Source organism: Sturnira hondurensis, unplaced genomic scaffold, assembly GCF_014824575.4.
Source record: "Sturnira hondurensis isolate 20B ecotype Veracruz unplaced genomic scaffold, ASM1482457v3 Scaffold0005220, whole genome shotgun sequence".
NCBI lineage: Eukaryota > Metazoa > Chordata > Mammalia > Chiroptera > Phyllostomidae > Sturnira > Sturnira hondurensis.
This window is the reverse complement of record NW_028077851.1, coordinates 379,802-523,980: the sequence shown is the minus strand read 5'-3', so window position 1 is coordinate 523,980 and position 144,179 is coordinate 379,802. Positions and strand designations below refer to the sequence as shown.

Here is a 144,179-nt window from a genome sequence, read left to right as displayed (position 1 = left end):
GATATTGAGCATCTTTTCATGTGTCTCTGGATCCTCTGTATGTCCTCCTTGCAGAAGTGTCTGTTCAAGTCCTTTCCCCATTTCTTAATTGGGTTAGTTGTCTTCTTAGAGTGAAGTCGTGTGAGTTCTTTGTCTATTTTGGAGATTAAACCTTTGTCTGAGGTATCATTGGCAAATATGTTTTCCCATACAGTTGGTTGTCTTTTTATTTTAATGCTGTTTTCTTTAGCTGCGCAGAAGCTTTTTATTTTCATGAGATCCCATTTGTTTATTCTTTCCTTTATACTCCTTGCTCTAGGGGACATATCAGTAAAAATGTTGCTGCGTGAAATATCTGAGATTTTCCTGCCAATGTTCTCCTCTAGGACTTTAATGGTGTCATGGCTTATATTTAAGTCTTTTATCCACCTTGAATTTATTTTGGTGTATGATATAAGTTGGTGCTCGAGTTTCATTTTTTTGCAAGTAACTGTCCCCTATGTTATTCTTAACACCCTCCTCACTGTCTATTTTGTTCCTATCAATTATGCTTCTTGATCCTTGTACCTTTTCCCCATTTTCTCTCCTCCCCCTCCCAGCTGATAACCCTCCAAATGATCTCCATACCTATTATTGTGTTCCTGTTCTGATTGTTTAATGTTTGTTTTTGTTTTTGCTTTTATTTTTTAATTTCAGTTGTTGATAGTTGTGAATTTGTTTTCATTTTAGTGTTCATAGTTTTGATGTTCTTTTTCTTAAATAAGTCCCTTTAACATTTCATATAATAATGGTTTCATGATGATGAACTCCTTTAGCTTTACCTTGTCTGGAAAGCACTTTATCTGTCTTTCCATTCTAAATAATAGCTTTGCTGGATAGAGTAATCTAGGTTGTAGGTCCTTGCTTTTCATCTCTTTGAATACTTCTTGCCAATCTCTTCTAGCCTGCAAAGTTTCTTTTGAGAAATCAGCTGACGGTCCTATGGGAAGTTCTTTGTAGGTAACTATCTGCATTTTTCTTGCTGCTTTTAAGATTCTCTCTTTATCTTTAACCCTTGGCATTTTAATTATGATGTATCTTTGTCTGGTCCTCTTTGGGTCCAATTTGATTGGGACTGTCTGTGCTTCCTGAACTTGCATGTCTGTTTCCTTTGCCAAATTAGGGAAGCTTTCTTTCATTATTTTTTCAAATTGATTTCCAATTTCTTGCTCTTTTTCTTCTCCTTCTGGCACCCCTACGATGCAAATGTTGGACCTCTTGAAGCTGTCCCAGAGGATGCTTGTACTACCCTGATTTTTTTATTCTTTTTTCTTCTTGTTGTTTGATTGGTTGTTTTTGCTTCCCTTCATTACAAATCATTGATTTGATTCTCAGCTTCATCCACTCTACTGTTGTTTCCCTGTAAATTGTTCATTTCAATTAGCGAACCTTTGTTTCTAACTGGATCTTTTTCATGCAGCTGAGGTCCTCCCTTGAGCATCTTTATAACCAGTGTTTTGAATTCTGCATTTGATAGATTGCTTATCTCCCTTTCATTTAGCTTTTTTTCTGGAATTATGATCTGTTCTTTCATTTGGGACATATTTCTTTGTTTCCTTATTTTGGCAGGCTCCGTGTGTTTGTTTCTACATGTTAGATAGAGCTACTTTGACTCTGTGTGTTGGCAGTATGCCCTAATATAGTAGGTATCCTAAAGGGTCCAGTGGCACAGCCTACCCTATCACCCAAACTGGGTACTCAAGGTGGTTCCTTCATGTAAGCTGAGTATACCCTCCTCTTGTGGTTGAGCCTTGGTTGCTGTTGGCAGATCAATGGGAGGGATTTACCCAGGCCAGTCTGCTGTAAGGATCGACCATGACCAGTGACCACCAATCTCTGCCTTCTGTGGAGGGTCAGCTGTGCAGGAGGAGGGTGGTGGCGCTCCTATGTGGTCTGTAGCTCTCCACTGTGTGCACTGGCCCTGGGGTTTCCCAGGTGGTGCAGGCCAAGGTCAGCCCCCACCAGTGTTTTGCCCAGGGCCATCCTTCCTGAAATATGAAGCAATCAGAGAAGGCTGCTACTTGTACTGGGCTTGAAGATTCCCAGGTGAAGCCAAGCTGTGGAACAAATCTGGCTACTGCTGGTGCCCAGCCTGAAGCTCACTGAGGCCAGCTGTTGCTTGTTTGAGAGGATATATGAAGTTGTGAAACATAAGCCAAGACTAGCCATTCATTTAGAAAAGCAGCTTGGGTGGGCCTGTAAATTGGGTGCGGCAGAGTCTCTGAGGATCTCCAAGGCAGGTCAAACAGTGTTAGCCAGATTGATGGAGTCTCAAATATGGCACCAGCCTACCAGCTCCATGGCTCTGCAGGGTGTGTGGTGGGGAGGGCTCAGAAAGGGACAATGATTTCTGTTCTCCCCCATGCCAGACACTTCAGCCTCCCTCTGCACTCCACTGGTGCCCTTCAAGCTACCACCCTGGTGCTGGAGCTCAGAGGGAGTGAGTCTGAAGAGGTGAGTCCATGTGTGGGTTCTTTAAGAGGAACTGCTTGGGGCTCCATAATTTTCTTCTACCAACTCAATCCCCGATTTTTTTTGCAGACAGAAGTTTTGGGGACTTATCTTCCTGGCACTGGAACCCTGGGTTGGGGGACCTGATGTGTGGCTGAGCCTGCTTGCTACTGAGATATCCCTCCTGAATTTTTATCCACCACATCCAAGTGAGAGACCAGCCTGTTCAGCATCTGCACCCTTCCTACCAGTCTTGATGGATGTGATTTTTTAATCCTGTAGTTGTCAGACTTCCATTCAACTTGATTTTTGATAGTTCTGAGTGATGGCGGTTCTATATTTTAGTCATAATTTTGATGTGGGTATGCAAGGAGTTGAGCCATGTCTGCCTACACTGCCATCTTGACCAGAAGCCTAAAAGTACTGATTTTTAAAAAAATTTCTCCCAGCTTTTTGAAAACAAAATTGACATACAACATTGTATAAGTTTAAGGTATACAATGTGATGACTGATATATATATACACACACACATATATTGAAATGTTTAGCACAATAACATTAGTTAACATATTTTTCACCTCACACAATTACCATTTTGTTATCTGTTATGGTTAGAACTTCTAAGATAACTCTCTCATCAATTTTAAAGTATATAATATAGTATTGTTAACTATAATATAGTAGTTACCATGCTGTACATTAGATTCATGAAGGTTATTAAACTTCTAACTAAAAATTTGAACTCTGCCCTGGCTGGTGTGGCTCAGTGGATTGAGCACCGGCCTGCTGACCAAAAAGTTGCTGGTTCAGTTCCCAGTCAGGGCACATACCAGGATTGCAGGCAAGGTCCCCCAGTTGGGGGCATGCAAGTTATTTCTCTCCCCTTCTTTCTCCCTCCTTTCCCCTCTCTCTAAAAATAAATAAATAAATAAATAATCAAGCTCTTTGACCAATATCTCCCCATTTTCCCCACCCTACCAGTACCTTCATAACCATCAATCTGCTGTTTCTCAGTTTGACATTTTTATATTCCACATAGAAGTGAGATCATGGAGGACTAGTCAGAACATGGCCTGGGTTATGATCTTTAAATCTTTTTTGAAAATTGCAGGATTATAAACTACAAAAGTAATTTGGAATCTTGACTTCTGTTACACAGTTACAGTGTAGTATGGTGTCACAGACCATTCTCCCAAGGGCTTGCACCAAGTCTTACTGATCTTTAGCACCTGAAACAGTAACTAGCACATGGTAACCCCTTAAAAAGTGCTTTTAGGTGTTTACCTAATAGTGAATGAAGTTATTAACAAATTACTTAATCATACAGGTGTCCAGAAACTGTCTTAAACTATTGATTTGTCTTGTGTATCATTTAAATTAAAACCATAGAGTTGGGAAATATCAGTAATTTTCTAAAGCAGACAACAGTCCCCAGATGTAGCCCAGTAGACAAAGAACACCCTGAATTTCTCCTCTGACCATCAGTCAGTACAACACCGGGTGAGTCAGGGACCACTGGAGCAAATGATGACACATTCAACTCACAGCCCAGTTCTGAGCAAGACACAGTTGCTAAGAATTCCTGGCTGACCTGAACAAGTCTTCCAGGCCCAGGAAGCCAAGGGCAGTCCTCGTCAAAACCTTCCAGACAGTATTTCTGTCTGTCTGCCTCATGCCACTTGGAGCACTCCACATATCTCACCAGGAAGTATACAGGGACCCTCACTCCCAGTCCCAGAGCATGATCCTGCTCAGATGCACTGTATCTGCTCCTTAGAGCCAGACTCTTCCAGATTGCCAGTGTGATCACTAACTGACCTCTTACATTAATCCATACTATTGGGTTAATTTAAAAAAGTTGTAAGGGACAGGCAGTACAGTCTTTCATCTCCCCACTCTCCCCAACATGTAAATTTAAACAGCTTTCTCTGCTCTAGATACTGCACAGGACAGAAATGTCAGAGACAAGAAGAGCTACAAAAATATTCAGCCTCTTTGGGGTTAGTAATCTTGCTTCTGAGAATCTATAAAAAGAAAATATTTCAATAGGAGAAGAAAAGCCGTCAGCAAATCTTCATTGAAATATTATGTATAGTAGCAAAAATTTGTAAATAATCTAAATCTTACATAATATGAAGACTATTTTGTAATTTATGATACATTGGTTCAGTACAGTACTCTAGTTATTCACAATAATTATGAAGATTGTCTAAAAAATGGAAATATACATAGCAGAATGATAATTCAAAACTATCTATGTTCTGACTGCCATCTGTTAATGTATTGTGAGTATAAAAATTGGAAAAGAACATGAAATAAAATAACATCTGATGTTTTAGCAGTGTAGAATTATGAAGAAACTTTTATTCAGAGAATTACCTAATAATGCTAACACTGAATAGTCAACAATGTGTAATCTCTGAATGTCAATGTGTACCATAACATCATTTACTTTGTTTCAGTCAGCACACCAATTAAAAAACAAAAAAAAAAGCAACTGTAAAGAAATGTTGGGATTGCTATTTTGAAATCTATTACCATATCACAATTCCTAGAGGTCAAGACTATGTCACTCAATTTTTAAGTCTCTGTATAATCTAGCACGGTGTCTCATACACATTAAGTACTCCATAAATATTGTTAAATCAAGAAGGAACAGGTCCCCACCTTATTTCACAAAGAATTTGCAACAAAGTTGTGGAATACAATCACATCAAAGAAGTAATCTAAAGAGTCTCTTTGTGTTGGATTGTTCAGAAGCAGATTCACGTACATTTAGTTTACTTTGGAGGTGACCCCAGAAAGCTCTGGTAGGGGTGACAGGAAGTAAGCCAGGGAAGAGAAAGAAGCCAATAAAGGGTGCATTGCTGCTCCCTAGCAGGTTACTGCTGCGGAAAACTGGGGCTCAATTCTGCTGGGACATACTGTAGAGCATGTCCTCCAAGTTATCCTGCCAAAGGGTAAGGGAGCTGTGGAATGTATCCATCAACTTATCTATCATTTATGGAGGGCTGCTTCTGGAACATTCACTTGCCCTACACATGGACCAAGCATAATCCCACCAGGAAAACCCCATAGGCAGGAAAGCAAGTGTTCCTAGTGAAAAGCCAATTTTTGTGTTTATAGGAGTCAGCAGTGAGTGTTAAGGGGACTATATGATAGAGGGCCTGACAGTGTCTGCCACAGGGGCTATATGATAGATGCAAGTGGGCGGCTCAGACAGAGAGATCCAGCCCTCTTTCAGAGGAAGTAGAGTTTGTACTAATCCTTAAAGGAGGAGCAGGATATGGGTGATATCATAATTACTGTATCAGAAGTCTCCTGGGATATGTGAATTAACCACCACCACACCTAGCCCTTGATGGGTGCTCAGAAAATGTTAGTTTCGATCCTTGCTCCCTGCCTCTGTCAAGACATTTTAACAATTAGTATGTACTATAAAGAGTGTGCCTACTATACCACTGCATACAGCAAAGCTTTTTTTACCAAACTATTTTCTTTAGAGCATAGCATCTTGCCATAAAGGAACTCCCAAGATCTTTTTTCATAACCTCTATTAGAATATAAATCATAAGAGAAGATTCTTAATGACATAAACACCCTATAAGTTAAGTTGTTTACACCTTGCGAGAAATTATTGTAAAACTCCAACCAAATTTATCAGATTTGAGATATGAGTCTAAGACTTTGGAAAAATTAATGGGCCATATTTTCAATGTCTCCCTGGAACTCTCGAAGCTATATTGAAGGCAACTATAAAAATCCATAGCTGCCCTGGCTGGGTAGCTCAGTTGGTTAGAGCAAGGTTGCAGTTTTGATCCCCAGTTAGGGCACATACAAGAGGCAACCAGTGAATGTATAACTAAGTGGAACAACAAATCAATGTCTCTCCCTATTCTTCACAGACTATTCCAAAAAATCCAAAAGGAGGGAAAACTCCCCAACTCTTTTTATGAAGCCAGCATCACCCTAATTCCAAAGCCAGATAGAGACACAACAAAGAAAGAAAATTACAGGCCAATATCACTGATGAACATAGATGCTAAAATCCTCAATAAAATATTGGCAAATCGCATCCAACAATACATCAAAAAGATCATACACCACGACCAAGTGGGATTCATCCCAGGGATGCAAGGATGGTTCAATATACGCAAATCAATAAATGTAATACACCAAATACACAAAAGCAAAGACAAAAATCACATGGTCACATCAATAGATGCGGAAAAAGTTTTTGATAAGGTTCAACACCCATTTATGATAAAGGTACTCAGAAAAATGGGAATAGAGGGAGCATTCCTCAACATAATAAAGGCCATATATGAAAGACCTACAGCCAACATCATACTCAATGGGCAAAAACTAAAAGCTTTTCCACTAAGATCAGGAACAAGACAAGGTTGCCCACTTTCACCACTTCTATTCAATATAGTATTAGAAGTTCTAGCCACAGCGATCAGGCAAGAAAAGGAAGTAAAAGGCATCCAAATTGGAAAGGAGGAAACAAAACTGGCACTGTTTGCAGATGACATGATAGTGTACATGGAAAATCCTATAGCCTCTACCAAAAAACTGCTGGAACTAATAAATGAATTTGGCAAAACAGCGGGATACAAAGTCAATATCCAGAAATCAAAGGCATTTTTGTATACCAACAATGAAGCAGCAGAAGCAGAAATCAAGAAAAAAATCCCATTCGATATAGCAAAAACAAAAATAAAATATCTGGGAATAAACCTAACCAAGGAGGTAAAAGACCTGTATGCAGAAAACTACACAACACTGAAGAAAGAAATCAAGGAAGACACAAATAAATGGAAACATATACCGTGTTCATGGATTGGAAGAATTAACATCATCAAAATGTCCATACTACCCAAAGCAATTTACAGATTCAATGCAATACCTATTAAAGTACCAATGGCATATTTCACAGACATAGAACAAACACTTCAAAAATTTATATGGAACCATAAAAGACCCCGAATAGCAGCTGCAATTTTGAGAAAGAAGAACAAAGTAGGAGGGATCACAATACCTGATATCAAACTGTATTACAAGGCCACTGTAATCAAAACAGCCTGGTACTGGCATAAAAACAGGCACATAGACCAATGGAATAGAACAGAGAGCCCAGAAATAAACCCAACTCTCTACAGTCAATTAATATTCGACAAAGGGGGCAATAACATAAAATGGAGTAAAGACAGCCTTTTCAACAAATGGTGTTGGGAGAACTGGACAGCTACATGCAAAAAAATGAAACTTGAGCACCAACTTACACCATACACCAAAATAAATTCAAGGTGGATAAAAGACTTAAATATAAGCCGTGAAACCATTAAAGCCCTAGAGGAGAGCATTGGCAAGAAAATCTCAGATATTCCACGCAGCAATATTTTTACTGATACGTCCCCTAGAGCAAGGGATATAAAGGAAAGAATAAACAAATGGGATCTCATCAAAATTAAAAGCTTCTGCATGGCTAAGGAAAACAGTATCAAGATAAAAAGAGAAGCAACAGCTTGGGAAAACATATTTGCCAATGATACCTCAGATAAGGGTTTAATCTCCAAAATATACAAAGAACTCATTCGGCTCCACTCAAAGAAGACAAGCAACCCAATCAAAAAATGGGCAGAGGACTTGAACAGACATTTCTCCAAGGAGGACATACAGAGAATCCAGAGACACATGAAAAGATGCTCGATATCACTAGCTATCAGAGAGATGCAAATTAAAACCACAATGAGATACCACTTAACACCAGTCAGAATGGCTATCATAAACAAAGAAACAAACAACAAGTGCTGGAGAGGTTGTGGGGAAAAGGGGACCCTAGTTCACTGTTGGTGGGATTGCAGACTGGTACAACCACTATGGAAAACAGTATGGAATTTTCTAAGAAAACTAAAAATGAACGTACCTTTTGACCCAGCAATTCCACTCTTGGGAGTATATCCTAAGAACCCTGAAACACCAATCCAAAAGAACCTATGCACCCCGATGTTCATAGCAGCACAATTTACGATAGCCAAGAGTTGGAAGCAGCCTAGATGCCCATCGGTAAATGACTGGATCAAAAAACTATGGTACATTTACACAATGGAATTCTATGCTGCAGAAAGGAAGAAGGAACTACTACCCTTTGCAACATCATGGATGGAACTGGAAAGCATTATGCTGAGCGAAATAAGCCAGGCGGTGAAAGACAAATATCATATGATCTCACCATTAACAGGAATCTAAACAAACCAAACAAGCAAGCAAAATACAACCAATGACACTCAAATATGGAACAGGCTGTCAGGGCCCAGAGGGGAGAGGGGAGAGAATCATAGGGGAAAAGGGAATGGACTCACATGAACAAGTATAAAAGACACATGGACAATAACTAAGGGTGGGGGGTGGAAAGTGGAGGGAGGCGGGGAGCATGGGGTGGGGGGCGGGCAGGGTTGGGAATATAAGACAGAAACCTGTACTTGAACAAGAATTAAATAAAAATTATATTTAAAAAAAAAATCAATGTCTCAATTAATTAATTAATTAAAAATTTTAATCCACAGAATTCCATCCTCAAAATCAAAGCAGCTGTGTTAATAATTAACTTAATAAATTTCAAAGCCATCTCAATTGTGCCTACAAATCTAGCACAGATTGAGATCAAACCTGGGACACAATTCAATTTTCCAAACTATGAACCCAGTGCTGATGGAGAGTGAAACAGTTGACCCACATATAGCTATTAAATTAAACTTCATTCACATCATTATCATCATTAGATTGTTCTTTGCATGAGAAGTTGACACCTACCAACCCACTTTTAGAAGGCAGTACTCTAGAAATGTTTTGCGTGTTAGAGTGTTGAACTTGCTCCAGACATCTTCCCTCAATTCCAGTTCTGATCAACATTTTCAAGGACACTAGCCAGGGTTAAATGAGCAGTCTATGGCCAAGAACTAGAACAAAGACAACTGTTTCACTGAGGAATCAAACCCACAACCCTGACTCCGTAAGTAGCTAAGGAGTTATAGTGAATCCCACAGAAACCAGCAACACAACTACTATAGAGATTCTCAAGTATAAACCAAAGATGTACTACTTTATCATTATAATTTCATAACTGTGATTGGAACCATGCACTGAACCACCACCTATTCAAAAATCACAGGACAATAGATGATCTCTAAGTTTATTGAGGTATTTAAAATTATGGGTCAACAGAATGAAAATCACACACATCCCATAGGAAATAAAGTGCTGATCCACCTCAAGTAAAGTGGAACACATTTTATCTAACGAGACCAAGTTTTAGTACAGCTCACTATATTATAGTAAGCATGTTAGTTTCTTAGAGCTGCTGTAACAAATCACTACAAACTTGGTGTCTTAAAAACAACAGAAATGCATTCTCTCATAGTCCCGAAAGCCAGGAGCCTGAAATCATGGTGTCAGCAGGGTCATGCTCCCTATAAAGGCTCTAGAGAAGAATTCTTCCTTGCTTGTTCACAGCTTCTGATGCCTCTCAGCGATCCTTGGAGTTCCTTGGATTGTAGCTACATCACTCCAGCCTCTGCCTCTGTCATCACATGGCATTCATCTGTGTGCGTGCGTGTGTGTGTGTGTGTGTGTTGAACTCCCCATCTTATAAGTACACCAGTCCTTGGATTTAGGGTATACCCTAATCCAATTACCTCATCTTAACTAGCTACATCTGCAAAAATCCTATTTCCAAATAAGGTCACCTTCTGAAGTTCTGGGTGGACATGAATTATTGAAGGACACTATTCAATGCACTAGAGTGGGCATTCTCTATTTGCCGCAGAGTCACGGCTCTTATCAGATTGATCTCCTATGAGGCCTCTTGGTTCTATTTAAGGGTAAGAGACTGCAAACTGTTTTCCTTTCAGGTCTACTAACTCCAGTATAACTCAATGGTCTACAAACAATACCCAATTCAAAATAATGTATTAAATACATATGTAATTTTTACCTTCTTGTATTTGCCAATATATCTGAGCACTAGATAGAATTTAAAATTGACACAGATACCAGCAAAAGCAACATTTTAAAGCTGTGATTCTTTTTGAAATTTTTGACCAAACATTAGGTAATTAAGCAATTCACAATAGCCAAAGACAAGGGTGTTTCTAACGTTCAGCCAAATTGAGAACAACTTTAGTGGTTTTCCAAGGGTGAGCCCCAGACTATCAGCATTAGCTGGCAGCTCCTTAGAACTGCAGAATCTTAGTCCCCACCAAGACCCACTGAATCTGAACCTTCATTCAAAACATTATTCTTCAGATGATTCATATGCTCTATTCTAAAACTCTGATGCCAAAAGTAAAAGAGTAGTCGAAGCCTCCCATATAATTCCATACTTTCTGGCAGGAACGGGTATTTGTTTTGCTGAGGGTTGATAGGGAATGTTAAACACACACACACACACACACTGGTCCTTTGCCTTCCCACAGAGTGTCAGCAGCTTTCCAAATGAACAAGCTGTTTCCATGACATCAAACCCTTAATTTGAAGCAGATATACCAACCATCCAGGAGTGTGATAGCACAATGCACCATTTCATATATATTTTTTATTTGTGTTCTTGGTCTGAAGCATCTCTTCCTTGAAAAAGAAATCCTTATGAAAAAAACCCTAATATTTAGAGCAACACTTTAATTGACCAATGTATCACCCTTTTTTCCTCCTGTAAGTAGGGCACTCTGAAGAATTCTGTGTTAAATCTCTTGTCATGGTTAAGCAACCTGGAATAATAATATGAATGACTAGTAAAATAATTATATTACTATGAGTTTATGTTTTCCCCAATGTAATGAATGTTTTCCTTTTCTCTACCTGAGTTCCAAGCCATTTTATTCTTAACATAGTCTTAAAGTCTATTTCTTCTTTGGTAAGCATAGAAAAATGATCCCTTTTGTAGCATTTATACTTAACGATATCCTGATATGAGAGACCAACTCAGGAATGTGACTACAAGAAACTCGTTTGCATTAACAGTACCCTGAAAGATAGTGAAGCAAGTCCTAGCCTCTTGCTAAATATCCTCTTTTATGTTTATCTCCACAGTTTTTCTAAATTAATTTACTCAATCAACAAATGTAAAGGGAAATCACAGTAGGCTTAATGCCAACCAGTTCAAAAATAGTCAAGTCTGTTCTGCATGGCACAGACCAAATTCAAAAATGCAAAAAGGAACCATGTGTAAAAAAGGGCGATTAAATAAGCACATACTCAATACAGATCACAGCCGCAGAGCTAACTACGGGCTCTGATGCAAATCAGCTTCACTGTGGAAGGTTCAGGCAGGAGCTGTTAGGAAATCTTCACAGCATTTTCTAGCCCATGACACCTACCAGGCTTTCGCCCACCTGCTCATACACCAAGTAAAATGCGAGAAGAACAGAGCATTGCTTGAATGCATAATTCCCAAATGTTTAAGGCAACTAGATGTCTGAATTTGAGGGGTTTCGGCCCACTGCCTGCTCCTGATGCTCCTGGGATCCAGCCATTCAATCCCAGGGCTGCAGGGCATGAATCATTGCCGTAAATCACCTTCAATTTCTAAATATATAAGGAGAGCTTAGAGGAAAAAAACAAGGTGACATTCTCTCCACAACCTTCAAGAACTGGCTGTGTGACAAGAGCCAGCGCCAGGGGAACCTAGCCATTGGAAAGAAGAGGCAGCCCAGAAAATCCCTTTGAGACAGACGGAGGGATAACAGGAAACAAGAGAAAGGAGCGGCAGTGAAACAGGGACTGACAAAACAGAGCTGAGCTTAGAGCTCAACCAGCTGCCTTTGCTATCATTTCAGTTTCTCCAGGAGGCAAATGTGCTGCATTTTCTAGGCAGGTGATGCAGCTGCCCTCCCATCCTACTTCCCAGGAGGAGGTGGCCTGTGTCTATTGTGCTCATTTTAGCATTGAGCACAATGACAGACACACAGTAGGAGTTCAATGTATATATGTTGACAGAATGAATCATTCAGTCACATAGCTGATTAATTAATGATGCAAAAAGGTTCCCAGCAAAGTTTGTTAAATACTATTTTTGGAAAAAGGATCATTATAAAATGATAACTGTGTTATTCTGAGGAGGTATGGGGAAGGATTTGCTTCCCTAGACAAAATAAAATCATATATTAAAATATAAGAAAAATTTAAAATCTCATTAAGGAAATGATTGTGTTTTCCTAATAAAATATACACAGTATAAATTGGAACATAATGCAAGAAATTCAGTCAGGACTGTTTTTGAGCTTAAGTAAATAATTTACCCTGCATTGATAGCCCTTCACTTGGCCTCTGTATTCCACAATAATGTTCAGTTTTTCCTGGTTCCCTAGATTCAAGCACACTATGGAAGCTGGTGGTGGCGATGAGTAAATTTTCCTGCATAGCTGAACCAAGCAGGATTATGAACCAACATGCAGCAGCAATTAACAAGCATATGAAAAAGATACTGACTAGAATATGTCAAAGAGTCTGGGAAAGAGGGACATTTTTAGCATAACCACACACAGTAGAAATTTAAGAGGGAGTAAATCTTGGCAATGTAAAGGGTCTGATTGTCTTGCAGATGCTCTACTATGTAAGGGATCTTAATAGCTCTTATACCATCCTGATTCCCTGTCCATGCCCCATCCAGCATCTGAGAACAAAATAGATGGACCTAAACAACTCAGCCCACACAGTGGATGAAGAAGAGGAAGCAAGAGCCTGTTTGGGGGAGGTGCATGCCAAATGCTCCTTCCAGCACTAAATTGCTATTGGAACATCTCTACTTCCCAAGCCTCAACCACCATTAGACGCCCCCCCCCCAAAAAAAGTGGGCTATAATAAAACACCCTGGCTCCCCAATCCCTCTTTAATGCCTTCCAAAAGTCAGGAAGTTTCTAAGGGGCACCTCACGTGGGCTCTGCATCAGTCTTCTCTGCTACTCTCCCTCAGGGAGCTCAGCCATAGGTACCTCAAAAGCTGATGTCTTAAGCCCTTCTGCCCACTACAAAACAAAGGGGTCAACATCCTCCCTGCAACAAGGATTATGTAGTGGACAGCAGCCTGTGCCCTGACACTAGGGCCTTTTGCTCTCACCTTTCCTCCCATTGCCTGTACCTACAGCTCCACACCTGAGGGCTTCCTCTTGGCCCACATGAGAGGTGTGTGGGAAGTGCCCAGGAGATACCCCAGCCTCAATTCTCAGCTAGGAATGATTGAATTGGAGAGGAAAACCCTCAGCTTCCTTGCCCCTTGAGTGGAATAACTCTGGAACATGTCCTATATTCTCTCAAAGGCCCCTATAAACTTCAGCCTCCGTTAGCCACAGTGGAGACCTGTCACTGGCATGTTACCAAATCCACTTTTGCATTTTGTACCACAGGCTTCTTTTCCAAGCAAAGAACCACTCAATTACTTTTGTTCCCATGCACACAAGTAGCGTGACATTACAATGCCCTATGAAAGCGGAAGTGTGGCAGATATGTCAGAGCCTATCTGTATCACCTCAAGCCTTACTACCATTGTCATGAACTCCTGGTCCACTGCTGACTGCCAACACCTGCAGCTCTCTACTTAAGAACTTTCTTTGGTTGCTGGAGCTCACTTTGCTACCTGCAACAGGCTGAAATTGCTACAGAGTTGGTGCCCCCAGGAGCAGCCATCAACCTATGGCTGGATGAGATAGCTCTGAAACACATATTCTATACTGGCTGCCAGTGTTTTCAGTGGAATTATGCTCCAATTACCCATGGTGTTAACTTGCTTGATAACACACCCTTTACTTCCCAAATTCACTTTTCCCCTCTCCTGCTAGTGCTTCCTGGGATCACCTTCCAAATTACAGCCATACCTCCTTTTATTGCATTTTGCATTATTGTGCTTCAGAGATGTTGCCTTTTTTTTTTTACAACTTGAAGGCAAGACCCTCCACCAGTAAAATTATTACAATTCTTATTACTGTGATACTCGATTTGTTGAGGGGACCTGGAACCAAACCCACATTACCTCCAAGGTCTGCCTATAATTATTTGCACTGGAATCCTTGCCTCAGAGTCTGCTTCCAGAGGAAGATAGGCTAAGATAGAGGAGATACACAATTCCAGATGTCTGAGACTCTGAATGGCAAATAAGCAGACAGAGAAGGAAATGAAACTGTAAGTCTGCAAATTTTGTTTCCTAAAAAGTTTGGCATGAAGGCAAAATGAAGTCCTTGGGGTTCAAAGACCTCAGGCTTATTGACTTTATGATACCCCAAAGATTCTCATCTACTCTGGTCCTTCAGCATTCTTAATTAAATTTATTGGGGTGACATTGGTTAATAAAATTATATAGGTTCCAAGTATACAATTCTCTCCTATATCACCTGTACATTGCATTGTGTGCCCACCACCCAAATTCAAATCTTCTATCACCATATATTCGGTCCCCTTTACCCTTACTACCTTCCCACCCTGCTTCCCTTTGGTAACCACCACACTGTTGCCTGTGTCTATGAGTTTTTCTTTGTTTACTTTTCTTGTTTGTTCATTTGTTGCTTTCAGTTTCTATCCCACGTATGAGCAAAATCACACGGTCTTAACTTTTTCTGTATGACTTATTTCACTTAGCATGATATTCTCAAGATCCATCCATGTTGTTGTAAATGACAGTAGTTCATCTTCTCTTATGGCTGAGTAGTATTCAGCATTTTCTACTGTGTCTGTTCCACAGAATTTGATGGGCTTCCTAAAGGAACATTGCGCAGTCTATTTTATAAAAGCTTAAGTAGTAGTTAACATACACTTGGAAAACATGAAATCACTGCACCCATTTGTTCTTCACCTTTCAAAGTACAGTTTAATAAAATTATCATATCTTTTATTTGTATTATAGAAGTAATACTTATTGAAAATACCTTGAAAATTAGTAGACAACAAAAAGAAAGTAAGTTTCATCACCAAAGAAACCCAACGTTAATTTTTTAAATTTTTTTCTTAAATTTTTAGAGGGATAGAGGAAGGAGAGGGAAGGAGGAAAAGGAAGGACAGACAGAGAGCGAGAGACATCGATTTTGTTTTTCCACTTATTTATACATTCAATGGTTGGCTCTTGTATGTGCCCTGACCGGAAATCTAACCCACAGTCTTGCCAAATCAGATCAGGATGACGTTCTAACCAACTGATCTAACAAGGCAGGGCAAACATTAAATTTTGATATATTTTCCTCTAGCCCTATACATATGTATGTATTTCTAGATATATTTTTTGCAAAATTAGGATAATTCTGTATGATATTTTTAAATAGACATAGTGACAGCTCTCAGTTTGCCATTGTCATTAGAGGTAGAGACCCATGAATAATGTTAAATCAACAAATAATATACCAAAACACATAATTTTAGTTTTCTTTCTTTTTTAAATTTTATTTGTTTTTAGAGAGAGGAAGGGAGGGAGAAAGAGAGGGAGAGAAACATCAATGTGTGGTTACCTCTTGCATGCCCCCTACTGGGGATCTGGCCCACAACCCAGGAGTGTGCCCTGAATGGGAATTGAACCAGAGACCCTTTGGTTCACAGGCCAGCACTCAATCCACTGAGTCACACCAGCCAGGGCTTAGTTTTCTTTCTTAATCTTATCCCTCTCCTCTTCTTTAATAAAGCAATTTTACATAATCTAATTTTTTAACCAAGTAGTCTGATCAAAATATAACAACCTTTTACTTTCTGCCCATCTTTCAAAAAAAAACCCTGCTAACGAACAGTGAACTGATCAATCAGCAGGTGAGAGCAGAGAAGAGGGACAAGGGCCAGGTTGATGGAGATGATAACTAGCTTCAGATAATCAAAGCTGATTGTGCATTCACTTTCCCATGAACGTTGAAAACTGTGAAGGGCAATTACCAAGTACATTAAGTGGAGGGAATTCTATGTTACTTTTTTTGTAGTCTCTGATAATCCGTTGAGCTGGTAGAGACCTCTTTCTGTGACTTATTTGTAATCAGCACAGAGAGGGAAGAAGGACCCCAACAGGTGTGTCCTTGAATCTGGTGAAAGGATAGAAAATACCCCCTCTGAAATTACAATTAATAAGAGGTAGCATATACAAGGGTGGGTGCCTCCCCAATAAATAACTCATCTAAAAAAATAACTTCAAAGGACATTGGTTCCTGATGAAAAAGAACAATTTGTAAATCTCATAAGGAGATTTCCATCCTTCCCTAAAATGAAATCTAAAATACAACTACCAACAGATAAACTATAGTGTTGGAAACCAACTTCTCTGAAACAAGGAAGCATATAAATGCAGAAAATTGTGATCATCAAGAAGGGAGGGAGAAACAGGGCTATGATGAAGACTAACACGTATTGAATACTATGCATGCACTTAGGATAGGTGCTTTATATCAGTTAAACTTCAAACTACTCTATAAAATGCACTTTATGATTTCCAGTTTATATATGTAGAAACTGAGGCTCAGAGAGATTAAGTAATAAACAGCTGGTACACAAAAGAGCTAGCCTAATATGTAATATGTAACTGCCTTATGCCAAAGTGCTGGACAATAAAATGTCAGTGTCTATCAGAAATATTTCTGGCAAGAGAATGCCCTGATTCTGTTAACCTGTCATAGTTACATAGACCAAAATACTTCTATAGCCAGCTACAAATTTTAACAGAAGTATTCCCTATGTCCATTCAACTTCCATTTCTTAACAGGAAAACATGTGATATCACCTCCTGAAGGGGCATCCCCAGCATAAACTCCTGTGAGCCATTATCTTGCCAGTGATAGTTCTCCATGTAACTGGGTAAACTGGTGATTTAAGACTCCGATTAGGGTGGAAATGGGAGGGAGGTGGGGAGCACTGGAGGGGGGGCAGGGCAGGGAATATAAAACAGAAAACTGTACTTGAATAAGAATTAAATAAATTTTTTTAAAAAGATTCCGATTAGTGTAGAAAGCACCGGATTTGTTACCCAGCAACTATTTGCTCCACTTTGTCTGCCCTTATCCTTTGTAGCAGAACCTCTGAACTCCTCCTCTACATGGCCATGTGTTTCACTAAAGGAAACAGGAATCCCATTCCTCCAACCGGGGAGCACTTTAAGAATGGGCATGGAAGGCAGTTGTGACCAATGAAAGGAGAGGGGAAGTGTGCCTCGGGGCTTATGACGAAAGTTTCTTCATTCTTAATGAGAAGCGCACTGACTAGGGCTTCTTAAAGAAATTACTAACGTCAAGTCTGGGGCACAGAATGTACAAAGCAATCGGGATATCTTGTTTTGTCAGAAAGCAAAGGAACTTTCAAAGGTGAATGGAGTCAAAAGAACATACAGCCACTATGAAAGGTCTCCCCCAACCAACACTGGGAAAACTTGAGTATCAAAAGAAACGATTGAAAGCTTTTAAATATATAAAAATTTATGAGCTCAAACAAATATTTTTAAAAAGAAAGTCAAAACAGCCCTGGCTGGTGTAGATCAGTGGATTGAGCACTGGCCTGCAAACCAAAAGGTCACCAGTTTCATTCCCAGTCAGGGTACATGCCTGGGCTATGGGCCAGGTCCCCAATGGGGGCTATGTAAGAGGCAACCACATGTTGATGTTTCTCCCCCTCTCTTTCTCTCTCTCTTCCCCTCTCTCTGAAAATAAATAAATAAAATCTTTTTTAAAAAGTCAAAACAAACTCAATTGTCACCATTATTCAAAGCCTTACTTTGAAAATTGGTTATTAAGTTGACTATTTACATATCTTGCCTTTCTAGCACTTCAGGGTAACCTAGTAAATAGTCCTAGTTAACTCTCCTTTTTCCATAAGAATTTAAGCTAATAAATGTTTTGTTAACACTGATGAAATAACTGATCCGGGCAACTATCTTCAGTGGAACCTAAAGCCATTAGGTAAAAAGGTTGGTGGGGAGCTATATAATTACATCAGTACCAACATATCAAACCTCAAATTATTTACTAGTCACAAGAAAAATGTTCTTTCATAATGGAGAAATTAGGCTGAAATTCTCTTATTTTGCTTCACTGAGAATAAGTCATTATGTAACTCTTAAAATGATAACAATAAGTACACATCATCTATGAAGTATTTCTTCTATAAATATTTGATTTGAATCTATACAACTTTTTATATCTAACATCCAGTTTGCAGGAAATATGAAAGACAAGAACAATGCAAACTACCAACCAGTCTGAATGTGAGTCATTCTACAGGGCAACAGAACTGGGCCTTTAAACATTTCAAATTTATCAGAAAAAGAAGGCAATGTTCTAGAATCAAGATTAAAAGGGATTTAGGAGATATAATAGCATGTAATGAATGCCCCTTGATAGGATTTTGATTTGAACAACCATCCATAAAAGACATTTTGGAGAAAACTGTGAAATCTGAATATGGACTGGAGTGTTAGATGCTATTAAGAAATAGGTATTAAATTCAGGTATAATAATAATGTGGTTAGGGAATTATCCTTATATTTAAGATGCATTCTAAAGAAATTCATTATGTCAGAATTTAAAATTAATCATCAGAAAATAGATAAACCAAATATGTCAAAATGCTAACAATGTTTACTTCTATGTGATGTGTAATTTTATATTATTTTCTCCACTTTTATGAGCAATTGAACTTTAAACAGTTCAAAAAAGAGTGATGAAGAGTCTCTCTTCTACTGGACATTACTATGTCTGCATGGGATCCCAGAAATCGAGTCAGCCATCCTGACACAATCAAGAGAGCAAGGCTGAAGGGAACAGCTGGCGAGCTGGGGACAGAAGGGCAGGAAGCTGGACAGCCTGAGTCCCTCATAACATTGCGGAGCCAAGGAACCACCCAACTCTAAGAACCTACTGGGCTTCTTAAAATGTGAGATAATACATTTTTGTTATTATTGATGCCATTTGAATTGCATTATTATTAATAGTCAAACATATCCCAACTAATACAGTTATGGAATATCAATTTCCAAGTGCCCTGTTCCTACTTCTTTGAATGCTCTTCCTGCAGATACACACATGCTTCTTCCCTCACTTCCTTCAGGTCTCTGCTCAAATGCCACTTTTTCAGATAACCCTAGCTTGATGACCCCATAAAAAAACAGGGACCTGGCTGGTGTAGCTCAGTGAATTGAACACCAGCCTGCGAACGAAAGGGTCAGGGTGTTTGATTCTCCCCAGTCAGGGCACATGCCTGGGTTGTGGGTCAGGTCTCCGATAGGGGGTGCACAAGAAGCAACCACACATTAATGTTTCTCTCCCTCTCTTTCTGCCTCTCTTCCCCTCTCTCTAAAAATAAATAAATAAAATGTTTTAAAAAATAGGAATCGCCTTCTGTTCACGGTGTACTGAGAAACTGAAGCTCCTCAGCAAGTTGAAGACTAGTGCTAGGATCCATGTTGACCTCACCAATGTGCAAACACCTTAAAACAGCGATTTTCAAGAAAGAGAGGAGGGAGAGACAGAGGAGGAGGAAGAGATAGACAGGCAGACATGAACTTGTTGTTCTGCTGATTTATGCATTCACTTGTAGTTTCTTGTTTGTGCCCTGACTGGGGGAAAGAACCTGCAACCTTGGCAATCAGTATGATGCTCTAGCCAAAATGATTCTTTACTGAGCTTACAGCAAGTTCCTCCCACTTCTCACACTGGCTGAAATCATCCTATAATTAGCAACATTAGACCAGAATGCTGCACATAAGAGAAAGATATGGAGACAGAAAACCAGATAGTTGAGTTCTGCTCTGCACTCAACCCCTCAAACATCCCATCTCCTCCTCTGGTTTTAGCTACACCCTGATTTCCAAACATGTGTCTCCATGCCAACTTATTTTCTGAGCTCCAGGGTTATCTAGTAGTCCAGCAATTTGTTTGGGGTGCCACAACCTCAAAGAATCCAAACTCATTCTTTCTCCCCATCCATTTTCCCAACATACTCTTTTGTATACTACATATCTTAGAGAAACTGTCTTAGACATTAAATTTTGCCAATTCTATCACCTAATTACCTCTTGAATCTGCCCCTTTCTCTTCATTCTCACCACTATAGCCTTAGTTCTGGCTATTTTTAGCTCTCGTATGAATTCTTTTTTGTTTAAAGATTTTTAGAGAGCAGGGAAGGGAGGGAGAAAGAGAGGGAGAGAAACATAGATCAGTTGCCTCTCCTAGGTACCCTGGCCAGTGACCAAACCTGTAACCCAGGCATGTGCTCTGACCGGTAGCCAAAAAATTATATTAAATTTAGGTATGATAATAATAAGGTGATTAGTTAGGGAAATATCCTTATTTTTAAGATAAATCTAAGGGAATTTTATGATATCAGAATTTAAAATTATTCATCAGAAAAAAAGATTAATCAAATATGTCAAAATGCTTTCAAAGATGACCTTTCACTTTGCAGGACAACCCCCAACCAACTAAGCCACACCAGTCAGGGTATGTGAGCTCTTTCTGTAGCAACTAGTCGCTTTCCCTGCCTCCTGCCTAATTCACACACAACTCCACCCCTCCTTTCCAGTACATCCCTTACATCCCTGTAAAATCAGTCTTTCCAAAATACAAACTTGATCATATCTCTTCCCTAGGTTTAATTCATTCTCTAGAGGCTTTTACTGTCTTTAGGAGGAAAACCACCTTCCTTAGCAAGAGGTATAAGACTTTTTGTCAGTTGGCTCCTACCTATTTGCCATTCTTTATCTCCTATTCAACCTTCAAAACCCCACTCAGATATCAACTCCTCTGTGAAGCTCTCCCAACCAACTCCTCTTCCCACAGTCAAGTTAGGCCCTTCTTTCTCAGTCATGTACCTAATATCTGTACCAGTGCTGAAATAAATTATAATTAATTTGTGTATAGGTACTGCTCATCTAAGATCAGCCCTGTGATGAAATAGATTATTTATTGTTCCTACCTATATACCTTAGCAGTCATTCTCAATCACCAGATGGGGAAAGGATGAATAAGTGGAGAAGAAATCAATTACTAAGCCATCAACAGTGGTTTATTTTTCTAAACACTCCACTAGATTTCCTAATTGTCTCAAATGAAAAAGTTCCTGCTAGCCATGATCATATGAGCAATTGAAACTGCTATGTTGGCATCTATTGTGACAATAACTATAAAAGAAAAATAAAACCTTGTTACATATCTGGTGCTCTGAGTAATAACCTTGAAAACAGGCCATGAAATTTCCCCATTAAAAAATCCCAATGATGAGGTCTCAGCTATAGTAATAAAATTCTCATAAACACCATGACCGTTTATTTAGAAAAAGAATGAATTTGTAGCCTCAAGTGTTCAAGTGTAACAGAGAAGGAATCGATACAACCAAGAAGAAAATCCCTGCCACATTTAAGAGAACTAAAAACCTTATCACCCTGGAATATTCCAGGTCAAATTTAAGATGGATTATTCTTTGACACATTAATAGGTGCAAATTAAATGTGATTATGGGTACATTTCATACAAAGTGAGATCTGCAATCAGACCACAAGAAAGCTTTTTAAAAAGAATGTGGTTTGAGTAACTTTATACTCACGTACATATGCACATATGTTGAATGGACTGAGATGAGAGAAGAGCAAAGCTAATCTATTCAAATAAAAGGATGAGTCAAAGAGAGACAATTACCACTGTTGTTTTTCAGAGTAAGTTTAATTTATTACTTCTGTTGTCTGTCATCATCGACTGCAATGAGGATAGAGACCAGCAGTCTCCGCAATCTCTAACAAGCCAGGAGCCCCTGCTCAGCTACATCCAACTTAGACGCTGCCCCATACTGACCAGAAAAACAGAAAAATTTGTCAGAACATTTGAAATACCACAGAGATAATGGAAAATCTAAGCCAAATTTCAGTCACTGCCCAACAGAGTGATAATGTGATACAATACTGACATGTCTCTAAAATGGTAAAGTAATTCAATATTTGTCAAAATCAATCCTTTTCTATTTGGCTCAGGTTTTGTTATGTTATGTCTTCCTACGGCCCAATCAAATTTTACCTAATAATATTTCCAAAATCAGTGGTAACTAATTGTTTCAGTCAGAGTCCCAATGGGTTGACACACTCAAATTAAGTTAGTTTGAGGATTTATTTTTAAAGGAACTCTTATGTTTAAAGGTGTAGGCAAGATGCAGAGGAACCACAGGTAGCCCAGGGCTAATAATATACAGGGGCTGTTACAACCGCTAGTTCCACAGGGAGGGGTGAAGGGAGCAGCTTCCAGGACTCAAAAGGAGAGAGTTTGTGTAAAGGAAGGTCCCACCCGGCTCAAGGTGAACTTGCAGGGAGGGAGCCAGGGGATAAATTCCTAATCTCACTCTTTCTCTGACCTTCTTTTGAGGCCACCATGGGCCGAGTCTACCTGGAAGCCGGAGGACAAGGGAAGGCTGTGATGAGATCCATTTTATATAGGCCAGCATCCCAGGACAAAGAGCTCAGTAAAGACAAAAGCAGAATAACTCTAATGGGACAAACAAGAACTATCCAACATTCCGTGTTTTAGAAAGAACCAGTTGTTTTTTCCCAATCATCACCTGCCTCTGTTGAGTGATTACTGTATGCAATCTGCAGGTAGTTAGAAGCGCATGGTGGGGACAGGGGTAAAGGAGGTTGAAGGTAGAGGAAGAGTCACAAAGGAAGAAAGAACTTTTCTTACAGGAAATTAAAATAAAAACATGTTTCCAACCATGGCAAAACTCATTCAACTCCCATATTTACAAGTGAAATATCTACTCCAGAGTGTGGTCTGTGGAACAGCAGCAGCAGCATCTGGGAGATTATTAGAAATGCAAATTCCTAGGCCAGTGACTCAGAATGGAGTTTTTAACCAGATCCCCAGGTGCCTGTTATGTACATGAAACTTTAAGAAGCACCGCTGTAAGGGCTCCCTAGAGCGACTTGGGGTAATAACAGAAGTATGGAGTAATTAAAGCTAGTGGGATTTAATGGGGAAAGGTTCGTGGGGAGGGTATATTTGACGAGGATATTAAAATAGTATTTTACAGAAAACACGGTTTTTAATTGCACCATAAAGTTAATCAGTAACTAAATATATCACATTGAAGAAATAATACAGTCAAAAACTGAGAGTAAATACTTTTACATTAATACAAAGTAGTTTCATGATAAAATAAAATTCCTGTATCACAGAAATTCTCTAAAGGTTCACTAAAGGGAAAATCTAGGCTGATGGCAGTTGGAAAACTGCTGCTTCAGTTTTATGCTTTGCTTTCTCTCTCTTCTTAATACTATTTTTCTTTATATTTCAGGCCCAACTCTACACTTAATGGGTGTTCAGTAAATACTTTTTGATTGATTGAAGCCCAACTGTTTTAAAATTGTGTGCTAAACTGCAATAATAGATTAGCATCAAAAAAAAAAAATCTAGTTGTAGATTTCTACTTAGAGAACAGCACCATCTTGTGTTTCCACAGGAAGGTACCATCTTCTATCAAGTGTTTTACCAGCAGGAGGAGGACATTCTACTGCTAATGCTAACCCATGGTGCCAGGTCTTTCTATCTTACTATATTTCTAATGGAGTTTTAGAATTATTCTACTGTGCTCTTTCTATGCATCAGTTCCATCTTTGAAATAGCAAGAGCACTTTCATTTACTATGGAAAGAGCTTTCCCTTAATATCTGTGCAGCCCAGCCCACATCCGCTTACCTCAATCCTTACCAACTCACTGCATGCCATCCATTTTCCATCTTCTAGAACCTGCACACCTGTGCCTAAGGGCTTTCTCCAGCCACCAAAGTCTACCTTGTTGCTAACACAGCAGGCCAGACTTGGCACCAACTCTGCTCCCAGAAGGCCCCAACCAATGACTTCTGCGAGGTGGTGTATAAACATCCTAGCTCCCTCCCCCATGAGGAGGAAAGCTCTGCTTCCTAGAGTTCTCTCAGGAGATGAAGCACTAATCACTCACAATGGAGAGTTCTGGGCTTCCTTCTCTTCCGTCTCACCTCCCCAGCCCCTTACCAATGTCTCCCTCACCTCCAGATAAACTTTTTGTACTTGAGTTTTGCCTTGAGGAGCCCAATGTGGTATCTTCCCACAGATTCCCTCAGCCCTGAACCAGCTCTCCCTTGGCCGGCCTCCCTGCTCCTCATTCAGCAGGTCCCTAGAGACTCTAGCGGGTTACAGGGCTGTCTCACTGATAGTCATGAGATCTGTGGATCAACCTGAATTTTCAAGGTCCTGAGAAGGTCCCCACCAAAGTGACTATGCAGGCCTGTGTGTGTCTGGGCCAGCTGGCATTAACCTATCCATCTAGTGAAACAGAAGCAGAATATCTGAAATGCTTGGTAGCAAGCAGCAAAATCAAACTAAAATCCTGAAGCAGGAAGGAAGAGAGAAAGGTCAGATCGACAATAAAGCTATTTGGCATAATTCGCCCACATGCAAATGGTTAACACCAAACTTATTCTCAGAGCTAGACAGACACAGCCCTCCCACCAAAGACCCAGCCCCCACTGGACAGGGATGTATCAGTAGGGGGAGCCAATGTGACTTTCCAGGGGCAGTGGTCCCTCCCATCACATACTCCACCCCACCCCACCCCAGCAGACGGGGATGCCCTCTAAGGGTGACCACAAAGCTAGTTTTCCAGAAGCCTAGAGCCTGGGAGTGGAGGCAGGGAAGCTGGCTTTCCAAATCACAAATTTCTGTGATCACTTTATTTTTAAAAGACACAGCTGGCACATTTTCACAATTAAGACCAGTTGGTGCTGGACAGTCATGAAAGAAAAAATATATCAAGTTTCGATCACAACTCTAAGACAGGCATTACATTTTTCATGGGGACAAAGATGGAGACGCGAACATGCTATGTGTCAGGAGGTGAGCATGTGAGGCCCTCATAGCACTGTGGCCTGGACCACAACCTTTGGGTTCTCGATGTCCCTTTTGCTCTGGATCTTCTTCAGTTCTAGCTAAGCCAGGCAGGGCTTCTGCCCTTCCCCAGCCCCGACTTTTGCATACTAGATGATGTGCTTCTGAACATGGTGCTTGGCGACCATGGTCTTCTCACGGGCCACCTTGAGATTGTTGGGGTGCTAGTGTGTCCACACCAGGAGCATGGTGACAGAGAGGTCTCCGGTGCCATCAAAGACAGCATCCACCTTATAAGTGTCCATGTGGATGTCTTCTGTCGCCACAGAGCCATCGGGAAAGGCAGGTCAGAGCTGGTGATGAACAAGGCATTGGGGCCCATCAAGTGCAGTACAACCATCACCACTAAGGCATCTTCCTGGCGGTGGATCTTTCTGCCAATCAGTAACTCATCCCCGAACTGGTGGGGAGTCATGTCTGCAGTCAACACAACCTTTTCTTTGTAAACAAGAAGGAAATCCCTGGACCGTGCATAGAGCCTTCTCCTTTCCACTTGTCACCCATTCACAGATCACACACATACACCAGTCAGAAGTTCTGCTGCTTCAGCTCATACACAATGTCCACCACCATGGCCAGGAAGGACTTGTCCCTCATGACCATCTGGTTGTCCACATAGCTTCAGACAACATGGCTCTGGATGGAAAGCTCCCGGCAGTCCTCCTTCATGCTGGCCTGCCAGGGTGGCGCGGGACCGTGAACATCAGTGTCTTGCTGGTAGGACTAGGGCTCCACTTAGGCCCAATCAGTGCAGATGCCTAGCTCTGACGCCAGGCCAATTGCCTGTGACCTCAGGGCCTCTCTTGACATTTTCTTAATCTATATACCCTTTATTCACTAAATAGTCATAAGTAAAGCATGATACTTTCTATTTGGTTCAGCTTATTATTTGTCCTGTGTACATAGTGTAGAAAAATGGTAATATTAACCATTTTTGGTTTATTCACATTAAGACCAGAACTGCAGCACAAGTTAAATTTCTATTACAATTAGCCAAAATTTGAACAGAAGTGAGATGAGTTTCAAACCATGTCTCCCAATTTCAGCTCAGTCTACGGATATGGTTACTAATCAAGACAGGATTTTGCTTTGAGGTACTGGGAAAGCACACCAACTGGTTCAGGATGAAGGGGAAACAGACTGGATACTACAGTGATCAGTGGTCCAGAGGGCTGAGCTTGTTAAGGAAGCATTATCAAGTACTCAGAAGCAATACACTTATGAGTAATATTATGACAGGCATTTCCAATTGTCCTTCTCTCACAGTAAGAGAACCCTTGATTTTAAGCTGGGATAATACCCTCCCCAAATTTAAAATACCCCCATGCTGTTCTGCAGTTAGGTGTGGCTCCAGGTGTTTATGTTGTGGTCAACTAAAGATAAGCAAAAGTAAAATTTACATCTTTTGGGTCATGTCCGTAATGGCATGGATGTGACAAATGCTACAATGCATTATTTCCCAAATGAGGCATTTGATAGCTGAAAGGGAAAAAAGGAGATGATATCACTCTCTATTAACATAAAATCATGACTTGTTACTGATAGTAAATACAATGTGTAATCAAAGAAATGAAGTTCACATAGGAGTAATATGTTGATTAATCCTAATACATGCCAAGACCCTGACAGATAAAAGCAAACCAACTTCTATTTATTATTTCATAATGCATTAGCATCAGTCAGCGGCCCTTCCAACAGGAGACAGCAAGGCCCACCTTCAATTTAATTAATTTTTTATTATAAGTTGCATCATCAGATCCTACAGATATTCTTTAAGGGTCAGCATGAAAATTTCCCAGAAGAAACACTACATGATGAAACTATCTGTCATGAGCAACACCATGAAAATTCAAAAAGCATTTTAAGTTTTCACCATTGCTACCTTTTGCTTAATGTAAATAATTACTGAATAAATAACTGGATAAGGTAAAAGCTGCTCTGCATATAACTCATATGTGTCAGAGGTAAATGGATTATATAAATACTGTCTCAAAATCCCTTATAACCCTGTATTTCTCATCTTCATAATTTTGTTGATATTAGAACAAAGTTACCATATGTCAACTAAACCAAGAGGGAACAACAGGAATAAAAAGATATGAGAAATCATGAATTGGCCCAATCCAATTATGTTCAGGAATCAGGAAAGGTCATATTAACTACTGTGGGTATGGCAGGCATATTACATATAAATAATAACAAAGCCCCCCCAACATAAGATATCATAATTAAGAATAAGAAGAAATAAGAGACTATATAAACAGGGCTTCGAAGAACTCAAATACAGAAACGAATCATAATACACACACCTAAAACATCTATTGTTACTATGCTTAAATAAATAAAAGACATGGTTGAAAATATCTTTACTGGAAACCATAAAAAATGTAAAAGGAGATTTGCAAATGTAGCCAAAGAACTTATAGAAATAACAACTACAACCCAAAATTTAAAACTCAATGGATGAATTTAACATCAGATTATATATAGCAAGAAACTTGGTAAACTGAAGTATAGTTTGGAAGAAAGTATCCAGAATGTAGCACAGAAATTTTAAAAAACATAAAATTAATAAAAGTATTTAAGGAGACTCTATATAGAGTACAGAGTGAAAAAGTCTAGTATTTCTTTAGAGTTCCAGTAGAGAAAAGAAAGAATAGGAATTTGAAAAGTCAATAGCTGAGAATAAAAAACAAAGATCCACAGACTCAACAACCCAGTGAGTCCCAAGCAGGATATATAAAAGCACTTGATCACAGACACATCATAGTAAAACTACAGAACACCTAAGACAAAGTGAAGATCTCAAAAGCAACCAGTGGTGGGGAAAAAAAGAACAGATTATGTTCACATGAGTGATAGACTGAAAAGTGACTTCTTAACAAAAGCAATGGAAACCAGAGGGGGAGAGAATATCTTCAGCTTGCTGGAAAGAAGAACCAATTCTATTATAAACTACTGATTGTAAGCTGAAGATATTTTAAGACAGACAAAATTGGAGAGAATTTGCCTCCAAAAGAATCTCACTAAAAAAAATTCTAAAGAAACATCCGGCCAAGATGGAGGCATAGGTAGACACACTGTGCCTCCTCACACAACCAAAAGAAGGACAACAAATTTAAAAACACAAAACAACCAGAACTGACAGAAAATCGAACTGTATGGAAGTCTGACAACCAAGGAGTTAAAGCAGAAACATTCACCCAGACCGGTAGGAGGGGCAGACACGGACAGCCAGGTGGAGAGGACTTGCAGCAAGGCGGTGGCTGGTGGACCTGGCAAGGCAGCAGCTAGAGAAGTGGGCAGTCCCACATTTTGCGTGCAGATAAACCAGAAGGAACAACTTGGGAGTGAGACAGACTGCACAACCTAGGGTTCCAGTGTGGGGAAATAAAGCCCCAAACCTCTGACTGAAAACACCTGTGAGGGTTGAGATGGCAGCAGGAGAAGCTCCCAGCCTCATAGGAGAGTTCCTTGGAGAGAGCCACATGGTTCTAGAATGTACACAAACCCACCCACCCAGGAATCAGCACGAGAAGGGCCCAATTTGATTGTGGGCAGCAGGGCAAGTGACTAAAATCCAGCAGAGGGAAGAGCAAGTGGCATTGTTACCTCTCAGACCCCTACCCCACATACAGTGTCACAACACAGCCATGTGGGTTGCCCCACCCTGGTGAACACATAAGGCTCTGTCCCTTACTACATAACAGGTGTGCCAAGCAAAAAAAAAAAAAAAATGGCCCAAATAAAAGAAGAAATCAGGACTCCAGAAAAAAATACAAGTAAGTGACGAAGAGATAGCCAACCTATCAGATGCACAGTTCAAAACACTGGTAATCAGGATACTCACAGAATTGGTTGAATGTGGTCACAAATTAGATGAAAAAATGAAGGCTATGCTATGTGAAATAAAGGAAAATGTACAGGGAACCAACATTGACAGGAAGGAAACCAGTACTCAAATCAACAGTGTGGACCAGAAGGAAGAAAGAAACATTTAATTAAAAAAGAATGAAGAAACAAGAATTCAAAAAAATGAGAAGAGGTTTAGGAACCTCCAGGACATCTTTAAACGTACCAACATCCAAATCATAGGGGTACAAGAGGAAGAGCAAGATATTGAAAACTTATTTGAACAAATAATGAAAGAGAACTTCCCCAATCTGGCAAAGGGAGTAGACTTCCAGGAAGTCCAGGAAGCTCAGAGAGTCCCAAAGAAGTTGGACCAAACTAGGAACACACCAAGGCACACCATAATTACATTTCACAAGATTAAAGAGAAGGAGGGAATTTTCAAAGCAGCAAGAGAATGGGAGACAGTTACCTACAAAGTAGTTCCCATAAGGCTGTCAGCTGATTTCTTAAAAGAAACCTTGCGGGCAAGAAGGGGCTGGAAAGAAGTATTCCAAAGTCATGAAAGGCAAGGACCTACATCTAAGATGACTCTATCCAGCAAAGCTAACATTTAGAATGGAAGGGCAGATAAAGTGCTTCCCAGATAAGGTCAAGTTAAAGGAGTTCATCATCACCAAAGCCCTTATTGTATGAAGTGTTAAAGGGACTCATCTAAGAAAAAGAAGATCAAAAATATGAACAGTAAAATGTCAACAAACTCATAGTTATTGATAACCACATCTAAAACAAAAACAAACTAAGCAAACAACTAGAACAGGAAAAGAATCACAGAAATGGAGATCAGATGGAGAGTTATCAGTGGGGGAGTGGGAGGGGTAGAATGGGGGAAAAGGTACAGGGAATAAGTAGCATAAATGGTAGGTAGAAAATAGACAGGGGGAGGTTAAGAATAGTATAGGAAATGTGGAAGCCAAAGAACTTAGATGAATGACCCATGGACATGGACTAAAGGTGGGGAATGTGGGTGGGAGGGGGTGTGCAGGGTGGAGGGAAATAAAGAGGGGGGAAATAGGACAACTGTAATAGCATAATCAATAAAATATATTAAAAAAAGAAAATTCTGAAGAACGTATTTGAAGCAAAAACAAAAATCCCAAAGGAAAGGATTAAGATGAAACAAAGAATATAGAACCAAAAATGCAGAAATATAAGCAAATCAAAAAATATTATTTAAAGAAAACAATAATAAGATTCTTGAGATTAAATATAATTAAGATACAAAGCGAGAATACTTTATAACTAACAAGGCAAATAAGGAAATTCAAAGTGTTCTAGGACTCTTATACTGTCCAGGAGAAAAATAAAGGTACCGGACTTCCGCCAAGATGGAGGCATAGGTGGAAACACTGTGCCTTCTCCCACAACCAAGTTTGAATACAACAAAGGTTTGGAGAAACAAAGACACAACCAAAGGACAGAAAATTGAATTATATGGAAGTCCGACTACATCTAACCGTTCAACGGGGACGGTAAGAGGGGCGGAGCCAGCAGCGAGCAGGGTCGGGCAGGACAGGGCCCCCGACCCAGGCGCGCAGGCAGACGGGAACCAGTTGGGGTGCAGGGCAGACCGCGGGTGCGTATTCACGCACAGTGAGACAGACCACGCAGGTCCCAGGGGGCGAGGGCTGACGGCGGTGGCACACTCGCGTGCAGTGGGATGAAACGCGTGGGCCTGGTGACGGCAGCAACTGCGGCACCAGTGAGGGCCTTGGCGTCAGGCGGCAGACAGGACGCCATAGTCCCTCTTTGACCCCGTCCCCACATACAGCGTCACAACCCAGTGACTTAGTTGCCCTGTTCTAGTGAACACTTTAGGGCTCTGATCCTGCTATGGAACAGGCACGAACAACCCGAAAGATGGTGCAAGAAGAACTCAAAGTCCCAGAGCCAATAACTCTAAGCGACCAAGAAATTGCCAGCCTCTCAGAAGCACAATTCAAGACACTATTTATCAGGATGCTCACAGAACTGGTAGATTATAGTCACAAATTAGAGGAACAAAGTCACAAATTAGAGGAACATATGAAGGCTAAACTAATTGAAATGAAGGGAGATGCACAGGAAACCAATAGTGATGGAAAGGAAACTGGGACTCAAATCAATGGAATGGACCAGAAGGAAGAACAAAACATCCCACCAGAAAGGAATGAAGAAATGAGAATTCAAAACAATGAGGAGAGGCTTAGGAACCTCCAGGACATCTTTAAACGTTCCAACATCCGGATTATAGGGGTACTAGAAGGGGGAAAGAAACAGCCACAAGTGGAAAATGTATTTGAACAAATAATAAAGGAGAACTTCCCCAGTCTGGCAAAGGAAATAGACTTCCAGGAAATCCAGGAAGCTCAGAGAGTGCCAAAGAAGTTGGACCCAAGAAGGAACACACCAAGGCACATCAGAATTACATTAGCCAAGACCAAAATGAAGGAGAGAATCCTAGAAGCATCGAGGGATAAGGGGACAGTCACCTACAAAGGAGTACCCATCAGACTGTCAGTGGATTTCTCAAAGGAGACCTTACAGGCAAGAAGGGGCTGGAAAGAAGTATTCCAAGTCATGAAATCCAAAGACCTACAGCCAAGATTGCTTTATCCAGCAAAACTTTCATTTAGAATGGAAGGACAGATAAAGTGCTTCTCAGATAAGGTCAAGTTCAAGGAGTTCATCATCACCAAGCCCTTATTCTATGAAATGCTAAAGGGACTTATATAAGAAAAAGAAGATGAAAAATATGAACAGTGAAAAGACAGCAAACACACAGTTATTAACAACCACACCTAAAACAAAAGCAAACCAAGAGGACAGCTAGATCAGGAGTGGAACCACAGAAATGAAGAACACATGGAGGGTTAGAAACAGGGGGGTGGGAGGGGGAGAAGGGGGAGAAGGCACAGAAAATAGCATAGATGGTAGGTAGAAAAGAGATAGGGGGAGGGCGAGAATAGTGGGGGAAATACAGAATCCAAAGAACTTGAGACACGTGGTTATAAACTAAGATGGGGAGAATGGTGGGGGAGGGAGGGTGCGGGTGGAGGGGAATGAAGGGGGGGAATAGAACAACTGTAATGGTATAATCAATAAAATATATTTTAAAAAAAGAAAAATAAAGGTACCTATTAAATTTAAAGATTTTATTTATTTATTTTTAGAGAGAGGGAAAGGAAGAGAGAAAGAGAGGGAGAGAAACACTGATGTGAGAAAGAAACATGCCCCCATCCCCCATCTGGGACCCTGGCCTGCAATTTAAACACGTGTCCCAATGGGAATCAAACCAGTGGTCTTCTGGTTCACAGGCCAGTGCTCAATCCACTGAGCCACACCAGTCAGAGCAAGGTACCTATTAATTTTAGACTTAATAAATCAAGCATTCTGAAATTATTAAGATACCACTAAAAGAAAAAAGTACATAACTTTTGAAACAAGTAGAAAGAAGTTGAATGATTTAAAAAGTACTCAATCCAGAATAAGGCAATAAAAGAGTGAAATACAAAGTACAAAATAGGATGATTGAGTAAGACCAAAACTTATTATCAATTCCTTTAAATGTAAATTAATCCAATATCCCAGGTAAAAGACATTCTTAGATAAAACACATTAATAAAAAGAACATTTTAGTTAAAAGCAGTATATTTTAATCAAAAACTACATTTTAATCAAAAGATAATATTGAAAAACTAAAGATAGAAAAATGTTAAAGCATAAGTATAGGAAAAATACATCGTGCAAGTGTTAATCAAAAGAAAGCTAGAGTAAGCCCCGGCAGGTGGCTCAGTTGGTTAGAGCATCGTCTCACACACCAAAAGGTTGAAGGTACCTTCATGCCAGAACTTTAAAATTTTATGAGATTTCATCTTTGATTTGTTCTTGCCAATCTCTGTAATACTGAAAATTTTTTTTAAAATTATTGATTTATTTTACAGAGAGGAGAAGGGAGGAAGAAAGACAGGGAGAGAGACATCAATGTTTGAGAGAGAAACACAGATCAGCTGTCTTCTACATGTGCTCCCAACTGGGGACCAAACCCACAATCCAGGCATGTGCCCTGACTGGGAATCGAACCAGTGACATTTTACTTTGCAAGACGATGCCCAACCTACTGAGCCACACAAGCCAGGGCATGTAATTTTGCAGGGGTTTTTATACATGTATCTTTTTTATTCCTTTAAAATTTTTAAATGTCAACATATGGCTGCACGAAAAACAAAACAAAAAAACAAACGTATCAGGAACTCTCTACACACACCCCAAACAAAATAAACTTATTTTTTAAAGAACAAGTAATTCCAAAATTAAAAGATCCCCAAAATATTTATTTCTTGCTTATACTATGTGTTTGCACCTGCAAGGCACACTGTTGCAATTCCACATGTGCTTCCATTCTGAGGTCCAAACTGAAGGAGCAACCCCTATTTGGGACAGACCCATTTTAATGGCACAAGATATAACAAGAGATGATGAAATTTTGTGATGCTCATATGCAGGGTACATTATGTCCACCCACATTCCATTGGCTAAGTTACATCAGATGTCCAAGCCCAAAGTCAATGATGTGGTATTGTAAACTCTGTCTTCAAGGTGCTGGGCACAGCAAGTCAAATACCAGCGATGAAGAACAAATTTCTCATCAGTAAAGGAGCTAGCATTGGGGAAAATGATACAATCTATCAGAACAATGCACTCCTCTCCTTTCCCTTCTGAATCCCTTTGTGTGACAAAGGAAAATATTTCTTGTTCCCTAGGTAGAAATCAAGGTCACAGCTTACATGAGTTGTGGCCTAGTTAGTTTCCTCTAGGTTGTAGGAAAATACTCCCCACTTAATCTGGGCTATTATCCTGCAAATAAACTAGGATTCTGCACTATAACTAAACAGGGCAAATCAATCCATGTACTGGAAAAATTACCTGGAGAACATATAAGAAGCACAACAATAATTACCTAGAAATCAAGAAAATGTCACAAACTAAAAACTGATACTCCCAAAAAGGTTAACACAGGTCTTCTTCCTAAGGGCACCAATGAATTTTTATAAACCAGTGCAAATAGCACTACTTTTGTGGTATATATCAAAAGCACTCATGTTCTGTTCTCCTGTGGAAGTTTACATAAGTGAATGTTATCATTTTCTGCAGATCAAACTATTGGAGATTATGCATTTCAGTATTTCTTCCTTAATTCAAAAATATTAATAGTTCAGAATCCCAGTCATGAAGAGAAACAGCAGCTAATGATAAATCTCATGAATGCCTGTGACTCTCTTAAAAAAGTAACAAATTAGGTATTCATAAGTGAACATTATTTAAAGTTTTTCCACTAGTATGAGTCATTTCAAACCAAATTATAGTAGAAATGCCCTATCTACATGAAATTCTAAACTATGCACTAAAATGGCCAAGAATTTATTCTTTGAGAGAACATGAACAAGACTCAAATCAATTTACATAGATAGTCCAAGCAAATATGAAACTGCTGCCAAGTTCTTATAGTTCCATCCTAATTATTTTATTTTTAAAAATTTGAGTGAAAAATGAGACGGTTGTTTTCACAGCTTAGCTATAAATAAAATAAAGTGTGTGGGGGGGTGTAAAATCTTATCAAAGAACTATGAATGTGCTTGGGAAGTGGAGTTTTAACACACCAGAGTCACCTCTAAGCCACATAGTACCTCCTTGTACTCTGAACACGCTCGTGCAATACACAGGCACACATATACTAAACAGTGAGCCCTGCAAAAAAGTTGTTCTTACCGTCTTGGGTAATTTCTATTTTGTTTGTCAAAAGGAAACACAATCATTCAATACCTACTTCATCCCCAAGCAAACAAACCCTCACCTCAGTGGTCACAACCTCAAAGGGAAGCCTGCAAAGGGACAAAGTAGCAAATCATGTTGCTATGGCCCAAGGAACACTTCCACTGATTCTGTGACGGGTTACTCTCATTTCATTGAGATATCCAAAGAGGTGAGGTGGGAAGGATACCCCCCACACATCCGAGAGAAGCTATAGCAATAGTCACCTACACTCTGGGTAGAACACAAAATGTAAGGTCACTGTTTCCATATAAGGTGGCCAAACTGGCTCTTGATGGTGACCTCTGGAACAAATGGAGTTGTTTTAAGAAGCACCCAGCTAGGCCCTGGCTGGTGTAGCTCAGTCGATTGTGCGCGGGCCTGCGAACCAGAGTATCGTGGTTCAATTCCCAGCCAGGGCACATGCCTGGGTTGCAGGCCAGTTCCCAGCAGGGGGTGCAGTTCCCGGCAGGAGGTGCACCAGAGGCAACCATACATTGATACTTCTCTCCCTCTCTCCTTCCCTTCCCCTCTAAAGATAAATAAATAAAAAATCATTTTTTTTAAAAAAAGAAGCACCCAGCTACTATACTCATGAGGTAAACAAGAGAAGGAGCTTCCCCAAAGGACAGCCAAGGCTTGCTACATTAACATTAAAGGAACAATAAGAGTTATTTAATTTGACCCTTTTGTGACATGTACAATAAAGCAGATCCAAAGCATTTTGATGACTCTCTCAAGGTCACTAGCTAATTTTTAATGACAATTTTACTTAAACCTATGTTTCACTATTCATAATTTATTATTCTTTTCACTGTAACTCTGAAACTCCAGTTCCAGCACTGAATTTTCAACAAGGGAGTAATTATGGCTAAGGTATTAGTGAATGATATTTAATGATGCGGCAAAGAGGAACTTTCTTGAGTGACAGAAATAGTCTATATATGATTGGAATGCTGGTCACACAGGTGTATACATTTGACTGTCCACTTGTTGAATATAAGATCCATCACCACAAATCACAAACAATTTTGGTATTAAAATAATACTTAATAGAGATAATTTATAAGATGCCAAACATTAACATAAGAAAATCTACATAATATATACTTGTGCTCATTCCACGTTATCCAAGGTCATGTAGAAATCACAACCTGAGACAAGGAGAAATAAAGGATGCCCTTTATTTGGGAGGTACAAACTTAGGGCAGTGAGAACAAGGAAAAAAGAAAAAACAAGGTAAGGAAAGGTGCAAAGCCCCCAGTTTGATGCGTTACTTAGCATGATCACTGCTTTACAAGGAGCCACGAAGAGACACAGCAGGCCGCTCACTCGATGTGTTCACTCAGTACACAGAACTTCTCTAGAAGCTTCACTAGGAGGACCTGCACTTGAAAGTACTCCAGAGGAGATCTGGGAAAGGAGGAAAAATGTATCTGACTAGCTCCTTCCAATCTCCCCTGACGTGCCCCGGTAATAGCAAATGGCGCCTGGACAGGTACCCAGGGAGCCACACCCCACACCCCACACTGCGGTGTTCTTCTCAGTCTCAATGAGGAAGGGTGACTAGTGCAGGTGGGACACTAACCGAAAGGGTAAAAGGAAGGAAATGGTCAAAGGAACCTGGGATGGTACACAAGGTTTGTAACTCAATACAGATTAACAAGCAGGATGTAGAAAAATATATCCATTCTTATCCTATTTATAAATAAGACTAGGAGAATATATACCAAACTATTAATGGTCACCATCTCTGGGGTGGTGCAGCAATGCTGTTTTTCTACCTTGTTCTTCTCTGTACTTGCTAACTCCCCTACCCTTCAAAATCAAATACCCCAAATCCCCATGCCCCACCTCAGCAGCTTCAAGCCTTAAAGACATAATGATGTCTTTAGGCCTAGAAATGAGTATGCTTAGGGTTCAGTCACTAAACTTAGCATGTGAAGCAAATATTGCATATAGTAAAAAACACTTTTGAAACCTCCTTAAATTACTCGTAACGAATAGTTTACTACCCAATACAAATGATACACAGTGGTGGGCAAAAGTAGGTATACAGTTGTAATGCAAGTAAGTAATACGATAATTAATAAATAATACAATAATAAACTCTGTTTCAGGTATTCACGACTATAAACCTACTTTTGCCCACCCGCCCATCCCTGTAATGTGTACTACCCACACACTAGTTCTTACACACCCTAAAATTGGAGAACTTCTGAGCTTTACTGAAGAAATTAGGAGAATCAAAGTCTATGTGCAGCTGCCTGGCCAGTCAAACCATCAAGACAATGCTCTCACACTGGGCGCCCACACGGTTCCCTTTCTTCCTCAGATCAGGGTTCCACCCCAGTACAGTCCTCCCGGGGACGACAAAAAAGAGAGCACTCAGCAGTTCGCTGGGAGATTCCAGAGAAGATATGATGGGAAAAAAGATCAAAACACAAGTGTGAAGAGGAAGAGATTTCCAACATATTGGTATTCCTCTTCAGTTCAAAATTCTATTTATTTTTTACTTTTTTTTTACTTTCCATAATATTTTGTATTGGTTTCAGGTATACAGCACAGCGGTTAGACAATCACATACTTTACAAAGTGTTCCAGTATTTCTAGTACTCAAAATTTTAAAGTAAAGCCACTGAAAGTGATCAGGATTTAATGCTTTAAAATGTAACCTGCTTAATGTTTACACATACATTAAAATAAAAGAACATAGTAACAGTGGAAAAAATGGAACCTCCACAGATGCCTCCTTGCTAACTGCCATATCTGAAATAGCAGCTACTGTTGCCACTAACCCTTTTAACTTGTTTTATTTAGTTTAGAGCATCGTAACAGCGTGGCAGCATATGAAATACCTAGTTACTAATTTGTGTGTTGAATATTTCCTCCCCTAAAATGTAAGCTCCATCAAAGGCAGAGACCATGTGTTTTGTTCACTGCCACATCCTCAGGAAGCCTAGAAGAATGGGTGATACATAAAAGGGCTTAATAAATATTTATTGAAGAGAAGTATTAAATCCCTAGTCTGTTTTAATATTAAGCCTCTATAATCTTAATATGTGTTCTCAGCTGTGTTTGCTGTTTGTTGTTTAAGGAAGCTACTCCACTGTCTTTTCCTCTTTTTCTTTGGACACAGGTGTTAGCAAAATCAGGGCATTCTGATTTTTTTTAAAACACCAGCTTTTTTTATTTCTAGGATTTTATAAGTTAAAAGTCAAAGGCTCAAAAATTTGGGTACAAAGATGTTAATCATAGCACTATTTACAATACCAAAAAAAATGGTGATGACTTACAGGCTAACCATGGGAATATGAGTAGGTAAACAACATTTTAGTCATACCATGTAATATTATCATGTAAACAAAAACATCTTTGTATTTTAATTACATCAACTAAAGAAAGCAGATTACAAAGCAATTATATCTCAATTAGAGGAATGCTATAACTATCCTTGTACATGTAAAATGTACAAAATATGAACTTAAATGTAAATTTTATTATAAATTATATTTTTGTTACAGGATTATGGGTTTAATTTTCTTTTTATTTCCCAAATTTTTTAATTTGCTATTTTCATCAGGAAATTTTTTAAAAATTAAGAAATCTTAAGGACAGTTGCCATATTGCAGCCCTACTGGAGGATGGTCTTTCTTCTTTTCTACACATTTCATATCACTGAACAGACCTCACCTGGAGCCTGGACATCTAATTTTTCCTGCATTGTGCCATCCCTTCCCCAACATGACAATCACTCTGCGACCAGTGGGAGGTGGACAAAGTTACATTTACTGGAGGATAAAACATCCTTACTGTCACAACAAATGCCTGAAAATAAAGTTTTGGATTATTCCATCTTTCTCCACTCCATGACTGCAAAGAATGAATGCTCGGGGTGCTTAGATATAAGCCTATACAGTTCTAAATGACACTTCTTTCCAACTGGTTTGCTTTGGTGATATCCGTGGCATCCATGATGGGGTAGGCATCAAAAGCCATGACAACAGCTATTGGTACTATTTTCAAAAACACAGCACCCATCCTCACTCCCTGACAAGTGATTCGCCCAGCATCCTGGGCATCAGGATTCTTGAGCTCCAGACCCCACAGGTGACTCATGGCCAGCCCCAGGCTGGGCATTCTGGCCTCAGTTTCCCTAGCTTGCTCTGTCGATACTCCCCACCTACTGTATAGAGTGTTACCAGAATGAGGTGCTTTGAACTCTGTGGATAAAAGAGACTAGAGAGCCCTGGCTGGTGTAGCTCAGTGGATTGAGTGCGGGCCTGTGAACCAGACGATCGCGGTTTGATTCCCAGTCAGGGCACATGCCTGGGTTGCAGGCCAGTTTCTGGCAGGGGCCAGTTCCCTGCAGGGGATGCATGAGAAGCAACCATACATTGATGTTTCTTTCCTCTGTCCTTCCCTTCCCCTCTAAAAAGATAAATAAATAAAATATTTTTTTAAAAAAGAGACTGGAGAAACAGCACCCAATATTATACCCTATAACACCAGGTGTGGAAGCGGAGCCTGGCTGCTTTCATACTGTTCAGCCATAGAGGCTCCTCATAGCACTTCACTCTGCTCTGGCTGTCAAAACTGGAAAGCAAAGCTCAGTCAGCATCTCAACGCTACTTCGGAATAGATTTTCTTAAACTGCCCAAACCACCAGTGACCTATCTTCCACTGAATTTATGATTCAGTAACACTGTAAAGATGTCTAAAGTCTTCCTTCTGCCCTGGCTAATGTAGCTCAGTGGATTGAGCCCAGGCCTGTGAACCAAAGGGTTGCTGGTTTGATTCCCAGTCAGGGCACATGCCTGGGTTGTGGGCCAGGTCCCTAGTAGGAGGCACACAAGAGGCAAACACACATTGATGTTTCTTTCCCTCTCTTTCTCCTTCCCTTCCCTTCTCTCTAAAAATAAAGAAATAAAATCTTTAAAAATGAATAAATAAATAAATTATTTCTTCTAATTGACCTCAAATCCTGTGGAGTATGAACCATAGCTTTCCACCATTAAGTATTCACAATTAAGTAGTCAGCAAAGTGAGCCAGAGAGCCAGGGGGACTGAAGTTCAAACTCCTCATCTCTTTCCTTCTTGTAATGCGGGGCTTACTAACAGTCCCCACCTTGTTTGTAACTTTAGGAGTTGCTATGGAACCACAGGAGGGCCGTGTGTGAAAACACTCTGTAAAATGGCAAGCCCTTCATGTGTGTTAACAGGACCAAACATCTACAAAAAAGACTTCTGGCACAACTGCCATCTAGCTGTCCCCTTGTGCCGCCAAGCCACAACCGCAAAAATAAGCCTGGGTTGCCACCTATTGGTTGAAAATACAAACTGCACCCTACCAGTTGCAAGTAGAGCAAAGGAAGCAAACACTAGTATTTCCAACTTTAAACCATCTTAATTTTTCCCACCCTCCTCATGTGATGTTATGTACTTAATAATGTTCTTTTAAAAATGCACTGTATGCCCTAGCTTGTGCGGCTCAATGTATTGAGCACTGGCCTGCAACCAAAAGTTTGCCAGTTTAATTCCCAGCCAGGGCATGTGCCTGACTTGCAGGCCAGGTCCCCAGTTTCTTACAAAATAGTTTCCTATTCTGTCATTTTAGGCTACTGAATTATAATGGCTCTGTTTGACATAACTTCAGTATTCTATATGAAACTTAATTTAAATTCGTACATTTTGGGGACTGGAAATCCAACTTTACTTACGTATGACCTGTAGAACATAATCTATCCAGTAATTTACTAGCACTTTTCAAATATTATGTTGTGCTCTTCTGTGACCTATCTGGTCTAATCTGGTCTTAGAACACATTTTACAAATACATAAGTTATTTAATAACTCTGACTCAGCCAATATTTATATTTTGTTTTTGAAATATTGTAATGTGTTCTTTTAAAACTTAGGAATAAAGAATGCCTCTGAGGATACAGAGGGGAAATGAACATTTTGATTTTGTTTATACCTCATCTCATTCCAGAAATAATTTCAGGACACTTATAATAATATATAGATTCTACAAGATAACAAATATATAAGAATTTAAGGGCCATGATGTAACCCAAACGGGCTTGACAGGTAAGAGCGGGAACCTCTCAGGAAGCAGCCTGTGTCCTGCTCTTGCTGGAGCTGGTGGGCAGGCCAGTAGTGATCCCAGCACGGGTGGCTCACTCAACGCTGCCCCCAGTGGAGGAGGAGGAGGAGTTACACAGTTGCTGGAGATTATCAGTACCTTAGAGAGTGTCAACCAACAGTGGCTGGTGCCAATTCAACACCAACAAGACTCCCCAACTTGGAACGTAGTGAAGATGGATGACAGAAACATAGCCAGGCAGGTAGTTCAGCACAGAGGCAGGCAGCTCAGTTTCGGCTTCTCTATGAAGTGCAATTTGTGTGAGAGGACCCTGTGCAGAAATGGTTGCTAAGCTCTGTTTTTAAAAATCTGAGCCCAGTTAGCCACCAGGAGCCACCAGGAGTCTCCCCCCCCCTCAGGTACACATTTCCCCCCTTTCAATCAGAACCTGTTAATACTGTTGATGATCAATCAAGTCAGACTGTCCTGTGTCAGTGCCAGAATGGCTTGGCTACCTGCTCTGGTTCCATCTAGTCCCTCAGCGGGACTCCTGTGACAAGGCAGTAGCCAATACAGCAACTAGAGCCATTTGCTTACAAGAGGACTCTCAGGCATCTGGCAAACTCAAAATTCACAATCACTTATAAAAGCAGCTAAAACAACTTGAGAAACATTAAAGAACAACAATGGCACTTAGTCCATGAGAGAAATCATGGGTAATTGACAAAATGTATTTGGCATCAAGTAAAGGTTCTAGCTGTCATGAATTACAAACACGTAGGGATACAAGGGCTTGATGGATCATTTCTATCCTTCCTGTAACCATTACTCAAGTTTTTGTGGGAGGTTTCAAACATTCAGTTATACAGAACAGATTAGAAGAACAAGAAACAAAACAATTTGCCATCTAGACCTTAAAATAGCTCTGAGCCCAGTTGGGAGCTAGCTAAAAACGTCAGGAAATTTAAATCCTAACCAGCCATCAGACACTAAAAGCAAAACTGGAATGCCTCTTAATGGATGTGGCAAGGTTAAGGAGTTTGGTTGTTTCTACTCCTACGGAGGAAGTCTTTATCCCGGCACAGCAGGAGGTGCTGGCTATGGCACAAACTCCTCCTTAGGCTGTGAGCACATAATCAAGGGCGACTCCATTGTGAGGACTACCCACACGCTAAAGATGTTTCCTGGGATGAAATGGCTCTGGTGGTTGAGTGAGCGTTTTGATCGATGTTTAGGTTTAGTTTAGGTTTCACGTTATTTCTAATTACGCAGTACCAAGGCCACCCCATGAAAATAAAATTCTGAGGAAGTGATTACCCTCATCTCCTGAAAAACCTGTTGTTAGCAAGTCACATCCCGCAGAAAGGCTGTGAGAGTTATCTTCATAAATAGGGAAATTCTCATCAGGGCAGTAATGTAGTAGTGATGAGGTCCTTTTTATTCCCTCAGCCCAGAACCTGGAGGGGTGGCTGGTATCATTCTGAGGATACTATAATAAAAGAGGATACCAAGTGATCCAAAGGCATTGCCCTGTCAGCCTCCAACTACCTAGGCAATCAAATGCCTACGGCTGATTTATGTGTGTACAAGAATATAACTTGTGGGGGCACATGGGGTGCATGTAAGAGTTCATTCATTTAAACATTAACAGGAAGGTAGGTGAGAACGTTTTCCAGCCAGGGCTCAGTCTGGTTTGAACATCCTTCTAGAAGTTTATCCTGCCATGTTTGAACATCGTGGAGTAAACATTTTGGTTTGTGACCGTGCGAGCTATTTCCACTCATGATGGCCTTGCAAAGGGGAGTTCCCACAGCAGTTTTGACATAGGTGCAACCATATTTAAGGTGTTTAGCAATGTGATAAGGGATGGTGGTTAGAAATTAAGTCAACTGTGGGAGATAGTTGTGTCCTATCTGGGGAGAGTGTGGCCAATGCATGGGGTGGGGGAGGTAGGGAGACACAGGGGGAAAGGGGAACTCCCTTTTGCAATTTAACTTGATGATTTAACTTGATTGATTAAAATCAATATTAAAGTTAGGGACAGTGGAGAAATTGCTAACAGAAATAACTACAAAATCACAAGTTCTATCAAAGGTAGAAATCCAGGGGGGGGAATCATTTGAAAGCATACACACTGCATAACATGAGAAGAAATAGTCAATAAAGGACCCACAGTTTTCTGCAAAATTTTATCAAATACATGTCAAACGTCACCAGGAACCAGGCCTGGAACAGGTGTTTTGATGCCAGTTTTCATGCCAATAAAGTAGTCTGAAGACAGACTACTTTATTAGGAAAAGAAGTTTTATCAGTACTTTTGGGGTATAAATTTGAACTCAGCCATGTTTAACCTTCTCCAAAGGAAATAGCATTTCATATATAATTTTCAGTTTTCCAGAGCTGTTTTTCTAATTTTAGAAGTAAACATTTTATAAATAATAGTAAAGGTATAAAATATAATTGTTTGCTACCATCTAGTGGAACTACTAAATGTTGCACAAAAACATTTTTTCTCTAACATGGTCATTCTTCTTCATTACCTTCATCTGATTCTTCTTGGTTACAAGAATTTGTGGTTGAAAAACTTCTTTATATTTGATCCAAAATTCTTAACATCCAAGGATCAAGTATAAGGGACAAGATAGAAAGAAGAGTTGTCTGATTACATAGCGCTGCACATTCTTCAATTGAAAATAAAAAACTATTTTGATAGTTATCCATAAACTGATCAGAGAGAAGGTCAAGAATCACATCAGAAGACTTGGTTCTAATGCAAAATGACACTGTATCCTCATTCCCAGCTTACTCCTATTCTATAGAATACATGATCTCACTGCCAGACATTTTTTCCAGGGTACATATGTCATGTACAGTATGTCAAATATGTCTGGTCACATTAGTTACATCTTTTTGAACATGGCAAAGAATTCCTGATGGAATGTGAGAACTGAGAAACCAAATTTTGAATGTGCCATATGGTCACTTATGGGAGGACAAATGTGTAGCAAACTCTGTTTCCACACCAGTGATTTTGTTGTTTTGGCTACACGACAGCTATTCTAGTACAGATGAGTCTCAAGACCTTCCACACTGTTGTCTTCTTGACCTCTGGGATGCTGATTCCTGACCTTCAATTCTGCCTTCTTCCCAAGGGATTTCTTTACCTAGTGACAACCACATGGACATCAGGGCCTCAAAATTGCCCTCTTAGGAAGAGGAAGAGCAAGAAATTAAAAACTTAATTTGAACAAATAATGAAGAACTTCCCCAGTCTGGCAAAGGAAGTAGACTTCCAGGAAGTCCAGGAAGCTCAGAGAGTCCCAAAGAAGTTGGACCCAAGAAGGAACACACCAAGGCACATCATCATTACATTAGCCAAGATTAAAGAGAAGGAGAGAATCTTAAAGCAGCAAGAGAAAAGGAGACAGTTACCTACAAAGTAGTTCCCATAAGGTTGTCAGCTGATTTCTCAAAAGAAACCTTACAGGCAAGAAGGGACTAGAAGGACATATTCCAAGTCATAAACGGCAAGGACCTACATCCAAGATGACTCTATCCAGCAAAGCTAATGTTTAGAATGGAAGGGCAGATAAAGTGCTTCCCAGATAAGGTCAAGTTCAAGGAGTTCATCATCACCAAGCCCTTATTGTATGAGATGTTAAAGGGACTTATCCAAGAAAAAGAAGATCACAACTATGAACAATAAAATGTCAATAAATTCACAACTATCAGCAATTGAACCCAAAAACAAAAGCAAACTAAGCAATCAACTGGAACAGGAACAGAATCACAGAAATGGAGATCACATGGAGGGTTATCAGTGGGAAGGGGGAGGGGAGAATGGGGGAAAAGGTACAGGGAATAAGGAGCATAAACGGGCCCTGGCACATGTAGCTCAGTGGATTGAGCGCAGGCCTGCGAACCAAAGGGTCACGGTTCGATTCCCAGTTAGGGCACTTGCCTGGGTTGCAGGCTAGTTCCCAGCGGGGGATGCATGAGAGGCAACCATACAATGATGTTTTTCTCCTTCTCTTCTTCCCTTCCCCTCTAAAGATAAATAAATAAAATCTTTTTTTAAAAAAAGAAGCATAAATGGTAGGTACAAAATAGACAAGGGGAGGTTAAGAATAGTATAGGAAATGGAGAGGCCAAAGCATTTATATGTATGACTCATGGACATGAACTAAGGCGGGGGGGGGGGGATGCTGGTGGAAGGAGAGTGTGCAGGACAGAGGGGAATAAAGGGTATAAAAATGGGACAATTGTAATAACATAATGAATAAAATATATTTAAAAATTTTTTAAATAAGAGAAAAAATTACCCTCTTAGGAAAATGATTTCTGACAACTCACTTACCCACTCTGACCCCAGTGTACAATAAATCCTGTGTTCTTGTTAGGGGCCCTCATAGCAGTCTATATTTTTCTTTAATAAAAAAATTTTACAATTTTATAATTATATAATATTCCAATAAATTACTGATAACGCCCCTAAAATTTGCTCTTTAAAAGCAGAAACACTGGTTAGTACTGCTACTCAAATAAAAGTGTCTGGCATAGGGGCGAAGTGGCAGCAGCCAGGCAGCCCAGCTTTGCAAAAGCTTTTGGTGTCCATGGCCTACAGCAGCGAAGGAGGAGCTCAAGAGATCAGCGAGACTGTCAGCTAAACTTGCTCCTGCAAAAGCGGAAATGAAGCCAAAAAAGGCAGCAAGAAAAAAATAAATCCTCAGACAAATAAGTGCAAATAAAAGGGAAAAGGGAAACAAAGGGAAAACGGGCTGAAGTAGCTAACCAGGAACCTATAGAAGGTCTACCTGCAGAAAAAGGAGAAATTGAAAACAAGGAGAGAACCACAGGTGATGGGAAGGCAATGGCAGTGGCCACTTCCTTTCCCCCTTACCTCCTGACAGGAAAGGCTTAAGGGGGGCAGAGGCCTGGGAGGCCTTACCAAGCTCGGGGCCATGCCAGGGGCTCTGGCCATAGATGTGCACCACCTGCAGGTAAACAGCTTCATGAGGAGCTGCAGTCTGTGGCCTGGCCACATGTGGCCTCAAGGATGAGTTTACTGAGTAGCTGCAGGTGGCACTGGAGGCCAAGGAGCCTATGACAAGTGGGAGCTCGAGGCCAACAATGAACTGGGGAAACCTGGGCACAACAATGAGGAGATGTCATGGACAACATTATCAGGCAGACAGATTCTATGAGACCCAGGCCATCTCAGGCTATGAGAGGAGACCTTTGGAAACGAAGCAGCAGCAGGCCTACTGCCCCATGGAAGTGAAGGCAAAGATGAAGCAAGAAGCACCTATCAGCTTCCTCCCACCTTAAGCATCTCAACTCAAACCAGGAAGAAAACAACTGAACAGTCTCAAGAGGCCTTATGAAGAAAACCGAAGATAGGGAAACTTTCTGAGCACCAAGAATACAGGAGGGGTTGCTCTCAGCCTCCTGCTGAAGAAGATGACAAGATGACAACACCCATCTTGCCACTGACAACTGTGAACTCCACTTCAAGGTGGTCCAAGACCACAGTAGTGGCTACACACTTAAATCAAGAGCTTTGCACACCTGTCATCAACAGCCCATGCCAGCTATGGAGTCAGTATCAGCTGGTCCCCTGACTCCTACAGCACCCAGCTCCATGAAGAACCTTTCTCCTACGGCTATGGAAGCACTGGGTAGAAGTAGCCACTTTGAAAACTACAGACACAAGTTTGCAAAGAATAATGTTGTTACTGGTGGATAGTCTGGAGCACCAGGAAGTCTCCTCCACTGGCCAAGAAAGTGGCAGGGGGAGGTTCTTACATTGAACATCTGGAAAGCTAGAAATATCAATGGATAGGGCCTGAGCGCAAAAAGCTAGCAAGATAATTGGATAGAGAAAAAAGCTCTCTGGCACCAGATTGGGGATGGCACTAGGGGAAGGCAGACACATGTGCCACAGAAGTCAAAATGGAGCCGGGGGAGGTGTAGACCAAAGAGGTCTGTCAGTCTCACTTGGGGAAAGAAGGGATTGGTTAGGATGGGGACCCACGCAAAGCATGTGAATATTTGGGAAGTTGATTAGTCATTTTGAGAAAGCACCTGGCCTGTCCCACATCCAAGCTAATATAATCTCAGGAGAACAAGATATTAAAATACAGACCACAGATATTTTTACCCAGACACCAACACCAGCTTCCTGAAGATCATCTACTCTCCTCTGTTGGGAGCCCAGGAAATAAGGTGGAGGGGAACATGCAGAGGGAGAAAGTGGCACTAGTAAGCACTGATATGCCTGTACTTCCAGCCATTCTCAGGGTCACAAAAAAATGTACAATAATTAGGCAGCATTTGGACAGGTGATTTCAGTCCTACCTCTAGCTGCCTAATCCTCCAAACTGCTTCAACATCCACTATCACATCCCACAGAACCTATCTTACTCCTAAACTGGCCCACACGCCCTGGAGGAGGTTACATAGGGTGAGGACCCTCATGTTTCCCCTCACAACACGTAGACAAGGGTGTGTCACCAGACCTCAGGGAGTCATACCTCTCATAATTTGGCCCACATTGCTCAACTGATCCCAGGCAGCCTTGAGCACTCCTAACCTGTTCTTGCTGTGCTATCGGATCACAAGAGTCTCATCTCATCCACTGATCAACCTGGGTCAACCCAGGTGCTACAGATTCCTGGTGCCCTGTCCATTCGAACATGGAATGTACAGTCCCCTGGTGGGGAGACCCTATTGACCCTCTCATGCACCTAGACTATACAGGATACAGTACCAAATGCCAGGGAATCTACCTTAGGCACAAAACTGGCCAATGGCCAATGAATCCTCTTGTCTAGTAAAAAGGCATCATAACTTTTTGTTGGCCACACAGTACAGACCAATTTTTTCATCTCATACACATATGTGAGAAACTCAAAGTAAGGTGACTCTCAAACCCCGAGGTCCAGTGGAAACTTCCCAGAAGATACATAAGTTCAAAACCGCAAAGGGCACCAAGAACTGATAAACAGGATATGGGGCTAAACTATTTGACGAAAAACTAGTTAGGGATTTCCAATAAAGAAGCAAAGGCAGCAGCAGCAGGATAACCAATTGGAATTAGACAAAATCGCACCAGACTGTAACCCTAGAGTATTCAGCCCATGGAGAAATGGGGAAGGACCAATTGCATTAGGAAAAAACTATCCGCTTTGCACCACCCAGATGTGCCTGCTAATGGTCAAACACCTGTTCTTGCCAGATTGTAAATAAACGTCTCACTTTTGCTGTGCTCCAAGCCTCTGAGTCCTTTGTTTGCAGACAGGGTGAGCACATTTCGTACACAGAGAATGCAAGGCTAGGGCTCAAATTATTATTACACTAAAAACAGAAAACAACTTTTACACTTTAACACTGTAACACTTACAAAGAGTAAAATGAAGAATGGGGCAAAAGGCCCATCCCTCCCCCACCATCCTTGTCCCACATACCAAAATGATGACAGAGCAACCATAAGGAACTAATGACCTCAGTGTGACCTACAGGATCTGCCCTTGTAGAGGAGCCACTTCTAGGCTACAGCTAAATGGTTTTCTGTTCTGCAGATTAAATCCCCATAGACCCTGAGGGGATGAGAAAACTGCCTCAGGAGGATTGGGTTGGGACCAGCTGATCCATGTGCAACACTTCAGAAAGCTTCACTCGTGTTCCCAGGGCTCACAGAAATATGAGCTGGCACTGAAACTGCCCCTGCTAGAAAAGACGGAAGGCGGTTGACATGAGAAAGAATTATAATTCTCCCAGCTGCAGAAGAACGGAATGTGTTTTCCAAAGTTTACATTCAGACCTTGAGAAGGGGACAATAGTGGGCATTTTCTGTACCCTTACAAAGGAGGGACAAACCTTACTTCCCCCTTGCCTCAAGCAACTGACAAACAGCTTCAGAAAACTTGACATATGTCCCCTGGGGTTAGAGAGACAGTGGAACCAGTGTGGGACTCACTGCAATGAAGCCGAGAGCCTGGGGCAGGAACTGACTGGGTCTGAAGGTACAAGAGAGGAATTGTTTGGAGCAAACAGTACTTCTCACACCTACTGAAAGAACAACTGACTGTATTTTCCATGGTCGACATCTGGAGTCTGCAAAAGTGAATGGACTAATAAGATTGTTTTAAAAGGAAAGCACCCAGGAGAATCACCTGGGGAGACAGAAAATTCCAACAGAAGAGAGGACAGCAAAAGCCTGGGTATTTAGGGAGTTTAAAGTCCAGACAGAAGCTGCAGCCATGGACCCTTCAGCTAAAGGGAGACAGGCACTGGTATACAACTCACACAGGAAGAGAAGCTAGGGGTGGACATGCCTTCCAGAGGAAAGGTCTGTGTCTCCAAGGTCAGTATGTATACCGTGAGAAAGCGATAATGATGGGCATTTTCTCCACCCTCATGAGCACAAGACAGGGATTACTTCCTCTTGACCTTAATCAGATGAAAACAAGCTTGAGATAGCTTGACTCCTGTCTTCCTCAGTTAGCTGGACACCAGAACTAATGCCTGACTCATGCAAATGAAGTCAGGAATGGAGGGCTGACAGTGCCTGGCTGGAAGATACAATAAGGCTGGACTGAAGGGGAACTGCACTTCCACCACATGCAGAGAGGGACTGTGATTTCCACGGTCGGCAGGGAAGCCCTGTGAAAGTGAGTGTACTCAGGCTGGCTGAAAATGAAAGCACAAAGGTAAAGCTCCCAGAGAAGCAATGACCCTAACAGAAGTGTGGGTCCTAAGAGAGTAGATGGTGAGAGGGAGTTTAGTGGCCAGGTAGAGGAAAGGCTCCTGATGAGACAGGAGCCAGCAGTCTGAGTCGCTTTAGGAAGTTCCAAACGTGCCCGTGAGAGCAATCAGTTCAGGATCCCCTCTGTTCACACTACAACTTTACTGAACATGCCAGGGTATGTAAACTTTACTACACCAGCCAGGGCAGGTTTTGTTGTTATAATACACAGCTTCTCACTGTTTTGAAGTGACCACAGGATGCAGGGTTACTTAGGAGTTAAAAGTTGGCTATGGGACCTTCTGGAGATTTCCTGCCAGACTAGGGAAGAGCAGATCCCCAAGGCAGTTTTCATGAACAATCAGAAACTATAGTTACATTCTTTTTATGCTCATCAAAAGATATTCAGAAAACTATTGATAAAGACCTATTCTGGCCCTGGCTGGTGTACCTCAGTGGATTGAGAACTGGCCTACAAAAACCAAAGGGTCACTGGTTTGATTCGCAGTCAGGGCACATGCCTGAATTGCAGATCAGGTCCCCAATAGGGGGCATGCAAGAGGCAACATTGATGCTTCTCTTCCTCTCTTTCTCCCTCCCTTCCCTTCTCTCTAACAATAAATAAAATCTTTTACAAAAAAAACCCCACCCATTCTGGAAGAAAATCCACCTTTTGGAAAAGTTTCTGCTTTCACTCCAACAACTGTCAAGACAATAGCATCAAAAAAAGCTGTAAAAGCTGTTCTTTAAAAGGGCTGTGCAAACATGAACGGGTAGCTTTTTTTTAAATACCAAGGATATGTTTATTGATTTTGGAAAAAGGGAGAGAGAAACATCAATGTGAGAGAGAAACATCAATAGGTTGACTCCTGTATATACTCCTGTTTGAACAGGGATCAAACCCACAACCCAGGTACATGCCCTGACCCGGGATCAAACCTGCAACCTTTTGGTGCACAGGATGACACGCCAACCAACTGAGCCATCTGACCAGGGCAACAGATAACTTTTGAAAAGGTTGCCACAACTGTGAAACAGGAGATGGTAATGTCCCACATCACAGCTATGATGCTCAAATGATAGCATCCCATTTGGGCCTACAAGACATTACCTGTATATTTCCAATAGAACATGGAGTTCAAAATTCCATGTGGTCAATCTATCCAAAGTTTCTGAGCACTCAAAAGCCTGGGTCAGGGGCCAACATGAGAACAATCCACTTCAAGGCACCTCTGCTGGCACGTGCACAGCTGGGGGTTCATCGCCTGGCAAAAAGCCCACAGAGCCTGCAGGACTGACATATTGCTTTATGAATGGCAGAAGGAATATAATCATGAGAAACTACTGTTCAGCCAAATGAAGCCCTACCTACACTGCCAGCCAGACTGAACAGATGCAAGAAGTTGCAGTGAGATCAACAACCAACAAACACTAAGACTATTTAAGGGGCCTTCATATTTACAAAGCAGGATCACTAGCATAACCCAGAAAGCTAAATACTGACTTGAAGTGCAGAGACAAAAAGCACACTGGAGACAATCCGACATGGAAATTTTCTCTGAGAACAACCAGGAGAATTTTGGTCCAGAGATATATGAAGGCAGTCACATATGTGGGGGGTCTCTATGCACCCCCAACAACTTCTACAAGGATGAGATAAAGGAGTACCAGCTTCCCTCACTTTACCCCAGAACAACTTACCAATATTCACCCATACCCTCTTCTCTCTCATTCTTTGCCATATTCCCCCTTTTCATTACTTTTCCTCATTTCTCTATTATACTTACTCATTACACAAAGGTATGTCTATAAGAACAGAGTGCTTCTCTAGCTCAGGCCAGAGCCCCCTAGTCCTACAAGAAGATTTTCTTAGGGGTACCTGGGCATGGAGTCCTAATGGACTCTATTTCCTCAATATCATCTTACTTATGTATATTTTCTTAAAGTGTATACACCTGCAAAAAACCCTGAGCCTCAACTAGGTTTTTCTCCCTCCCTTTTCATAATCGCCTTCTATTTACAAACTATAAAACTCCTAGAAGGGAAAAATAGTTGTCTTTGCAACCATTTGTTACATGTCAGTTTCTTGAGAATGACACCAACAGCACGAACAACCAAAGTAACCTTAATTGAACTAAAAAGTCATTAAAACTTAAAAACTTCTCTGTAAACTGTAAAGATAATCTACAAGGTGGGAAGATATATTACCAAATTGTATATCTTCTAAGGATGTAGTCTCCAGAATATACAAATAACTCTTAAAAGCTTCAGTCAAAAGACAACCAAATTAAACAATGTGAGATACAGACAGACATTTCTCCCAAGAAGATAAACAAATGGCCAAAATGCATATGAAAAGATGCCCAACATCATCAGTATTTAGGCAAATGCAAATCAAAATGACAATGGGATATCACATAGTACCCACTAGGATGGCTATAAGCAAAAACAAACCCAGTCACAAATGTCGGAGAGGACTGGAGATATCAGAACCCTTGTATATTACCAGCATGCAATGGTGCAGTCGCTGTGGAAAACACTTTGACAAGTACTCAAATAGTCAAGCATAGAGTTACCTTATGGTCCAGCACTTCCAGTATAGGTATACCGAGGGAGAACTCCCCCCAAACCAGAATTATTTGTAAAACAATGTGTATTTACTCTTGCACGTTTAAACTTTAGTCACCTTCAAAGTAGTCTCCATCTGATGCAACACACCTACCGAGATGTTATTTCCACTGCTCAGAACAGTTCTTGAACTCATTGATTAGGATGCTTTTTAGTGCTTCCGCCATCTTTTGTTTCGCCTCTTCCACATCAGCAAAAGATTTCTCTTTGCAGCCTTTTTTCATCCAAGGGGACAGAGAAAAGTCACTGGGGGTGAGATCTAGTGAATAGGGAGGGTGGGGCAGGGTGGTCACACCTTTCTTGGTCAAAAACTGCGCAACGCTCAGCACGGTGCTGGCAGGTGCATTGTCATGGTGGAAGAATCAGCCACCTGTCTGCCACACTGAGGGTGTTTCTTCTGCAAATCATGACGCAACCTTCTCAAAACTTCCAGGTAAAAAGTTTGGTTGACCATTTGACCCAGAGGGACAAATTCCGAGTCAAAATCCCTCTCACATCAAAGAAACAGATGATCATTGTTTTCACTTTTGACTTCACTTGCCATGCTTCTTTTGGGTCATGGGGAAGTGGCAGTTTTCCATTGGATAGATTGCAGTTTCATTTCAGGGTTGTAACTGCAGCACCAACGTTTACGCCCAGTTATGACTTTGGGAAAAAAATCAGGGTCAGCCTGCGCCTGCACCTTCAAAGCACAGCATGTAGCCAAGCTACTGTCTGTTTGTTCAGGCATGAGCAAGCGAGGCATGTATTTTGCTGAAACTCATTTCATGGCCAAATCTTCAAATAAAATTCACTGACAGGAACTCCATAACACCCCAGTCAACTCCACAAGTTCATCAGTAGTCCGATGGTGGTCTTCCAAGATGGCTTGATGAATTCTTACCACATTTTCTTCATTCAGCTGGTCAAAGGATACCCGGAACAAGGATGATCATCAGTCAACATTTTACCTCATTTAAAATGAGAAAACAGCTCATAAATTGGTGTTTTACTCAGAGCAGCTTCTTTGTAAGCTGTCTGTAGCATAACAACCATTTCTGCCACATTTTTCCCCAACAGGAAACAAAATTTTACTGCCATACACTGTTCGTGTAAATCACCCATCATGAAATAGGCAAATGTATTGAAAGAGTCTTCAAAAAACTTCATTGAAGCCAAATGCAGCCTCTCACAACAACACCAGCTGATACACTGATACAGATGGGTTCCTAGAGCACTCATCTAGTGGGGAAAGCCTATACTACAAGGGGCCCACCCCCCAGAAGATAATTCCAGGTTTGGGGGTCCATCCTCATATACCCGAGAGAACTGAAAACATATGTTCACATAAAAACTTATCTTTGAATGTTCATAGAAGCATTACTAATAATAACCATAAAGTAGAAACAACAAAAATGTCCATCATCTGATAAATGGATAAACAAAATGCAGTATACCTTTGCAATGGAATTATTACTCACCTATAGAAATGAATAAAGGCAGAACACAGAGAGTTTTTAGAGCAGTAAAATACTCTGTATGATATTATAATGATGAATATAAAGAGTAGGGCAAAAGTCAGTTTATAGCTGTAAGTGAAACACAGTTTATTCTTGTATTATGATTTATTAACTACTGTATTATTTTCCATATGAACAACTGTAAACCTACTTTTGTCCCACCCTCTATGTCAATAACATTTGTCCAAATCCATGGAATGCACAACACCAAGTGTAAACCCTAAGGTAAACCATAGACTTTGAGTGATAATGATGTGTCAGTGTAGGTTTGTCCTTGGTTAAAAATGATAATGGGGGAGGCTATGCATGTGTGTGGACAGCGGGTATATGGGAGATCTCTACCTTCCTTTCAATTTTGTTATAAACCTACGACTGCTCTAAAAATATAAAAGTCTTTTGTTTAGAAAAAGGAATGAATTTCTTGTCCTGTAACACAGATGCCACTGAAAACACTGATATGTAAAAGAAGTCATTCAAAAAAGACCACTTGTTTTACGATTCCATTTATAGCAAATGTCCACAACAGGCAAACCCCCAGAGTCAGAGAGTAGGTTAATGGTAGGGAGAACTAAGAGTGACTGCTACGAGGCATGGAGTGTCATTCTGAGGTGATGGAAATGTTCTGGAATGAGAGAGTGGTGATGGCTGCATAGCAATGAATTTGCCAAAACCCACTGAAGTGCACACTCTAAAATGGTGATGTCTATGTACATGAAATGCATTTTAAAAACTGCAAAATTAAAAATAATGAGCATTTATCAAACTCACTGTTTGTGTGGGCCATGAACTCAGGAACTGCTGAGCTGGGTGGTTCTGGCCCAGAGGGTCTCCTGAGGCTTTAGCTGAGATGTCACCAGGGCTGCAGTCATCAAAATCGACTGCAGCTGCATGATCCAGTTCCAAGGAAGTACAGTCATAAAGTTAGCAGGTCACAGCCGGCAGCGCGTGGGAAGCCTCAGTTTCCACGTGGACTTCTCCGGGAGCTGCTTGACTTGTCCTTGTGACTTGGTGGATGATTTCTAGAATGAGAAAGGGACGAATGTTGCTACCTCAAGCAGATGGTTAAAGGGTTTCAGAAAGCTTGTGTCTCCTGTAGGTTAAAGATCATAGGAACTAATGTCTCACTCATTCGAGTGAAGTCTAGAGACTGGGGTTGGAACTGTCCCTAGCAGAAGGGACAATAAAATGACAGCCTTAGATGTAAACTGAACTGCCAGCAAATGCAGAAAAATCTGTGTTTCTGGTGGATAGATATGGACCCCAAGAAAGACGGTGAGCTGCGACTGTCACAAAAGGAAAAAGAGCCAAGTGGGCCACCCAGGGGAGCAGAAGGACCCAAATACAGAGGTAGATCACAAAAGGCCTAAGGACTGGGCAGCGGGCTGGGGAGGGGGTTCTAAATAACTATTCAGAGGAAAGATACTGGATGAGGCAGGCCAGTACTTCTGAGGTCCCTCAAGGAACCTGCAAATGTCCCCATAACCGTGCCAGACAGGGATTTCTCCAAACTGCAAAGCCCCAAGCCATATTGCAACTTTGCCAAAGGTGCAAGGGTGTGCCCTCCTCCCCAATCCTCACACTCCCATTCTCTTGGCCCCCATTATAGATTAGAAACAGTGTGTGGTCTGGAAGGCATTCAGTAAATATTTCTGAATAAATTACAGTTCGTCTTTCCATATATGAGGACATTCTTCATAAGCTTTTACTTATCTGTAAAATTTTTATATAAGCAATATGTAACAACAGAAAGAAAAACAACCCATTATAAAACAGGCAAGATATTTGAATAAACATTTCTCTAAAGAAAATATACAAGTGGCCTTGCATATAATTTCTTTGGCATCACTCCATTTCCTATACTTGCTCTTAACATCCTCCTGCCTATTCGGTAACTACCTATTTGTACCTCTTAAGCCCTTCACTTTTCCCCCCCACCCCCCTAGACAAGCCTCCCCACTGGCCACCATCCCAATGTTCTCCACATCTACATAGGATACTGCTTCTGTTCTTGTTTGCTTAGCTTTAGATTCAATTGTTGATAGTCATAAACTTATTGTCATTATAAGATTTTATTTATTTACTTTTAGAGACAGAGGAAGGAAGGGAGGGAGGAAGAGAGGGAGACAAACATCCACGAGCAAGAGAAACATTTAACTGTTGCTTCTTTCATGCCACCAACTGGGGACCTGGCTGGCAACTCAGGCATATACCCTGACCAGGAATCAAACCAGTGACCCTTTGGTTTGCAGGCCAGCACTCAATCCACTGAGCTACACCAGGCAGGGCTCTTTTATTATTTTTTCTAATAGGTTTCAAATTTATTGGTCTTTTTTTCTCCTTCTCCCACTCCTATGATACAAATGTGGGACCTCTTGAAGTTGGCCCAAAGGCTGCTTATATTACCTTAATTTTTTTGGATTCCTTTTTCATCTTGTTGTTCTGATTGGTTTGTTTGTTTTTTGCTTCCTTTTGTTCCAAATCATTGATTTGATTATCTTCTTCATCTACTCTATTGTTGTTTCCCTGTAAATTGCTATTTATTTCAATTAGCGTATCCTTTGTTTCTGGCTGGATCTTTTTTATGCTGCTGAGGTCCTCACTAAGTTCCTTGAGCATCCTTATAACCAGTGTTTTGAACTCTGTATATTATAGATTGCTTATCTCCCTTTCATTTATCTTTTTTTTCTGGAGTTATGATCAGTTCTTTCATTTGGGCCATGTTTCTTTGTCTCCTCATTTTGGCAGCCTCCCTGTGTTTGTTTCTATGTGTTAGGTAGAGCTGCTTTGACTCCGTGTCTTGGTAGCGTGGCCTAATGTAGTAGGTGTCCTGTAGGGTCCGGTGTTGCAGCTTCCCTATCACCCAAGCTGGATAATCAAGGTGCACCCTTTGTATGGGCTAAGTATACTCTCTTCTGGCATTTGAGCCTTGATTGCTATTAGCAGGTCAATAGGAGGGATTTACTCAGGCCAGTCAGCTGAAAAGACTCGCTATGACCACTGACCACCAACCTCTGCCCTCCGCGAAAGATCAGCTGTACAGGGGCAGGGAGGTGGTGCCCCAATGTGATCTGTAGCTGTCCACTGGTTATGTTGGCTTGGGATTTCCTGAATGGTGCAGGCCAAGGTCAGCCCCATCTGTGTTTTGTGGGGGGCATCCTGCCTGAGCTATAAAGCAATCTGAGATGGCTGCTACTTGTGCTGGGCTTGGAGATTCCCAAGTGAAGCCAAGCTGTGAATCTGTGCCAGGCCTGTGGCAGGCCTGTGCCAGGCCGGGGGCTCACTGAGGCCATCTGTTGCTTATATGAAAGGATTTAGGAAGTTGAGAAGCATAGGCAAGGCCAACAATTCATATGGAAAACCAGCTTGGGTGGGCCCACAAGTTGGGTGGGGTGGAGTCTCTGGGGGTCTCCAAGGCAGGTCTAACAATGTTAGCCAAGTTAATGGAGTTTCAGATATGACACCAGTTTGCCAGCTCTGTGGAGTAAGGGTTCGGAAAAGGGCCAATGGCCTCCACTGGCCTCGATGCCAGGCACTTCAGTTTTTCCCTGTATACCACTAATGCCTTTCAAGATGTTCCCTGGTGCTGTAGCTCAGAGGGAGTGAGTCTGAGTAGCAAGTCCATGCATGAGTTCTTTAAGAGGAACTAGTTTGAGGCTTCAGCACTTTTTTCACTGACTCAATCTCTGCTGGTTTTTGCAGCCAGAAGTTGTGGGGACTTATCTCCCTGGCACTGGAATTCTGGACTGGGGAGCCTGTTGTGGGGCTGGGATTCCTCACTCCCGAGACATCCCTCTCAAATTTTTATCCACTACACGTGGGTGAGGGACCAGCCTATTCTGTGTCTGTACCCCTCTCACCAGTCTGGATGGATGTGGTTTCTTTAATTCCATAGTGGTGAGACTTCCATTCAATTCAATTTCGTAGTTGTCAGACTTCCATTCAACTTGATTTCTGATGGTTGTTGAGTGCTGATTGTTCTGTGTTTTAGTTGTAATTTTGATGTGGTTGTGCAAAGAGGCGAGCCATGTCTGCCTACACCACCATCTTGACTGGAAGTCTGCAATCTCATTTTCAAAGATGATGTTTGGGATTTAAAATTAGTATATTTGAGAATTTTCCTATTCTCCATTCAAGTATTAATAAGACAAACAATTAGCAATAAAAGTAAATGAATAAATTTTAAAATATATACAAGTAGCCAATAAGTATATGAAAAAATGCTCAACATTAGTCATCTGGTACATACCAATCAAAACCACAATGAGATACCACCTCACACCCACAAGGATGACTCTAACCCCCAAACAATGGACAATAACAAGCTCTGAAGAGGATATAGAGAACTTTGAGCCCTCATACATTGCTGGTGTAACTAAAATGGTACAGCTCATGTGGGTAACACTTTGGCAGGTCCTCAAAAAGTTAGAGTTACCATACAGCCTAGAAATTTCAGTCTTAGATACATACCCAAGGGACCTAAAAAATGTACCTTCACACAGTAACTTGTACATGATTGTTCATAGCATCATTTAATCATAAGTCTAAAAGTATAAACAACCTGAATTATCTATCAAATTATAAATGAATAAACAAAAACTGGTATATCCTTTCAATGGAATATTATTAAGCCATAAAAATGAATGGAGTACCAATACATGTTACAACATGGATGAACCTTAAAACTATTAAGCTTAAGTGAAAAAAGCCAGGCACAAAAGGACAAATACTGTATGATTCCACTTATATAACGTACCTACAGTAGTCAAATTTAGAGACAAAAAGTGTAATGGTGATTTCCAGGGGCTGGAGGGAGGGGAGAATGGGAAACTACTGTTTAGTGGGTACAGTTTCAGTTTGGGAAGATGAAAAATTCTGGGGAAGGATGATGGTAATAAGTGTACAATAACATGAATGTACTTAATGCCACTTAATTATACACTTAAAAATGGTTATAATATGCCCTGGCTGGTGTGGCTCAGTGGATTGAGCATCACACTGTGAAGCAAAGGGTCGCTGGTTCTATTCCCCGTCAGGGCACCTGTCTGGGTTGCAGGCCAGGTCCCCAGTAGGGGGCATGCAAGAGGTAACTACACATTGATGTTTCTCTCCATCTCTTTTCTCCTTCCCTTCCCTCTCCCTCAAAATAAATAAATAAAATCGCTTTTAAAAAATGGTTATAATATTAACCATTATGGTATGTATATTTTATATACATATGGTATGTATATTTTATGTATTATGGTATGTATATTTTACCACAATAAAAAGAAATGAAATAGTAGTGCGCCCTACAACATAAATGAAACTTGATAACATTATAGTTAAGTGAAAGAAGCCAGACACAATAGGCACATATTGTATGATTCTATTTATATGAAATGTCCAGAATAGGCAAATCTATAGAGACAAAAAGCAGGTTAGTTTTTTCCAGGGGCTAGGGGAAAGGGAGAAATTAAATGCTAACAAGCATGAGGTTTCTTTTTTGGAGTTGATGGGAAAATTCTGGAATTAAACAGTGGTAAGCACAAAGCAGAATAATGTGACTAGACTAACAACTACTGAATACCACATTTTGAAATGATAAATTGTACATTTTGTGAAATTTATCTCAAAACTGTTTGGACAAGTCTTTCCCCAGAATGAGTAATCTACGTCCCAGACAGCAGAAACAATCCTTTTTATGATTTGGCCTTAGGAGTCACAAAGCATTCCTCCTGTCCCATGCATTAGAAGTAAGTCACGGAGCCTGGCCCACATTCCAAGTTAGGATTACCTTTCTATAATGAAACTCTTATCATTTCAGTTTCACAACGTGGGGAGGGTGTTAATGTCCCCCATCTGCAGATGAAACTCAGGCTATAGGTTAAATACCCTTCCCAAGGCCCCAAGGACAAGTGACAGAACTCAGACTGGAACCTGGAAACACCTGGCTCTACAACCTGTGCTCTTAACCCCCATTGGCAGTGGTTTTTCACCAGACACATCATTTGTGCAACAATAGACACTTGGGACTTCCCTTGCAAAGGACCTCTTAGGTCCTTTGTGGGCCTTGGTCCACACACTTGAGTGTTTTTAGGGTTTCCCATTGATTCTCAGGTGCATTCTCTATATAGGACCACCCCTCTGTGCCTGATATGGTTTTATGCTATTAACATGGGCAGCTGACTCCAGCTGGGTGGTGAGTGCCTTAGGGGCAGGGCCCCTGCTGAAGCTTCCTTATGATTGCCACTGTGACAACACAGGAGGCAGGCACTCGGGAAGTATCATTGGATAGTAGGATTCCGAGGAACCTCCCACTTAGAATGTCAGCTGCCAAAGGGTTCTGGTGGAACTGAGGGGCACACAGTTGGTGCCTGGGAGCTGGCCTATCTGGTCACTCTCCAGTGGGCAGGAGGTTCACTGGGGCCCACTTGGTGGGTAACCCCTGCTGCCAACTGGGGCACCTCAGCTCAGCCTAACAGAGGTTAGGAAATAACGCTCTCCCCAAGCTTCCTTTCCCAGTTCCCAAACTTAGAGGCCCAACACAGGGCCTAGAATTTGCTGAGACTTGGTGGCTGTTTACAAGACAGTCAATCAACCAACATGGATCACCGAAACCGACATCGCAGCATAGGCCTGAGCCGAATCCCTGGGGCTCAGTCCCGCACCACCAGTGCCCCGCTCACCTTCCATGTGGAACAGGAGGCCAGAGGACAAGATTCGGAGCAGCGAGAGAGCCCTCCTCAGAGGGCTGCTACCTCGGCACCCCTGGAAAGTGAAGAATCGGCAGACAATGTTATGGGTAAGGACAAGCTCTCCCCTTCTCAGCAAAAGGGAGGTGGCTTCATATTTTTCTTCCTATGCCCACAGGAAACAGGGGTCAGGAAACACAAAGCAAAACTTATAATGGGCAGGACTGGGGTAAGGGATGAGTTAGGAAAGAACGGGTTTCCTATCTGCCTCAAAGGGTTGTTACAGGGTTGTCACATTATAAAGGATATAATATGTGAAAGCAACTTGAAACTGAGACAGGCTGTTGGGAATATTAGGTGTTATTTACAAAATTGAGTACTTACAATAGCAAATGCCATGTGCCAGGAGCCTTGGGAAACAGAGATGAATTCTACATTGACTTCATCCCAGAGAGTTGAGAAACTAATAAAGAAATGTCAAACTGGTAGGATAGCTTCTGTGGGATTCAGAAAGATGACAAGAGCTCCCAAGAAGAAGGATTCCTAGGGACTTAAATGCTGCCAACGGGTTCCTCTGTTTCTGGTGTGTGCTGTGTCTCTCTCACCCCAGTCCTCACCTGCCATCAAATGGGTGACTGATGGGTAGCAAATGGGTGACTGATGGGGTCATTGTCAGAAGGTAGAACACTGTGATGGAGAAAAAGCGTTTTCTGGGAACCCTTGATTTTTAAAAATCCAGTCTTGATTAAAAAAAATTAAGACATACATTGAGGGAGACAGTCTTATGTCACCAAGCTGTGACTTTCCCACTGGAAAACAATAAATTGTCTTGAAATATTGCTTTTCAGATTAGACCTTTCTTCTCCAAGTTTGCCCAGAACTTAAAAAGGCTACGGCCAGAGAGGGGAGTCAGGGCACTGCTCACCCAGGTCATTGAAAGGAAAAGCAGAATACATGTTAAACATAAACCATTCAGCGGCAGAAGGGTTAATTTCAGCTTTGAGAGGAGGCAGGATGGTGTGCTGCTGTGAGACTTTTGGGGAGTGGTGGAGTGAAAAGATGAGAAGAGCATAAAACAGGGCTGAGAGCATAAGACTGCTCACCTGTAATGGCGGCAGGCCAGTTACCTGTAATGGCGGCAGGCCAGTTACCTGTAATGGCGGCAGACCCACCTGCCATAATGGCGGCAGGCCAGTCACCTGTAATGGCGGCAGACCCACCTGCCATAATGGCGGCAGGCCAGTCACCTGTAATGGCGGCAGACCCACCTACCATAATGGCGGCAGGCTAGTCACCTGTAATGGCGGCAGACCCACCTGCCATAATGGCGGCAGGCCAGTCACCTGTAATGGCGGCAGGCCAGTCACCTGTAATGGCGGCAGACCCACCTGCCATAATGGCGGCAGACCCACCTACCATAATGGCGGCAGACCCACCTGCCATAATGGCGGCTAGCCTGCCATGGCGAAGGCTAGAGGCCAGTCTCCAATGAAGCTTTCTGGAAGACATGGGCCTAGAAGGATGAGCAAGGCCTAAAAACAATGCTGAGAACAGATGGGCGGGAGGTCAGGAGAGCCGGAAACCAGTCACACTCGAGGCCGGCTTCCCGCAAGTTGGGCTTCACCAGGGCGCATGCGCAAACACAGACATGTGGGGGGAGGGGCATATAATGGGAAGGACTAAGACGAGGAATAAGTTTGGAAAGGACAGGTTTCCTATTGGCCTCAAAGCGTTGTTCCGGGAGTAAGGAAAACAATTTGAAAATAACCCAAAACTGAGACAGGTTGTCAGGAATGTTGGTGTTACTTACAAAAGCAAGCGCCTTATAATAGCAAGTGCCACGTGCTACGTGCCTTCGGAAAACAAAGATAAATTCTACTTCAATTTTGATCCCAGGGAGCTGACAGTGTGATAGATTTCTGTGGGTTTCAGAAAGATGACAAAAAAGATAGGAGGGATCCTTGGACCCTCTTGTGATGGGATAATTGTCAGAAAATGGAACAACAATGTGCTGGGACAAAATCTGGTCTGGGAACTTTTCAAGTCCAGCTTTTTTTAAAAGACACCTTGGGACAGGCTTAAGTCACCTAAATACCTGTTCGTCCTTGATTGCCGGAGAATAAATAATTAGATTTTAAGTTTTGCAGGGCTTAAAGGTCTGCAAATAGAGGGGATAGTAATGGCACTGTTCACACAGATCACTTAAAGGAAAAAACTGGGAGAAGTATAGATGCAAGCAGTTCAAAGTCAGATAGGTTAGTCTGACTTTGTTAAGTGGGGTGGTGTGCGGTGTCCTGGGTTTGCTCAAGATACTAGCGTGGAAACAGTGCAGAGGACGGGCGCTTTGGAGGCCGGACCAGCTTTCTCAGAATTGGGCGGGGCGCCAGCTTTGGCTCGCCCTAAGGCGCAGGCGCAAATGCCGGCCTGGGGCGAGCAGGCCACGTGGCGGGGCTAGGAGAGGGGGTGGTCGAGGGAACCCGCAGAGCAGGGGGGGCGGGGGAGTGGGAGGGCGGAGCAGGTCTCGCGAGGCCGCGCCCGAACTCCCGGGGTGTCCGGCGCCCGGTGCCCGATTGTCGCTGCCTGGCGGCGGGAGAAGTAGCGCTCTCCTACGACGTTTGTCTGCACTCGCGTGGCCATGGAAGCGCTGCAGCCGCTGCCACCCGCGACGACTCCAGCCCCCGCCCGGAGCCGAAGGCTGCTGCTGCTGCCACTACTGCTTTTCTTGCTGCCAGCCGGGACTCTGCGGGCCTGGGAGGCAGAGGAGAGGCCCCGAACCCGTGAAGAGGAGTGCCACTTCTATGCGGGGGGACAAGTGTACCCGGGGGAGGCGTCCCGAGTTTCAGTCGCGGACCACTCCTTGCATCTCAGCAAAGCCAAGAGTAGGTGGTTCCCGGTCAAGGGGGTTTGACCTGTGGCAGAGTGAGGCGGGAAGTGGGGAGGACCGGGAGACACGTGGGCCTTGCCAAACGTCCACCCGGGAGTCTGGTTTGGGCGGCACCCCTGCGCTGCCTCCTGTCCCTGGGCGGACCTGGCTCTTTGGGGCGGGGAAGGGTCCAGCTGTGAGAAAGGGATGGTTTCCGCTAATCAGATTTTGGAAATAGTGGTTACCCCAAAAGCCACAGAGAAAGGAAAGAGGGTGGCCCTGGACTGGGACTTGCAGGCATCGGAGGATGTTGTGCAAACTGAAAGGCTTCCTCAAACATCACAAAGTGGTTGCTGCGCATCGCGTCTGTTTCTAAGTACTATTTGAGGGAAGAATACCTTAAGTCGAATAGTGATTCATAGGAAGTTTGATTAAACAGAAAAGTGGCAAAACAAATGCTTGGGAAAGCAAACATTTCACCTTTTTTCATCTTATAAAGACTACTATTAAAAGCCCTTCCCCAAAACTTACATAATTAACAGGGTTTTTGTGTGTGTGTGTGTGTGTGTGTGTGTGTCTCTTAGAAATGAAGAACTTATTACATGGTGTACTTTGGAGGCTTTTTGTAGGGAAAGGAGGCAAAAGGGTGTTGCAACTAATGTATTTTGGTTGATGATAAACCTCATGGCAAATTTGTGTCCTGCCAGTTTGGCTTTTGATTATTTGCATTTCTGTCCGGCGTACACAGCTAATGGCCAGGTTCCGGAAGGACACGTCAGACTGAGATACTGAGAAAGTTGTGGCCTGCTGCATCTAGATGTTAAGATTAGCCAAAAAGAAGTGACCGGGATTAAAGGATAAAGACAGTCCCATGATTGCTTCGAAGTACCCTGCTTTCCCTGCTTTCCCTTGGCATTCAAAAGATGTGTATTTGGCTTTTGTGGTTCCGTGACAGCATATTCTATGCCCCTTTGCAGTGGGAAAAAAAAAAGGTTCACAATTATGAATCCTTAGTGGTAAGTAGGATGTTGTTAGGACTTGAGATGCAGTGGGAGTAATAAATGGAAAAAAAAAAAACTTTTGCCTTAAACATCTGCAGTTCTTGCCTGCTGGAACTTAACTACTTTTACACTTTGGTTTTTCAAAAGCCAGTCTTGCACTTTTAAAATCAAAGTATTTCGAAGTGCTGTTAGTTTTACTTGCCTCAGAAGATATTTTGAAATATGTCAGCCAGTTAAGTGTTTATTGGCATTACATAAGAAACAAATCCCACCCAACTCTGCTCATAAAAGCAACAAAATAGTAATAACAGATTTCTATTTGCCAGAAAACTTTTTCAAATTTTAGGTATTTGCTACATCCCTGTCACATGTAGGCTTATACGGAATTAAAGATACCAGGACTTCTATTCATAAAGTGGAATACTATAGAGCCATTAAGGTCATACTTTCAAGTAATTTTTGGTAACATAAAAAGTGTTCAGGATTTACTGTTGCTTCTTTTTTTAAAGGGGTGCAATGTGATCCAAATTTGTCTTTGAAAAAAGACTGGAAGGAAAGACCAAAATGTCAATAGTAGTTAATGGAGTTATGAGAAGAGGTTTAAATATTCTTCTTTATACTGCTTTGCATTTGCCAGAATCTTTGTTACATGATTTATATTCAGGATTTTAATAGACACAAGGGGTTTCTTGGGGAATGCTATTTATAGATCTTAGCGAAGTGACAGATTCTTAGCGAAGAATCCTTAACTGAATTCTTTTTGCTCGATAAGTACATGACAGTTTTTTTTAAACTAATACTGCAGTTCTTACATTGAGAATCCAAAATTTTCTACCTGATAATTTTGACAGATTTTCTCAGTTTTCCCAATATGCTAAGATCATTAAAGAGTGCCGTTGTAATACATCATTATAAGTCTAAACCACAAATCTATTTAATGTATCCCTTTAATCTGTACCCTTGAGTAGTATTTTCAGTAATGTATCTATATATAAAGCATATATAGTTCAGTACCCTCCTACTATCTAATACTCCCTCCTGGCCTTTACCTAATCAGATAAGGATATTTATATGAGGTAGGCTGCTGACTCAAGATGAATGAGTTATAATATTATAACTCAAATGTTATAATATTAACTTCACAGAGAAATTTATCTTAAGTTTGTGTCTCTTTTCAGAGTGACTATAAAAATGCTGGCTGTTATAAACCTTACTTTCTAGGAACCATAGTCAAACTTGGAAGCACATATTGACTTCAGTATCCCTAATGGCTCTGAAAGTTTAAGTGCTATCTGAATGTAACAGAAGATCAAGGTATATTATTATCAAAGCGTGCTGGATAGAATTACCACATGCCTTACCAGAGAGCAGCACCAACTATTCAATTTCCACCAGGTCACTTGAAACCCGTTCAAGGGGGTCTCTTCTTTCAAAGCCCTCTAGGAAAACAATCCAGTAGTCTGGGATTTTACACTTCTGCCCTGATGTGTTTGCAGATTTCCTTCTCCTTGAGTGTGGCAGCAGGTCCTCCATGAGTATTGAGAGACTGGACAGATGTTTAAATTAGTACATCTGAAAGACTGCCATTAGGGAAAGGAACATCTGCTGATTTGAAATGTAGGAAGTTGTTCAACTTGGAGGGGCTACAGTGAAGTATCCAGTAGGGTTTAGTGCGGGGATAGAAGGTGGGGCTGTGAGCATGAGTAGAAAGTATTATCACTAACCTCCAACTGAAATTGGGCATTTCTTCCCATTACAGCGTCAGCAGCAAAGCACATTAGCTTCAGCAGTACTTGCGCATACCTTTCGCTAGTAGACCCACAGATATTTTCATGCCACCTTGTAGTTGTTGGTCGTTGTGGGTATCCCGAAACATCATTGACACTCTTCACTATTCGGATAGTTATTAGATCGCTGCTAGACCCTGCATTTTTAAAGTATTAATAAAAGGGTACATGTATTACTACATCACCAGTATGGCTTTTTTGTATTTGATCATTGCATTTTAATATAATCACTTCCTATCGCGTATCGGCCTTTTGGCTAAGATCAAGTGTAGTATCTGTTCTTATCAGTTTAATAGAATCACTTCCTTTCCTTTGTAATTCTATATATTCTATTTTATACATTCAGTTGCACTTTTCTGGGAATTCTGTACGCTTCAACAGACTGCCAAGAGATCCAAAGGTTGAGAAGCCGTGGTTTTTAGTGATCTCCTAAAGCTGTCCTTCCCTCTGTGCTCCCTCCAGCTTTCTCAGTGTTAACAAAACATCCTCTGTTTTTCTTCCTTAGTTTCCAAGCCAGCACCTTATTGGGAAGGAACAGCTGTGATAAATGGAGAATTTAAGGAGCTCAAGTTAACTGATTATCGTGGAAAATACCTGGTTTTTTTCTTCTACCCACTTGATTTGTAAGTAATAATGTACATAGCAGCCAGTAAAAACCTCAGTTATTATTGATCAGTAGCCAAGAACATCAGTAGCTAGAGGGGGGTTGGGAGGGGGATAATGGTGGAAAGAGGGGAAGAGACTAGTGAAAGGACATGTATGCGTGACCCAAGGCCATGGACAACAGTGTGGGGACTCACTGTGGGGGAGGGGGGTAGACTGGGCGGAGAAGGGCAAAGGGGGAAAATTGGAACAACTGTAATAGAGTAACAATAATAAAAACAACATGAAATAGGAGTATTTGTTGAGCTTTTGGTTCTCAAAAGGCAAACATCTGATGAAGAATTTTTCCAAGTAACAACTACCATTATTTCAGAATCATAACCCACTGACCCCAGTTCTTTACACTCATATTGTGTTATCACATAATCATTAGAGAAAAAAAATACAATTATATTCATTAAGGTACATCTGTTAAGTCAAGAAAATGGACTGACAATATATTAGAAAGCATTTAATAGCAATACTTACACCACAAAGCTATTGAATGTGTGCTTGTTAAGTAGAAAATTAATAAGCCCTTTTCTCTGGTGGTGCCATTTAACTATGGTTTTGCTATTTTTATTCTTTGCTGCACCGCACCCATTGCTCTTCTGTGATTCCAACATTTGCCTGAAAAGACTGCGTGTGGTTAATGAATAATGCCTACTGATAATAAATTATGCTTACCGTGGGAGTGTTTTCTGCTTAACTGTGACCATGAGCACTTCCGCAGATAGAAAGTTGACTCAAAGTAAAGACTCCTGCAGCACTAGTCACACTGAGACTCGTTTGATTTCAGGTGTTTTTCAAATCCCATGAAAGCAAAGTGGTACTAAAAAGAGCCAACTTTTTTATCTTTTTTCTACTTGAATGTAGTTTTTGGTTACAAAAGTAAGTAGAAGTTTCTTCTATCTTTGTTACTCTGTATTAAAGTCCTTTTTCTGTTAGGATTCATGTTGAACTATGTAAATAAATTTTAAACTTGCAGGAAGGACTCACTTCATCCCATCTCTGTAGGTTGTCTGAGGCCAGTGGTCGTCAAACTTTTTCTGGGCAGGGCTAGACAGTAAATATTTCAGTCTCGGCATTGTGGCGATTTTTTTCCCAAGTGCTTAACTTGACCAGCATAGCACATACACAGTGCACAAACGAACGCGTGTTGTGGTCCATTGCAAGTTCATCTACAAAAAGTCAGAGAGACTAGATTTGGCTTGTGGCTTGTCATTTGCTGACCCTTAGGCTATCCAAACAGGAATAACTCTGATAAAAATTAGTACATTGAGACTAAAACAAGTCTTGAATCTACCTAATAATTTTTTAAAGCAGTTTGACTAGCTAAAATGTATAATATAATTTAATTTCCAATCAAAACCAAAAATTGAGATTTTAACACATAAAAATTATAGGCCTTCTAAGTTCATGTTGTTATAAAACCAAAAAGTTAAAACATATGTAAAATATCTATAACACTAAACCTGAATTTTGGAATTAGTCTAACATAGCCGACAAATATGCTCCATTTCTCCAGTGTTGTTTAAAACTCCATAATGAATGAGACATGTAATTATGCATGATGTTAGCAATGATCTCCTGGGGTAAGGGGCTAAGACAGCGTCTTTCTCTTGTTCCATGTAATGCAGACTGGCTAGAGGAAGAATTCTCAGGCATTTGCCACACACAGTCTACAAGGATGAAAGTCACAAACGTAACCCTTCAGTTTTCTGCCAGACCTTTCTCTCTCTCTTCACTAAGTCTGGACAGCATTTCCTGGGATAATAGGAAGGAAGGCAGGGGCTGACCATTCCCACCTTTTGGAAAATATTAAAAATACATACTATAGCCCAGGTTCCAGGACATAATGTAGATTAGAACTTTATGCTTGCATATAACAGCCTTCACTTGAACAAATGAAACATTTGAAAAGCCTAGGGCGATGGTAGGGACTTCTCCCCTAAATCTACATTTTTCATACTTTCTTGACCGTGACACACAATAGGAAATAAAGTTTTCATTGCTGCCCAATACACTTACACATACACACAGGGTAACAATCAGTCTGTATACAACCAATACAGCCATGCTATACTGAAATCCTGAAAAGCTTCCATACCAGCCCATAAGTAGCCACTTTCTCAACCCCCTCCCCATGTTGCTCCTCCCCCTGGTCCTTTTCCAAAACTTCCAGCTCTGAAGGCAACTTTGAGTTAGGGTTGCTAAATATTTTTAGTGTCACTCCTGAACACACATACAGGGCCCGGCAGAAGGAATGCCTGCTTGGTTGTGGTTGGTAGGGTATGTGAATGTCTCACACGAGATGGACAGCAATTTGGACATTTCACCTAAAGTGTCACATGCTGTGCTCGGGTGTGCTATTGTTATGTTACAGAATTACATGCTTATGATTTTGTCATAAAAATGGTGTTACTTGTGCCGGACCATGTATGCAACTTCATATGCATGTTTCATAACTTACCTGTCCTATGAATGATATATTCTCATATTTTCTATTTCACTGTTTTAAAATGCTGGTTGGAACTCAGTAAATTGGCCTAAGTAATTCCTACCACAGTTTGAAAAGCACCACCCTAAGGTAGTATTCTCTGAACCTGCCCTTCTGACAGCAGGACCTTATCAAAAATGGAGGGGGAGAGGAGGGAGTTTCCTCATCTCCACAACAGAGATGGATGCGTCTCGCTCATAAGGCTGGTAGAGGAATGGAACAGTGAAACGACAGAAGATTTGCATACATCCTTTGAACTCTGTAAAGCATGTTAGACTACTCAGTCTGGAGAAGGTTCATATATAAAATTGTTCTTAATGTACTTTTTATACACTAAATGTGTTTGTAACAAGCCATTTACAATGTATATGTGTGGTTTGAGAATACTGAGTATACTTTTTTTACTTTCAGCACTTTTGTGTGTCCAACTGAAATTATCGCCTTTGGTGATAGAATCGAAGAATTCAGATCTATAAACACCGAAGTGGTGGCATGCTCTGTCGATTCACAGTTTACCCATTTGGCCTGGTCAGTATCTCTCTCATTCGTAGGGGGGGCGAATGGGTATACTTTTAAATTATGGGCAGACAACCCTTAACAAGATAGGAATATAGTTATTTATCACACAATTCAGGAGTAGATTTGTCTGAGAACTGCTGGTTCAATGAAGTTACATAAAAATGCTTAAGGATCTCATAGGACATTTCAAAATTGGGGGGAAAGTTCAATGCAAAAGATGTAATATCCATAGCCAAAACTATCAAGTTGTGTGATTACTTTATTGTGACAAATTTTGGGTAACCTTAATCTGGAGAAGGAAAATCTTTAAGATACCATTTCTCTATTATGCAGTTGACTGGTATTAAGCCAAACTCGAAATAGCTTTTATAATCACGTTTAAAGAACCAATGGTTTTAAAATTAATTTTAAAAATAATTTTTAATTGTTTCACCTAGTCAAATGCAAAGAATTGCAAGTTAAAATGACAAGACGTGCTATTTTTCCCTGTCTGATTGGCCAAAATTTCAAACATTGAAAACTTTCATGCAGAGATGACAAAGGTGGGAAGAAACGGCACTCACATACATACACACATTCAGCATTTCTGGAGAGTAATTAGGCAACATGTTTTAGAACTTGAAATGTGTGTGTTGATGTGAGGTTTTTAATAGCATCCACAATTTTGTGTGCAAAATTTTATGCATGATAAAGACTACTGAAAATTATATTGGTTTTAAAACAGTATTCACTTCATTAAAGTAACAAATTCAAAATAAGGTTTTCTCCATTTACAATTATATATATACACATAAATATATACGCATGCATATGAAACTAAACTTTTAATTGGTTCAGGAGCTACAGTTTTAATTTATGTTCCCTTAAGTAATTACTTCTCTTAAGTATTTTAAAATGCTGTCATATATTTTATTTGATTTCCTTTAAGTGCCTCAATTTTCAGACACACCCTCCCTAAGAACTTAATTCCTGCAAATCTAATAAATATACTATGTCTTAAATCATTTTAAAGTCCTCCTTTACTATTTATAAACTGAATAAAATTTCAACTTACACATTTTAAATTGGAAAATTTACAAAGTAAATTTTATTCTAATGTGCCAAATTCACTCAAACATTCTAATTAAATATGCAAATATATACTGATTATTTCTCAATGTAAAAATGTTAAAACCGTGGGTCTAATCTATAACTTCTATAGTAATTCTAAATCACCATGGGATTACAACACAAGTCCCCTAAGGGAAAAGGTTTATGTCATCACAAATAATTTGGGGTTACTTCCCCAAGGAATTAGGGGGGCTGCATTCTCAGCTGCATTCTCCGTGGGCGTGAGACCGGGGCATCTGGAGCAGCATTTCCCTGTTTCCGCTCTGCTGTGTCAGTGCCCTCCCACTGGGGCAGCAGCCCACTCCCCCGGTTTCAATTTAAAGAATATTTAAATCTGAAGAGTGATAACGTCTGAGGTTATAGCTAACTTCCTTCACTGCTACAAGTGGACTTTGCACTTCTTTGTCTCAGAATATTCAAATATCCAGTTGTATTCTGCCTCTCTTAAGGGAGTGTCTTGCGATCATGGATCTAAAGTTATTCTTATGACACTGCCTAATCAGACAAGTGTACAACATTAAGAATACAAGGATGTTTCCGGCAGTGTTTATAAAAGCAAAAAAAAATTGGAAATAGTTTAAATGTCTGTCAGTAGAGATTAGTAAAATATAGTATACTTGTACATTAAAAATGTGTTGTGTATCTCCATATTTAGTATTTAAAGGATATGAATATGTTATTAAGTAGGGGGAAAGGCAAGAAAATAGAATATATACTACCTTTTTTTTTAGAAATAGCATGGGTGTGTTGTGTTTGTTCATGTGTGTGCACATGCAGAGAGTGCTGTCTTGACATATGCACTTAACTCTGAGACGTGTCTGTTCCATTACAGGATTAACACCCCTCGAAGACAAGGAGGACTTGGGCCCATAAAGATTCCACTGCTTTCAGATTTGACCCATCAGATCTCAAAAGACTATGGTGTCTATCTGGAAGACTCAGGCCACACTCTTAGGTAATTATGACCAATCACGATATACTTGTAGCCCTCCTTGAAATGGAGTTAGAAGATAACAAGGTTTGATCAAGAAATCATATTTGCTCTGTTTGCAGAGCTGTTGTAGATACTCTTGAAAATAATCCGTGAGTGCCCTATTCAAACTACGACCGTGTCACAGGCTGTTAGAGCTGGAAGAGTACATAGAGGTGCTTGACCAGCCCTGTCGCTTTACAGATAAGCAGATTCATAGAGTTCCAGGAACTTAGCCGAGGATATAGAATTAGTTAATGGCATAGTACAGACTTGAACCTGGTCCCCAAACCCCTTATCCATTTCTTTTCTTCCCAAGCTGACTCTAGTAATGGTTTTACTAAATACAAGTATCATAGTATTTAGCAAACCTGTGTCTTTGAAGTAGGAAAAATTAAAGAAATATTTTACCCGACGGCTCTCAGTTGGTTACTTGAGCTAATAAATGCTAATAGAATTTTTTGAAAAATAAGGCAATTTCATCTTAAAGCAACTGTAGTTTTGTTGTAGTTATGTTGGTTTTTTTCAGTACTAATAAAGTGTATTTTATAATCCCATTTTTAATAGCTTTCTTAAGATACATGACTTGCCCATTGTAAAGCATACAATTCAACAGTTTTTAAGATATTCAGAGAGTTTTGCAACCACCACCACAACCACTTTTAGACCATTTTCATTACTCCAAAAACAAACCTCATACCCATTAGCAGTTACTCCCCCTTGCCCTCAGTTTTCTGGCTCCCATGCCTGCCTGCTTGCCTTCTTTATTGAATCCCTTTTGTTTAGTAAGGCACATCTTCATAGCTTCCTAGGAAAAGGTCATGGGAAGATAAAATGCTTTGAGAGCTTACATGTCAAAAACATGTTTTTATTCTAGTCTTCATATTGATCTATAATCGGGCTGAGTATATAGCATTGTAGATTGAAAGGCATTTTCCTGAAAACATTTTAAAGCATTGAAATGCCCCGCTACCTTTAGCTTCTGGGTGGTTATTGAGATGTCTGTTGCCATTTAATTTCTGATTTTTTAGAAGAATGACCTGTCTCTTCTCTGTGGAAGAGACATACATGTATATCACACCAAGTATGGCAAATATCTTAGTCTCAAAGTCTACCAAGGAAACAAAATTCACAAAATTAAAACAGAAAACAGAAGCTAGAATTTGCTACCAAAGAAAAGGTATATTTGTTTCTGTGTGCCGTGTTGCTATGATGTATGTTACAGAGGAAAGCTCAAAATTTCAGATCAACCTCACTTACTTCAGAACATACTTCATTACCACTGACAACAGTTTGCAACAGTTAAAGCAGCCACATGAAAGAACACGCACATGAATAATTATTAAGGAAGTTGACCTGGTCCAAGGAGAGTGAGCTGTAGTTATTTCAGACATCGAGTTGCTCATTCAAAAAATGTGTTGTAGGCCCTGGTTGGTGTAGCTCAGTGGATTGAGTGCAGGCCTGCAAACCACACGATCGCAGTTCGATTCCCAGTCAGGGCACATGCCTGGGTTGCAGGCCAGTTCCCAGCAGGGGACACATGAAAGGCAACCACACATTGATATTTCTCTCCTTCTCTCCTTCCCTTCCTCTCTAAAGATAGATAAATAAAATCTTTTTAAAAATGTGTTGTAAGATAAATAGGAATACTTTAGTAATGTCTCATGTGATTATGAAACAAGATTTCATGAGATAGATATGTAATTCCACATGTCTATTTTAAAAATCTCATTTTTTAAAAGATTTTACTTATTTATTTTTAGAGGGGATTTATTTATTTATTTATTTATTTATTTATTTATATTTTTCAATCCACTGTGCTACACCAGCCAGGGCACATGCCCTACAAAATCTCATTCTTTGTAATACTTATACATAAGCAATTAGCCCCAGTACCTGAAATATTTTTCTAGTCCAAAGTAAGTATTGGGTTGAAGTTCATACTGCCTTAAAGAAATGGACTATAAAGTCTTTTCAAATTTTTCCTCCCTTTTTAAATAACAGGTCTTTTCGGTCAAACTGCTTCATTATTCCCCAGGCCATAGGAGTGAATCACACATATAGAGATTTAGAGGGAAAGGTAACTTTGCTTATACTGGTGACCTTCTCTTTTTCTGCCATTGAAAAAGGAAATAAAAAGACATTCTAAATAACCAGTAATGAGAAAGATGGATCATTCCTTCACTCAAAGGAAGACTCTGCTATGTAGTTCCATCATTTCAATTACAGTACATTAAAATCCCAAACCCTAGTACACATGAAGATTCAACTACAAATACTATAGGACATTTTGTAGGCAGGAACAAAATTTTAAAAGCTACCGAGGGATGTGGGGGAGGTAGAAGTAAAAGGGGAATAAATGGTGATGGAAGGAAACTTGGGGTGGTGAACATATTACAACATACAGATGATGTATTATAAAATTGTATACTTGAAATGTATATAATTTTATTAGCCAATGTTACCCCAATAAGTTCAATATATTTTTTATATTTTAAAGCTACCCTTTAACAATTGTAATCTCAAGCTATATAGCAGATAAGTGTGGATATGGGTGTGTGTGGGTGCCTCTGCCCATCAAGTAGGCAGGTAGTGTGTTGTTCTGTATGATCGTGTGATTGGTACAGGGATTTACATTAACAAATACTTGTCTTAACTGATATGAAATGGCCTCACCTCTACCACTCTCTTCTTTTATAGAGGTCTCTTCATTATTGATGACAAAGGGATCCTAAGACAGATTACTCTGAATGATCTTCCTGTGGGTAGATCGGTGGATGAGACACTGCGTTTGGTTCAAGCATTCCAGTACACCGATAAACATGGAGAAGGTACTCTTTCCTTCCAAACATCATAGCCTTTTGATTTTTTAAAAAGATTTTATTTACTTTTAGAGAGAGGGGAAGGGAAGGAGAAAGAGAAGGAAGAATCATCAATGTGTGGTTGCCTCTCACATGCCCTCACTGGAGACCTGGCCTGCAACCCAGGCGTGTGCCCTGACTGGGAATCGAACTGGCAACCCTTTGGTTCACAGGCCTGCACTCAATCCACTGAGCCACACTAGCCAGGGCAGCCTTTTGATTTTTTAATTTGAGAAGAGGTAGCACAGTTTAGCTTTTTATCCTATAATTTGGAAGCTTCCAAAGTAATCTCATTGTTTTGAAATTATTAGCTGATCTTTTAGTAAATCAAATTATTACTTAAAGTGCTTTTTAACAAAATATCACTAATATATACTACTTACTGAATTTTAAAAATGCAAAAATACTCATTATTTGCATATTCCTTTTGGTTAAGCTCAAAGAGAAAAGTTTCTACTGCTACAATTTCTCAAATGTTATTTCTATAAACTTCAAATGTGCCAAACTGGCAATATTTAGTAATGTAGGTTTTATGTGCACCATTTACATTATTTGATGGAGGTTTTCTTTTCCTCAGCGCAATTCAGTAGTCGTCAGGGTTATCCAGTATCACACTAGTGATGCACTAGTCCATCCTTTCCCTCTGAGCTTTCACAGTGGCTGCATAGGAAAGGTCAGACTTTCCTCAGATAGAACATATGCTTTATATCCCTTTCAAATGTGTAACTTGGTGCCTGGGTCCAGGCTCATTCTGAAAGGAAAAGCCTACTTTCTGAATAAAGCCTCTTTTGACAAACAGCAAACCATGGCATCAGTACAAAATACTGCAGGAAACAGCAAATAAGCTTATTGTAAGTTTATGGAAATTCAGAGAAATTTTCACCATGCCCAGAATTTTCAGTTCACCAGATTTCCCACCTTTCCAACTTTCTTAGAGGAAGGCTCGGTTTGGTTTCTTAAATTGGAAACATAACTAAACGTGATCGGCAAAAATGAAAATAGACTAGCTGCCTACTGGTAAGCTCCATGACTAAAATCCCTCGGTGCAAGCAGGCAAGCTAACAGAGGTCATGTGTTCAGTGGCCTAGAAATGGTCTCATTAATACAGGCTCCATTTTCAATTTCATTTGGACAAAGAAAAGCCCAGAGTTGCTGAAGAGAACTGAACTCTGTTTTTAAACTGTCTTTTGCCAATTTTTGTTCCTCTCAGTGTGCCCTGCTGGATGGAAACCTGGGAGTGAAACAGTAAGTCAAACTGATTTTTCTGTTAAGGGGATGTCTGGGGCCAAACACAAATGCCAACCTTAACAAAATCTGTAATAGCACTGCTTTGATTTTGTAAATGAACTAAACATCGCTCAGCAAAAATCCGAAGAGTGCAGGCATTCCTTGAACTGTAAGGAGAGTAGCTGAAACTGAAGCAGAATATGGGACTTCATGCTGTGAATTTTAAAGCCAAATACTGAGCAGAAATACCATTAAGGGCAAAGAAAATAACCACAAGCAAAACCTATACACACACACACACGCAATATATATTACCTATGTATATATACATAGGTAATATATATTGCATGTGTGGTGCATATGTAATATATTGTGTTATATGTAGCATACATTTGTATGTTAGATGTGTGCATGCATGTTTGTATATGTGCATAAATGTGCATATACACATATAAAAGCTTTTGAGAAACTCTGTCTTAACTGACATTGAATTTAATGATTCTCTCATCACTTGAAGGCAAAAAATATTGAAACAAGTACATTCTTTCATAGGGAGGCTGTATAATTTATAGACAGTCCCTAAAGTAGTCACTGGCCAAAATACAACTTGTAAAACTTGCTTGAACCCTTTTCAATGGACATGTTATCTTGTAAAAACCAAGAGGTTCACACAAACTATAGTTCAGAAAAATGCCAGAGCATCAGAGGAAGACATTATAGTAGGATAAAAGGAAAATAGAGACTCCTAAGACTTTCTTCCTTAGCAAACACCCCCCACCAAAAAAGCAGTACCATTAGCCATAGACAATAAAACGTAGAAATTCACTCTGTAACCTCACTCAGATTAGGTAAAGTACCATTTCACTGATTTTAAATCAGTTTTTGATAGACTTGCAAAAGAGGTTTTCCCTCCTGGGTCAAAGTTAATGTTACAATACACCCATATTCACCTCTGCATAGGTCTGATGGATAGCACGTGGATTTGAAGTTAAACAGTAAAGGGACTTAGAGCACTAGGTACTTTAAATTATAAATTAGCCATTAGGTTAATTCACAGTTATTGACCATGAGGCTCCCAGATAGGAATCAGAAGCTGCAGGCATCACCTGAGAAGCATTAAAAGGCATTTCTGGGTAAGGTCTTCAAGGTCGGGGCACTCCACCCGGAGTCATAGCAGAACCGGCAGTGAGTGATGCAGCACATTACTGTGGGTCGCAGGCATGTGCTGAGAGCAAGATGAAGAAAGGGAGATGAAGGATGACTAGGTCAGGAAATAGAGCTGTGAAGGGGAAAAGGAAAGAAAGTAGCGGGAGAGGGGCATGTAGGATCAAAAAAGGTTCGGTGGTGGTGTTTCTTGGAAGATACATGAGTTTTTCACCTCCACATCCCCCAGCTCTGTCCTGTCTATTGCACTGGCCTCCTGGTTTGTCTCCCAGACCTGTTTTCTGCACTCCAGTGCACGTCATTCTCCAGACAGAACCTTTAGCGGCCCCCAGCACTCACAGGACACAGGCCTGATACCCAGGGCACAAGCTTCAAGCCTTTGCATGGTTTGTTTCCACTGCTCTCTCCTCAGTCACCTTCCCTACGATTCATGCACAAACACTGTGCTCCCACCAAATCACGACTCGTCTCTCCCACAAATAAGCCCCACTTTTTCACACCTTTGTGCTTTTGTGCGGGTCTTTCTTTCTAGCGCCTGGAAGCCCTGTGCCCTTCTCTAAATTCTACTCCTCTTTCAGTGCCACCTCCACTCTGAGACTGTCCCTAATGCCATCTCAGCCCCCATTGAGTCACATAGCCTGTGTCACACGTGATCATATTGTGCATTGTATCAAAACAGTCACATCCACGGATGTCTTTCCCATGTACCTGTATGAGCCTCAAATGTGGGGACCATGGTAGTTCCCTATATCCCCCCATCTAACCCACTATTGGCACAACATAGTTATTCCATAAGTACCTGAAAACTGAATTTACATGCGGACAGAGTGTAAAATGGCAAAGACAGAATACTCCCTGAAGTGATGCCTGAAAAACTAGGTAATGATCATAATATTCCTTCAGCATAAAATAAAGAAAACATGTATAGAACTATTATAAGCTGACTATAAGATGGTTTTTGTATATGTAGAGATAGATGTATTTCACCTATAACTATCAAATGACATAATTAATGTGAGGTCAGTTATATGGGAATTTCAAAAAAAGTAGGTTTCTAAGGCTGTGATCTAGTAGGCAGCATTTTGCTTTCATTCAGAGTATTTGTCCATTCACTAAATAGTTATGCAAGGTAATACTCCATGTTGTATTTGAGTATTTTTTTAACTTTGCAGTTTGAGATCAAAAGGTTGCCTTCTGGACCTCCAGAAATTCCCCCTTCCAGGGGACTGCGGCATACCAACACTTCATCAGCAGATGACTTTAGATACATTAACATCTGTAGCCATGCTCTCTCAATGTGTTTGGTTTAATCAGATCAGACCTGAAGATGCCATGAAAGCCTGGTGGCCACGAGAAGAGCTGTAAGTGCATTTGGGGCGCCTGAGTACAGATGTTAATTCGGTAACAAGTTACATTCCTCATGGGATACCTGAGATTAGGAGGTAGGACAAATCCACTTCCTCCTGCGTACACACAACAAAGTTTGGTACACAAGAACAGTCCTCTTCTTTACCCAACATGGGCAACTACTAATGATGGACACTGCTAATGATGGACTTTGGCTTCTAAAATGAATACTTTGCTCTTTTCTTTTCATAGATAATCCCAGATCCCGCTGGCAAACTGAAGTATTTCGACAAACTGAACTGAAAAATACTTCAAGTTAATGATGCTTGAACGCTGTCAATAAAGGACACTGTGTTACTTACCGTGTTGAGTTAACAGTAGTTATTGCTTGGAGAATAAGCAAATCCATGTCGGGCTCCAAAGATATTTCGTGTTCAGGTCAGACACTGATGTGAAAAGATAAGACACTTATTCTCTCTCCAAACTAAGAGGTGTCCCATTGAATCAAACTAGGAACAACAATAACTAACCTTTATGTAGAACTGATAATGTGCCAGATGTCGCTTTAGGCAGATGACGTGAGTTACTTCATTTAATCCTCACAGCAACTCTGAGTTCTTTATTTTACAGACGAGAAAACTGAAGCTCAGATAAACTACTGACCCAGGCAATAGCTACCTAGCAAAGGTAGGCTCAGAGTGGAGCCCCAGACAGACTCATTCCGGCTGCAGGGCTCTTCCCATCGCCCTGTGGCCCGGGTCTCTACCCGAGGGTGGCAGGAAAGGCTGGGTTGGGAGCAGCCCTCTCCCCCAGTACCTGCTAAGGGACAGCTGAGCCCAGAGCTCTCTGCTCTGTACAACAAAGCCATTTAGTCACCACCACCGCCTTTCTGTGAATTCATGTTTCACCTTACACCAAATTTGTAAGTAACAACTTACGTGTTTAAATTCAGTTTAACAAACATCAAACCCTCAAACATAGCTAGCTCTTCACAAATCACCACCTGTAAAGCTGAACTCCAATACTACTGTATCATGCCCTTTGCCACCCCAATATGGTAATGACTTGATTGTAATCATGTAGAGGAGAGCCATGGAAGTATGTTCTACATGCTAGCTTACAGTCACAATTTTAGAAGCCAACCTGTTAAGGTGAAAACTGCTCGTCCTTGGATGTTCAAACAGGGCTATAACTGATCTTGTCAGTACTTCCAATACAATTGGAATCCTACTCTCAGATTTCTTCCTTCCAATCTGAACAGTACAAACTTTGTACTCATGGAATAGACTGTATCTTCTGGGTCAATAGTTTCCATTCTCTGGAGCTTTTCTAACATGTTCATTTTAGGTACATTTACAAGGAGGACAGCTATTGTATCTACAGAGTCTGGCAGAAGTACCTGCTTGAGGAGGGTAGTAATATGGGTTTAATAATTTAGTTTTAATTTAAACATTTCACCTAAAATGCATGCTTGAATGTGATATTGTTGTTACAGAATTACATGCTTATGATTGTCTAATAAAAGACTGTCATAAAAGGAGGGCATTATTTGTGCCAGACTGTGTATTCCAAAAAGCCAGTCATTACTGTTGCAGTCAACACACGGCAGCCATTGATCACCTAGTCTAAATACTTGGTGTATGTCAGTAGCCAAAGGCAACTTGCTCCCCTTAAGGAACTTAGTACTGGTATTTGATTACTGAACCAGGTGTTACTAGCGTGGTAATTTCTGGGGCTACCAAGTGAAAATACCTCTTGATTCACCTCTTTCGTATCAGTTGGGTAAATAGCCATGAATAACATGGCATTAAACGCACTCCTTCTTGGTGCTTTTTATCACCTAGCCCTTCAAACAGCTCACTTCTGAAAGCCCACAGGTCCAAAATGATACCCTAAAGATGATCTCATGAGGCCATTGACAGAAGACTGAACAAAAAAAAAAACAGAAAGGACAGTGCCCCTGCTGGAGAAGATGGGCCCCAGGCTGACAGGGTTGCAGCTACAGGAGACCTATTCCCAGAACACGTGACCTAGATCAGTGCTTCTTACCTGGGGACAATGTGCCCCAGGGGACACAGTACTGTCTGGGAGATGTTTTTGGCTGTCACATCTGCCGGGGGTGCATCTAGTGGGTAAAAGCCAGGGTGCTGCTGAACATACTGCAACACGGACAGCCCCACAGCAAAGACTTGCCTGGCCCGAGATGTCAACAGTGGTAAGGCTGGCGTGCCGCTCTCTAGACGCGGCTGCCAGCAGACCAGTAAAGTTTAGTGGCTGCCTCTGCAGCAGGAGGACAGACCGTGCCGTTTGGAGCTTATCCAAAATGTTAGGTCAAGAGGCGACTTGAATTTTGTATGAAATACAGTAGGCAATGTCTTTTCAGTGCATGCATACATACATACATACATACATATCTCACCTATCATTCCATGCTTCTCCTTCCAAGTTCTGATCTTCTGCTGAGCATTTCCCACTGTAGCTTTGGCAGCACGCTGAGCTTTACAGGGACTGCAGCAGACTGCTCTTCCAGGGATTTCTTAGTCCCCCAATCTCGTGCAAGAAATCAGTCCCCGCTCCCATCATTTCTTCTGTGTTCATGGGCACAGCTCATCCTACATCCTAAAGTCTCCCTCTGTCAGTAGACTTCCAGGTTGTATATTTTGTTCTCAAATATATTAACCAGGATTTCACTATTAATGATATTTTGTGCTCTAATCTCCCCCACCTGATATCATGGAATGCGCCCTTGTATCTCATTACCCGTGAACTTTCTGACACCATGTCACTGAAATGTCTTTGAATGCACTTATTAACATATGAATGGGATGACATGTGTATCTCAGTTACACAGCTCCATAAAGGTCTCCATGTCAAGAGAGGGATACAGGGCCCGGCAGAAGTAAAGCCATTGAGTGTGGCTGGCAGGGTACATGAATGTGTCGCACAAAATGGACAGCAATTTGAATATTTCACCTAAAATATGTGTGCTTGAGTGTGATATTGTTATGGTGCAGAATTATACACTTAAGATTTTATAATAAAATATTTGGTATAGATTACCAGCTTGTAAAAAGGGGCGTTATTTGTGCCGGACCCTGTATATGCCCATGTGTATACATACACATATACACACACATGCTTAATATATATACACACACACACACACACACACACATATATACACACATACGCACACATATATACACACTGTTAATTCCTTAAAAATTTTACCTAGCTTTTAGACAAGATCGGGCATGTTCAGGGTGATATGGCCGTAGACTTACCTAGCTTTTAAAAGGAAAATGTTTAGCTTAGTATTTAGTCTTAGCAAAGCAACTTGACCAATTCCACTATTAGCACAATAACACAATTTTGGCATAATGTTGTACACTTAGACAAAATCGTAAAAATACAGTTATAAAGGCCCATCTTCCTCAGCCTTGATCTTACAATTTTTTAAATGTAAAAATTCAAAAGCCAAGTCAAACACCCAAGTTCACCTCAATCATGCATGGGTTCATACAGAAAATATTATCTACACATGTGCAAGGTATCTGGCTAGGCAATGAGGATAAAAAGATGCAATGCAATCTCTTCCCTCAAGAAGCCCCCAGTCTCCCAAATGAAAGCATGAGGAAAGGCCAATGCAGTGCAGTAAATGCCAACGAAGTCACCTGTGCTGGCTCCAAGGCGAGCACGAACAACTACAGTGGCACCTTGGTAGTCCCTGTTAATTCATCCTGACGCGTGATGAGCAAGCAACAACTGATGAAGCGTATTTTCTTGTGGCATAGTGTTGTGAGCCATACAAGTTCGAGCAAGTGCGAGGAGGAGTAGCAAGTGAGCACTGAGTGCTGAAACATCTTTTTCTCATGAAAATGCTGTGAGTACCAAGTTTGACGAGTTCTGAAGCCGACGAGTACTGAAGTACTACTGCACAAGGAAAACGGGGATGAGGGAAGGTGTTAGACAGAGGGGAGTGTAAACCCATTTCCTATTCCTCCACTGAAAGCCATATCACCTATGAGTGCACCATCCTTATATAAGACGACTTCAGCCCTGTCCAGGTAGCTCAGTTAGAGGGTTGGCCCAATATGCCAAGGTTGTGGGTTCGATCCCCAGTCAGGCGACATACAACAATCAACCAATCTTCCATGAATCAGTGGAAGAACAAATGATTGTGTTTTTCTCTCTCTCTCCCAATCCCTATCTCTAAAAATCAGCAAGTAAATTTTTTAAAAACTGTACTTGGGACCCAACTTCAATAGCCACAGCACTGACTGGTTTTCCTCTTTCATGGTAATCTGCTGGGAGATGGCACGTCCTTTAGAACTGACTGGTTAGGAGTGGAGGTTCGGGCTGTGGCCAAGATGAGATGGAAGGAAGGTAAGAATGGAATTTGCAGGCGTGGTTTTTTTTTTAAGATTTTACTTTTTGTAGAGAGGGGAAGGGAGGAAGAAAGAGGGGGAGAGAAACATCAATATGTGGTTGCCTCTCGTGTGCCCCATGCTGGGGACCTAGCCCACAACCTAGACATGTGCCCTGACTGGGAATCGAACCAGTGACCCTTCACTTCAGCTGCGCTCAATCCACTGAGCTACACCAGCCAGGGCAGCTGTGGTTTTGTTAACTTCAAATTCTGTTCATTTGTTTAGCTCAGCTAGGACACTAAAAAGGAACTCTTTTTTTTTCCAATTTTTTTATTTAATTATTTTTCAAGTACAGTTTTCTATTACTCTCATCCCATCCCACCCCCGTGCTCCTCCCTCCCTCCCATTTCCACCCTTCTCAGTTGTCCATGTATCCTTTATATATGCTCCTCTAAATCCCTCCCCTATTTCCCCTGAAATTCCCTCCCCTCTTCCCTCTGGTCACTGTCAGCCTGTTCTCTATTTCAGTGTCTTTGGTTATATTTTGCTTGCTTGTTTCTTTTGTTGTTTAGCTTCCTATTAAAGGTGAGACCATATGGTATTTGTCCTTCAACACCTGGCTTATTTCACTCAGCATAATGCTTTCCATCCATGATGTTGCAAAAGGTAGGAGCTCCTTCTTTCTTTCTGCGGCATAAAATTCCATTGTGTATATGTACCATAGTCAAAAAGGAACTCTTACCTTTTATGACAGCATAGAAGGACCAGGGCATTATTATGCTAAATGAAATAAGACAGTCAGTAAAAAACAAATACTATACAATCTTACTTACAGGTGCAATCTAATGAACAGAATAAATTGACAAACAAAACAGAAACAGAGGCATGGATACATGAATCAGACTGACGGCTGTGAAAGGAGACAGAGAAAGGAAGACTGAATGAAAGGGAAAGGGACTAGCCAAAAAACATATGCATAGCCCACAGACAACATGTGGTGATAGTCAGAGGAAGGGGGCGAGGGCTGGGTGGAAGAGAAAAAATGGGGACCACTGTAATAGTGTAAACAAAGAAACAAAGTTTTGCCCTGGCTGGAGTGGTTCAGTGGATTGAGTACCAGCCTGTAAACCAAAGGGTCATCGGTTCGATTCCCAGTCAGGGCACATGCCTGAGTTACAGGCCAGGTCCCAGGTAGGGGGTGCAGGAGAGGCAACCACACACCGATGTTTCTCTCCCTCCCTTCCCCTATCGCTAAAAATAGATAAATAAATAATCTTTTTAAAGGGGGTATGTAATAAATGCTTTATTTTAAAAGATATGAGATTTTGCTAGTTTTCTATTAAAGGGTATATGCTGCACAGTAACCCGAAGGCCACGAGGTGGCGCCTAGTGCACTGAAATCCCTCAACACCAGCCCAAGTACCAAGCCCTGTTTCAGGCTAAACTGAAAGAGCAACTAACTTGCTGCTGGGGGTGGGGGTGGGGGGTGGATTTTAATTACTAAAAATTTCAGAGCAATCCAAAACTAAGTACAATTCATGTAGGCATTTTCATCTCTATCGAGAGGAAGTAGATCATGCCGTAGAGAATGCAGGTAGCAAATGGAACACGCAAGCAGGGTATTTGGGTGACCACAAGAAAGGATCTAGAGTCACACAGGCGCACAGGACACAGTGCAAAGCACATTAACGTGAACTCTTTTCTAAAGAAACCAGTGATAAAGCCACCACCCCTGTAGACTGCCCATTGAAGAAATACCTGAGCAAAAACTAAGAACTTGGTAATAAATGCCTGAAGTGAAACTGGAATATATCAGCACGGACTAAACCGCACCAACCCACCTGGGAAGTTCCACGCTAGACATGCGGCACAGCTGGTACTGGGCGAAAGTGCGCTGTTCTTTGAAGAAGAGGGACAATACACTAAATCGCTAGAGCCTATCGGGTACATTCTGTAGTTTGCTCCTTCTTGTCTTCTAAAAGTCCTATATTGAAAAATAAAGCCTCTAGTTCTCATTATTAAAAAAACTTGATGGGTAGATAACAGATTTTGAATTAAGATTCTGATGTCCAAAGTTATCCAAACAAGTAACTTAACTAAAAACACAAGGAGCACCTTTTTAAAAGTTTGATCTCAGTGGCCTTCCAAGAAAGGCAATTAATGAATGTTATTTTCACCTATGCAAATAGCAAAGATGTTTTTAAAAGAATAGGATAACATTTGGTGAAGTTCAGGAAAACCGCTGATAACCGAATGTGAGCAACTGTTCTGGAGGGTTATGTGAAATACATATTGAAAGCCTTCAACAATACTATTCTGACCTAGACATCACTTCGCTACAATTTTCCTAAGGAAATAATTTATGGGTTAAATGTTTTAGCCACTTAGGATATTTACTGCAACATTGCTTAAAAGAGCAAGGAAAGTTCTAGAAAAAGCTTCAATGCACAGCAATAGATGAATGGGTAAGTTACAACTTACACACTAGGATGCAGCAGGTCTCTTGCCTGAACTGCACTTAACACATTCACACAACTCCCCAGAGCCCGCCCCTTCATCCCTTGTCAGACACCACAGGGACCCCACCAGCCAGTAGGTAGAGACGGGCAAAATGCTGAGCTGAAGGGCCAGGTGAGGCTCAGGATGGTGACAAGAACCGCGTGGGGAGACAGGACTGACACCAGCAGGCTCCCAGCACGCCGCACAGGCCGGATTCCAGGAGTCACCCCACACGCCTCCACAGCAGCTGTCTGTGCCCGTGACTGACTGCCACAAGTGCTTGTTCACGGCAACTGTGACTCCCACAAACACTACATTTATCTTATTTTCTTTAAAAGCATGCCAGCTAACTCGTGGAGCCGAGTGTGTGACCACCAATTTGGAACCCACACTAAAGACTGCGTCCTTCCTGGGAGCACCTTTCAGAGACGCTCTTTTACGCAGCCTGGGAGTCTTTGTATCTCCTGACCTTGATCAACTTCCTGTCCCATCAAGGAAGAAACTCTCTTGGCTGCAGACTCATGGGAATACCTCCCTTTGGGTGACACTGTGATACTGGGTACAGCCTCCCTGGGTGACACTGTGACACTACGTGTGGCCTCCCTTGCTATATTCCTAAGAAAGTAATACACTGTACTGGTCAAGAGTATCCTGGCCCCATACAGCCTTATTCTGAATCCCAGCACCACCCACTAGTGGCGGGACCTTGGCAGGTGCCTTAACCTCTCTGTGCTCCAGTATCCCGAGTGACCTGACCCTACGAGGGCCACACAAGCTCCCTCATAGTGTCGATGGAAGAAATCAATGAGCTAGTACATGTCAAGCGCTTAGGACAGTGCCTACAGAGCACACGGCAAGTGCCCCAGAAGCATAAGCCACTGTTATTACTACTGTCCTTCTTCCTTAGTGATATGTCCTGTCCAGCCCCCAGCACGGGGCGCCAAGAGCTCTCTAGTGAAAGAATGAACACACGGCCCTGTTTCCTCACTGGCTCATCTCTGAACACGTCCGCTTATGACTTTAGGTGTAAAGCTTCCCACAGATCTTTCGTAATGCCACGTCCTTCACCAAATCCCTTCACCCCAACCTTTCATCTACCTCTGCTAAGAATAACAGCTGGGAAGCAGAGGGGGACAAACCACAAAGGAATCAGGTGGGGATGATGGGATTTAGATGACGCACAGGAACTGCAGCCAAGGTCAGCCTTAAAGAATACCCTTCAAATGCCTTGGCAAGAAGCCATGTATATACTCGTGGTCTGGGACACGTTTAAGAAAAGAATTGTTTTCAATGGTGTAAAAAGGCACTTGTTCTAATTTCTTCAGTAGACAGGAAGCGACATAGCGGGTTCACAATTTAAATTGTTTCGAAAGTGTTTATTATTTAATAGCTCTCTCCCTCTGCCCCACCCAGCCACTCTCTCATTCTGCTTTTGTAATCACCCTAAAAGTGGAACACATTTTTCTCTTTGTGGAGGATGAGCATAAAGACTAAAGCCAATACACGTGATGAGGCCTTCATTAGGCACTACGTCACTGAGAAAGGCTGGTCTTCACCAAGCGTAAGTTTCCCTAGGGCTCCACAAGGTAGTCCTTTCTCAAGGTCACCGGTGCACTCATGGAGTTAAAATGCCGTTGCCCATCCAAATACAACATGGACTCTGAAACACAAGAGAGAGAACCGAAGAGGAACTTGCAGCACCTCGGAAAAGCATGCTACAAACACAAGCCTACTCAGGAACATTGGGACGCCAATGGGAACGCAACACTGGTGCCTGGCGAGCACTGCTGGGCCAGGGCTGTGCAAGGTTCCCGAGGGCGCGGGCCTTGACTCCTGCCCCTCTCCTCTGGGCCCGTCTGAGCGCCACTGGCTGCTTGCAGCTGGCACCAGCCCTTCAGACAACAGCTGGGCCGGCAGAGCCGCCACAGCTGCTTGTGGGCCAGGAGGCATCCTGGCCTTCGGGGCTGCAGAATGTTAAAAGACAACCCCCTAAGGAGATGCTCTGGAGCTAACAGGCATCAGTGTGCTTCCTGAAACAATCTTAAAAGGGGAAAATCTCTTTAAAAGCCCTTCCCTTTGTTAGGAACAAGCAATCATGCTGCTTACCTCCGTATGTTCTGGGAAAAACCAGGGGCACTTCTTTCTCCGACATGAACGTGAAATGAAAGACATTGGTGGTCGTATGCTCTTTAGTTTGCATGGTGGCTACTTCACTGTGGACTCTGACTTGAATGTAATTGCCTTGAGTATAGCAAACCTAAGAGATTACGGGCGTGACGGTCGTTCGGTCAGTCAGTCATATTGGGAAGAGGGAACAGGGCAGTCGTAAGAGGAGCAGTAGCATTATAAAGCTTCTCTTCCGGGCCCAAACGATAAAAAATTGTATTTTATCTTGTCGCACACCTACCTGGGAAGAAAGGAACAGCAAAGATCCGACCTCGACAGGTTTCTGAAACATGATATCATCCACGGCTACTACAAATGGTCGGGAACCACTATTGGGAGAGGCAGAATTTGGGGTCAAGGCAAAATTCTGAAGCTCTTTATTTTTTCCCCAACAACTGGTTGAAGCCCAACTTCAATGATCACAGAATAAAGTAAGCACTGAAATAACGTGAGTTATTTCACCTTTTGCTGGTGGAGGGTCTTGCCTTCAATTTATAAAAACCACAACATCTGTGAAGTGCAGTAAAATGAGGTATGCCTGTAATGTACTAATTTACTTAGTAAGAGTAACATTCCTCTACAATAAGGATCAAACCCAGCATGTACTAGTGTCATATTCTTTTAAAACAAACAACAAATTCCCCAACACATCCAGACGGGTTCAGAATCTCTCATTTTAGCAGGCTCCTTCTGAAGCACACCCTTGCTTTTTCTTCCACAGGTATGTTAAAAAAAAAAAGTTCCATTTCAACGGCACTAAAAATTGCTTCTCAGAAGTTAGGACTAGCCCTGGCTGGTGTAGTTCAGTGGATTGACCGCAGGCCTTCGAACCACACGATCATGGTTCGATTCCCAGTCAGGGCACATGCCTGGGTTGCAGGCCAGTTCCCAGCAGGAGACTCATGAGAGGCAACCATACATTGATATGTCTCTCCTTCTCTCCTTCCCTTCCTCTCTAAAGATAAATAAGTAAAATCTTAAAAAAAAGAAGTTAAGACGACCTTAGATCTAACTCACCCAAAGTTACAAGCAGTAGCCCATCCAAGTTCATATGCTTTCCTCATAAGGAAACCACCAAAGATCCTATTAAAAATGTTCCTCTCCTATAAGGCATAAAAACAAATGTTAAGAAATACAAGAGCCCTGGGTGGTGTAGCTCAGTGGATTGAGCTCAGGCCTGTGAACCAAAGGGTTGCCCATTCAATTCCCAGTCAGGGCACATGGCTGGGTTGTAGGCCAGGTCCCCAGTAGGGGGCAACCACACACTGATATTTCTCTCCCTCTCTTTCCCCTTCTCTTCCTCTCTCTCTGAAAATGAATACATAAAATCACTAACAAAAAAGAAATACAAGCTCATAGTCACCCTTCCACATAGAACAAAGGAGTTAACAATGCAAAGAAGAGAGGCCAGTTTAAACCAAATAAATCATAGATGATTACTAAGATACAAGTTATCCTATTTAGACGAATCCCCACTAAACCACAATACCTGAGGGTGGCAAATTTCCAAGCTCTTCAGTTTTGAATTCTCCATCCACATTGCATTAGTGGGCAAAACTCGACTTCGAAAACTTATAGTCCTGTGCAAGTAGATTTTCAATAAACCTTGTTAAGGCCATAGCTTCGAAGTAAACTGCTGAAAAGTAAACTGTTTGCAAACAATTCCGAAAATGTTCAGGCAAGCCTGGTTTTGGAGAAGACCAAGGTTTCCATACCTTCCCCATATGCAATCTCGCCAGCCTAACTTACTTCGGATCCAGCGTGTTAAGAAACATCTTGTGTATGGTCATCCTCTCTTCGGCATTGGGAGCCATCTTCAGTAATGACGCGGAGCTAAAGGCGACCCTTCTCCCCTTATTCACTGAAACATGGGGCAATAAGAAGCAATGGTCAGGCGGGGCCCACCGCACACTGGGGTTCCCACAAAGACAGTATTGCCAGGCTGCAAAAATCCCACTGGGAACTGTACCTATACCTCCCCAAAACTTTCAGTGATTCATTGCCTTCACATGGAAACTGTATCACCTCAGTGTCAAAGTGCTTGTCGTCACCTTGACCTTGAGCCCCAACCAGCAGTGATTTCATCAAAATACATTTCCCGTTTCATTAAAAATGACAAAAAATCACTTCAACTAATAAATATTGGCTGATCAATAAAACTGTTCCAACTACGGACTTCATGGAACAAAAAAATAAGTTGTTTTTAATTTCAACAAATTCATCAGAATGAGTAAGACACCTGACTGGTATGAGGAGCCCATACATACTCTTAAATAATCTCCTCTGCAGTACAGTTAACATGCTTTTAAAAGTTTATCTTATTATAAATAAATTAATATACATTCTCCTTGTCTAAAGAGCTCTTCTTCCTCAGGGCCTTCAGGGATGAGTGGATTTACAAATGCCGACCTGAAAACAAAAAATATAGTTTCAAATGTTATATCCGGCCCTGCCTGGTGTGGCTCAGTGGATTGAGTGCCAGCCCGTGAACCAAAGGGTAGCCGGTTCGATAACCAGTCAGGGCACATGCCTGGGTTGCGGGCCAGGTCCCAACTAGGGGGGGGCGCACGTGAGGCAACCACACATTGATGTTTCTCTCACTCTCTTTCTTGCTCCCTTCCCCTCTGTCTAAAAATAAATAAAATCTTAAAAATAAATAAGTAAAATGTTATATCCAATATAAATGGAAGATGAACAATTACCTGCTACTTTTAAATTCTTTGCTGGTCAATTTGAGTAATGCCTACTGGCTGCTTCACACAAAAACTCTGGAACCTTTAGGGGAGGCTTCTGATTACAGACTTACCTGTACAATAGAAAGGTCACATTATAAAAAGGACAGGCCTGCTGCCAAAATGTTTCACCTGACTCTAATCGCGCGGAAACAGTTAAAATACGTGGTAGAACATTCTACAACACAACTGGACCAGACTCTTCAAAAAAATGTCAACGTCTTAAAAGACAGAAACTGGCAGGGAGGCTATTTTAAAGAAACAGCGTAACCAACTGCAGTACACAATCCTTGATCAGATCCTGCCTTAGGGGAAGAAGCTATAAAGGATATTTTAGGGACATCTAGCAAAGTTCAAATATGGATCGTATATTAGATAATGCAATGATATCACTGTTAAATTTCCTGGGTCTAATAAAAGCATGGAGGTTATGTAGGAGAACTACCTTACTCTCTAGGAGATACATGCTGAGCTTTCTCTGGGTGAAACAGACTCCCATGATTCAGGGTGGAAATGTGTACACATGTGTATTTATACTGAGCACAGGAAGATAAGGCTGGTAGTAAAATGTTAACTGGTGAATTTAAGTGAAGGGTGTATGGGTGTTCATTGCCTTATTCCATTTTTCTGTAGGTGTCAAAGGTTTTAGAATAAAAAACTGAGCAAAAAGGAAGAGAGGATCTCGCTGTGGTGGAATCCAAAAGTTTCATGCAACAACAATGGAAAACACAAGAACTGAAGTGGCAGCTTGGAAAACTGAAATACATCAGCAGGGCAGGAGCTTTAACGCCCTCTAACGATGGCAACCGAGTCCCCAGCCAGACACCCGGAGCGGCAAGCAGGTCGGCGGGGCGGGGGGGCTGATGGGATGACTTAGACTACACTTGATCTTAGCCAAAAGGCCGAGAAGCGATGGATGACTTAGACTAGATGGGTGCATTCTTCACTCACATCAGTCACCAAGTTATTTTTTTCAACCTTGACATAATTTTCCATGTCAGCTTTCTATGCAGCAGAAATGACTTCTCATTGCAGACTCTTAACTGAGGTTTCTAACACAAAGTAGACTTCTCACTGGCCTCTAGACTCCACCCTGTATAAACAGCAATCCTGTAACACTCCCTGACCCTACTGCCACACACACACTCAGGCCAGTTTTTTCCCGTTTGAAGGCCTTAGGTGTGAATGTGCTTTGGAACCGAGAATTCAATTTAAGAGAAAAAAAACGAAGTATGAAGCCAAATAAGTTAAAGCCTGTACAATTAAACCCGACTTGAAAATGACAGTATAAATTCATGAGGTTATTTGTTTGCTTTATAACATATATCCAAGCTCTGTCCACTGAAAAGGCCTAGACACAATGAAAAACTAGTAACACACAGGGTTCAAGAGCCCAGAGTTTAGACTCTAAATACCAGTTCCCACTTAAAGGAACCCCAGGACTCCAGGGAGAAATCACCGATGCTAGGCCTGGGGTAGGAAATGTGTAAGATAAGCCCAAGATACCACTGTGCGCCAGGGGGCAGGCAGGTATCAAAGACTAGTAGGGAAATGTCAAAAGAGCTTGTTATAGGAGCCGGCTTAAAGGAGCTCTCACTGACCAAAGGCCATATGGTAAACTGTGAGCAGCAAGAGCAATGGCTGCAATTCAGAGACATATGTTTATATATTAAAATCCATGAATTCACAATAACACTTCAAAAAAAAGATTTTCTTTCTTTATTGTTAGACAGAGGAAAAGGGAGAGAGAAAGAGAGGGTCAGAAACATCAATGTGTGGTTGCCTTTTGCGTGCCCCCTACTAAGGATCTGGCCCACAACCCAGGCATGTGCCCTGACTGGGAATCGAATTGGTGACCCTCTGGTTTGCATGCCGGTGCTCAGTCCACTGAGCCACACCAGCCAGGGCTACAATGATACTTTTTCAAAAAGCCAAAAATTTAGAAAAACCATGTCATCCCTAGCTAATTAACCATCTCGTTATTTGGTAAATGTGTAAATAAAGGGCAACAATGAAACATTCATCCTGACTTCCCTTTACAAACCAAACTGCCCTCATTCATAAGGGAAACCTCCACTTTACCAAACTCCAGCTAATAAATGTTGAAGGAATGAGAGAACTTGAAAATGACTTTACACTCCCGCATGATTGAAGCAAGGATCAATCAAGGACATGAAGAGCCCTGGAGAAAGAGTGATAGGGAGCTAGCTGTGCGCAGGATGAGGAAGTACACTGTGGACCCTGCCGTGTACTACGCCCTATAGATCATTTCTGATCACCAGCACATACACTGAACTTGACAGTGGAAAGATCAGTCTGTCAGTACTTGAACACATGCACCAATCTTAGCCTCGCTATGAGTAAAACAATCTATACCTCCTGATACGGTGCAGTATGAGATACGAGATACACCGAGAGGATCACCTATGAAGTATTCTTGCCACACACACACGCGCGCACACACACATACACACACAAAGGCCATGAGGAAGCAATCAGACAAATCCGGAAAGTTGGACACTGTATAGAAGAACCAATCTGGCCTTTCAATGAGTTGATAAAACAATGAGGCGGCAGTAGGGACACACAGCTACTCAAGTGTTATAAACAGTCTTTACAAACCACACAACTCTGTGATCTGTGATACATTAAAAGCCGTAAAACTGAATACTTTCAATGGGTGAATTATATCTCAATAAAGCCATTAACCAAAAAAAAAACAAAAACAAAAACAAAAAACAGGCTTACAAGATATAAAAATCAAATGCAATACAGGGACCCTAATTTGAACAAATCATAAAAAAAAAGATAGTTGGGGAAACTGAATACGAACTGTTGGAATACGCTATGGATTTATTAGTATCTTAGTTACGTATCCTACTGGTAATATAGTTATTTAAGAAAATATCCTCATTTTTATAGTGATGCCTACACTAAGGTATGTAGAGGTAAAATGTTATGTCTGGGATTTGCTTTACTCTTTTTAAAGATTTTACTTATTTATTTTTAGAAGAGAAGGGAAGGAGAAAGAGAGGGAGAGAGATATCAATGTGTGGTTGCCTCTCATGAGTCATGCACCCCCAACTGGGTACCTGTCCTGCAACCCAGGCATGTGCCCTGACTGGGAATTGAACCGGCGACCCTTCGGTTCACAGGCCCGCACTCAATCCACTGAGCTATACCAGCCAGGGCAAGGAATTTGCTTTAAAATATTATAAAGAAAATAATATACTTTAAAAAACAGAAATATGGCAAAAATGTTAAAATTCTTAAGTCTAGGTGATGAGTACATAGACATCTACCTCATACTCTTCTCTGCAGTATTATGTAGCTTTGAAATTTTTCAAAATCATTTATTAGGGAAAAAAGAACAATTACCGTTTATTTTCAGAATCACGAGCCACCATTACGAATGTTGCTTCCAAAACAGGATAAAACTCATTGCCATGTAACTAAAGAACAAAGGAAAGAAAATGCAGATGTAAGAAATGCATTTCCTGGGGAGACCTACAGTTATAACAGTTATCGTATATGCTTTGAGAAAGGCTGCAATTAGAAAAAGAGAAGTGTATTCATGAACCGCCAGCTGCTGAGTTGCCAGGCACGGAACTAGGTTCTGGGTGGGGACGGCAGCATGACCAGGAGCCTGTGGGCCAGCAGGAGAAAGACACCCCCAAATCTCAAACAGTGCACTGTGCAAAATGCTGGGACAGACGCAAACCACAGGCTCTGGAGCTATGCAGGACTGCGACCCAGGGGCAGGAGTCCCAGAGGGACCTTCTGCATCATCATTTCACTGTCATGCCTCACGCAGAACCCTGGCTTCCTTCAGGCCTAGCTGTCCTCCGAAGGGCACACAGAGCCGGGTGGACCTCCTGCTGCGCTCACAGACTCTAGTATTTTCAGGGAACCTTAGTGTGCCAACTACCAGCACGTTTAGGATTCCTTAGCCAAGCCCAGGGGCTCCCAAGAAGGGGAAAGATTAGTGATGATCCTGTGGATTAAGCTGAATATTCATAAAGCACAAGCCTTTGAGGGTTTTTTTAAAGATTTTATTTATTTATTTTTAGAGAGAGGGGAGGGAGGGAGGGAGGGAGGAGGAGAGGGAGAGAAACATCAATGTGTGGTTGCTTCTTGCACAACACCAGCTAGGGACCCCGGCCTGTGACCCAGGCATGTGCCCTGACTGGGAATCGGACCACCGAGCCTTTGGTTCTCAGGCTGGCAGGCAATCCACTGGGCCACACCAGCCAGGGCTGGCTTTTTTAGCCTTTGAGGTTTTAAGGTGTTTCTTTATCTCTTAGAAGTCTGTGCTTCCAGGACAATCACATCATAAAATCCCATCATAACCAAACGTTCAGTTCCTTCCTCATCACTAGTACTCAATCACTAACGCCTGGTCAGGCCCTAGTACCTTTCCCCTCAACTTTCTACTAGCGTCTGCGCTAAGCCTGTTGGCCCTGTACAAAAGCCCTTCACCACAGGGCTCACATTCCTCTCCAGCTGTTCACAAACACTCTCACAGCTGTACCTCCCCCCACCCCAGCCACAGCTAACACCCTGGAGGCCCTAGAATGGACCATGCTGTCAAACACCTCCCCTGCCTTGCCTGACACCTCCCAAGTGGCTGATTTCCACACAAACTCCTCCTGGCCCAGAGAGCAATAGCCACCTCTGCGCCCCAAGCACAGCTCGTCATTCCCTCCTCCTTTATGTGCCAGCTAAATGGAAACAAAGCCCTCCCCTGACGCTGGTTCTCTCGGACCATCCCTGTAGGGGGCACTTGGAAACATGTAGGGCTGGTCTGGTTTGCCACACGGCTTGGGAGACATTACTAGTGGGACTGGGGTAAGCAAGGACCTGAACACTTCACAATGCAGGGGAGAGTCCTGCAGAACAAAGAATTTTCCCACTTCCAATGCCAATCGTGTCCCTGTTCAGAAACGCTGCACAATACCTCACATACTAAATCACAACCATTTCTTTTTTTTAATATATTTTATTTATTTATCTTTAGAGGGAAAGGGAAGGAGAGAGGGAGAGAAACATCAATGTATGGTTGCCTCTCGTGAGTCCCCTGCTGGGAACTGGCCCGCAACCCAGGCATGTGCTCTGACTGGGAATCGAACCTCGATCGTGTGGTTCACAGGCCCGCGCTCAACCCACTGAGCCACACCAGCCAGGGCACAACCATTTCTTTACGTGGCTGCTGCCCTGCTGCACCATGAGTTCCTTGAGGACAAGACCATTTTCATTCACACTTGTGCCCCAAGCACTTAGCACAAAGACTGGAAGATAGTAGCTACCTGACCAACGACTGCCGACGTGCGAACTGAGGCAGGTAATTATTGAGAACTGCCAGGATGTAAACTCCAATAGAACGGAACTATGCTCTGCTCACGCCCATACACCTAGCACAGAACAGGCATGTAGTAAATGATTGCCAAGCCAATGTTAAATGTGTAGATGTTGGGAAGTGGGCTAGGTGACTCACACCCACATCCTGCCGTTGAGGAGCATATGGTCTAGAGGAAGAGAGAACATGTGGCTACGCAGCTCTGAGGAGCAGAGATTGGCAGGTCAGAGAAAGGGTACTGAGGCAGGCATCGTGGGCGGGAATGGGTACTGTGAGCTGGGAGGCCCAGGGAAGGGTTCGAGTATGGAGTGACCTGGAAGCACAAGTGGAATGTGGCTGCGCAGAGCCAGAACACAAGGATTTTAGGCAAAGGGAAAAGCCTAGGCGATGACATTTGGCCACTTGCCTACTGTTTCAATTGCAGTTTATTATAATGAACACCTAGTAGCACCAAGCATCAGGAATGCAAAGATGAACAACTCCCTACTCTCAGGATGCTCCAAGTGTCCAGCAGTGGGCTCTAAGAAAGTACATGAATGATGTCGGAAGGAATCTAGACAGAAAAGCAGGTTGGAGCTAGTCGACAGAGCACCCTCAATCCTAACTAGTTAAAGGAGTTTAGACTTCAGTGCACAGATAATTATCAACACAGGTGTTTTTTTAAATATTTTATTAATTTACTTTTTTAGAGAGAGGAGAAGGGAAGGAGAAAGAGAGGGAGAGAAACATCAACGTATGGTTGCCTCTCATGAGCCCCCAACTTGGAACCTGGCCCATAACCCAGGCATGTGCCCCAACAGGGAATCGAACCAGCGACTCCCTGTTTCACAGGCTGGCACTCAATCCAGGGCACCATACCAGCCAGGGCAGTTTTTGAGGAGTGATGTGATTTAAGATCAGCTTTGGAAGATCTGATAAAAATGTATAAAATTAACAGAGAGTGAGAACAGGCTAGAGGCAGGCAGATTAGTTAAAAGGCAGCTCAGGTATTCACACAAGAGGCAGTGAGGGCTTGACTGGAACACAGGGGCCAAGGGGAAGAAGAAGAAAAAGAAAGGACCTGGTGAGCTGCTGAAGGGGCTGAATTTGCAGGACTTGGCAAAAGGCTGCATGGGAAAGGGAAAAACTTAAGCTACCACCAAGGTTTAGAACTGGGAAACCAGGAGGCTGGCAAAGGGGAAAAACTGGAGGAAGATCAGGCTTAGAAAGGAAGCTGACATGCTCAATGTGAAACGCACTGGACTGGAGGTGGTGGGAGCCCATATCTGGGGAGATATGACGGGGGTACTCAGAGAGGGAGGTCTGAAGGTCCAGCCTGGAATAGAGATCTGGAACCATCTCCACAGTCACGACAATAAATTAACATTAATGTCAATACCGCGTGACAGGCAACGTATCAAATTCTTCAGAGGGGTGGGCTGTTTTCAATCCCCCCTGTACCACACCATACAAGGTGGTGCTACTACTATCTCCACAGTGCCCTGGAGAAAACAGAGGCCCAGAGAAGGTAAGTGATTTACCCACAGTCACACAGCTAATAAGCAGCAGAGCTGGGATTTGAACCTACATGCACTCAAACCAGAGGCAGGTCACCTATCCCCAAGCTCCCTCTCTGGAATAGAAAAGATCACTCAGGTAATGAGTTATTGGGCAAAAGAGCAAGTGAGAAGTGCAAATTTAAAGCAAACATTCGTATTTGCCTAACATACCGATTTTCATCGGCTTTCTCCTCCCAATAATTCCTGTATTTCTCTATCAACCTACTTGTCCAAGATTCAGACTGTCAAGAGTCCCTAGGAAGCTGGCCCTGTGCCCGCAATGTGCTGCATGTGGCACCGAGCAGGCTAGGAATCAACCATGAAGATGAAAAAAGTATATGGACAACTCATAGCTGTATCCTAAACAACTTCACGGTGTTTTTGTTTTAAAAACAGTATTACTGTCAGTTACGACTACATGGGAGTTATAGACTCCAGATGCTTACATACAGCACCATATAAAAGACACTTCAACTATTTTAACCAACAACTTTAATTACTGCAGAGCAAGCTTCAGACTTTTCCAAAAGGTGAAGTGCTTCATAATTCCGTAACAGAAAAAATACATCTGAAAAACACGTCTACTGAGTACCCTGGCATAACTAAGTCATTCTGAAACTAAGTTTTCACAATGAAATCTTGGACGTACACTAAATTATTTGATTTCTGTGCTTTCATCCTCTTTGGGGTAGTTTTTCTTGTCAAGTTGCTTATTTCTTTATAAAAGCTACTCTGTGTTTTGCTCACTAGAGAAGCTGTTTTGAACTGCTATACAGTCTAAGTGATGATTCTGGGTTGAACTGTGTCCGTCAAAAAGGTATGTCTTAGTCCTAACCCTCTGGGATCCATAAACATGACTTTATTTGAAAATAGAGTCGTGGCAGATACAATCAGTAAGAATGAGGTCATACTGGAATAGGGTGGGCTCTAATCCAATCTTATTGACGTTACTATAAAGAGAGAAGAGAGTACTGGCTGGTGTTGTTCAGTGGGTTGAGCGCTGGCCGGTGTTGTTCAGTGGGTTGAGCGCTGGCTTGTGAACTGAAAGGTTGCCAGCTCAATTCCCAGTCAGGGCACACGCCTGGGCTGCAGGCCAGGTCCCCAGTTGGGGGCATGTGAAATGCAACTCATTGATGTTTCTCTCCCTCTCTTCCCCTCTCTCTAAAAATAAATAAATAAAATCTTTTAAAAACAAAAATAAAACAAAAAAAAGAAGAGACACAGAGACACAGACACGCAAGGAGAGAACCCATGTAACAATGGAGGCAGAAATTGCAGTATTATAGCTACAAGCTAAGAAATGCCAAGGATTGGCAGCAAACTATCAAAAGCTGGGAAAAAGCAGGGAATGGTTCTCCCTTACAGGTTTTACAGGGAGCACAGTCCTTCTGAGACCTTGATCTTGGACTTCTAGCCTCAAAACTGTGAGACAATTAATTTCTGGTCTTTTATGCCACCTGGTTCGTGGTGCTTTGTCACAGCAGCCCTAGGAAACTCGCACAGAGAGCAATCCCATTCATGCCTCACATAACCCAGGACTTTTGTGAAACTCTCTGGACAAACGCAGAAACAAGTACCCTAACGTGGAGCTGAGATGATATGAAAGTAATAAACACCAAATAACATGTCAGTCTCTGTCTAGGAGGAGGATGTTAATAACCCAGCAAGTCTGTGACCTGAACTTCCAATTGTTTCTCTGGAGCTGGTGATGAGCTGTGTGTCTAAGGACACATCAGTAAATGAGCTTTTCTTTCACTAAGAAATGTAGTGGAATTTACCAGCATTGGAACAAGCGGGCAGTCTGTGGGTGTTTACACACCTGGAACATTTGCATCTTCACTTCCATAGATGTCTTCCCAACCCAGCTAACATGGCCACTGAACTTGATGTCCTGTTCTGGGCTTAGGCTCTTCTTGTGCATATCTGCAAAACAGAAAATCAATCTGAGTTCAAACCGTACCCAAAATTTTCTGTGCTGTAAATGGACAATTTAAAATGCTGGTAAATTCCACTACCTTTCTTTTTTTTTGTCTCCCACACATAATGGCTTTTTTGATATACAAAAGAAATTTGTGTGTCTTTCTGAAAAATGTAGACAATGCAAAGAATATAAAAAAGTAAAGCTGACAGGGTCCAGAGGGGAGAGGGGAGAGAATCACAGGGGAAAAGGGGATGGGCTCACATGAACAAGTATAAAGGACACATGGAATAACTAAGGTGGGGGGCGGAAATGGGAGGGAGGTGGGGAGCACGGGGGGGGGCAAGCAGGGCTGGGAATATAAGACAGAAAACTGTACTTGAACAAGAATTAAATAAAAATAAATAAATAAATTTAAAAAATAAAAAAAAGTAAAACTGGAACCATGCAAAATTCTTTCCACCCAAAGACAATTATAATAAGTATTTTGGTATATAGCATTCCAGACATTTCCACATGCATATATATATACATAAAAAATTCCCCCATAAAAATATTTTCTCTAATTTCAATAATATCTTGTAATTAAACTGGTAGTTACAGAATAGTCATGGGAATGTAAAGTACAGCATAGGGAATAGAGTCAATAATATTCTAATAACCGTATGGTGTCAGACAGGTACTGGAAATATCAGGGGGAACACTTAGTAAGTTATATATTGTCTAATCACTGGGGTGTACACCTGAAACTAATATTGTACACAACTGTAATTGAGAAAAAACATTTAATTTAAAAAGAATAGTAACATCTGCCCTGGCTGGTGTAGCTCAGTGGATTGAGCATGGGCCTGTGAACCAGACGATCACGGTTCGATTCCCAGTCAGGGCACATGCCTGGGTTGCAGGCCAATTCCCGGCAGGGGCCAGTTCCCAGCAGGGGATGCACAAGAAGCAACCATACATTGATGTTTCTCTTCCTCTCTCCTTCCCTTCCCCTCTAAAGATAAATAAATAAAATATTTTTAAAAAATAGTAACATCTTATAAATGTTAAGAATTCTAAGTACGCATAGAAGATATTATTAGTTACCAATCTTGTCCACCAGAGCTGTAACTATTGATAAAGGAGACATCTTAGCTGAATGCATTTTGGTGTGCATGTAGCAAATAAGAACTGTAGGAAAAGAGAAGAGAAACAAAGGCAAAGCAAAATTATTTCTCAACATTTACAATTCACTCCCTGAAATCTATAAAAAGTCTTATCTTGCTTGCCCTGGCTGGTGTGGCTCAGGAGATTGAGCACTGGCCTGTAAACCAAAGGATCACCAGTTCGATTCCCAGTCAGGGCACATGCCTGGGTTGCAGGCCAGGTTCCCAGTTGGGGGCATATGAGAGGCAACCGATGGATGTATCTCTCGCACAGTGATGTTTCTCTCCCTTTCCTTCTCCCTCCCTCCCTCTCTTTCTAAAAGTAAATAAATCAAATCTTTCTTAGAAAGTCTTATCTTGTTTTGAAGACCCGATCCCCCATGTTCCACTGGTGGTCTCATCCTAGGACCCAAGACTTCATACACTGCAAAGTTTTAGGGAGCCTCTAATCTAAATGCCCCATCAGTGTTAGATTTGGTGAGGAAATTGAAGCCCAAAGCCCAGGCCCGCCAGCTGGCTTGTCACCACTCCACAGAGACACAGTGCCTAAATCGGAAAAAGACCCCAGCACATGTGTCTGGCAGCATCAGACATTTTCAGAAATGAAAAACAATCACAAAAACTCAGCTACCTATTTTCCTCCTGACTCCTTCCTAATCACGAAACAATTATTTCACTCAGAGTTATTCCACCTTCCCCATAACACCCTTGGCTCCTACACCACCCTGTGGTTATCTGCATACCTTCCATATTTTAACAAGCATTTGTATGTGCCAAGCATGGTTCTATGCACCTCGCAATCATTAACTCACTGAAAGTTGTATTATACTTCTGTACTTAGTGGCCTCCCTGCTTCCTCCATGATTCATTCAAATGTGTATCCCCAGCCCTCAGGACTAGGTCTGTGCACAATAAGTACTTGCTGAGTGACAATATATCCTTTCATCCATGCACCTGCTAAAGGATGTACTGGGGGAAGAAACTCCATTTAAAAGCATTTATGGCCCTGGCTGGTTTGGCTTAGTGGATTGAGTGCCAGCCTGCGAACCAAAGGGTTACCGGTTTGATTTCCAGTCAGGGCATGTGCCTGGGTTGCAGGCCAGGTCCCCAGTTGGGGGCATGTGCGAGGCAACCACACTCTGATGTTTCTCTCCCTCTCTTTCTCCCTTCCTTCCCCTCTGCCTAAAAATAAATAAATAAATACATCTTTTTTAAAAAAAGCATGTATGGTACCCAGAAAAGAAACTATATGTGTCTGACCCATGGCAATAGTAGCAGAAATGAAGAGAACAGGAAAGATCCAAGAGCTAAGACAAGGGAGACTTGACAAGGCTTGACTAAACCCAGGTTTCCAGCTGGCATGAATGAAGACAGTGTACCATTCACTTCAAAAGAGAACACAGGAAGAGAAGCGGCTCTTTCAACATGTTGAATTTAAGAAACCTGTCGGGAGCCGACCAGCAGCCGTCCCTTGACACAGTCAGGACAGATGAGATGCACCTGCACAGCAGAGGCAACTGTGGCTGGATTTCCTGTCTATCTCTCCCTGCATGTTTGTCTTTGCGATTAATAGTTGGTGGGATTTTTAGACACCTGTATTTCAGGCCAAATGATCTGCAGAATTCCAATGAAGTTGTACAAAATGATTTCTTGGCCATAGAACAACAGTCCCCCCTGATGAGTTAGCCCCTGAATGTCTAAAAGTTGATGGAGTCAAGGCCCCTCCCCTACCCTGGACAGGAATATGTATTAATTGAAATTAGACAGGCAAAGAAACAGGAGAAGCTGGTTAACGATTACAAACTAAGCACATAGAAACAATTACCAAGGAATTAGAATCCACAGTATATAAAGAAATATTTTAGACAGAAAGATAGATAGCTAAGTTAGACACCACAAAGGCCTTATAATGAATTTCCCATAATCACTGTTCAGTCTAGCATATCCGTTTGACCCATGCCAAATTCTAACAACTTTAATAAACATCTATTCATCAATAAGACATTTAAAACTCTGTATATACAGCTATTTCTAATTGTCTGATTGATGGCTGTCCTGGTCAAAATAACCTTTGTTATAACTGAAGCTATGGAATTTCCTGTACTTTTCCTAGTTACTTCTGTATTGATTTTTTCTGCTTAACTGACCATGCCATGCACCTGTTCCTTTAATGTTATGTAACAATCTCTAAAAAAAAAAAAAAGCTTAAATCAAACTCTGACAGTTCGGTCAGACCCACAGAGGCTGGCTGTTCTCCAGCATCCAATCAGGTGCCTGACTCTTCATTTGTTGCCTGTGCCATCCATCCTTTGGGGACCCTGAGACCTGCCAAGGCTGGACCCCAGCAGAAACTTATAGCCCATCAGACGTCCAGGAGAGAGGAGTACAAATTGGTCTGGAACTCAGAAAAGCAGGCCAGGTAAAGTACCTTCCTAAGTACGCCCCATACTGATAGCAACTAAAGCACAGGAAGTAAATGAGATTATTTCTAGAGAATGTGCAGGTAACCAAAAAGGGGGGGGGGGCAGAAGACAAAACCCAGGGAATAAGCGACATTTAAGGGATCAACAGAGAAACAGGAGCCTACACAGGAGACTGGGAAGGAATAACCAGAGAGGCAGAAGGAAACAGCAACAAAACCCCAGAAGTCTGACCACATCAGAAGCCGCAAAGGGGCTGAGCAAGCCCTGAAAAGTACCCAGTAGACCGTGCAATGAGGCGGCCAATGGAGAGGTTGGCCAGAGCAGATCGGTGGCATGAGGAAAAGCCAGAACATGGCAGGCTGGGAAATAACAGGAGGTCAGGATACAGAGCAATGAGAGGAAATGATTTTTTTCTACTTCTTTCCAGAGAGAATTAGAAAGGGAATTCTTTCTCCCTCACTTAGCTCTGAAGTGAAGGAGAAAGACAGTTGGAGAGTGTTACTGGCAAGGGAATTTCACCTATTTTTCATTTTAAAAGAGACTTAAATATGTGATAAGGCAAGTTCCTTGAAGAAACAGAAGGAACAGAAGTAAACAGGTGAAAGGCATTGGCCATCAACACAATGTAATGAGGACAAAACAGTACTAGCAAGGGAGTTTGTATATTTAGGGACACCTGAGCAAACCGAAGTCAAATATGTGTATGTTTAATTTTTAAAAGATGAAGAGGAAATTTTAAAAAATATTTCTTTATTTTTTAGAGGGAAAGGGAAGGAGAGAAATATCAATGTATGGTTGCCTCTTGTGAGTCCCCTGCTGGGAACTGGCCTGCAACCCAGGCATGTGCCCTGACTGGGAATCAAACCACGATCATGTGGTTCGCAGGCCCGTGCTCAATCCACTGAACTACACCAGCCAGGGCTGGTGAATAGGAAATTTTAACCACATTTATTTACTCTGATGAAAACAAGTAGCTAGGCATGAGCCTCACAGTGGAGTTACATCTGTATTTTTAAAGTTAATTAGAGCCTTTTTAAATTTAAACCCTTTCCCAACAGTTAATTCTATAAGTAATTAGGCAGGAGCAAGCAAGGTGGCCCAGAGTAGGGTGCTCAAACCCAGGTGGGGTCAGGAGGACCTGCAGAGAGGCAATGAGAGCAATAGCTCAGCAGGCTGCACCCTGAGCACAATGAGGAAGGTGACCAGGTGACCTGAAGAAGGGGACCTGCCATGGAGCAGAACCCCAGTGAGGTGAAGGGAGTCTCAATGAGGGGCTCGGGGTGGCAGAGAGATGAAATTGCCTACGTCCAGGGGAACCAGCCAGGCACATAAACTATTAAGGATAATGGAGCCAGCTGGAGAAGGGAATTAACAAATATGAAAAGGGAAGAAATAAGAAGGAAGCTGTGGTGTTGAACTGGAGTTACCAGTGAACCCATGGTTTCCACAGAGAGACAGACAGATAAACACAGAGGTAAATGTGTGTGAGTGCATATATTCCCCAGCCCATTCAATGGAAGGGCAAAGGAGCAGTCACACCCCAGCAGCAATGACCATTCCTAGCTCCCAGATCTTGGTTTCTAAATGTTATTCGCCATTAAAAAGAACAAGGGCCCCTTAGAGATGTCACTGATTCCAGGACAAGGGCAGGAAAAGCACAAGTAAACCTAGAACATGTTGCCATGCCAGAAAGACAGGAAGTGCTCAAAGAATGATGGGGACACATCAAAAAAAAAAAAGTGCTGGCTGGTGTAGCTCAGTGGATTGAATACAGGCTGCAAACCAAAGGGTTGCCAGTTCAATCCCCAGTCCGGGTACATGCCTGGGTTGCGGGCCAGGTCCCCAGCGGGGGGAGCATGAGAGGCAAACACATACTGATGTTTCTCCCCGTCTCTTTCTCCCTCCCTCCCCTTCTCTCTAAAAATAAATAAATAGAAGTATTTTTAAAAAATTTTAAAACCACAGCCCTGACTGGTGTGGCTCAGTGGGTTTGGTGTTGTCCCACAAACTGAAAGGTCACTGGTTCGATTCCCAGTCAGGGCACATGGCTGGGTTGCACATGAGGTCCCCAGTGGGGTGCGTGTGAGAGGCAACTGATCGATATTTCTCTTGCACATTGATGTTTCCTTCTCCCCTCTTCTCCTTTTCTTCCCCTCTCTCTAAAAATAAATAAGTTAAACAAAAACGCAAGGGCCAGCTTGAAGGAACTAGGACAATCTGAGTATCAAAATAGATGAAGTAATGCATTATAACCCGCTCAATAAAATAGGAATCCATGAGTCCATAGTGATTTTAAAGTAAAAGTTGAAAGTCTGAGGAATGGGATATTCATAAGGTCTCAAAGAACCTCCCTTCAAGGTACTTATTAGTTACGAAAGGAAAAGAGTAACTTCACAGTGAAGACGTCTGGCAGACACCACCTTCAACAAGGAATCAAGGTTAACATCACAGTAATGGGACAAATTAGAATCATGCACCACTTGGTAAGATGCATCCTTTCTGTGACATTCCTGCCAAAGACGCATGTCCTGAATCTAATCTTGGGGAAGCATCAAACAAACAGAAATTGAGAGAAAGTCCACAGAGGAAGGGGCCTATAATCTTGGAAAGTGGCAAGGTCATGAAAGTCAAGGAAAGACTGAGAAACTATTCCTGACACAACAGCTAAATGCAACCTGTGATTCAGAGCTGGATCCTTCCGCTATAAAGGCCCACTGGTGCGAGTTGAATGGGGTCTGAGGATTAGACAGTGTAATGTACCAGTGTTAATTTCCTGACATTGACCACTGTATCGTGGTTCTGTAGAAGGTCCTTGTTTGTACAAAATACACAGGAAGCTCTGGCTGGTGTAGCTCAATGGATTGAGCACAGGCCTGCGAACCACACGATCACGGTTCAATTCCCAGTCAGGGCACATGCCTGGGTTGCAGGCCAATTCCCAGCAGGGGACTCACGAGAGGCAACCATACATTGATATTTCTCCCCTTCTCTCCTTCCCTTCCCTCTAAAGATAAATAAATAAAATCTTTAAAAAAATACACAGGAAAAGCCCTGGCTGGTGTAGGTCAGTGGATTGAGTGCCGGCCTGCGAACCACACGATCGCAGTTGGATTCCCAGTCAGGGCACATGCCTGGGTTGCAGGCCAATTCCCAGCAGGGGACTCATGAGAGGCAACCATACATTGATATTTCTCTCCTTCCCCTCCTCTCTAGAGATAAATAAATATATATTTTTAAAAAATCACAGGAAAATATTTGGGGGTGATGTGCATGTCAGCAACATACTCTCACATGATTTGGGGAAGAACAATTCTTTGTACTTACTTGCAACTTTTAAGACTTTTGAAGAAGTTATTGGAAAGGAGGATTAATCAGATTATAACTATTAAATAAAAATCAAAATTTGCAGGGTAAAATTATGACAATTCAGAGGGAGTAGCCCTTCTCTTTCTGTTCTTTTAGACCTTCCTTATCTAAGGATGTGCAAGTTAATGAATTAAAAAATCCCTTTGTAGCCATAGGATTCAATGTACAGCTCTGAGTATCTATTTAGAAACACTAAAATAATACCAGTACCTCCTAAGCTGTCAAGATCCTCAAGAATCCTGCCAAATCTGTGAAATAAAGAAAACTGGGATTAAATGACAGTCATGATGATAGCCCTGTAAAAATAACACACTTTAGGGCCATAAAACTGTTCTAAAAGTAACTGTGGCGATGTTTGTACAGCTCACTGAATATACTTAAAAACCATAGAATTGCACACTTAAATAGGTGAACGATATAGTATGTGAATTATACCTCAAAGCTGCAACAGAAAGGAAAAGAAATGAAAACAAATAAATAACGCAAATAAAAATACGACTATGTTACCTTACGGCGTTTTGAACAGTCAAGTACTTCTCTCGTAATTCAGGCTGACTGCCCAAGGGCAAGAGAACTTCGACATAACTGTCTTTCATTCTCCGAGGTGGCAGTTCTTCCTGTGACTTAGCCAAAAAACTCTGAAGTAATTTTCTTTCCTCCATTGCTTTCACATGGTCTCTGAGAAGAAAGGATGAAAGCTTCATGAAACACAGGAGCAGGGCTACCCCACAATTTTGGTGACACAGAGGCTAGACAGGCACCATCAGAGGAGGAAAAGAAGAGGTCTGGACCTACCTCGTTTCCTCTTCCTTCCCCCCCTTCATACCTGCTACTTGGTACAATTCAAATTTTCTGTTAAAATTCCTTAAGTTAGTAGATAAGAAAAACATACCCAGATGAACCGTATATTCACCCTCATCAAAAAGTGTATTCAGATAATAGAATATTTGAAATCAAATTAAAAATACAGATATAGACACAATAGTATATACACATATATGAGTTAAAGAGTGACATGGCCACTGAATTACATATCCTCATGTCTTACTTTGCCAGTTCTCATACTCTCTGTGCCCCAAAGCACGCTAGCACATGTGCTCTCTCCCCCACACCTGTCCCTCGCCCTCGCTCACTCTCATGCTCTCTCTCTCTCTGCCTTCAATTCCAGGAAAGAAAGACAGAGGAGGAAAAATGGAGTATATCCAAAAGAAGGCAGAGCAAAAGGTTAAGAGAAAGAAAACATGAGAAGGAGACAGAAAGAGAAGAAAAAGAAGAGACAATGAGGTGGAAGGAGAGAGAGAGGGGAACGGGAAACTAAAATGCTGACAATGTCTTTTTAAGCTTCAATTAGGAAGTATTTATTAAAGGTTCAGCCTGCAAAAAAATATATCGGATAGAGGAACAAGTCAAACAGCACCAGGTAAATCCAGAATGTGGACCATTCTACAAGACAAATGGCTTGGCCCCTTTACAGTAAAGCTCATAGGGACTTAAAAAAGAGAGTGAGGGATAACTGTCTGTTATTCTAGATTCAGAGGATTAAAGAGTTGTAACCACTAAAGTCAATATGCAATCCTTTACTGGTCTTCATGTGTTTAAAAGACATGAAAAGCTATAAAGCTATAAAAGACATCTAAGGAGCAGGTGAGAAATTATGACTATAAATCAGTAATATACCATTAGAGAACTACTGTCAATTCCATTATGTAACAGAACGTCTTGCTTGTTGGAGATTCGTGACTACTTTGTTACATAGAAAAATATATTTCTTTATTGGAGTCATATGCTGAAGTGTCATGATACCTGTAATTGACCTAGAAATAGTTCACCCAATACATGTATATTGGCAAATCTAGGAAAATGTTAATACCGTCATTTTCAGACTATAAGACACACCATCCCCCAAATCTGGGAGGAAAGGGGATGGGGGTGCGTCTTATAGTCCAAATGTAGCTTACCTGGTTCGCTGTGGGGGGAAGGGGTGGCCTATGTTATTTAGATTATTAAATATTTTACAGTTTTTGCTTCAAAAAGTTTTCCCCTATTTTCCTCCTCTAAAAACTAGGTGTGTCTTACGGTCCAGTGCATCTTACAGTTCAAAAAATTCAGTAAGTATCCAATCCAAATGGTGGGAACATAGGTATTCTTTTTTCCCTATGTTTCAATAAATTGAAATGTTCCTATAGAAGGTTAAAAAGTCAGTAGAAAAATTTTAGACCAAAAATAAATTATTATATGTCTAGTGATCACTTGTACTTTCAAAAAATTATTATTGATTGATTTTAGAGAGAGAGAGAGAAGAAAGGAGGGAGAGAGACAGGGAGAAATGGGGAAGGGGAGAGAGAGAGAGATCAATTTGTTGTTCCACGTATTTATGCACTCACTGGTTGATTTTTTTTTATATGCTCTGACCAGGGGTCGAACCCACAACCTTGGCATATGGGGACAATGCTCTAACCAACTGAGCTATCCAGCCAGGACTGATCACTTGTACTTTTTGTTTTTATCTCATTTTAGCTTCAAAATTCTGAGCACCAAAAGGAATATTATCCTATTTTACAGCAGAATAATGCTGAAAGAGAAAGACCATATGGGAAACTCATTAATTGTGAACTAACAAGAAGCAATGAAGGAGTCAGGCTGCAAGCAACAGGAAAAGAAAAAAAAAACTTGGGTTCAAGTCCCAAACCCTGGTGCTTAATCATTCAATCTCTCTGAGTTTCCATTTCAAAAAAGAGGGATAGGAATGGATGCCAGCAGCCTGTACAAATTTTGTTGAGAACCAGTGAGGTACTATAGCTGGATGCACTTTGAAAAAAAGTACAGTACCCATAAATCACATTATCTTAGGATAACAATGCCACAACTCACGAGCGCATCAGAATGTTGATCTTCTCCTTGGAGTCAAAATACCTCCCAACGGACCTCCGTACACAGGCCCCCCATCCCTAGAATGAGACCATCCACTGAGCCCAGATACAGCCTCGAATACCACTTGTGGGCTGAAGGAATGAATGAATACACAGGAGTACATACCTCCAGTTTGTGGATGCTCCTACTATCTTCCGCAGCTTATCTCGAACTGAAACAAAAATAAAGAGGTCATCCCTTGAAACAAAGAAATACAAGAGCAGAATTATGGCCACTCAAGAACAATGAAAAGCGATTCATGGGCTCAAAAGCCCAAGCTTTCAAGATCCACGAATGTCCATTTAATACCACAAAAACAGCTCAGAGAAGAGATTGGGCCTCTGCTTCCTGAAAACTTGAAATAACTGTCTCCTTAGTGCAGAAAAGAATACCCTTCTGCCAATCACTAGGGCTTACAGAAACAAAAAAAGGGTAACTCAGTGTCAGCAGGAGACCGTTTATGGTGGAGATACTAGGAACAGAATCCCCACCTACCTTTTTATAGGCAGTAGATCAAATGACTTAGTTCAGGGACTAACAAGAATATCCAAATCTGAGTATCATTCTAATTGATTTTTCTTGCTTTTTGTATAATCTCTTTTTCTTTTTTTAATGTCTGTTCAATTACAGTTGTCCCCATTATCCCTCCATTACTCTTCCCTTCCCTACTCCCTCTCACCGCCCACATTCAATCCTACCCCTCTCCCTCCAGTTCCATCCATGCCATCATGAAGGGTAGGAGTTCCTTCTCATATACAAGTATTTATACTACTGTAATTGCTAGAAAAGCTTAAGCCAGAAAAATGAAGGAAAGACATAAATCAAGGAAAGGCAAAGAATGTGATTTAATTTCAGTTAATGCCCACTGCTCAAAAGTGGAAGAGTTAGTGAAAAAAAAATTAAGCACTTAGCTGATACTAATTACCACACACACACCATGATTCACGTGTATAGGAGAACATGCTATATGGATAAAGAAAAAATAAATTAGATAAGTAGTAGTAATTCAAAACTAAAACATAAGTCTGTAGGATTCCAAATAATGTATTTACTTCATTTTTTTCCTAGCATTTAAAAATATACACTCCAGTTACAAGAAATTAATGGTCTTTCAATAATTAACTGATCAGAACCAAATATTGTTAGATTAACATGCACTTTAACTTTCATAAAAAACATTGTTGTTGCTATCAAATGATTGTTATATACTATAAATTTCATGCAAACTCTAATTACAAACAAATCATGGAGAACTAGAAAAATAACCATTCATAAATTAGTCTTATTTCTGATTTTTTTCCTCCTGAGTTCCTTGAATAAAGAATAAACAGAAAATACACCCTCAGGATACAGACTAATGCTGCTCAATAACATGAAATGATTGTTACAAGTTCAGTCAGTGTAAAAAGCAAGGCCACTGTTGAGGGCCAAGAAGGAAAGTAGATTTTCAATTATAAGTATACATATATATTTAGGTGGACCCTTTAATTACTATTTTAATTACAATGAATACTCCTAAACTGATAAAACACCTATACCTTACATATCAGATTACCAGTAGTAACTGAAGTGTATTTCAATTAAACAAGGTCCCTCTAACAAAAATGGGCACTGAGAGCATTTAGTTGGTACAGCTGAAGCATCCATCTCTTACTTTTATACACTAGATTTATTTATTTTTTGTGCCTTCAATACCTACACACGGGAAATGGAAATCAATTAACTAAAAGGGCTCAGTCCCCAAAGTTCCCAGGAACCAAAGCTCAAACTCTGAATGTGATCTCTACCCACAGCTATTCTGGTCATTTTATAAATGAGAAGTTCATGAAAGATCTACCTTTGGTATGCCTCATTTGCCCTAAAGCAGGGGTGTCAAACTCATTTTCATCAGGGGACCACATCAGCCTCGCATTTGCCTTCAAAGGGCCAGATGTAATTTCAACTCCTTAATGGTTAAGGTGTAGTTATATTTACACAGTCCTAAAATTATTTTGGCCCTTTTAAGGCAGCCGCGAGGCTGATGTGGCCCCCGGTGAAAATGAGCTTGACACCCCTGCTAAAGTATCTATACACACCTCCCAAATAAAACCGGGTTTTTCACCACATGAGCCTGAAAAGTAAACACCCATGCTTGCCTTCATGAATGTGGAAGACTCTCTGACTTTCAGGATTCTGGAATCCTTGAGTCAGTCCTCTGCCAGGAGTAAGCGGGCCCTTGCTCAGGGTGCAAAGCCTACAAAACAAGAAAAAACACTTAGCGTAGTTCTCACGGCTTCTTTCCTGGCAACCCCAAAGATCTGCGCCTCCTCCCAAAGCACTTGGCTGTCCCTACATCCTTAGCACGTAGTCATGCACCGAATAACAACATGTTGGTCAATGACAACCTGCATACACGACAGTAACATCCCATACAGCCTAAGAGTATAGTAAGCTGTACCATCTAGGTTTCTGTAAGTTCACTCTATGATGTTCACACAACATAATGGCCTAACAATGTATTTCTCAAAACTATCCCTCTTGGTAAGCTGCACGTGACCGTACTGTATATTGACTTATCAACCTGTAGGGGTCTGTACTTGTTTCTCAAGTGTATGCATAACTGCCTATGAGGTTACTCCATAAATCATCTCTCTAGCCAGAGTAAATATTTATTGTATTTTATTTTTCAATTACGATTTACATTCAATATTATTTTGTATTAGTTTCAGGCGTACAGCATAGTGGTTAGACGATCACATACTTTGCACACTGTCCCTCTCAATATTTCCAGTACCCACCTGGCAGTATACATGGGTACTGTGCTGCTGACTGTATTTCCTATGCTGTACTTACTTCCCCGTGATTATTCTGTAACTGCCAATTTGTCCTTCCCGGTCCCTTCACCCTTATCACCAAGTCCCCTCCCAGCTGGCAACCATCAGTCTCGGAGCAAACATTTCTTCAGAGCGAAGACTACTTAGATAACTATCTATAAAATAAATAGTATCAACCAGGTTTAATGACTTTACTCTTACTCTTTCTACTTTATTGGCTTCAGAAGCCCAGAATCAATTTGGTAAATGAGTAAATTCATTATGAACATTAATTTTGTTCATTATCACACAATATTTCCTCAATAGGTAAGATAAACCCAATTATAGGTTAATTAACGTTGAAAACAAAATTAACCCTTTCCAGACTCAGAGTACTTACTGAACTTAGGCAGACATTTCCTAATCCCCAACAAATAAAATAAAAGCTATTTATCCTAATGTGCCTACCCTATTCTCCCAAAATAAATTATCGAAGCTGGCTTTGACTCACTGTTGCTGTCAGTGTTGGCTCCTAATCGTAGCGTATGATATCATGGATAACACACACATAATATTAGGGGCTGACAAACTGGTCTGTTGAAAGCACAGCTGAAGAAGGCAAGGCATTGAAGAGGTCATGAACTCTAAATACTGTTACTCTAGCTCAAGTTACTAGTAAATTCTTACTACCTAATGCCAGGACAAGTGATGACTACCCTCCCCTGAACAAAAAGATCCAGTCATACCTCAGTACTCACTGACTTCAGAACTCATCAAACCCTGAACTCTTTGAATTTTGACAAGAAAAAAATGTTTCAGCCCTTGGCACTTGCTCAGGACTTGTCATTCTTGCTAGAACTTGTATGAGTCACAATGCCATCCTGCAAGAGAAAATGCAGCGTTGTTCGGTACCTGTTGGCTTTGGCACTCACCACGAGTTCTGGAACCAATTAATGAGTACCGAGGTACCACTGCATTTTTTATCGTCTGCAGAGCCCAACTTCATTTTAGATGTCTCTTCTGAATTATATACAACATTTGAGAAAAGCCTCTCAGTAAAAACATTTGGTGAGACCTACACATAGTCCTGACATTTGTGCTGCTAGAACAAAGCCTGTCCTTTCACCAAATCAACTAATCTCACTGAAAGAACACGTAAATATGAGCATATGCTCACGGTCACTTCAGCTCCTTAGCCATTCAGGCGTCACGCCAGCTGGGACGCAATCCCTGCTGGTCCACTAAGATCAGACCACTTGTTGGAGTGTTTGGGGTTTGGGTTCTCTGTTTATTCTTTAATCATATAGCTAATAAGCCTCTCTAACAAAACCTGGATTCATTTTTTCACAATAAACTTTCTATTTCTGTACTTTTATATGTGTATTAATATGTCAGTCTTCTAACTCTTGATATTCTAATTCGTATTTTCTCAGAGCATGATCTGAATTTTTTTTTCTCACTATTTCATTGTATGTGTTTTTTGTAGGTTGAAATCCTTTCCTGAGGAAAACCACCCTTCATCCTGCCTTCTGAGAAACTAGCATTCTGCAACTGAATTTACCAGGGTTTAAAAAGCACACTGGGAAAAGCTAATATTTTTCATTGTTACTATTAGAGAGCAAAAAAAAAAAATCATGCCCTAAATACATTAGCAATTATAACAGATGCCATAGATGCTCCCAATATAAGAAACGAGATGTGACTCTGAGTAGCTAAATATTTTGAATACTCATCACAAACTAATAGGAGGTATATAACCATCTCACATATTTGGGTAAATACACATATACACAAGTATTTCTGTTTTGTTACCCTAAGCAGCAGCGTTTTCTGAAGAGTGATGAAAACCATCTCATCCTGCCTGAGAGGCAGTATATAGTACAGAGGTTAAGGGCCTGAACATGCTGTTTGTTAGCTGTGTGACCTTGGGCAAGTTAACCTCTCAGAGCTTCAGTTTCCTCATCTGTAAAATGGGGATGATAATAATAATACCTAGCCCACAGGATTGCTCTAAGGATAAAGAAATTGACACATGTTAAACCCTTAGGAGTATGCCTGATACACTGGTAAGTCCTCAAAAAAATTATTATTCCAGAAAGTCATCCTTCTCCAAAGTCTTCCCTAAAAGTCAAAAAGGACCAGAAATATAGAAGGCATAGCTAGGTGCCATGACAGGCCACCTGTGAATGGCGAGTCAGCTGGAGATAGTAAACGGAGTTGATGAATATAAAGAAACACTTGGGGCAAGACTTCCACCAAGATGGAGGCATAGGTGAAAACACTGTGCCTTCTCCCACAACCAAGTTTGGATACAACAAAAGTGTTAGAGAACTAAGATACACCCAGAGACCAGAAAACCGAATTATACGGAAGTCCGACAGCTACGAACCGTTCAACGGGGACGGTAAGAGAGGCAGAGCCAGCAGCGGAGCGGGGTTGGGAAGGACAGACCTAGGAGCGCAGGCAGCCCGGACCTAGTCAGGGTGCGGGGCAGACTGACCAAGGTCGCACATTCGCGCGCAGTGAGACGGACCACGCAGGCCCCAGGGGGCGAACCCAGTGGTGGAGGGCTGACGGCGGTGGCACACTCACGTGCAGTGGAGCGGGGCACGTGGCCCTGGTGACGGTGGTGGCTGCGGTGCTGGTGGGGGTTGAGGAGGCGGGCGCCGGAGGGAAGCCATGGTCCCTCTTTGACCCCGCCCCCACATACAATGTCACAACCCAGCGATTGAGTTGCCCTGCTCTGGTGAAAAACCTAGGGCTCCGTTCCTGCTACTTAACAGGCACGAACAGCTCAAAAGATGGTGCAAGAACTCAAAGTCCCAGAGCCAATAACTCTAAGCGACCAACAGATTGCCAGCCTCTCAGAAGCACAGTTCAGGACACTGCTTATCAAGATGCTCACAGAACTGGTTGATTATAGTCACAAATTAGAGGAACATATGAAGGCTAAACTAATTGAAATGAAGGGAGAGGTCCAGGAAACCAATAGCGATGGAAAGGAAACTGGGACTCAAATCAAGGGAGTGGACCAGAAGGAAGAACGAAACATCCAACCAGAAAGGAATGAAGAAATGAGAACTCAAAAAAATGAGGAGAGGCTTAGGAACCTCCAGGACATCTTTAAACGTTCCAACATCCGGATTATAGGGGTACCAGAAGGGAGAAAGAAACAGCCACAAGTGGAAAATGTATTTGAACAAATAATAAAGGAGAACTTCCCCAGTCTGGCAAAGGAAATAGACTTCCAGGAAATCCAGGAAGCTCAGAAAGTGCCAAAGAAGTTGGACCCAAGAAGGAACACACCAAGGCACATCAGAATTACATTAGCCAAGACTAAAATGAAGGAGAGAATCCTAAAAGCAGCCAGGGATAAGGGGACAGTCACCTACAAAGGAGTACCCATCAGACTGTCAGCGGATTTCTCAAAAGAGACCTTACAGGCAAGAAGGGGCTGGAAAGAAGTATTCCAAGTCATGAAATCCAAAGACCTACAGCCAAGATTGCTTTATCCAGCAAAACTTTCATTTAGAATGGAAGGACAGATAAAGTGCTTCTCAGATAATGTCAAGTTCAAGGAGTTCATCATCAACAAGCCCTTATTATATGAAATGCTAAAGGGATTTATCTAAGAAAGAGATGATGAAAAATATCCACAGTGAAAGGACAGCAAACACACAGTTATTAACAACCACACCTAAAACAAAAGCAAACCAAGAGGACAGCTAGATCAGGAGTGGAACCATAGAAATGAAGAACACATGGAGGGTTAGAAACAGGGGGGTGGGAGGAGGAGAAGGGGGGAGAAGGCACAGAAAATAGCATAGATGGTAGGTAGAAAATAGATAGGGGGGAGGGCGAGAATAGTGGGGGAAATATAGAATCTAAAGAAGTTGAGACACATGGTTATAAACTAAGGGGGGGAGAAGGGTGGGGGAGGGAGTGTGCGGGTGGAGGGGAATGAAGGGGGGAATAGAACAACTGTAATGGTATAATCAATAAACTATATTTAAAAAAAACAACACTTGAGGCAAATTACTGGGAAAACTGCGGCCCTGCAGCCCTGCTCTTTGCCTACTGCCTTGATAAATTTGGAAATATATCCCTGTAACACAACCAAGGCATAATTGGAACACTTATTAAAAATTGTTGACTACACTAATCATATATTGGTACAACAAGTTTCTATCATCCTATGAACATTCAGCTTATGATAACTTTCTACTGAATTTGGCATCCTGTCTACTGATGATCTGATGCAAACTGGCATATAAAAATGATATATACTATTTCAGAAGGTTTATAGACCACCCCCTTTTGACACCCCCATAGGCCCCTATATTAAGAAATTCTGACTCAGCCCTGGCTGGTGTAGCTCAGTGGATTGAGCATGGGCCTGCGAACCAGAGTATGGTGGTTTGATTCCCAGTCAGGGCACATGCCTGGGTTGCAGGCCAGTTCCCAGCAGGGGACTCATGAGAGGCAACCATACATTGATATTTCTCTCCTTCTCTCCTTCCCTTCCCCTCTATAGATAAATAAATACAATCTTAAAAAAAAAGAAATTCTGACTCAGACCAACCTCCTGAAGAACCTGAGCACCCCCCCCCAAGTTAGATGACTTTTCCCAGTGCCAGTCAAGTAGAGCCCAGTTCTTCTGATCCCACTCTCTCTCTCTCTCTCTATCACACACACACACACACACACACAGTTGCTCTTCACAATCTCAGCTACTTCCCTTTACATATGCAGCAGTGAGGTGGAAGGAGAGGGAGAATCATGTATCACTACCCTTTATAACTGAACCTTTCCAATGAAAGGAGACCAAGAAGCCCAACCTCTCCATTGCTTGTTTAGGGAGTTACAGAAGTCACCTGAAGATGTGAACAGAAGTGTCTTGGCTCTGTTCTGGGTCCCAAGTTTAGGGAGGGTGTCCCGGAGGAGTGTTCAGTACAATTACAGGCAATGCCACTCATGCCCTCCACTCTGAGGGGAACGCCTCTATTTACAGACTAAACAAATTCAGGTGGCTCTTTTGTGAGTAGAAAAAAAGCTAGGAAGATTGCCCACCAGTCGAATAACCTAATCATCTCAGATACTCTGTACTCATTGACACTAAGGGAGTACCTGTTTAAGGTTCAATGGAACTCACAAGAAAGGAAGACAATGGGCATTCAGCGCAGAGAGGACTTCCAAATTGGGGTAGAAGAGGTAAGAAAGGTTCCCTGGGAGAAAGTACGTGGGCAAGACTGTAGAACTTATAGAGGGCCTTTCACATCGTGTCTAATGCAGGCTAAAGCCTTCCATGGTCCTTTTAACCCAACTTTCAAACTGTCTTCAAACAGTGTATTGAAGTTTTTTTTTTTAAATTTTGTTAAGCTCCATAAACAAGAGAGACAAACACGCACAGAGAACCTTTCTCAACTGACAGCAAGGTCCAGAGGAACAATGAGAGAGAACTGGGACCGCCAAGAGAATTGATGGGGATCAGTGTCAGAACCACTACGGTCAACACCAGAGAGCCGGCGCACCTGTAGCTGGACGATTCCAGAAACCAGAACAGGGAGGCCCCTGGGCCGAAACCATGAAAAAAGAACTTCAGTAGATGGAGTGCTCTGGTGAAAGTGTTTGAAAGAGAGCCAGACGTGCCCTGGAGCGATGGAATGATGACAAAAACAAAATAGCACCCTCCTCGTCTAAGTGACCCAATCAAAGCCTCCCACCCCTTGCTTTGCTGCTCATTAAAGCTAAAGTTCCAGTCAGCACCAGGCGGTCCTGGTCATACAGCACTGAGAGCCCATTGGGTACCCTACAATATCTGCCCACATTACAACACACTTAAGTCTGTGTCCAAAAAAACCCCAAGCACTTAGCCCTAAAGAAGCTCTGCAAAGGAGCGCAAAGTACTGGAAAATTCATGTGGAACTCCAAATACCAGCTTTCTAACAAGGGGCTACCCCCAAACCACACCGCGGATGAGCAAACGGAAAGGAATTTCAGGGAACACCCAACTTCCTCTCTTAAAGCGCCCCTTCGTTTTTAATACCACACTCAGTGCCAGAACACACTTAACGTGTCGAGGGCAGTAGTCCACCCGAGGGCTGCAGGCTGGTGAAGCGCGCTCACGGTAGGCGGGCGCCCTTTCCCCCCAACCCTCACTTTCTGCCCAAATGCCCACGCATTAGTCCCGTCAGCCGCCGGCCTGGACCTTCCGCCCTGGCCCGCCAACCTAGCAGGCGTAGACGCTCCCCCAGTTACATACCAAAGCACCGCACGTCTCATCGCGCTCCGCCAACCCGCACGCCACCAAAGACCCCCCGCTCCGCACGCCCGTGGGCAGAAAGAAGTGGAAGCAATGGAGAGCGCGACAGCGCGTGCGACTGCGTGCACGACAGCGGAACCACAGTTCGCTTCCTAAGACCGCACCCCGACAGCCAAGCCTCCAGACTAGGGCCCCTCCGCCCCCGCTACTTGGGGGCGGGTCCTCGCTGTCCGGGGGCGGGGCCACGCTATGCCAGCTGCTCTGCTCATTGGCGGGAAACTGAGGTCCGTTCCGTAGAGCTTCCGACGACGCAATCAGCTAGTGGGGAGCGCGTTGCTAACTAGGGGGCCGGCTTAACCCTGCGATTGTTGGTTAAATGCACCACTGAGGGTGGCGAGGGGGTGACGTGAGAGTTAAGTGCAGTCAGATCCTTAGAGCTTGTCTCCGTTATTCCTCTTCGCCGAAGGCCCCGTGACTTTGCCACGCCTCGGCTGCCGGTCCCTGATTCTTGCCTTTAACTGTACGTTGGCTTCTTCTGGGCAATCTTGCAAACTACTGATACCTGGGCCCCACCCTCTGGAGACGCCGATCTAGTCAGTCAGGGGTGTAGCAGGGGTCACAGGTAATGCTAAAGTAAGCAAAGGTTGAGAACCACTGACCAAAAGGGGAAGAAAAAAACGGTTCCTCTTTTAATCTCGGCCTGCCCCCTAGTGCTGAAAAATTGGAGCTCTTGTCCAATGCAGAAAAATTCAAGGCCACAGCGTTAAAGATGATTGTATCCTAACTAGCACCTTATTCTCCATTTCATTCAACAGATAATTTTTAAAAGATTTTATTCATTCATTTCTAGAGAGAGGGGAAGGGAGGGAGAAAAGAGGAGAGAAACATCGATGTGGGAGAGAAACATCAATCAGTTGCTTCTGGCACACCCCTAACCAGGGACCTGGCCTGCAACCCAGGCATGTGCCCTGACTGGGAATCAAACCAGCAACCTTTTGGTTCCCAAGGCCAGCGCTTAACCCACTGAGCCACACCAACCAGAGTTCAACACATTTTTTTTTTATTCTTTAGATTTTATTTATTTATTTTTAGAGAGAGGGAAAGGGAGGGAGAAAAAGGGGGGACCACACCAGCCAGGGCCAACAAATTCTTATTGAACTGTTTCCAGTGTGCCAGACATTGTAGATGCTGGGGACATAACAAAGTAGGTACAAGTTCCTGCCTTTAGGAGGCTTACCTTACAGGAAAGGAAAAGAAGTCAGCAAGCAAGGGAGCAAATAACATTTCAAACATGGTAAAGTGGTCTAAAGAGGAAATAAGGTAATGAGAAGGGATCTTTGGAGAAGATGCTAATTTCCTAGGAGACAGTGTCCATATTGTGTGCTTCTTCTGATATCCCATGCTCGCCAAAAATTGCCAATTGTAATCAAATAATGCATTTGGCTGGGATGGAGTTTTGGAGGAGTCTTGGTGAAGAGACTGGACAGGGCCTGGAAAGCCAGAGAAAAGGAGGTGACCTTTGAGAGAGTTAAAGAATGACGCTAAATGATCCAAATTGAATTTTCCAATTTCATAACTAAATCCTTTACCAAAAAAGCTAAGAAAGTTACCCAAAACTTAACAGGAAACATGTTTATTTGCCTTTCTGTCTCACACTGTCATACATACCTGGCTAACTTAAGTATGTTGTTTTAATTAAAGGCACCTGAGGAAGCTGGCCAAGTACCACTGCATCAATGGCCCCGCTGAGCATTTCCTGGAAGGAGAGTTTCCTGAAGGACCTGGCAGTGTCACCATCACTACCAAGCCAGATATAACCTGTACTGGAGGCACCTAGGGCTACGTGTCCTCAGCGGAAGTGAGTTGAATAACCACGAAGACATCCCTTTTTGCTGCCTTCTCAGATGACTCAGTTCCATTTCCTGGGGGAAGTACTATGCCTCTCCGAATAGTTCTGAGCTGAGCCCCAGCTCGCTGAGGGAAAGTCACCACTTGGCTAATGCGAACTCTGTCCTGGGGTAGACAGATCTCCAACCCATCTCTCCCTTGTGTCATGTTGGTTCAAGTCAAGACGCACACATCCTGTGCCTACTCTGTGAGAGGAAATCTGCTTGCTGCTGGAGCCACCGATGGAAAATAACGGCCCCTGCCATAGAGGGGCTCGTGCCTGGCTTCCTGACTCATTTCACAGATAAGCAAACCGAGGCTCTGAACTTTCTGGTTTCTTGTTCTGGTCTGTTCATGCTGTAGTACTCCCTTCACTGAGTGCCTTCCTCCCTTCACGGACTCACAGGGCCTAACTGAAGTTCTGCTTCTTCTAAGAGAATTTCCTGACTCCTGTAATCATTATTCACTTTTACTTTCTCGGTACTTCTATTTCACTAAGTCCGTAGCTGACAATTCATCACTTAATTATACTTTGCCTTTATTATTTCTTGGTATCTTGTTCCAGTGCAGGGCCAGATTGAGCAGTGCTAATTTTGGCCTCTGAGATTCTTCTTTTTCTACATTTTTAGGACATATCCTAGCAGACACCTTTAGTTGCCTCCCTTATCCATCTCCAGACATGAAGGGAAGCCTTCTGGGGTGTTCTCGGAAAGATGTTGCTTCCCAGACAAAAAGATAAAGCCTCGTCAGAAGAGCAATTTTTGCTACTGACCTCTCCTCCTGGCTTGGGATGCTGATGTGAGGACATAATGCTTGGAGCTATTGCAGCCCTGCATGTTCATGAGATGAGTTGAGGATGACTGGCAGAGTGGAAAACAGCCCAGATCGTTGATAGCATGGTTACCGGCAATTGCTAAGCTAGTCCTGCAACTGGCTGCCTCCAGGCTTCTAATAGAGTGTTTTAAAGTTTCTATGGCTCCAGCTACTGCAATTAGGGTATTCTGATAGTTGCAGTGAAAAGCACTCCTAACTGATACAATGAGCAAGTTCATTACAAGATGTACCTTCTCTCTTCAGATATGTTAATACAGTCAGTCTCTGAACAGTCAAATATTGACTGGTCTGGGATCCAATTTGACTATCTCTGCTTGATTTTAAGTTGCGCATTCAGAGGCTATCCTAATTCCACTCATTTCTAATTCCACTGCCCAAATCATGCAACCACCCCAAGTGTAACAATACTGAGTATGTTAGGTCTCCTTTCCCAGCACTCCTTTGTCTGATCTGTTACTTCTTTCAAATTCTTCCAAGTCATGCCAGGTTGCAGGCATTTCTAAACCAAAATAGTCTCTTTTGTCATCATAAACCAAACTGATTTCAATGCTGATATTATCATCAACAAAAGCTATGCAATTCCATTTGTGGGAGTCTGGATATCATGTTTACTTATTCTTTATGTCATTCCAATTTTGAGAAATAACTACAAGATGTTTTAGGTTTTCCCTTGGTAATTACTTTCCCGATAGATATAAGATACCAGAAACAAGAGTAGCCCTGTGCTTCTGTTTGACCCATTGGTTGGTTGTTTGTCTTTCTTGTCTTCCCTTGGATTATTATTTTATGAATCCATTTCATCTCCTCCACTGACTTACTATACCTTTTCTTAGTATACATCTTTTTGTCGAACTATTTAGTTATTTTTAGAGAGAGGGGAAGGGAGGGAGAAAGAGAGAAACACCAATGTGAGAAAAGGAACATGCCCCCATTCCCCATCCGGGGACCTGGTCCGAAACCCAGGCATACACCAACTGGGAATCGAACCAGTGACCTTCTGGTTCGCAGGTTGGCACTCAATCCACTGAGCCACACCAGCCCGGGCATAGTATTTCTTGTGGTACAAGTTCACTAGTGATGAATTCTCTTGGCTTGAGCGAATTTGAAATGTCTTTATTTTGTCTTCATCTTTGAAAGAATTTTCATCGGATACAAAATTCTAGGTTGACAGTGTTTTACTTCCCATGCTTTAAAAATGTGGTCCTATCATCTTCTGGTTTGCATTGTTTTTTTTTTAAGATTTTATTTATTTATCTTTAGAGGGAATGGAAGGAGAGGAGGAGAGAAATATCAATGTATGGTTGCCTCTCATGAGTCCCCTGCTGGGAACTGGCCTGCAACCCAGGCATGTGCCCTGACTGGGAATCGAACCTCGATCATGTGGTTCGCAGGCCCGTGCTCAATCCACTGAGCTACACCAGCCAGGGCACTGGTTTGCATTGTTTTTAAAGAGAAACCAATTATCAGTCTCAACTTTAGGATTTTCTCTTTATCACTGGTTATCAGAAATTTGATTCTACAGTGCCTTGGTGTGGTTTTCTTCATGTTGATGCTGCTCGGGATTCCCTGGAATTCTTAAATAGTTTAATTTATAGTTTTCAATGAATTTGGAACATTCTGAAATTGGGTTAAAAAATTGCAAAATTGTACCTCGGGTTTCATTGCTATATATTGCTGAAGGTTAACCACCACGCACAACCATTTATTAGCTCTTTGTTTTGAACCATGGCTCCAAAGCCTAGGCACTGAAAGAAAGTTCGGGAAGTTGTTCTATCTGCTGCCCTGCCCAGATTCTAAGCACTATAACGACATAATTTTCCTCTATCTGGTATCGCTGTAAAATACCTGTTAAAATAAAAAGACCTTTGGTCAAGATGGAAGTGTAGGTAAACATGGCTCACCTCCTCACACAACCAGCAAAAATTACAAGTAAACTATAAAACAACTACCACCCAGATTCAGCAGAAAAGCAAGCTGTATGAAAGCCTGACAACTAAGGATGTAAAGAAGTCACAGTCAGCCCGGCAGGTTGGACAGGCAGAGATGTGAAAACACATGGAGATGCCCAGAGACATGGAGATGCAGAACGGGAGGTCCCACACCCACATGTGGATGATAAAAATTGAGAGGGATACTTCAGGAGCGAGGGATCCCAGCCCCACACCAGACCACCGAGTCCAAGTTTCCAGTACCAGGAAGATAAGTCTCCATAACTTCTGGCTGTGAAAACCAGTGGGAATTGGGATGGCAGAAGAACCTTTGGGATTCTCTTCTTCCAAATAGGACCACACAAAGACACATCATAATGAAAACACCAAGTGTTAAAGATAAAGAGAGAATCTCTAAAGCAGCAAGAGAAAAGCAGGTAATTACCTACAAAGGAGTTCCCATAAGATCGTCAGCTGATTTCTCAAAAGAAACGTTGCAGGCAAGAAGGGATTGGCAAGAAGTATTCAAAGTGATGAAAGGCAAGGACCTACAACCTAGATGACTATCCAGCAAAGCTTCATTTAGAATGGAAGGGCAGGTAAAGTGCTTACCAGACAAGGTCAAGTTAAGAGAGTTCATCATCACCCAGCCATTATTACATGAAATGGTAAAGGGACTTATTTTAGAAAAAGAAGATCAAAACTATGAACAACAAAATGTCAATAAATTCACAATGATCAATAATTGAATCTTTTAAAAAAGTAAAAAAAGCACCAGAACAGGAACAGAATCATAGGTATGGAGATCATTTGGAAGGCTATCAGCTGGGAGGGGGAAGGGGGAGAATGGGGGAACAGGTACAGGGATTAAGAAGCATAATTGATAGGTACAAAATAGACAGAGGGAGGTTAAGAACAGCATAGGAAATGGAGAAGCCAAAGACCTTATATGCGTGACCCATGGACATGAACTAATGGGGTGATTGCTGGAGGGAATAGAGGGTGCTCAGTGGAGGGGGGGTAAGTTGAGACAACTGTAATAGCATAATCAATAAGATATTTTTAAAAGAAGTTAAAAAGTTGTGTTCTGATTAATATGATCTGCATAATGGCCCTTTTAGCATTTTCTCCAACTTTTACTAACTCCGGGTGTGGTTTATAGCTGCATGTTAATCAGGTCACAGATGAGGTCCACTTCTACAGTGAGTCAGGGTTGCAAACAATTTACCCGAGGTGATGTGTCCTGGGCTGGATCTTATCCACCTGCTGTCTAGCCAGGCAGACAAAACACGGGCGGAGTGCAACAGGCGTTACAATACTGAGTACTGAGCCTCCGCAATGACGCCTACTTCTCTGACCACTAGGGCACGCTTCCTCAATAGGAAGGCACTAACAGAATCATTGCACATTTATTATTCATGAGGAAGGTCAAAGTTTCACGCCAAAGGTCAGGATAAAAATGTGTGTGATGACAGGATAAAATCAGGTTTAGGGACAAACCCTTCTCTCTCCCCATTGAACCATTCACAATGATTCCTCCTGATCTGAAAATTGTTATGATCCTTATAGCACCAGGTAGACAGAAAGGAATGAGCATTTAGAGGGTACTCACTATATTCTAAGCATTCTACAAAGGACTTTACAACGGCATTTAATATTCACAGCCCTAGGAGGAGGAAACTATTCACTCCATTTTACAGATAAGCACTCTGAGATTCAAAACCCTGTGCCAAATCACACAGCTGAAGACTGGCAGCACTGGGATTTGTGTCTAGCTCTGCCTGGCCTCCAAAATCCCTGCTTTTTCTGCTGCACAAGTGCACTCAACTCCACCAACGAAAAGGTACTTACTAAGTCAACTACCCTTAGGCTCCATGCCAACAGGATGGCATTGTCTAAGTCTCTTGTTTGGATGAGAAAACTCTTCCTTTTTGTCAGATGATGAATGCGTACACTATCTATGAGGGAAGAACATAAATGGAGAGCAGCGGACCATCTTCAGAGTACTGGGATAACACTTATCTCAGAAAGAGTGATGGTGTTGGGGTGCCCCAGATTCACTGACTATGCATCCAAAGAGGAGTCCTCCACAAGCAGAAAGTCCTACAGCCTCTGGATTTCTCCTTCTGGGAAGGAGTCTGGATCGGAGTAGCTTCCTGCATCCTTTTAGGGCAGCAGGGATCTCTTAGTAAGTTTATTGTTTCCTTGTCTCAGGCAGTAGGTGTTTCTGATCCACAGTCTATAGTCCTACTTCTCAGTCCCATTCTTGGTGTGGCGGGCAGGGATGCAGGGCACAGAAGGAAGACTTAGGAAGAGCAAGCTATCGGGGAGGCTGGAATTGTCAAGAGCAAGCATTCTGGTTGTAATTAAATGAGGTGTGTGCTCAAGAAACTTAATTTGGGTAAAGGGGATCGAATATGTTGAATATTTACAGTTTTTTGTGAGGGCTTCTTTTTTGCCTAAGCTCCAGCCTTAGGACAAGATATGGTAAAATATGTTTTTAAACTTTCCATTTTTGGGACTTCTGCCAAGATGGAGGCATAGGTGGAAACACTGTGCCTTCTCCCACAACCAAGTTTGAATACAACAAAGGTTTGGAGAAACAAAGACACAGCCAAAGGACAGAAAATTGAATTATACGGAAGTCCGACAATAACTAACCGTTAAACCGGGACGGTAAGAGGGGCGGAGCCAGCAGTGGAGCAGGGTCAGGCAGGACAGAGCCCCAGACCTAGGGCGCAAGTAGCCTGGACCCAGTCAGGGTGTGGGGCAGACTGACCGCAGTCGCACATTCGCACACAGTGAGATGGTCCACGCAGGCCCCAGGGGGCAAACCCAGTGGAGGGCTAACGGCAGTGGCACACTCACGTGCAGTGGGACGAAACGCGCAGGCTCAGGTGACGGTGGCAGCTGTGGCACGGGCCACCTGTGGGGGCCGTGACAGGAGGCGGCAGACAGGACGCCATTGCTCCTCTTTGACCCCGCCCCCACATACAGAGTCACAACCCAGCAACTGAGTTGTCCTGCTCTGGGGAACACCTAGGGCTCCGATCCTGCTACGTAACAGGCACAAACAGCCCAAAAGATGGCGCAAGAAGAACTCAAAGTCCCAGAGCCAATAACTCTAAGCGACCAACAGATTGCCAGCCTCTCAGAAGCACAGTTCAGGACACTGCTTATCAGGATGCTCACAGAACTGGTTGATTATAGTCACAAATTAGAGGAACATATGAAGGCTAAACTAATGGAAATGAAGGGAGATGTCCAGGAAACCAATAGCGATAGAAAGGAAACTGGGACTCAAATCAATGGAATGGACCAGAAGGAAGAACAAAACATCCAACCAGAAAGGAATGAAGAAATGAGAATTCAAAAAAATGAGGAGAGGCTTAGGAACCTCCAGGACATCTTTAAATGTTCCAACATCCGGATTATAGGGGTACCAGAAGGGGGAAAGAAACAGCCACAAGTGGAAAATGTATTTGAACAAATAATAAAGGAGAACTTCCCCAGTCTGGCAAAGGACATAGACTTCCAGGAAATCCAGGAAGCTCAGAGAGTGCCAAAGAAGTTGGACCCAAGAAGGAACACACCAAGGCACATCAGAATTACATTAGCCAAGACTAAAATGAAGGAGAGAATCCTAAAAGCAGCCAGGGATAAGGGGACAGTCACCTACAAAGGAGTACCCATCAGACTGTCAGCGGATTTCTCAAAAGAGACCTTGCAGGCAAGAAGGGGCTGGAAAGAAGTATTCCAAGTCATGAAATCCAAAGACCTACAGCCAAGATTGCTTTATCCAGCAAAACTTTCATTTAGAATGGAAGGACAGATAAAGTGCTTCTCAGATAAGGTCAAGTTCAAGGAGTTCATCATCAACAAGCCCTTATTATATGAAATGCTAAAGGGACTTATCGAAGAAAAAGAAGATGAAAAATATGAACAGTGAAAGGACAGCAAACTCACAGTTATTAACAACCACGCCTAAAACAAAAGCAAACCAAGAGGACAGCTAGATCAGGAGTGGAACCATAGAAATGAGGAACACATAGAGGGTTAGAAACAGGGGGGTGGGAGGAGGAGAAGGGGGGAGAAGGCGCAGAAAATAGCATAGATGGTAGGCAGAAAATGGATAGGGGGGAGGGCGAGAATAGTGGGGGAAATATAGAATCTAAAGAAGTTGAGACACGTGGTTATAAACTAAGGGGGGGGAGAATGGTGGGGGAGGGAGTGTGCGGGTGGAGGGGAATGAAGGGGGGGAATAGAACAACTGTAATGGTATAATCAATAAAATATATTTTAAAAAAACAAAAAAAACCAAAAAACTTTCCATTTTTGCCAGAAGATCTATGAGGGCTATAATTACACAGTGCTATAATTAAAAAATCTTATGCCCAAGAGTCAGGAGACCTTAACTGTATTTCTGCCTCTGCTACTTTCTGGCTTTGAGACCTTGGGCAAGTGTTTTACCTTCTCTATGAGGGAAGAACATAGGAAGGCTTTGGTTTCCTTAGATGAAGAATTTGGACTAGAAAATCACTAACAGTCCATACTTCTATATTGACAGAAATCTCAACAATACAGATTGGAGGGCTTCAAAGGAAAAAAATCCGTATTCTTCCAGATTATATTTATCTAGGCCAGCTTTACTTAAATGGCTGATTATGCCCCCACTTTTCCCCCAAAGCTCTGAATGGAACTGTGTAGTTACCCCTTTTTAGTATAACGACAAATATCTTTTCAATTTAATAGAATGTAGATGATACAGTGGGACATCTATAAAAAAACAAGAAACAATACATGGTAATTAAGACTAAATGAAATCACAGCTGTAAAATGCCAGCAAGGCATACCACTTAGAGTAGGCACTAAGAAATGCTAGTCAGTCCTGGCTGGTGTGGCTCAGTAGATTGAGCACTGGCCTGCAAACCAAAAGGCTGACAGTTTGATTCCCAGTCAGGTCACATGCCTGGATTGTGGGTCTCCAGTAGGCGGCGCTGGAGAGACAACTACACATGGGTGTTTCTCTCCCACTGTTTCTCCCTTCCCCTCTGTCTAAAAATAAATAAATAAAATCTTTTTAAAAAATATTTTATTTTATTTATCTTTAGAGGGGAAGGGAAGGAGAGAAGGAGAGAAATATCCATGTATGGTTGCCTCTTGTGAGTCCCCTGCTGGGAACTGGCCTGCAACCCAGGCATGTGCCCTAACTGGGAATCGAACCGTGATCATGTGGTTCGCAGGCCTGCGCTCAATCTACTGAGCTACACCAGCCAGGGCATCTTTTTTTTTTTTTTAAGGGAACCGGCAACCCTTTGGTTCACAAACCGGCACTCAATGCACTGAGCCACAGCAGCAGGACAACAAATAAAATATATATTTTAAAAAGACCTTAAAATGTATTACAATTCTCTCAATCCTATGGTCTTGGGTCCCTTTTTGATCTTCTTGCACAGTTCTCCCACTTCCATCATGTGCCCCACCAAAAGGAATGACTCACCCTCTATTCTCCACCTCCAGGATGAGTTCTCAGGTAATAACCTCTGTTTCCTCCAGCAGAATATACCCAACCCCCATTCACACAGGGGCCAGTGCATGAATCTGTTCCTTGTTCCTCGGGTCAACGAAGGCTGCTCAGGTGGAATTCACTCCCCTATATTTTCTTCTTTGAAGTATCCTCTATTTCCCTGGACTCACTGTTAACATTTAATTGCCAGTTTATGAAGCATACAAAGAATGGGAAGCTGGATTCTGCACTTTAAAATCTATTATGTGTGCCCAGGGGCCATAGGGAAAAGAGGGGGTGTCTTCTACTTTATGTACTAATAGGCAATTATTCCCTATGATCTTCTTACTGAGTAACCTCCATATTCAGACTCATAGAGGTGATATTTTAGCAGACCTAAGGGTGGCTGATTGCACTTCGCAGATTTCCTGCATATTTATGAGGAGTTAAGCCTTGATCCATGAGTCGAGTCTTCCCTTTGGACACGATTTCAAAAGAGGAGAAAGGGAGGGCCGAGGGGAGAAGGTAGGTCATACTGAATGGGTGACTTACTGTGCATCTGCCCCTCGGCTCTGATTGTTCCGACTTTTTTCCCCAGCAGGCTGACTCCCTTCCAATCATAACTAGAACTGTAAGGGCCTGTATTGTCGAACTATAAGTTCCTGGAGGGGAGGGACAATGCCATCATTCCCCCAGGCATGATGCTTGGTGGGAAACAGACCTTAACAAATATTTGTTGAATGATAAGCAGGCTTTTACTGTCCTTCAAGTGCACACAGACTTCAAGGTGACCCCTCCCCATGATCCTGTCTGCTGGTGTTTACTCCTCCATGTGATCCTCTCTGCTGAGTGTGGGCAGGACCTACGACTTGCTTTTTAATCAACAGAAGGTGTTGAAGGTGATAGGGTGCCACTCCCACGGTTGTGTTACATTATGTAAAACTCTCTGTTGCCAGGCAACAAAAGCAAAAAATAGCCAAGCGAGACTACATCAAACTTTAAATGTCCTGCATCAAAGGAAATGACCAACAGGAAAAAAGCAACCTACTGAATTTTCAGGAAATATTTGTAAATCACATACCTGGTAAGTCAATAATCAGAATACAAAAATAGCCCTGGCTGGTGTAGCTCAGTGGATTGAGCACAGGCCTGTGAACCAGAGGATCGTGGTTCGATTCCCAGTCAGGGCACATGCCTGGGTTGCAGGCCAGTTCCCAGCAGGGGACCCACGAGAGGCAACCATACATTGATGTTTCTCTCCCTCTCTCCTTTCCCTCTAAAGATAAATAAATAAATAAATAAAATCTTAAAAAAAAAGAATACAAAAATAACCCCTGTAGTTCAACAACAACACCAACAAAAACCCCTGGTTTTATAATGGGCGAAGAACTTGAAGGAGACATACAAATGGCCAACTAGCATATAAATAGATGCTCAAAGTGGAGTGGGGGAGGGAGTAAAGGGGGTTAAATACATGGTAACAGAAAATGGTAAGACTTGGGCCCTGGCTGGTGTAGCTCAGTGGATTGAGCGCAGGCCTGCGAACCACACAATCACGGTTCGATTCCCAGTCAGGGCACATGCCTGGGTTGCAGGCCAGTTCCCAGCAGGGGATGCACCAGAAGCAACCATACATTGATATTTCTCTCCTTCTCTCCTTCCCTTCCCTTCTAAAGATAAATAAATAAAAATTTTAAAAAAAGAAAATGGTAAGACTTGGGATAGCAGGCACATGATGCAATATGAAGATCATGTATCACAGACATGTACATTTGAAACCTATATAGCCTTATTAACCAATGTCAGCCCCATAAATTTAACTTAAAAAGCTGCTCAACATCGCTCAACATCACTAGTCAGAGAAATGCAAATCAAAATCACAATGACATATCACCTCACACCTACTGGGATGACCACACCTACCCAAACATTTTTTAAAATAACAATATAACAAGTGCTGGTGCAGATGTGGAGGAAAGGGAACTCTTGTGCACTGCTGGCGGGATTGTAAAATGGTGTGGCCTCTATAGAAAACAGTACGGGGGTCCCTCAAAACATTAAAAATAGAATTATCATATGATCAGCAATCCACTTCTGTGCATATATCCAAAAAAAATTGAAACAAGATCTTAAAGAGATATTTGCATCCCATATTTATTACACGATTATTCATAATAACAAAAAGGTGGATGGAACCTAAATGTCCACTGACGGATGAATGGATAAAGAAATGTGGTATATACATACAATGGAATATTATTCAGCCTTGGGAAGGAAAATTTATGTCATAGGCTACAACATGGATAAATCTTGATGCCATTATACTAAGTGAAATGAGCCACTCATAGAAAGACACTCTATGATTTTACTTATACGAGGTATCTAAAGTACATACTCAAACTGATAGAGACAGAAAGTGGAATGAATGGTGGTTACCAGGGGCTGAGGGAGCGGGAAATGGGAAGTGGTACAATACGTACGTATACAGAATTTCTGTTTTGCAAGCTCTAAAAATCTGTGACACAATAACATGCATTTAGTTAACAGTACCATACACTTACAAATGGTTAAGGTGGTAAATTTTATGTTATCTCAGGTGTTTCACCAAAAAAAGATTCTATCTTGCTAACAGACTCTTACTGCTGGCTTCATGAAGTAAATGGCCACACCAGGTAAGCCAAGGTGACAAGGAATTGCAGGTCAGCTTCTAAAAACAAAGGACAGCCCTGGCTGGTGTGGCTCAGTGGACTGAGTGCCAACCTGCAAAGAAAAAGGTCGTCAGTTCGGCTCCCAGTCAGGGCACGTGCCTGGGTTCTGGGCCAGGTCCCTATTTGGGAGTAAGAGGCAACTGATTGATGTTTCTCATGCACAATCAATGTTTCTCTCCCTGTGTTTCTCCCTCCCTTCCCATCTCTCTAAAAAGAGATACATAAAATCTTTAAAAAATAAAAGTAAAAACAAGGGAGAGCCTCAACGGACAGCAAGAAGCCAAGGCCCTCAGTCAAGGAAATGAATTCTGCTAATGCCCTCAGCCTGAGCCAGCAAGTGGATTCCTCCTTTGTCACACTCCCAAGTGAGAATGCAGCCTGGCTGACACGTTGGGCAGAGGGCCCAGCTAAGCCATGCCTGGACCCCCCATCTACAGAAAGCACACAATAATAATAGGTATATGTAAGTTTAAGCTGCTAGATCTGCATTAATGGATGTGACAACAAATAATTACTACAGAAGAGCTGTTATAAGACAACTGTTACTAGACTAGAGGGGTTTGTTCCCCCGAATGCACCATAGCCCAGTCAAATGCAAACAGGAGTTTGCAGCGAAAGATTCTAAAGGTTTATTAGGTAAGGAAATGGCGCCAAGCCTGGAATCATAGGTGAGGCTGTTACTCTAAGACTGAGGTCCCGGATGGCTTCTGGGGGGGAATTAATTATGTTGATGAAGAGAATTAGGGTCATGCTCAGGGTCATGGTCTGTACCAATTGGTCAGTGATAGGGCAGGGGGTAGGTAGGTGGTCAGAGCATCTGGTCCTGATGCAGCCAGGGGTCACTTCTTCTGGGCCTGGAGCTGAAATACAACTAAGGCCTAGATGTTCTCTCTACTTTGACTACAGCTGTGTGTCTGTGTTCAACAGACCTGTTCCTAAGAGAATTGGAGGCCAACCAGAATCTCACTGTCCTGCGGGCTTAATGCTTAAGGGAGTGAGTATGCAAGGGAGAAGGAGGTGGGTGAGTCAGGGAGCCGGATGAGGCCAGCTTGATTCAAGAGGAAAGAAAGGAGAAAAGGTCATACTAAGGAAATGAAGTTTCTGCACGGTTACACAGCCTGCTTTCAAATAACTGCCTCACTGTTGGGAACCTTGAAAGAAAACGTGTTCATCATAGAGCGCAATGACCCTTGGGTCAACACCACCAATCTGAACTCATAAACATTCATAGCCTTGGAATACGGTCATGTCTTTGTCTAAAAATCACTCAGCCTTGCCTTGAGCAGTGTGGCTCAGTGGGTTGGGCATTGTCCCACAAACCAAAAGGTCCCCAGTTTGATTCCCAATTGGGCATACGCCTGAGGTACAGGACCGGCCTCTCGTTGGGATCATACTAGAGGCAACTGATCGATGTTTCTCCCCTTTTCTTTCCCCCTCTCTTCCCCTCTCTCTAAAAATAAACAAATAAAATGTTTTCAAACAAATAAAAATCACTCAGCCTCTAGATCTGGTTTCCAGGGGGCAATCTCTGTGGTTGCTTCTTGTATGTGTCCTCACCAGGGATGGAACCCACAACCCTGGCGCATGGGGAAAACACTCTAACGAACTGAGCTACCCAGCCAGGGCAGGGAATCAATATTTTAAAAGATTAATGAGAAAGACACTTCGTAAACTCCCATGACATCTCCAGAGGGTGGGAACCACAACAGAGAAGGTACTTTTGCTTTCTTTCCTACATATGGGATAATCCTAGTGAAGGCAGAAAATCACCAGTTCAATGTTGGGGCAAGGTCATTTGGTGATAGTTTAGCCTCTCATTTTACATACTGAAAACACAGCAGGCTCCCTTTATGCTTTCTCTTTGATTCTTCCAGAAACCCTGGCAGGGCAGCGCAAGCCAAACCCCCAGGAGGGTCAGTCTGAGAAGATGGGTTGTAAAAGAAAAACTCTATGTGAAAGAGGTTTGAATACTTTTTCCAGTGGGTACAACAGGAATGGCTACATCCTAATCCAAATCTTCTCAAACGTTTTGCTTTCAAGACATTTAAAAAGTGTTGAATGCAAAAATGCTTATCTTCAAAAGTTGAGAAAACATAACAATACAAAGGCACACATTCCTTTAGTGGCCAGAGCAACAATGCCATCAGACATCCTGTAAATTTACAGTTATTTCAAAATAAAAAAACTTAAAGGGAATAAAATCACAGAAGATGGAGCAAGTAGGGATTACAGCTCTCAACAGCAATGGAATTCAAAAGACAGTCAGATGTCATCAATAAATCCAACCTCAGATTCTATACGCAGTGAAATAAATCCATCAAAAATTTTAAGGACTAGCCCTGGCTGGTGTAGCTCAGTGGATTGAGCGCAGGCTTGCGAACCAAAGCATCACCAGTTTGATTCCCAGTCAGGGCACATGCCTGGGGTGCAGGCCATATCCGCAGTGTGCGGTGTGCTAGAGGCAACCACACATTGATGTTTCACTCCCTCTCTTTCTCCCTCCCTTCCCCATCTAAAATAAATTTTATTTTAAAAAATCTTAAGGACTAAAGACATATTTAGGCAAGCAAAACAGAAAATTTTACAAAAGCAGACATTCCATAAAGAAATTATGATGTGTGTACCTAAAGCAGGAGTGTTCCCACAAGGAAGAACTAAGATTTAAGAAGGGGAAAAAGTATACAAGAAAACACTCTGTTAACTCTAGAAATTACAAGTACCATACAGGAGAAATAAATTACTGAGAAATCCACATATCTTCTTAGGATATCTCGAAAACAAATGGATATACAAACACCCATTTCTTCAGTCATGTGAGTGATGACTTAATTACACATGAGTTTGGTTCTGAAAAATTCCAGCGAGGTTTTAAAAGGCAAACGAAGTCTTACAATCATTACAAAACTCATATTGACACAGACTCCCAGAAAGGATCTTGGAACCAGAGTTTCAAGACCACACTTTTAGAACCGCTGCTCTAATCTCCCCATAGCCCAAGCAAGGCCAAGTCTCCGGAGTTGGGCCCCAAGGGGAACCCCTCCTCTCCTCTTGCTAGTGTTACCACGGACGCCTAGATTCCGAGGTCGGGCTTTCGGGAAGGCTCCGTAAAATGCCGCTAGAGGGCGCCTCTAGAAAACCGGTCGCGCACGTCGCCACCAGCGCCCCCGCCTGCGCCTGCGCCGGAGGGGTTCCCACAGGAGCCAGAAGAAAGGGCGGTGCCAGGGAGGAGGAGGGCGGTCGCAGCCTTATTGGACGAGGGGCCGCAGCCTCATTGGACAAGGGGCCACCGCCTCACGGCCGGGGGCGGTGCTTCTCGGAAGTAAAAAAAGCCGGTAGCAGGCGGCCGAAACAGTCTTACCAACCTATTCCGATCCGGCCAAGTGTTTCTACTGCTCACCGAAGCTACCCGGGTCATGGTGCCCGCCTGACTGAGAAGAGGAAGCTCCCGGGAAACGAATGAAGAACCACTTTCTCCTGTTGTTCAAGTACAGGGGCCTGGTCCGCAAAGGGAAGAGAAGCAAAAGACGAAAATGGCTAAATTCGTGATCCGCCCGGCCACCGCCACTGACTGCAGTGACATCCTGCGGCTGATCAAGGTAGCGGGAGGCGCTGGCTCTTCCCGGGGCGCGGCGCGGGGTGGGAGGGGGGCGGCTGCGTTTGGTCCGGGGGAGTCCTAGTCTGTGTGTCATGTTCCGCTTTCTCCACCCGCCTCCCCCAATCCCCGCGGTGCCGCCGCTCTGGGATTCCGGGAATAAATCAACGCCCCGCCCCGCCCACCCCATTCCCTCTGGGCTGGCCGCGCCGGGGCCTCACTGTTTCTGACTCCTACCTTTTGTCCTATGTGCATCGCCTCAGGAACTGGCTAAATATGAATACATGGAAGAACAAGTAATATTAACTGAAAAAGGTAACGCCACTGTGGCGGGGCTGGGGGGGGGAAGAGCCTCGGGTGTCTGTCACCTTCACCGAGGCCAACACTGGCTGTCCCCGCTGCCCTCTCTTGCAGATCTACAGGAAGATGGTTTTGGAGAGCACCCCTTCTACCACTGCCTGGTGGCAGAAGTATCCAAGGAGCACAGCACTCCGGAAGGTAATCACCCTCCCCTTCCAGAAAGTGCTAGTTTGTTGTATAGACGTAGTGTATGCCCTGTAGGAGCACTTACAGCGCAGGCCTAAGTTACTGAGAAGTTGGCCAGAAATAATAGGCAGCCAGTGTTCGAACTAATGAGGAAATAAAATAGATGCGCTGCACTTACCAGGGCAGGTAAAAAGAGCTGTTTTGAGTAAGTATCACAGTGCCGTGAAGACCCAGAAAAACTTGAGCTGTTTAAAAGTAAGTATCGGAGTGCGGTGGAGACCAGGAAGACTTAGGTAGGTCACTTGTGATTCAGTTTCATGAATGGTTCCTATTTGACTCCGTGGTAACCTCACCATTTGGTTAATTCTGTCAAATCACGTTTGTTTGAATTTGTCCCAGTCTTCGGGTTACAGCCTCTAGCTTCGCCATGTACATGGCCCTTCCGTGTACATGGATGGGCGGGGAGGTAACTAAAAGATCCTTTACACAATAAAGTAGATGGTCATGATAAAAATGAGGTAAGGCCCTATTATCACACACTTAAAACACGGTAGATCAGAAACTGTATTCTCTTCACTTCCTGTGTTTGCAAAGGACTATAAAATGGCAACAAAGTTTAATTTGAAGTCTTTGCCTCCATTTGGAATTATAGACACCAAATGAAACTGAGTCTGATTATTCTTTTTGCTGGTCTCAGTTAACTGGTCAGAAGACAAAAGTAAAAGGGGAAGTTATTTGGGTGGGTGCTTACGTGTTTTTTTCTGAAGTTTGTTCCCCAAGCTAGAAGAAATGAGCAGAAAACAAGAAAATATAAGGGATGAAGTATTTTTTACAGATAATGTGGATGTTTCTCTACACCTCTGCTTCTTCTGGCTTAAAAACTGGGGAGAGCAAATTGAAAATGTTTTCACTGGAAGGCAGGTTCTGAAATTAAACCTTGCCCTTTTGGCCTAATGTCCTGACCTTAAGGAAGCAGAGTTTCTGAGCTACAAACATCTACTATGCTGAATTGCCGCATAAACCTCATTCCCAACTCCACATACCACTATATCAATAGGATGTGAATAATGTGTGGGTTTAGTTTAAGATCATAGCATTTAGGCTCTGGCAAGTAATGAAAGCATTCTCTCTAATACATGTGAGAAATATACATGTGTATATTTCCTAAAACCTGTGATGCACTTTGGATTTTGCAGCTGCAGCTTTCATGAATGCATTTCACCCATAGCTCATGTGGTACTCTGATTACAGGACACAGCATTGTTGGTTTCGCTATGTACTATTTTACCTACGACCCATGGATTGGCAAACTCTTGTATCTTGAGGACTTCTTTGTAATGAGTGATTATAGAGGTATGGTCAAATTCAGGAGGGTGGCTCTAAAGAGAAACCAGGCCTTGCAGTCCTTCAAGTGACTTTTTAAAAATGCGACCTGTCTTTCTTTTAGGCTTTGGGATAGGATCAGAGATTCTGAAGAATCTAAGCCAGGTACGTTTTGCTTCTTTTTCATTTCTGAATTGGTGAGGGTTACTGGATCATGTTAATGACTGAATCAAAACTGGGTCCTGCAAAGCAGGTGACATGTCACGGAGCCCGTGTTTTACTCTCCCCTATGTATAACAGGTGGCGATGAAATGTCGCTGCAGCAGCATGCACTTCCTGGTAGCAGAGTGGAATGAACCATCTATCAACTTCTACAAAAAAAGAGGTGCTTCTGATCTGTCCAGCGAAGAGGGATGGAGACTCTTCAAGATCGACAAAGAGTACTTGCTAAAGATGGCAGCAGAGGAGTGAGGGGTGCTGGTGCAGACTACACCTTCCATTCTATTTTAGAAAAAGTTCTCAACTTATCTTGCTTCCTGTCATGTTCGTAGTGAAATAATAGAATGAGCACCCATTCCAAAGCTTTATTACCAGTGGCGTTGTTGCATGTTTGAAATGTAGCCTCTTTAAAATGGCAATGTAGTTTGGAGTCAGATTTACCCTTGAACATCTTTCAATAAACAACAAGGTGGTGTGATCTTAATGTATATGAAAAAAAACTTCATTCTTGTGAGTCATTTAAATGTGTACAATGTACACACTGGTACTTAGAGTTTCTGTTTTGATTCTTTTTTAATAAACTACTCTTTGATTTCATCGTTTGGTGTATGCATTTTTACTCATCCTCTATTTTGGAACATAGGTGTCTTGCTTGTTGGCTGCAAAATAAAAATGGCCAAGAAACATAACCTAAAACCTTGTAATTGCTCAAACAAATCTGGAAAGAGGCCAGTTGGATTCCAAGGTTTTATATGTAGCAACACCTATAAGATCACTTTACACCGATGACACTGTACATTTCACCTGTGCAATTTTCAAGAGCTTACAAACTGATGCCCGCCATAAGAAGCCCATTTGTTAACACAAGTAAGGAGTCAGAGGTGGGAGGGATTCTGAAATATTGGGGGCAAAAAACACCTTGCCCACAAGAATTACATCCTTCATGAAATACTATTCAGAAGGAAAATGATCACTTTGCTAATAGGGCAGGAACAAAAATCCCACATTTTTACAGGACATTTGCAAACAGGCTAGAGTTGGGCACAGGTATCAATAAGGGAAACGAGTGTCCTCATTACAGTGATGTAAATTCCCATGCCCACTAATTACCACAATAAGGGAAATGGTAGTTGATAAGAACCACTGTACTGGTTTCCAAGATTAATGTCTTCCCTAAAGATGTTGACAGGCCTGAAAAACAATACTCCCATCTTTCTGTGTTCTCCAGGGAATAAATACTGGGCTCCTCAGGGGAAGAGGGAACTTGCAAAGCATCCTTTTGTTTCGGTGGCTTCCCTGAGTAAGAGGCCACTAAAGCCATTATGGCTTCCTAAGTGAGAAGGCAGCCATGTAAACAAGTGTGCTCCTGTACTGGATTTAATACACAGGAGCTCTGGGCTATACCGGTGGCTCAGACAGCCTGCCACCCAAACAGGCTTACAGCGTGCATTCTCAACCAGGCTCCTACTGGGTGGCAAGTAACCAGGAGAGACATGCTGGCTAACTAACATAAAAAAGGTTAACCGAACACAAGGAGCCTTGTGGGGAAAGAAAACTTGAAAATTGTGTTTTGGAAAGTGGGCCTCTGAGGAAAACAACTACATGCTGACTGAGGTTAAATATGTGAATAAATTAGATTAACCGAAGGACTTACAATAATAACTCTTTGTTTTCTCATTCTTCTTAGAGCTTAACCCTGAGGGCCCAGTGTTGTCACCAGGAAAGCTTTTAGGAAGTGTTTGTGTCCGTTTTAAAGAAGTCCCTTAAGTTTCAGCTGAAACACCAACACTCCCATCAGCTCCCCAAATGTTCATCTCAATCACAAAGATACCTCTTTAAAAGCTGAACTGTAAAACAAATCTGTTAAAGCTTGAAATCACCAAGCAAGTAAGAAAACACATTCTGGGGAAATGATAGGGCAGGAAAGAAACAATGATAAACCTGGAAAAGGAGAAAAGTCCATGTAAGCAACGCCTCTGTGAAGATAACTTGAAAATTACTATTTTACTAAAATACTAATCCTGACATAATCATTTGGGAAGTATAGTATTTCAGGCCTAAGGATTTCTCAATTATTACATATGGATATTAGGAAATTTTCTCTGTTTTTTAAGAGATGCAAATTAAAACCACAATGAGATACCACTTTACACCGGTGAGAATGGCTATCATAAACAAAGCAATAAACAACACATGTTGGAGAGGGTGTGGAGAAAAGGGCACTCTGGTGCACTGTTGGTGGGATTGCAGACTGGTACAACCACTATGGAAAACAGTATGGAATTTTCTCAGAAAACTAAAATTGGACCTGCCTTTTGACCCAGCAATTCCACTGCTAGGATTGTATCCTAAGAACCCTAAAACACCAATCCCAAAGAACCTATGCACCCCAATGTTCATAGCAGCACAATTTACAATAGCCAAGTGTTGGAAGCAACCTAGGTGCCCATCAGTAAATGAATGGATCAAAAAAACTATGGTACATATACACAATGGAATTTTATGCTGCAGAAAGAAAGAAGGAGCTCCTACCTTTTGCAACATCATGGATGGAACTGGAAAGCATTATGCTGAGTGAAATAAGCCAGGTGTTGAAGGACAAATATCATATGATCTCACCTTTAACAGGAAGCTAAACAGCAAAACAAACAAGCAAGCAAAATACAACCAAAGACACTGAAATAGAGAACAGGCTGACAGTGACCAGAGGGAAGAGGGGAAGGAATTTCAGGGGAAATAGGGGAGGGATTTAGAGGAACATATATAAAGGATACATGGACAACAACTGAGAAGGGTGGAAATGGGAGGGAGGGGGGGAGCACAGGGGTGGGATGGGATGGGAGTAATAGACAGAAAACTGTAGTTGAAAAATAAATAAAAAAAGAAGCAAAAAAGGGAAACTTTCTCTGTTTTTAAAATAGAATTATTATTTGCTAAGCTTATTCTATCCCTTAAAAATGTATAAAGTCAAAATTTTTGATACAGTTCCCCCTTATCCACAGAGAATACTTTCAAGCCCCCCAGGGGATGCCTGAAACTGCGGACAGTACTGGGCCCTACATCTACTATGCTTTTTCCTACTTATGCACATACCTATGATAAAGTTTAATTTCTAAATTGGCCCCAGTAAGAGATGAAACTCTAGCCTCTTTGCAATAACTAATAACGAAATAGAACAATTATAACAATATACTGTAATAAAAGTTATGTGAATGTGACCTCAGTTTCTGTCTCCAAATTTTTTTAAAGATTTCATTTATATATTTTTAGAGAGACGTGAAGGGAAGGAGAAAGAGAAGGAGAGAAACGCCAATGTGCAGTAGCCTCTTGCACACCCCCAACTGGGGACCTGGCCCACAACCCAGGCTTGTGCCCTGACTGGGAATCAAACCAGCGACTCTTTGGTGTGCAGGTCTACACACAATCCACTGAGCCACACCAGCCAGGGACCTCTCAAAACTTCTTGTTGCACTGTATCACCTTCTCATTTAAAGGAGGCACTTTATGGCTTCTCTTTGGCATGTCTGGATTGCCAGCAACACTACTCTTGCACTTTGGGGCCCTTATTAAGTAAAATAGGGGTGACTGGGGCACAAGCACCGAGATACAGGGACAGTCCATCTGGTAACCCTGATGGCTATGAAATGACTGAAGGGTGGGAACCATCTATAGTGTGGAGATGCAGGACAAAAGGATGATTCATGTCCTGGGTGGGACAGAGCGGGACTGCGCAAGACTTCATCACATTACTGAAAAATATGTGCAATTTAAATTTTACAAACTGTGGGCCCTGGCAGGTAGTTCAGTTGGTTAGAGTGCTGTCCTGATACACTAACATTGCACGTTGGATCCCTGGTCAGGGTACATACAAGAATCAACCAATGGCCCTGGCTGGTGTAGCTCAGTGGATTGAGTGTGGGCCTGCGAACCACGCGATCGCAGTTCGATTCCCAGTCAGGGCACATGCCTGGGTTGCAGGCCAGGTCCCAGCAGGGGACTCACGAGAGGCAACCATACATTGATATTTCTCTCCTTCTCTCCTTCCCTTCCACTCTAAAGATAAATAAAGAAAATCTTAAAAAAAAAAGAATCAACCAATGAATGCATAAGTGGAACAGACTGATATTTCTTTCACATACACTCTCTCTCCCCGCTTCCCTCCCTCTCTCTGCCCCTTCCTCTCTCTCTCTCAAATCAATAAACAAAAAATAAATAAAAGTAATGAATTATGTGTTTCTGGAATTTCCCATTTAATATCTTTGGACAATGGTTGACTGTGTGTAACCGAAACAGTGGAAAGCAAAACAGCGGATGAGGAGGTCTACTGTACTTTGAAAACGGGAAGTAGCTGAGTTTGTCTGCGAATAGGCTTGTGACATCCTGCTACAAATCTGATTACAGGGTCTACAGTGGAGCCATTGTTTGGCACTGACCCAGTCATAGATAGGCCAAGATCCTCAACTGCTTGCATTTCACGGGACAGCCTTTCCATGGAAAGTAGTCTGTTTCACAGAAATGCAAAAACAACAGCTCAGGAGAAACCTCATGATTTATGAATGCCTTAACGCCGCTAGCCGCCAACCTGTGATTCCCCAGCAGATTCAGGTGGATGGCAGTTATCACTGCTCCTTGAGGCGAGTGGCTGTTCAGTAGCAACTGGTAGAGCTGGCTATGTCTGAGGCAAGTATCTACCATCCTCCTGACTGTGGCAGGCCTGGCCTCCTGTTCAGAGTCTGCAGGTAACCATGTCTGCTCCTAGGGTTCTATCTTTCTGCTTGACTGGCCTCATCCTTGTTTTCTTGCTTCATCATCTCTTCCTGTGGGTGGTCGCCTCAGGGTGACTTATGCCTCATCTTCATCCCTTTGTGCTGCAAGTCTGGGCTTCGAGCCAGTCAGTTACCCACAGCTCAGACGGACAGGCCGGTACCCTTACTGAACCCACCCCGCTCATTGTTGCCTTTGCTGCCCCTCCTATCCAAGGCCACCAAACACCCTTCTTCGTGATGTTCTCCCAGCATCCTATTCCCCCATCACCTCTCTCTTTATCGGGGATCACATTAGAGCAAAAAGGGCTGTAGTAGCTTCCAGATGGCTACCAACATAATAGTCGATAATAAATAAGAGTTAACATTTAGCAAGTACTCACCAGGGACTATATATCATTTTCTCATCTGATTCTCACAAACATCCTGTGAGGTAGATACTATTATTAGCTTCTTTTTATAGTGAGAAACTAAACTTCAGAGAGGTTGTGTAAGGCCCCACAAGTAGGCCTGGGCATCAAACTGCAAACCAAGTTTCTCAAAGCCCTGGGCGTTCACTGCCATATTTTCATGCAACCTCATATTCTCTGTAAGAATGATTAAATTGGACATTCTTTTGGATGATACTCTAAAGAATAATCATTATCAGCACTTTCTGGATCATCGAAATCAGTACTTCTCAGGCCCAGGTTTGCCAACAAGCAGTAAGAGTTTCTTAGGTTCCTGCTTGAGCCTGGCAGAGGGGCTTATTGGGCTTGTCACAGAAACTAGATTGCCCTGTCCAGGGACAGCCACCTGTGAGCTTTGACAGGAAGCTGCAAAGTTTTCCTCAGGACAGCCTATCACCATTGACACACCCCACAAACTGTTGAGCCCGCTGGAGCAAAAAGGCCATTTGTAGTTCACTGCTGAAAGAACAGGCAGGTACCAAGCAATTCAAATCTGTAAGATAAACCCTGCCTCCCTTCTCCCACAGCCTGACTGGGTGGTGCTAATGCATGACTATGCCGAAATAATTGGTGAAATGTATTCTAGCAGAACTGATTTAAAAGACAGAGGATGTGTATCTAGAAGGAAAGAGACGAATAACCTCCAATAAACGGGAAATTAAGCATGCAACAGAAAATGTAAATTATTAGAGGCCGTTCAGGTGCCTTTACAGGTAGCAGTTATGCACCGCCTCGGGCATCAGAAAGATCACACTGAAGTAGCCAAAGAAAATCTGGCCCATCGAGCAATGAAAGAGGCTGCTGAAGGAACATGTATAACACCTCTGGCACTTGTTCTAGATTTGTCACTATTTCACGCTGAATATTCGACTGCAGACTTAGAAAAAGCTGAGAGCTAGGGTTTTGAACCACCTAGATATAGGAAGCCATGGTTCACAGGTCCTGGGATTTCTAAAGCCACATGTGCCAGAAGCACAATCCTTCAAACAGATCCCCATCAGAGAAAAAGAAGGGAAACAATACTGAGGACAGAGCCCATCTGAGGAGTTGCAAATAGACGGTAGCCTGATGCCAAGGGTCCAGAGGTGGAAATATTTGTTAGCATGTGTTGATACCTTTTCAGGATGAGCAGAAGGCTGTCCCACTAGAACAGAGAAATCCTCAGAGGTAATGAAAGCCCTACTGAAGGAAATAATCCCTTGCTTTGTCCTACCTGGCAGCATCCAGAGCAGTAATGGACCTGCTTTGTTTCAGAATCACACAGAAAGTTAAGTAAACGTTTAGGGATCAGGTGGACACTCCACAGAGCATGGTGACCTCAGGCTTCCGGGAAGGTGGAGAAGATGAATCACACCTTGAAGAAAAATATAGTCCAGCCGTGTTGAGAAACTCATCTCCATTGGGATTGAGTTTAACCTACTCCCCTGCTCAGGATAAGGGTGGCTCCTTGAAGTGGGATTCAGTTGAGTCCCTATGAAATTGTGTATGGACAATTTCAGGCTATGATTGGGGTGGGAGACATGTATGTAGATCAAGAAGCAAAGGTAAAGAACTATGTACAACATCTAAGTCAGACCTTAGCTGTAAGGAATGACCTCACTTGTATCAGAGACCTCTCCCTCCCAGGCTTGCTACATTTCTTTGAGTCTGGAGATACGATACTACTCAAGACTTGGATGACAGCATCTCCTGCGAGCCAACCAGGAGAAAAGTGGACTGGACCTTGGGACCTGCTCCTCACTATCCCCACCATGGTGAAGCTGGCAGGAATAAAACCTTGGACTTATCACACCAGAGTAAAGCAAGCACTGGAGGAACAGTGGACCACCGAACCACAAGAAGACCTGAAAGTCATCCTTCAAAAACAATGATTTCTATTCTTTTCCCATGTTATGGAAAACTTATTCTTTTCAAACAAGATGAAAATATTCAGGTATATGTAGTAAAAATGTTCTAAATGTCTTTGACTTTTAGCTTGCCGGAAGAACCTATGTTGAACAAACTTGACTTCATGTCTTACAGGCATTTGTACTCCCCTGGAAAGCCTCCAAAATTGTTAATATAATTGGGGACCTATGATGACTCTGAAGGACAGGGAAATGTTTCCTTTCGAAACCGCTAATGCAGCCCAGGCTGCACAGAGTGCGCAACCTTTGTCATTTGTACTAATAACTGTCTCAGATGAAGGGCAACACCACCACTAATGTATCGTCTGCCTTTAGTCACTTCAAATTGCCTGCGGGATGGTTTCTAATGGAAGGACTGTTTATTCAACAGCGAAATGATTACTTCCATATGAAACTAATTTT

At 42.0% G+C, this 144,179-nt stretch overlaps 3 protein-coding genes and 2 pseudogenes across 5 annotated transcripts; 3 read left to right on the top strand and 2 right to left on the bottom strand.

The window, feature by feature from the left end:
* Nucleotides 1-25,339: 25,339 nt before the first annotated feature.
* Nucleotides 25,340-26,042, bottom strand: LOC118987282 (pyridoxal kinase-like; annotated as a pseudogene).
* Nucleotides 26,043-63,223: 37,181 nt separating this feature from the next.
* PRDX4 (peroxiredoxin 4) lies at nt 63,224-79,058 on the top strand. 2 transcript variants are annotated; one of them, XM_037046225.1, is made up of 8 exons: nt 63,224-63,583; nt 66,861-66,978; nt 69,909-70,025; nt 71,959-72,081; nt 74,797-74,927; nt 76,168-76,202; nt 78,663-78,709; nt 78,948-79,058. In XM_037046225.1, the coding sequence occupies exons 1-8, from the start codon at nt 63,340-63,342 to the stop codon at nt 78,949-78,951; spliced, it is 819 nt and encodes a 272-aa protein (XP_036902120.1). In that variant the 5' UTR covers nt 63,224-63,339; the 3' UTR covers nt 78,952-79,058. The 2 variants fall into 2 exon arrangements, with proteins under 2 accessions (XP_036902120.1, XP_036902119.1); XM_037046224.1 differs by lacking the exon at nt 78,663-78,709 and having other exon boundaries at nt 63,226-63,583; nt 78,948-79,057.
* Nucleotides 66,592-66,801, top strand: LOC118987305 (uncharacterized; annotated as a pseudogene).
* Nucleotides 79,059-86,912: 7,854 nt separating the features above from the next.
* On the bottom strand, nt 86,913-118,389 carry ACOT9 (acyl-CoA thioesterase 9). Of its 2 annotated transcripts, XM_037046222.1 has the most exons (16): nt 118,176-118,389; nt 111,257-111,354; nt 110,058-110,084; nt 109,248-109,293; nt 106,719-106,889; nt 106,422-106,459; nt 100,364-100,447; nt 99,176-99,279; nt 93,841-93,914; nt 90,072-90,139; nt 89,480-89,591; nt 89,220-89,310; nt 88,748-88,833; nt 87,972-88,059; nt 87,671-87,821; nt 86,913-87,224 (listed from the first exon to the last, which is right to left on the bottom strand). In XM_037046222.1, exons 1-16 carry the CDS (start codon nt 118,193-118,195, stop codon nt 87,136-87,138), a joined length of 1,347 nt encoding a protein of 448 aa, XP_036902117.1. In that variant the 5' UTR covers nt 118,196-118,389; the 3' UTR covers nt 86,913-87,135. The 2 variants fall into 2 exon arrangements, with proteins under 2 accessions (XP_036902117.1, XP_036902118.1); XM_037046223.1 differs by lacking the exon at nt 110,058-110,084 and having other exon boundaries at nt 87,136-87,224.
* Nucleotides 118,390-134,374: 15,985 nt separating this feature from the next.
* On the top strand, nt 134,375-137,244 carry SAT1 (spermidine/spermine N1-acetyltransferase 1). Its single transcript, XM_037046221.1, has 6 exons — nt 134,375-134,634; nt 134,894-134,945; nt 135,045-135,128; nt 136,368-136,469; nt 136,564-136,604; nt 136,740-137,244. Exons 1-6 carry the CDS (start codon nt 134,569-134,571, stop codon nt 136,908-136,910), a joined length of 516 nt encoding a protein of 171 aa, XP_036902116.1. The 5' UTR covers nt 134,375-134,568; the 3' UTR covers nt 136,911-137,244.
* The last annotated feature ends 6,935 nt before the right edge of the window (nt 137,245-144,179 follow it).

What these genes read in the sequence shown, in the direction of transcription:
- ACOT9 (XM_037046222.1), bottom strand. Translation starts at nt 118,195, where the DNA reads ATGAGACGTGCGGTGCTTTG. An exon ending in TGAAGATGCAAATGTTCCAG is followed by an intron (nt 93,915 to 99,175) that starts GTGTGTAAACAC and finishes TTTGTTCTTTAG; the next exon opens with TTACATGGCAATGAGTTTTA. An exon ending in TTTTCCCAGAACATACGGAG is followed by an intron (nt 87,225 to 87,670) that starts GTAAGCAGCATG and finishes CTTGTGTTTCAG; the next exon opens with AGTCCATGTTGTATTTGGAT.
- PRDX4 (XM_037046225.1), top strand. Translation starts at nt 63,340, where the DNA reads ATGGAAGCGCTGCAGCCGCTGCCACCCGCGACGACTCCAGCCCCCGCC. An exon ending in TTCTTCTACCCACTTGATTT is followed by an intron (nt 66,979 to 69,908) that starts GTAAGTAATAAT and finishes TTTTACTTTCAG; the next exon opens with CACTTTTGTGTGTCCAACTG. An exon ending in GGAAACCTGGGAGTGAAACA is followed by an intron (nt 76,203 to 78,662) that starts GTAAGTCAAACT and finishes TGGTTTAATCAG; the next exon opens with ATCAGACCTGAAGATGCCAT.
- SAT1 (XM_037046221.1), top strand. Translation starts at nt 134,569, where the DNA reads ATGGCTAAATTCGTGATCCGCCCGGCCACCGCCACTGACTGCAGTGAC. An exon ending in AGTAATATTAACTGAAAAAG is followed by an intron (nt 134,946 to 135,044) that starts GTAACGCCACTG and finishes CCTCTCTTGCAG; the next exon opens with ATCTACAGGAAGATGGTTTT. An exon ending in GGAGCACAGCACTCCGGAAG is followed by an intron (nt 135,129 to 136,367) that starts GTAATCACCCTC and finishes CTCTGATTACAG; the next exon opens with GACACAGCATTGTTGGTTTC.